Source organism: Mya arenaria, chromosome 5, assembly GCF_026914265.1.
Source record: "Mya arenaria isolate MELC-2E11 chromosome 5, ASM2691426v1".
Lineage (NCBI taxonomy): Eukaryota > Metazoa > Mollusca > Bivalvia > Myida > Myidae > Mya > Mya arenaria.
The window spans coordinates 28,553,714-28,697,892 of NC_069126.1; the positions used below are offsets into that span (position 1 = coordinate 28,553,714).

A 144,179-nucleotide genomic window follows, 5' to 3' on the forward strand; every position below is an offset into this window, starting at 1 on the left:
GTAAAGTTAGATAATTTAATGTACTAGTATTTGAAAGTTGACAGGTTTTACCAGTTTTTTGGGTCGCGCTATTTTAGCAAAGCGAAAGTAGTTCCGAGATTACAGACTGTACTCGCATGATACGGAATCTGAAAACGACAGTATCATGATATGGATTTTTGATACAGCGTGCTGTATTTTCACTGTTGGATATGGAAAAGGAATTTGATAGGCTTATACTTATCCCAAATATTGGAAATATAATACGATTATTAGTATTGTGTTTTGATCCGGAAGGTTGTATTCGACTCCAGTGGGTATTTGCAGATTCGGATTTCACGAAGCGCAAGCCGAGTGAAATCAAATTCTGCGAAAAATAACACGAGTCGAATACGACATTTCGGATCAAAACGCAGTCACTAATAACCCTTTTATCATATTACTGGTTAGATCACTTAAAAGTCACATGTTTTCATAATAAATGTAATTTTAACGACACACTGTTTTGTTTTATGACGTCATTTTAAAATCGCGCAACGATACTTGTTATTGTGACGTCAAAGGGGTGGAATACGGCCGTATTGCACTTGAGTGGGGTACGGACTACCGTATTTTGCGATATGTATTGGGTGTGGATTTATGAAAGGTATACAATAGAAGGAAATACTACTCAGTAGGAAGAGAGTTCGTTCAGTCGGTATATTGGAAAGAACAAAACCACCAACAACCTATAATAAAGTTTATTACATATGGAAAAGGTTTTTAATGTCTAAAGATCATGATATCATATTGATAATTGTTTGTAATTTTCAACCATATATGTAAAAACAGGTACCCATTGTACAGTTGTATTATTATTCTGAACAATCAAAACACTTTTGCACAATAGTTGCCTTACCAATAAAATATGTTTTATAAAACAATGCAAGTTAATAACACAATTAAACACAACATAACAATAACAATAATAATAATAATAATAATAATAATAATAATAATAATAATAATAATAATAATAATAATAATAATAATAATAATCATAGTAATAATAATAATAGTAGTAATAATAATAACAATAACAATAATAATAATAATAATAATAATAATAATAATAATAATAATAATAATAATAATAATAATAAACTGCAAATAAAGTACAAATCTGCTTTACAATAATACAACATTCCAAATATTTTCCAGGTGGTAAAACAGAAAGCAGTCTTGAATTAAAGATACAAGTTCACTCAAGTGGCCATTATTTTCATACGTGTATGGCAGAAAACACAATTGGTTCGGCAGTAAATGCACTTGCTGTCTTCTTGGTCAAAGGTATATATTTGTGTGTATTGAAAGTTGATTTGTGGTGCGTATATTAGTGTTTCACATACACATATTATATATTTCTTTTAAAAACAAATATGATTAAATAACTTTATTGAATCCAACAAAAATACAGTTACGATGTTTTCTTTAAGTGTCCATGTATTGAATCAGGCGTATAAAAAACCCAGATCTATGCTTTGTTTGTAGATCAGCAACTATCGACACCAAGCGTTCCTACTTGTAACGACCTCTCTACCTCCATGTTGATCGGAATTATTTGCGGTAGTTTGGCGGTTCTGATTGTCGTTGTTGTAGTTGTCGGATTCGTGGTAGTATCAAAAAGGCGACAGAATACACCGAAGAGCGAGGAGTATACCGATTTACAGTTTCCGGAACCAAATTTGTAAGAGTATTATCTGTTTTATACTATTGAAACTTCAAGCATTGTTGATCCATACATCAACATGATGTGACAAAGTTTAGATTTTTTTCATTTAGACATTGTTTCTGTTCGAAAAAAATGTTTGGCTTTGATCTTTAGAGTGCAATATCAAAATGATAAAATAATTGATGTATATCACGGAAATTTGCTTAAACATAAATACTTAAATGTATATATTTTCAGATATATGAAGCCGTTAGGTAAATGCATGTCTAGTATATAAGAAAGAATGCAAAACACCTGAATGTCGAGAATATTAGAAAGAATGCGAAACATCACGTGTATGGGTACCTTAGGATTGTTTGTGCATTACACTGTAAACGTTTAGAATTACCTTTCCGATATTTAAGAAAAGTTATAGATGGAGAATTTTGAAAACGACTTTATAAACTCAACAGCCACTTTCACACGAACGTGTTTCGTAACCTCTATTTTATTTCTTTATAACCACCTCATTGATTGTATTTATGGTTTTTACCACGCATATTACGAAGGATGATACAAAATTACGTAGACTTGTCATACCACTTTAAAACACAAAAGAAAATTCAAACTGGAACAGGTGAACACATGTTAATCCAATATGTTTCGCATTATGTATACAGAATAATAGTAGTTTAGAAAGAGCCAAGTCGTGATGTCCAGCACTTCGATTTGTCAGGTTTAAATGTTTTTGAGAGATAATATTCATGATCATTGAAATTTATATAAAATAACACCAGATTAACACGACAAGCATAGCTTTAAATAATTTGTTCAATTAAAAAGCTCCGGATGTATTTGTTTTACGATAATACACTTGTCATATGGCAACCATATCTTTTACGGAGCCGTGATTTAAACTGGAGTCAAACGAGTGCTAATATCATGTTGCATTTAATATTAATAAATTAGTTTAAATTAAGAATATTTCAACGCTGATTCGTATTTTGTAGACAAAAGACTTAATAAAAACATGTATTATACGCATTTAATAAAGCAATACATGCTCAAGGTAAAATAACAATCCACGCAACTTTTATCATCAGTCGTAATGTTTGCGCAGACGTAAGAATGTTTTTACGTCGTAATGTCTTTCTTTTAAGAATATTAGTTTACGTCGCCATCATGCCACATTCTTAATGGTTAATTTGTAATAATTGTAATATTTTTGACATGCTGTAATCTATAACTAGCGTTGTTAATTAAACGCCTTACTACGATAGTCTTTAAAACGCAATTCTGCGAATATTTGTTTCAATTACTATTTAAAAGAAAAAAAATACTCGTGGATTGTCAAGTTTGTACATATAGTTTATAGTCACTAAACAATAATGTGTATAATAAGTCTTAAAACAAAATAGCATAACATGTTGACAATTCAGTGTTTATTCTTTTTATAATTGATACAACCAGGTCCTGTACATGTCACCATTGATGTTTCAAAGTCTCCTGATGACCAACAAACACAAACTTATGATAGTGTAGAATGAGCCGATCACGACCAGTTTCATGATGCATGCAGGTAAATAAGCCAACAATATCACATATTGGGCAGAATAGAAACATAATTATAAACTACGAGCATTTACGACCACACAAGATGCTACTTTTGGCATACGCAATTGCATAACACTACTGTATATGAAGTTAGCATTTAGTCCTCAAGGTTTATCTCCCATGACATAAACCGTTTTTATACTGTCTTGTGCGCTGGGAAACTCCAAAACCCCTTCAAGTATTTATATAAAACTAGGGTTAAGTATTCATCATATCGAGGTAATCAATTGCGTCATGTATCCGTACACAGCAACTACTACACATTGTTATAATGCAGATGACATATTGAATAAACTTTATCTTTTTATCTGTATTGTATAGAAAACGGACAAACTTTGTTATGAAAGCTTATCAATTTGTCTCCTATCTATTGTAGTGAATGCTATTGCAATAGTTGCCTTTCTTCACATCGTCATTTATCATACTGCAAGAAACGTAATTATTTTCATTACAGGTCTATGTAGAAACTCAAGTCCACGCTAAATGCTTTATCTTCCTACAGACACTTCTTCTAAACACCAGCCACCACTGCAAATAACACTCCAAAATGACGCTGTTCCTTTCTGTCGACTGACAGCTGACTGATAGAGGCGTTACTGGACTTGAATTGAAGTGAAGGCCCAGTATGCTAAAGGGTCATGCAAACTCATGCTGAACATAAGCCCTATTTGCTGGTGCAGTTGGAAAATTATAGATAAATATTACAAAAAAACATGCTTAAATGATGTATTATCCAATCTTCACTCACGACCGTATGAACGGGTTTGTAAAAAATGTAAATACTCCATTGAAAATATGTCATTACATGTAATCATTTTTTGTTCAAACAACGACACGATTATAAAAAAACTGAGTTAGTTTGTATAAAATATTAGGGATAGATCATTTCAATTGGTTCCGTAAACATGAACCGTGTAATCATTGTCAAGATTCATTAGTCTCTACATAAATGAAAACATGCAACTCTTCCAAGATGTGCTCAGTAACATTAATTCATTATGTAACTGAATTAAAGCACAATTATTTCAAACAGATTGATCTATCCAAGGAGAACCCACGTGACTTAATTGGTAAAGCACACGGCGACAAATGTCAACAAGTCTCGATTTAGGTAAGGTTTTTAAAGATAACTTTCTTAATATTTGGAGAATTTTTGTGAAATAAAGACCATAAACCCCGCATTTAAGATCTCTATCTACGGTAATAAAGAACTTTCTCTAATATCCTAAAGTTTTCCTGAAAATCTTGACCAACTGATTTCTCAGAGTTGAAATCTAAGGCAAAGTACACGGCTTTTGACAAATCTATCGCTTTACTTTATGTTAGCCGTAAATAATTCATACACAAATCTTATTTTAAGCAAATTTTATGCATTTTATAGTTTTCATCGTGTATTGTTTAACTTCTAGTTATTTCAAAGGTAAAATTGAACTAAAACCAAATTGATAAAGTACACGGACATTTTAGGATGATAAAGTACACGGTCATTTTAGTTTATGTTTGAAAGTAGAGTGCGGTTTACAAACTAATAGTTATATAAGCATTTTCTATTCGTGAAGTCAGAATGTATAGTGTTTAGTTTTTATTTAAGTTATATCAGTAAATTTTGCATTATATAACGCACACCTAAATAACTAAATATTTAGCAATCATATTTAATGAGGAGTTGAAAGATAGTCTATGGGATAATTTAAGAGAAAGTCTGCCATTATAAGTTCGATTACTATTAAATATGCAGATCAATACAGAATCATACATACATTTCTTCAAAAATCAGATAGTTTTACTTATAAATTATATATAATCTGGACTGACGGCGAATAAAACATCTCTGTAGTTAGCGGCCCGTTTGTGCTGATTATATATGTTCCTATTTGATGCGATACCTTTCAGGTAACGCTGAATCTTTTAATTGGTTCAGTCTGAACACATATTATCTGATCTACATCAGTAAAACTGCGGTCGTTCGAACAATACAGACAGGAACTCATTGTAAAGATGGAGGCTCGTAGTTAGATGAGAAACAGCAAGGAGGAATGAGAGCACACTATATTACCAACTTACAGGCTAGGACTAAGACTTGAACATCTAGATAAGAGCTGAGCATGGAACATTAGAATGTTCTAGACTAAAGGCTGAAATGTGATTACAAAATAATTGTGTTTCAAAGCTTGCTGAATTATATAAGATACGTGCAGTTAAGAGTTTATATGACATCAATGCATCTCTAAACCTTGTGAAAATGTTTTATGTTCAATCCGTTGTCATACTAATTTTACACAGCAATTTCTTTAGTACTGTATGACAAACGAACATTTTGAAAGAGCACCATTTGGTAACAGTTCGTTTTGCTATTTATCTTAATAAAATGTTAAACTCATCAAAACGTTATTTTAACTCGGCAACATACTGGAATGCACTTCTAACTAGCCCATTGTGATCTTTCAATGTGTCCTGATTAGGTGTGTTTCGCCTTAACGTGCCTGCTGAGTCCAGATTTGAACTTGAATGCTGAGCGACACTGTAGACATTTGTGACGTGTCATTCCCCTGTGTCTTGTAGAAATCTGGTCACTGAGATTGGTCTTGTCACCCAATTTGAACCCACACACATCACAGGTTAGCTTCAATTGGCCGCTTTCGCGTCTTTCGTGTATTTTCAAGTCTTGCAAGAGCAGTTTTGCCACAATATTTGCAAACGTGCAACTTTGTCTCGCTGTGATTGCTGCACCTATAAAAAAGACATGTACTGTCACAAGATAAAAAAACACTATATTACTGCCACGCAATGAGTGTTTGATAGTGTAATCAGCATCATAAAACTAAACGACCCTGTCCACTGAAACACGGACCACATTATTATGTGAATAACGCAACTCCTAAAAAACGTTGAAAACACAGTCAGACGACGGCAAATCTTAGCCTCTACACGAGGGGAGTCATAATAAAAGTATAACTTTAGTATATTCTTATTTCTCTGCGAAAAATAATGCTAAAAACTAACCTGTGTCTGTGTAAACACTTTCCCACAAAAACGATGGCAATTGACCAGAATGCCTTCTATCGTGGTCTACTAGGTGTTGTTGTTGCTTTTTTTATTTTGAAATGCCATTCCGCATTCTTTGCATAAAGTCGGAGTCTTCATATTCTGAAATGAAACAAATGTCACAAAATCATAAGTCTATCAAATCAGCTAGCAATCGAAGACATTAAAAGTACAAGAACAATTTTCTTACTCAAAATTGACAAAATGAAAAGTTATTAAGCAGTAAATGTGTTACTGTTTACCATGTATAATGAATACAAACACGTTTTACATATACGATACGAAAAAGAAGTGGAACACCCTTTACAAAAACTTCAAGCCCTTTATATGTCAATTGCGAATATATTGTTAAAATACTGGACTAAATTTTAGTGTGATAACACATGTTTCCATGATTCATGAAAATGAGCCCATCATTTAGGCGACTCCATCGGTCTAACTGTTAAAACACGTTTATTCTTCCATTGTCACTACAATACAATGCGTCTTTTCAAACATGGAGCAATGTTCAATAATGAATTTGAAGAATAGAAATAATAAATAAATCTATAATAACTAGTTTTAGCACCAGTCGGTAAAATAATGAGTATATACACTGAAGGTTGTAAATGACCGTGTACTTTATCAAACCTAAAATGTCCGTGTACTTTATCAATTTGGTTTTCGTTCATTTTCGCCTTTGAAATAACTAACTATATGAAGTTCAACAATACACGCTGAAAACATTAAAATACATAAAATTGCTTTAAATAAGATTTGTGTATGAATTATTGACGGCTAACATGAAGTAAAGCGATAGATTTGTCAAAAGCCGTGTACTTTGCCTTTGATTTCAACTCTGAGAAATCAGTTGGTCAAGATTTTCAGGAAAACTTTAGGATATTAGAGAAAGCTCTTTATTACCGTGGATAGAGCTCTTAAATGCGGGGTTTATGGTCTTTATTTCTCCAAATATTAAGAAAGTTATCTTTAAAAACCTTACCTGAATCGAGACTTGTTGACATTTGTCGCCGTGCACTTTACCAAATAAGTCACGTGGGTTCTCCACCGTGATTTTACTTTAAATTAATTATAACTTTAAGTTAGGAGTAAATTTGTGATCTGATATGGAATAAACAGGGCAAAGAACCCAATGGCATATGTTTTCCTGCGCCCCGTATAATCCATATCGGGCCACCTACTAGTATCGTAGCGAATGTATCACATCAGAAACCTGTATACATTGATTTACAATTTATTGCAAAGTTTTCATTTTTTCATCGTCATTTGGGTACGATATAAATATTAGTGACTCAATATGAAACAATATGGAGTCTCCACGTGTCCACTCCTTAACAAATTGCGTTGCATCATTTATGTTGTATGCGTGATATACGTGTTTGAGTAATAAAATATGGCGTCGTTTCTATAAAAGGTATTAAAAATGTATATATTAATGCGACTTTTATCCCAAATGAATGTCTCAAATACAATATGTACAATGACGATTTCACAAAGATAAATGAGATTATTTATCATTCCGCTTAATTATTTCTGTTATATATGTGTAGTCTGTGTACATAGTAAATAAGTTTATGTTCAAATTGTTTAGTCATCTTGCTTGTATTTCAGGTTTGTACTTCGTATATGCTTCTTTATATTTATGTAAGATAAAACGAAAAAAGTTCAACGTAGACATTGTTGTCCATTTTGAAAGCATTTTTTAGGGTCAATAGCTCTTTGATAAGGTTGTATGACCCTTTGTTGACTATTAAACGATGTTTAGTACATTGACCACTGTTAAACATATTGAGAATCGCACAACAATTTACTATTGATGGTCGCAAAGAGAACAACATAGACAGGTATACAAATTCGTATGTGTGGTCTTTGTATTGATACTTGTAAATTAAGACTATGTCATGATATGGTCTCGTCCCTGTTTATTTTGAATTATTAGTGCCATTCAACAAGACCATCGTTAAATGCTAGTTTGTGTAACAGTTGAAACTATTATGTATATTTTGTTTTTCAATTGGTTTTGTTTTATGAACGAATAAACTATGCTGCCGTTGTTCTTTTTATGGCGTGTATGTTTGTATATTGATATGGAAAAAATCGCTTTACAATCGTCTTTTGTTTGTTTGTTCTAAATTGATAAGCCAATAGCCCATTCCACAGTGGTCCGGTTAAACATCGGATAATTTCGTTATTTCAAGTCACATGGCGAATAAAAACATGAATGTTTTCGCTAATCAAATGCTGGGAGAATTCCTGATAGTATTCAAACATGTTTCATATCAAAATAGCATTTCCATCAGTTTAAGTAAGGAAATTATGTAGATTTTATGATTTACGACTTTGTCTGGATCGCCCAAATTTCACAAACAAATTAAGCTTATTTACTTGTGGCCGGCTTGAATCACCGATACAACTTTCCTGGAATATAACATGTAGGAATAACCCTATAGTCCTTTCCCTATCAAAAAGTTCGGTACAAATTCGTCATCCTCGTCATAGCTTGAACTTCATATTTTGCTCTTCGTTTTCTGACAAACCTGCACTTTATGACACTGTTTTGCAAAGGTGTATATCATTACACAGAAGTCAATGAAAAAACAAAACTTATTTTCCTCGAACTTGTTTATTGACAACCCCTCCCCGAACACTATTTTGGCATAAGTTCTTCAAATCTCAATTTTACAACTTTGTTTACCGTTGTAAGTTAAATATGAGACGTTCTATTCATCAGTTTCTGTCAGAATTTGATTAGCCAGACAATATTGTTTAGTTTTGAATAATTCAAATGTGAACATATAAATTAGTCTTGAGGCCTTTATTACCTAGATTCGGAAACTGTTAAACAGCAAAAGTAATTAGACGTCCACTTCATGGAGATAGATTTAATTTTTAATTCACAAAAAAATACTTTTCGAAACGATGTCATATAACGGTAGAAAATGTGCCTTAAATCCGGGTACAAAATAAAATGGTTATTTATCGCCATAAAAATAACCTGAGGAAAAGCAAATTTCACTTCGTTTAGACTTAAACATTGCTGACAAACAAATCAACATATGAAGTCTAGGTGATGCCAATAACCTCTCAGTTATCAATGCGCCAGAAAATATTATTCGTAATACTGATGCTGAAAACGAAAACTTCACTCTAAATTTTCACGATCAGGTTTTGGCATGCAGTTACCAACTTAGAAAGCAATTTTGTTTTCTTAAATCTAACACCAGTCCATTGATCTGGTGTTGTATGGAAGCATCCCAGGCTTATATTTGGAGATAACATTCGGATATGGACATTTTGGGGACGGAAAGGTGCTTCTTTCTATCATTGTTTCTGTCACTCTGTTCATATAATTTGCTATTGTCAGCGTGTACGCACTGTATAGATGTGTTTAGCAGCAAAAGAGTTCGATTAAGTTATCAGAACCTGAAAAAGGACTTCGTTCAAGTGGACTTTCAAATGTGGACTTCCGAGAACAGTCGAAATCGGTTTTCAAACGAGGACACATTCATATTGAAGATGCAAATCATGATATTCTAGTCAACATTTGTTTTTATGCAAATGAAAGAATGCCATGACGAAAACGACGGTGAACAGAGTGACGGTGAGTGAGCTGTTATTTCGGGCTATTTGCACGATCGTATATTTTTTTTCATTTTTAAGTTTTATCATAATTGGACTTCATATTTTACCGGATAACATTTTTGTACAATTTTGTCAATGACTCCGCCGATAGGGGGGGGGGGGGGGGGGGTACACCTTGGGTATCGGAGAAGTTAAATGTAACAGTATATGTACCAATTTAATCCGCTAAATATTTTCTATCGTTTGATGTTAAAAACTTTGTCAAGTTTAATCATTTTGAAACATAAAAATCAACGTAGGACAATATTATACCCCAAATAAGTACATAATAAATTGATGGTTGAAACATAAAGACATATGGAAAAGCAGTTTATCATATTTAATCATTTGAATTTGTGGCCACGTAGCTTTTAATTTAATCATTTATTGTCTTAGATTTATTGATACTTTAATAACCTGAAACATCAGATTTTATCACGTTATTATTATTATTATTTATAATATTAAAATAAAAACCACGAAAGAACCCCGCTAATATAGAACTTTCAATTTTGATAATACCATGTCAGACATGCGTGTGTTTTATAATGTACCGATGCAACTATGAAGACAGCACGTGCCAATTTAAGTCATAAACATTTAAACTTGACATCAACTTAGCTGTACATCAGGTTTATCATAAACTGTAAGTTATTATAATTTATAATGGTAAAATAAAACCCGCGAGAGAACCCCGCCAATATGATCTTCCAACACATGATAAATTAAGAAAAGCACAGCAAAACGTTTAAAATAAATTGTACCTGTCTTTAGAAACGATTTAATATATATACTTGAATTTAGACGTTGTTTATATTACTCATATATTCTTTAATCAACTGTTAAGAACATTAACAAATCAAAGACACTTATTCATTGACACGTCTTTTTCACACCACAACACCAACAGTTTGCTTGGCAAAGATTGCCTTGTTCAAAGACAAATTTTCTTTGAAGTTTTATTGATCAATTAATATTTCAAAGTCACAAAGTACATTCTTACATTTTTTAACATTTTATATTAAAACAATAAGGGTTTAAATTTAGACTTTAATGATTTTTTTTTATCAATCTTATCAATGCATTTCATAAATATTTCTTTATTTGTGCATTTATAGATCTCATTTACAACTTCTTTTGAAATAAAATTTGACAAATTATAATTTTTTCTTTATTTTCAAAATAAAAAATAAAATAAAATTTAGGGGCCGAAATGTCTCTGTTGAAAATCAGTAAGGGGCAGAAATGTCTCGAGTCAATTTAATCAACGGGACGAAATGGCAGGGCCGAAACTTCTTAGGGGCCGAATTTGTAGTAGGCCGATTTGGTAAGTGGCCGATTTGTCTCGCTCCCAAAACAACGATCACAGTGTACGAAACGGTGTCATCAGATCGCATTTAAGCTCGGGCGGTTATAAAGTTTTGTAGTGAAATAGGGAAAACGCCGACACAAACGTATAAGATGATACAGACGGCAAGTGTTAAGAACAGTGTAAGTCGCACTCAGGTTTTCGAATGGCACCGGCGTTTCAGTGACGGCAGAGAGAGCCTTGCAGATGACGAGGGTAGACGAAGAAAAAAGAAATACGGTGCCACGTTAAGGACTTACAATTTAAGATCAGAACGCAGTCAGAGGTCTTCGGTGTCGGCTATGAGGCAATTTATAAACGTTCTCAGGTGCTACAAATGTCGAAGGTGTTTGCATTAATTAAACGATATAAGAATATAATTACTTATAATTTGTGCTCTTAAATGATTCAACATCATTATGTAAAAGAACCGTATTTTAATTAGAAAGAAATAATAAAAAAAAATAAAAAATAATCGGAAATAATTTAATAAATTTACTTGCCCAGTCTAAGGATTTATATAACTTAATGATTGAAATAATGTTCCCGACAATCAAAACCCAATTGAAAGGAGTAAATCGTTTTGATTCGCTGACAAATCTTCTCACGGCGACATAACAAATTTTCAAACAATATAACTCTGAGTGGTATAGGGATATATTCCGACACCAATGTATTCATCGGCGCCAAAGGTGCATCCACTGTGATGGATTATTTTGATAAAAACGAGGTTGGCGTCGTGTATGCTGTTAACGTCATTCCAATGCATCCGGCGTGCGCCGGGTTTGCGTTAGTGACCCTGTTCAGACCCTGTAACTTTTGCACCATACATTCTATTTGCATGCTATTGTCAGTGTTTGTAGCAGATACTATCTGCATCTTGTCAATGTATATTTTGATGTAGAAATATTAAACCATGTTTGTTATATGAGAACAGTCCTGTTTACTTTGGATCATCCTTCGTATCGGTGGTCCTTATGTTGTTCTAGCCTGTTATTTGCCTATTACTGAACTACTTGTTTTGATGCCTGCATAACCAATGAACCTTCTATCTGAAGCTCTATTGTTGAATCTATCATCAAGGACCGAATCTGAGTTATCTGTTTGGAAATATTTCCTCGACGCAACATTATTCATATCGTGTGTGGCTAGATGTACTTTTAATGGGTTAGTTGTCTATCCAAAAAGATCATTTGGGGATATTTGTAATCACCGTATAGAGTAGTGATAGAGTTAGAATAGCAAGTTCGCTGGAAAGGGGAAACACGTGTATGTAAAGGAGGAGGATTTGTAAGTATAAAAGTAGAAATGCAGTTTGGGAATCTTGGTTTAAACTTATCGTAGAAACCATATGCCAGAGGAGAAATACTTTATTTCATACAATCCTTTTGTGTGTTGGGATTCGCAATTCAATAACAATGTGTTTGTTTTGAATGTATTTTCTAAAATTTGTATAAAACTGAAACATTACGTCGTTAACTTATTTGATTCCTTGTCTTAGAGCACTAAAATGCTATTTAATATGTAAATAGCTGATAATTGCTTTTTGTTATTATTATACACTTTCATAATCTGACATAAAAACATAAATTATGATTTGATGCAAAGATAAATAAAAGCGATTGATAAATGAAATACCTATACAACAGAGAAATGGGTATTTCTGGTTTGGTATAAATATAAGCCGTCACGGTAACCAGTAGTACCTTACTGAAAAACAGCTATACACAGCGGAAATAGAATGGCTTAAAAAAGAACTTAACACTTACGCCTTATTCGGTTGAGCTCTTATTCTAGAGACACCTACGCATATAAAACCTTGGAATGAACATGTATCAATCGAATCATGTGAGCACACGGAATGGCGGAATTTATGACATGACGTTTACCTGAAGTATCCATAGAGACAGCGTCTTGTTTTAATTATCGGACATTCTTTAAGATTATATCCTAAGATTAACACGATGTGTAAGGCGAAATAACATAAACGCCTAGATTTTTAAGTTTATTATTAAATGTCATGAATTAATAATATTCAGTTTAATTCGTACTGTTTTGTATAATCAATCGTACAGGGACAAGCCCTATAATCAAACAACCGAAAGTAAACACGGATTAGAAGCACAGGGTAATTCTAAAATGAAAAAGAGCAAGAAAATATCAAACGTTTCAATACCATGAGTTAAAACAAGCTACTACTGAAACCAAGCACTTGTGTTATATCCCTTCACATATACTTTTTAATCCTCAATCCGCTTAAAAATGACAATATACGGTTTTTCGATAAAAAACAAGATAACATCGTTTATTAATGGGACAGTTACGCCTCTTCCTTTTATTTCTAATACTCTCTTATTTATCCGAGTAATCTGCGTAATAAATGTCACTATGGAAGTCTGCATGTCTGCCAACCGAGCTCACTGCGATAAGGGATATAGACAAGATTTTTAACGTCGATAATTCACCGGGAGACTCACCCAATGTCGAAGGATCGATATCCCTCGATATCGATATCGATATCGATATCCACTGCATTCATTACTTTCGAGAGAGCAAAAGTAATTATTCCTTGCTATATCGCCGTATGCTTTCTTGAAACCCAATTGCAAAAAACGTCGATTCGCTAATGAAGACTCGTAATTGTATGCAGCTCCATGTTATTAAACATGCTGTTACGGCTTAATTGGTAGGTACAGTCCGTACTTAACAATGCGTGTTTGTAACGACAAACTAAATTTAATACTTAGCCTTCAGATACGGTTTAAATAGACGTAATTTGTCTGTCGTGTTTAAAAATGAAATCGTAATTGGTGTACGTTGAAGGCGATGAAGGTGACACTTCTGAGAAAAAATTCTGAGTTATTAGATATCGCTTGACTGGAACGGTAATGTATTGTGAAGCATATGCACCTCTACGATTAACTATTATTTATATTTTTGTCGATCATCAACTTCCTCAAATGCAATGATCACACTTATACCTATTCATTTGCGATAAAAATACAGTGTGACAAATATTAAATTCCGTTTTAAGATTCTGCGCAGAAAATAATGCCAGCCCTCTGAATGTAAAAAGTACATGAAGTATACAATTTAATCTTTATACATATAGACATCGCTCAAATTTATCTGTTTAACTTTGCAATAAAAAAAGTAATATCAATTTATATTCATCTTTCCATTGTGAATTTCCGTTTTAATCCTTGAGTAGTAAAAGAACGATTCGAAAGGGAAATACATTGATAATGGTTTTACTTAGTCTGAATCAAACTCATCATATTTCATTCCATTGTTGTTGTTTCTTTCGTCAAGATTTCTCTCCTATGCCGATATTTTTAATAATTTTCTCGTATTTCCAGTTAAGTAGCTTTTCAAGAAATCTTGAAATATCAAACAATTTTATGATATCAAACATACCATCAGAATGATACCTTATTTAAGGTGGGCTACAATTTCAGACTTTTAAATCTGCACTTTATACTGTATTAATATTGTGTGTTTTTTTATGTCACACCTGCAGCTGTAATTATGATGCAGAATATGAAGGTGTGACAATAAGGACACATCAATTTTATGTTGTGTTTGTCAGAGTTTGACCGAGAATAATTGGAGTAAGAAGGAAAATAAACATCGTTTAAAACTGGAGTAAACAAAGGTGAAACTTATCGTATATACGTTAGAATAATTAATATGTAAATAATAATAATTATTCTGACAACTATAAATGTGTTTTTACCATTTTACACAGTTTCAGTCTTCCTGAATTGTCAGAGAACATGAATGACATTTGTCTGCGATGTTGGATACATCATGGCTTGACGATGGAGTGGTTCGGACATTTTTCATTTAAATTTTGTGGAATGTTTTAAAAATGTTTGGTAAATTAGAAAAACAAAACATTCATTTGCCTAATGATTGAAATGTTCAGGGACTGTCCTATCGGAAGGAAAATAAGAAACAATGTTTTATGTAATATTGTAATTGATTTTAAGTTGATTGTCCAGACGAGGTTAACATTAAACTCAAATGATCCGTGCACTATAAAGTTGTCGTTTTCTATCTTATGGCCATTCGGAATGTTGGTGACGCCTAAAATGAGGGTGTTGCAAAGGTTAGAGTTAAATTTCCCTTTCACCTCTTTACAACGAAATACTTCAACTTTCGCTAAAAAGCAAACAAGTTCATTTCGATCAAATTAGTACACGTTTTTATTCGCCCGGCGTCACTTGAAATCCCGGTAAAGATCACTTACATCACACAACAAATGGACGCCAATTCCAATTAGCATATACATCGCCTTATACGGAGTAAGAAGCGTTGACCTCATACTTGGTTTGTGATGAATAGAAGACGCAAACGTTGTTTAAGACTTTGTTAGTGATGCATTTTTAATGCATGAAAATGTACTTTCAAATTGGCCATTTAATGAAATTAGTTGTATTATCAACTGAATTAATCATAATGGTATAAGTTATATGATTACTTCAGTTGGATAAATTTGTGCCGACGTTTATCAACACATATGTTGAAACTATAATCCTCAAATGAAAACATGCTTCCTATGTTCTTGTCTACTAAACGCACATGTTTACACTTGAACATCTATTTGTAAATAACACAATAATTCAGTTGGAATTCCTTTAACATCTTCTTCTGTAGAAATAGCCTCTAAGAGGGGCGTGTCTCTAAATCGATTCTACTTTCTAACACTCTATATAAGTTTCTCCCAGGACTTCCGTAGAAACACTCCTGGGAGATTCATGGCACAAAGTTAAGTGCTTTATACAATATCTTATGCGTTGCATGTAATGCAAATAACTACGAGTAATATAGTATATCACAATGACGGGAGTTGCCAATAATACTACGTATTTTAAGGACACTACAGCAGTCAATTCTGGAAATATTGATACGGAGTTTGTGCCTCCAGATTTTCAAGTAACGGCTAAGAACATTATTCTTGCCGTGGTTTTGATTCTCATGGACCTTGTGACGATATTCGGCAATCTGCTTGTACTCCTATCGTTCGCTTTTGAGAGACGTTTATTACAACCATTTAACCTCTACATACTTAACCTAGCAGTAACGGACTTTTTGGTTGCCATAACGGCAATGACGTTTTATACATTAGATACGCTGCTTGGATACTGGCCGTTCGGACGCATCATGTGCGGAGTGTGGATCTACTTTGACTTTGCGATGACATTTGCGTCTGTGTTTACGTTAGTCGCCATCTCCGTAGACCGCTTCTGGTGCGTCACGTGGCCTATCCATTACAAGAAATATAACAACCGTTTCCGAACAGTCATGATACTAATTTTTGTATGGTAAGAAACTTTAAACTTTCCTAAACTTAAGAAAACATTTTTTATATTTATACATAATTCCTCCTGTCAACCATATAGCAAATATAAACAAGTGTTATTATATGCATAGTGTTTGAAATTCTGCGCGTTGATGGCAACGTTTCATGTATTAGGCGCAGCAAATTTTCAAATATATATATATATATATATATACAAACTATTATAGTATAAGAATACAATAACATTTATGGTTATCCATACGCAATTCATTATATTCGTTTACTATCATTTGATAAAAACTGACCAATGCTATTTTTTTATTATTTCAACGTCGTTTCATAAATTTCGCATCTAAATGACCAATTTTACATCCTCTGAATATTTGTATTTGGTTGTTTTGAAAAGAGTACTTGCAACTTTCTCGTTACCACGTGCTACCATAATCCTATGATCAATTTAAGCGCTTTCTGTTCCGAACAATCATTAAAATTTATTAAATGTTACCTGTGACCATCAGTCTTAAAAGAAATTTAATTTCCTGCCACGCAAATGACTGCTTTTGTAGTGTTTCTTGGACTAACTGTCGGTATAAAATTCTTCTTTGACAACCTGCAAACCAGTAAGCTCAATAAAGATTTAAACTCTGAATTGTCCAGGTATCAATTTAGGCAGTTGTTAGAAATCCAACAGAAGCGGATTATGGCAATTTAATGATATGTTATTACAAATACTATTTTTTCAATGATGATATACTATTATAAATGCATAAACGACCAATTATGGGAATGATTTGGGAGAACAATTATATGTTATAGTCATATGTATGTTATTAATTTTTAATTACATATGTTTAACTATTCTAGTCGACAATTTATTAAAGACAACCTGAATATGTATGATTAAAAAAAAATAACTTCAGTTTACACCAATTGAAGCATATATCGGCATACATAGCTACTAGTTTAAATCAGTGTTTTATTTGAAGATAGAAAACCTTATAAACCGATGCTGGGAGGGGGCGGTGACAGTTATTTTATTTGCTAGTTTTATCTATCTGCAGGAGTTTGGTGTTTACAAACACAAATATTGAAACGATAAATAAAACACTTTTCTGAACAACTAGTAATCAAAAGTTGTCACCAACACTATATTAATTAGTGATCTAGGCAACAATATACATGCGAGTGTTTTTATTTAGTTTATATAAGCTGCTACCATTTTAATTTCAGATTAATAGTAATCACTTCTTTTAATTGCAATTCTTTATTAAAAGCATATCGTAAATTCAAGACGTAAAACATTAAACATAAAGTTTAATTAACAACAAAGATTGGTGTTTTAATGCGCTGATGGAAAGTGTTAACTTGAGAGCAAATGACCTTATCATTCTTTTTTATGATTTAAGTGAACATGCGAGATGTAATGAGACAATTCTTTGGAATGCTTGCATGATAATGTTAAAAATATAAGCTTTCTGGTGATATTCACATAAGTCATTATAAAAGACTAATGCGGTTCTTCAAGGAAGCTTTCAGGGATCCGTTCACCAGGAACCTCAAGCACTTACGTTTTGATCAATAAAGCCAGTATAGCTTCTTCATTTCTTTTAATACGTTTCGAAATATATTGTTGTTGTTTTCTGAACGCTGAAATACTAACTACAGAGAACATGCAAAACAGATCAAATGTGAAACAGATATAATTCATACTAGAAGAGAGATCCTACGAAGGCGGATAATACATCTTACATATGAACACATTATTCTCGGTTGTTTTGCGAATGTTCCATGATATCAATTTCAGAGTAAATTGAAAACTGCACTAGATATAGTGTGTGTTTTTCAGTTATATTTATGTAAAACTTCTTTTTATGTATATTTTGACCCTTTTTACAGGTTGTTCGTAGTTGCAATATGGACACCACCCTTTATCGGCGACCGACTGCAACATAATGAGGACCATTTCTGTATTTGGGAGCCGTCGGACAACCGCGAGTTTGTCATATTTGTGGCGTTGATAGGACATTACATTCCTTGCCTCATGATGATGTTCTCTTATATGAAGGTTCTATACGTTATGCGAAGTCAAGCATTAAAAGTCGCGGTCAATACGGATACCAGCCTTCAAAATCCAAGTAGCTTGTCGACGGTAAGAATTTGTGTCAATGTCGCCACCACTGGTACGTTGAAAAACGCTGTATCAAACGATTGTCTTACGCTGAATGATAATACACCAACCCAATATTTAAGTGTCGGTAGAAACAATGGGGACGGTGCATCTACGAGCCAAACTGAAATTTGCCCAAACAGAAGAACTACAAATACATCAAAAACTTACAAATCCTGGAGGAATCCAATCACAAAGGAAAAAGGTGGGAACGTTCGAGAGAGAAGGATTTTCATAACCCTAACGTACGTGCTGAGTAGCTATCTGATATGTTGGTTCCCGTTTTACATCGTCTTTGATACGTACGCATGGGCACCAGAGTTGATTCCTGGAGAGTTGTACACGTTCTTCTTTTGGATGACATACTTAAACTCGACCCTGAATCCGTTTATATACGCCTATACGAATAAAGAACTTCGACAAGCCTTTATGAAGGTTTTGCGATGTGTGTATCGATGTAGGTCATAACGACATTTTTCAGAATTGTTTTTTTTTATACCGTCTTGCACAAATGATATTTGGCAATGAGATTTGCACAGGGAGTATTTTTTATTAATCTAACAACACTTTTTAAGAGCATAAAAATGTTTATTTCATCTTATCATGTACATTGTCAGTTCAAAAAGAAAGGCATTGCATATATCTATAACCCGAAAATCAATACTCGGCATTGTAGTGAAACCATGCAAATCGCATAATAACCAAAGTTAGATAAAAGATGCAATCTTGTTCTAATAGCCATTGCATGTCTTATTATCTTAAATCCTGGAACCTTCCCGGATTTATATGACATAAGCTTAGAAAATAAAAACATTACCCTATTTATTGTCAATCGCCTATAGCGAGCCGAGTTCATTAACTGGAGAATGTCATATATCCAATCATAAATCACGGCATCCAATATGGTACGAGGGATGATCAATATTTACGTAGACTGGTATAATAATTGTTTTCATACTTCTTGCAACATAGTTAACTTTTTTATTGACTACCATGATATGAATAGCATGACATAGCATAGTGCGAAACAAAATGATATTATGCAGCCACAGTAAGGCGCTAACGCTCCATGTGTCGTTTTGTCGTACGTATTATGAACTGAAAACTAAATGAAATAAATATAAGTTGCAGAAACTATTGAAAATAATCGCAATTCTGTATGACGTCAATCGGCTGTTGCATTTTGAAATAAACAACGTCTTCTCTATGACACCTATGAATATAAATATGTCGCCACAAGAACGTTGGGAAATTCGCACAAACATTGAATTTTGTAAAGAAAAAGGGGAACACACCATCCGAAACGTATAAGCTACTTAAGCTGACACGTGGAGAAAAGGGCGTTTGCCGTGCAATGGTTTTCAAGGGGCATCGACACCTTTTCTGATGGCCAACAGTCCATTGAAGATGATGCAGGTCGTGGACGGAAGTCAATAATTGGACCGTCAGCCATGACGTCAATTGAAGAGAAACTGAAAGCGGACTGCAGAATGACTGTAAGGGGACTGTCAGAGGTTGCCAATGTCAGCAGCTGTTGAACCACACACAGCATTCTGACCACCGAAATAAACATGCGGAAGGTATGGAAGAGAGCTGGGTCGCCGCCACTTGAGAAAGCCCAAGTTTCACGTTCCACTGGTAAACAAATGTAAATGGTGGTTTCGGGTTGTCGGGAAATGATCCTGTGTCAACTGGTACTTGTTGGGTGGATGGCAAATGCGAACTATCTTTCGATTCATTTAAATCAGATAACAATAACATGCACTCAGGAGAAGTTCAATTAATTATACTTTGCACATATTGTAAAATATATTCAATATAAACAATATGGGTAAATACATTCTGTGCAAATTGTTCAATTATAGTAGAGATAATCATATTTATCTTGTAGTTGAAAGTCATGAATATTAACGCCAAGTATTTAGAACACTTCTTACTATAATGTGACAGTATGACTCTTAAAACGTTTATTACATTGTGAACAGGAACTCGGCCGTGATCTCATTTGGGCAGATATTAAGAAGACGAGCGGCATCCCGGTTTATCATTTCATGAAAACACTATGAATCATGGTACATTAATTAATATACACGGTCAGTAGCTTAATATTCGTAATACTGTACCCTGTCGAGTATTCTACATGCATTTAAACCAAGGCTATTCAAATGTTGTCATTACTAGCTGAATTGTGGTGAACGTTATCAGGCTTCACAGAGATTGAGCACGGAGGTCTTTGTCAAATGACTGCATTGTACTGTATATCCGACAGGATTTATTCCTCTGCAGGTGAGGTCTGTTTCCGGTTGTTGAGTTCTTGAAACTACAGTATCAGTGTATAAATGTGTGTTTCAGGTCGCTGATTGCTTGAAATAACATAATCATGTATAAAAGTCTGTATCAGGTTGTCCACTGAGGATACATGATGACATATAGATCCATATCTTAGACACATTGAAATTTATATAACGACTTCCTGATACAAGATATGTAGCTAAATTAAATTGGCTGTTGATTTGAAATCAAACTCATTTAAACAACACTTTATATCCAACCAATAATTCAAATTTTCATTTTCTTTCATAAACGTTAAGTTCTTAAAATTATTTTTCATTGACGAGATAGTCATGATGAAGAAAATAATTCTTAAATGTTGATCCTGGCTTTGAATTGATAGCTAAATTCTATGAACTAGCATCAAGTTGAAACGCGAAAACACATTTTCTTTATTTTGCAATTGCATATAATGTGGAAACGATTTGTTATACCCTCTTTGTTTATTTATTTAGTATAGGAAAAATTAACAATAGCATTTTAATGTTTTTGAAAAATACACATTTTCAAAAAAAACCTACGCCATACAAAAACCGAATGATAGTTTTAATTTCGCGTGCTATCGAAACATTACTCGTTCAAAGGACAGCATTCACGCAAGCCTTTGGTCGTTCTTATCAAAGGTCCAGGCTCTTAGCTCTTAAATGATGTATTATTAGTTACTGGGTTAGTTGGTGACCGATATAGGATATACAGGGCAATAGAAGCCGTATACTTACGTATATATCACGTCTACACCTTGTTTACATTGATCAATTTATTTATAATGTTTCACTTACGTGTATTCTACGTAATCGGAAAAAGACGACATCTTGGTTCGATATAATTAAGTGCCTCAAAATAAAAAAAAAATAAGCGTTGACCTGGTGTCAATTCCTGGACAATGGCGATGTGTAATTGAGAGTTGGAGGCGTGATATAAACAAATACAAAATTATGTTTCTATTTCAGCATCGTTTGGTCCCTAGCCTTTCAACAGAGCTTTAGCTTAAATATTGTTCCGGTAGTTTTCATTGAGTTATTTTGGTATATAGCATCAATGATATATGAATGGACATTTGCCAGCTTGAGAACCAGTTTATCACAAAAGCAGCTTTCACCTTTGTCATTAAACAAGATCAAATAATTGAATGCGAGGCGTTCCGCAAGGAGTTTTGAAATTGGAACATAGTTACATGGTTGCTTTACAAATACTTCAAAGGAATAACTTGCATGAAAATAATGTTGAATTTATGGTTTCGGGTGACTTTGATGCCTGAAGACTCAGTATATTTATCATTATAGACCGTGCAATAAAGGACTGGATGAAAGAAGAAACATCCAATTATTAATTGGAATGGGGAATCCTTATTGAAAAGAAGAGGAATGTAATTTCCGCCTGCTTTAACTTTAAGCAACACGAAGAAACGAGTATTCCTGACATTTCGAACACGGTATAATCCAATCATTTATCGGGAAAACTTTTTGTTGCGTCTGTGGTCTGTTTGTGGTATTGTATTTGTTCATGTGTATGTCACGGTACAGATACCTACACATGTGGTGAGGAGGTGTGTACGCGGTCCAGTAACTCAGTCGGTAAAGCACTCGCCCTGATAGCGAGGGGTCCCGGGTTCGAGCCCCGGTCTGGCTGCACACTTTTCCCACCCTGTGACATTTGGCGCCCAACAAGGGACCTTGGCAGCATAACGCGCTCTCAGTGTTAATTATGTGTATTCTTCAGGTCTTGCTGCACTCTTTTCTCAACCTGTGACATTTGTGTCCATCCCAACTGTCTATCCCAAAACAGGTTTTCCGATATTCTGTGGTAATCGTAGGTTTATGTCTCTGGTTCACAGTCGCTTGTATTGTACCCGAGGTTTAAATAAGGAGCCTGAAGAAGTTTTTATTGCATTAGTCGTGTTGTAAAAACAGTGCACAGGTGTAATAGCCTTTCACTAAAGATTGATTTTCTCTCAACAATTTATCATAAACACTGAAAAATACTATCTGTATTTGCAGGCACAGACAGACTTAAGGTTATTGTCAATGAACATATCTAATCAATTCCAAAAAGCTGTTTTCAAAACATTTACTACTACTACTACTACTACTACTACTACTACTACTACTACTGCAACTGCTACTGCTACTGCTACTGCTACTACTGCTACTACTGCTACTGCTACTAATGCAGCTGCTGCTACTGCTACTGCTACTGCCACTGCTACTGCTACTGCTACTACTACTACTACTACTACTACTACTACTTATACTACTCCACTACTACTACTACTACTACTACTACTACTACTACTACTACTACTACTACTACTACTACTACTACTACTACTACTACTACTACTACTACTACTACTACTACTACTACTACTACTACTACTACTACTACTACTACTACTACTACTACTACTACTACTACTACTACTACTACTACTACTACTACTACTACTACTACTACTACTACTACTACTACGACTACTACTGCTGCTGCTGCTGCTGCTGTTGCTGCTGCTGCTGCTGTTTCTGGTACTGTGATTACTACAAGTTCCTCTATCACTTCCACTTCTTCTATGAAATTACAACCGTTATATTATAAAATGCTCTTATCCCGTACTTCTTTCGAAGGTTCGGATTTAAAATATAACCATTTTTCACTCGCACGACCAATCACCCGTCTTTGCATTTCATTTTATTAATGAACAAGATACGTATGAAATAAAATGCATATTTAGCCATGCGGATAAATTCAAACGACATCTACAAATTGATGATATTTTCTTTAATTTATAACAATTTAATTTTTCGAGCGTAAAAAGAAACTCGATTTCATAACTTGAACAGCGTTTCCAAGCGTCAATATTTACACCTCAACTTCCATTCCTTAAATGAACTGCCTTTCGGCAATTGCGTTCGTCAATCGATGAACGCAACGTCTTCGGATATGTTCGGATCGTAGTTCATTGCATAACAATATACATGAAAGCTATTGATCTTGTTATTGGTTGTATTGTGTCTGCAGGTCCCGTAAAATATAGATCAACATTTTTAAAAGTGTTAGTTTATCATATTTTAAATATATTGGTACCAGAAGTGTTTCAATTTTACGTTTTAAAGTGATTTCAAGTGGTTGATCTTTTCCCGCGTTATTGTGACGTCATTTGAAAAAAATGCTTCCGGTTATAGTCGGGTCGTTCTCTTTACCGAATGGGTAAGAACGGGTTACTGAAAGGTTTTCTTAAATGAAATGAAGCATTTTTTTAACAATTCTTGAATGAAATAATGAACTATTGGTGTACATATAAGGAATGCATTGCGGGGTTGATGTCATTATCGGGGATATGAACGCAATTGGGTTGGTCAAAGTACGCGTGGAGTTCTTCGGACTCCACACACATTGACCAACCCAATTGCGTTCATACCCCGATAATGACATCAACCCCGCAATTCATTCCTTAAATAATCACTAAGTTTAAAAGACATTTAACGATAAGACGCGGTTCTACGTTACTAGCAAACCTCACCAAAAAAATAACAGATATATTGTAGTTCTCAAAACAAATATAAATAATAACTGAAATAAAGCTATTCACAAGTCAGCCAACTAGCGACCATTTTACAGTGGATGCTAAAAGATGATAAAGTTTAACAATTTAAATATAGACTACTTCATATCATCATGGCAACCTATTCAAACATACTCCGATTGAATATCTCAGCAATCCCTCTTTTTAATCACTGTCATCAAGTATAAGGCTATTATCTCTTTCTTTTAATCTCTCGTATCTTGCTCATTTCGGATCATATATAAATAACGCTTAAAATATAATATACACAAACAAATGGCAAACATGAAATCTCTTGCATTTGGCTATACAAGCGAATAAAGGAAATGATATTATTATTGCTAGTTTATGCCATTAACAGTCTAATTTTCACTCTTAAAAGACAAAGCATACTAATATAAGTTATTTCATTGAATGCTGACCTTATGAGTTATCAAAATATTAAGGACTACAAATGACAAACATGAGTCTCCTTAAATCGTTACCATAGTTGTTTTCTTCAAAATGAATCTATATGACATATATTTTACTACTACGTATTTTTCCATGCATTTGTTCATTTTAATTTCATATATATATTATATGTTTTTCTTTCGTGCATTTCGATGAAGTATGGAGTTATATAAGTAAAATTGATCAGCAAAATAAGGAGTGAAAATATCAGCGTTTATAATTATTTTTAAATCCATTGTAGTGACTTCCCCTTGATAAAAACAGAGTACTTTACTTTGAACCAGAAAATGTTGCCATATTTTTTTTTTTTTTTTTTTTAAATTACATAAGTTTAAATAAAGATGTATTTGGAAATAAAACAAAACTAACCATTTATTAAAAAAAATCCTGTTTTTCAAACGTTTTCTTGAACTTTGAAGCTGAATGTTTGAACAGTAGCTTTCATAAAAAACAGAGTACAGACGAAAACAATTGCTGGAACATAAGCAGAATGTTACATCATCTGTCAAATATATTTTGAACTGTTTGTTGTTGTAATACATAATACGAACTTCCCGTAAAATTCACACACAACTATTCACAGATTAACTGATGTTTTTACCCCACTCATGCCTCAAAATTGTCAACAACATAGCGTGATCCTCTCTCTTTACCCAAAAATTGACCTGTCTTTAAGCGAAACAGACTAGTCTCTGACATAGTGAGGTACCTGAATAACTATGTATCATGCAACACACTCATAAACTAAGAAAAATGTTTAATATCCAATTATTATACGCAATTGTTTTGCTAACACGTTCGGCTTTTCAAATGTTCATTCAATATATTGTTGCGTAGTACTTTGGTTATGTATTCATGTCCTGTTTAATATAAAAGTGATTTCGTTTCTTTTTGGGACATAAATGCACTTATATAACTTCATTGATCAATGTTCATGAAATGTTTGGACTAAAAGACGAGCGAATAATAAACTTTAAAAAAGAATATCAGAGAACCTTTTCTTCAATGCCGTAAACAGAAATGTACAGCCATCAGCTATAATTTCGCGTGAGGGGCGTTCCAAGGCAGCGTGGATAACACTATTTTCAAAAAGGGGTCAAGTTAAAAAAGTACTTAAAAAACTTATAAAACTCCGAGTATAAAACAAACAGATAATTTGTTTCTTTCAGTGTAAGATACAAAAAGATCTCAGATTTTTGTCGCCACTCGTGAAAGTTTGTGAAATAAAATACAATCTTACACTGAAATAAACAAATATCCTCTATATATTTTTGTGTTTAAAAAATGACCGAATTTCCATCAGGTTATAAAAAAAACGAAACAAACCATCATAAGGAATCGTTAAAGGCATGTTAACGTTCTTAGTATGATGGGTTCGTCAATATGGCAAGGGTTTAAAAGATTTAATTAAATGATACAGTCATACAGATATACTGATACTGTTTATCTTATAAGTTTGCAAACTGAAACATAAAGAGTTCAATGACCAGGAATAATTTACTTTCGAGAGTAATATCGAAACAAATTATCTTATAATCATACATATATACAGGAGTTGAATAATTATGACTGTTTTAAACAATTTATGAACGGCAAACGGCATGTGCCAATTTACTATTCATATAACATATACCAGAATGGAAAACTAGTTAACTATTAAGGCATCAATATTCTTATTATCTCCATTGTTATAAAAAGCTGATAAATTTGAGATAAAAAAAAAATGTAGAAATGCAATGATCATTTTTTTAGTTGTTTCTAATATTATCTATACAACATTAATGTTTACTTCAGCAAACCGAAGCTGCACATTCAAAAGAAGAAGGCAACACTTTTCACCGAGCGTATTTGCTTCATATGCACATTTATTCAGCTCTTTGGCCAACCAAACACTGCATCGGATAGTTCTATAGTATATAATTACACGTTAAGAAACCATACTCGTACTACAATCACAGAACTGACAACCGATAACAATATTGCTTTAATTGGATGGATTGACTGTACGATCTTGCAAAGTTCATTCACATACAAGTGTTGTTTCCTGATGAAGAATGAAGGCGGTGAATGAAAAATTTCACAAGAGGCAGACCTTACTGTATTGTACAAAACTGAGGGCAGCAAGACTTAACTGCCGATTCACTTAAATCCATCGAATGTAAAAGTCATAACAGTAACACATTCCAGCTTGCCCTGTTCAGAAGAATCAGTATACGAACGTAGAAACACCAGCAAATGATGCCCAAAACGCACACGCAACTTGCCATATGCTCTTAAATTGCTTACAATGAACTAAATGCCAGCCACTTGTTTGAATGGATTGAAGGACACAAACTATAAGGAGCGGATCTTATTGTTGTTTTCACTTACAACCTTAACGAAAAGGCATTAGCCGTATTGAAATTTTACGAGAACAAAATACTCAACTTTGATATACCAGAAACAGGCAAGTACTTTTTAAAAGTTGCAAATAACATATAGGTCTGATATGCTAATAAAGAGCAATAAATATCTCCAATATAGTACTCTACCACTTCCACTACCAATACCACTACCACTAGTATTACCACTATAGTAATCTATCACTGCCATTACCACTACCACTACCACTATTATTACCACTATAGTAATCTACCACTACCACTACTACTATAACTACTACTACAACAACTAATGAATTAATAAAGCGCACCACTGGTGATTAAACCCAGCAGAGTTTTACAGATGAACAGGTGAGAAACATTTCTAAATAAAAAATAATTAATACATTTTAAAGATGTTGACTTTTTAACTATTTAAGGTGCATATAATAGGTTGATGCCAACAATGTTATTTTAATGCATTATCACGTTAAACACATTTGACTTTAATGATTAATAAACCGGTAAACGGAACATTAATTAGCAATATATACACGTGTATTGTTCAATATAATGCAATTAGAAATTCCCTCTTTCTTCCAATTTAGTCTTTTTTTCTTCAGTGCATTCAGCTAATTAAGGTGACCACAGGGAACTTAATGGTTGTTTCTAGAATGAATTAGCTTTATTAGTATTTGCATCCCTCTGAATGTATGAGATATACGCTTCAGACACATTCATCCCCGATGTTTTGCATATTCTGTTTTAAATGTAAAACATGAACATGGACCAGATGTCTTATCAAAAACGCAGTCAATTGAGTCCAGGTGATGGGACAGGCCTCTAGGTAATAGGTTGTGTACCGAATACTCTGATTTTTTTTTTCTGATGCTGCGTTTAAAAGAATGTATTTGTCAATGAATTGTAGACTTGGCTTTCCAAATACTGACAATTTAGGAGTTTGTGTAGAAGGCGAACAACACCCTACCATGGACAGTGCCTAAAATTTAAGTTTAAGGAAATATAATTTAATACATCTTTTTTTATTTTGAAAAGTCACTTGGAAGTGCTTATGTTATTTTGAGTTTTCTTTGCAACATAATGTGTGAATTCTTCACAAAATTGAATATCGCGTATTTCAGCCTAATGCAACGGAGGCAACGCATTCTTACAATTTTTAGAGTAGATTTATTTGACTATTCTTAGATCTCGAGATACTGAAATAAAACAAAACAAGTCAAAACCTCAAAAGCAATTTGCATTACATATTTTTATCATGTTTTACTATTTTGTTTTGAATATTCAATTCAAAACGAGTGAAGCGTATGGTATAGCGTAAAACTAAGGCGGTCATAAAGCTTAAATATATATAAGTTGTGATTGTTTTTCAGATATCTGTGTTTGATTGCCAAAACCGCCTCGCTGGATATAGATACTATGCTCTGCTCGATACTGACGAGTTCCTCATTCCATACACATCTGCTTTCAAAAACGCAATTAAAGTTTATATGGTGAGTAAAGTATTTCAAATAAGACCTATTTAAGCTATCAAGTCAAATATGTTCTTTAAATTATGTATTTGTAAAAACAATCAAAACAATTACCCACTGCGAAAAGAGTTAAAGGTCATTTGCTACGTCTTACTTCTCTTGCAATACCGCTCAATATCGGACTATCAGTAACAAGACAATGGCATTTAAATTATGCTATAAATTAATATCTGGTGTCAGTTGCACAGGAAAGTATATTTATATATGCAAGATGGTAACATTATTATTTCCTAAAATGCACCAACGCTAAGATGGCTCAAATCTAAGGGATATAAAAACAATTCAGCTCTCAATATGCATACCAAATATCGCTCTCTCTCTCTCTCTCTCTCTCTCTCTCTCTCTCTCTCTCTCTCTGAGCCATTTTCTGACCACAGTGCGCAAGAGTATTTACCAATTATTTCCAAAGTTTTCTGTGATCACAGTATAATTTAAACACAGTTTATAAATTGTGGTTTTCTGGCCCAGATATACTTGTAACTTCAGGGGAACTAATGTTTGAGACCATTCTTGCAACAGCGTGTTTTGTTTAAAAAAATGTTTTATCTTTTTCGCACACTGTTACAGAAATTAAGCAAGTTTTCATGGTAGATTATATATGATATGTTTTAATTAAAATGACAAACAAAACCAAAAAACAGCGTTCCTTGCATATATATATATATATTCGTAAGAGGTACTGGTACTATAGGTACTGAAATATGGTGTGTCCTTTCTTGGGAGTTAACGTAGATATTGATGAACAACTGGGATATATGTCCAAAATAGAATGCTTAGTATACAATTCATATTGTTACAAACAAATACCTTTTTTTTTCTTTTTGATACAGGTTAAACAGCTGAAGATACACCAAAATGGCTGGTTTCAAATTCCAACAAAAAACATGCCATAAACTGGAAGGAATCTAATTCTTCCAGCTCCTTTTTGATAAAGCGTTTCTCAATTTCAACACCGGCGTTTATGGACAGAGCGAAAAAGTTATATTTACCAAGTCGGGTTATCGTTGTTGATGATGATGACACATTCTTTACATACAAAGCCGGGCTTTGAACAGTAAGTTTGTATTATTTGTTCTCTGTATTATTTTGATTAATTGAAAAAAGTATATTAGAACGGCGGGTGAACTATCTGTGTTTTAATTGTGTTCGAAATACATTATTTGAAGCAGAGCTCTTTGACAGCATTTAAATGGCATAAAAGTTATTAATTACAATTAAATAATTCCAGTATAACATAGAATCCGATGAGGCTTCTGGGAAATGAAGAAATTTAAAAACTCCGTCTGGAAAGAATTAATTAAAATGATTAGTTCATAATGACTCGTTTTGATTTTTTCAAGGAAATTTGCTCTTTACATTTTATCAATTTGATATTTTCACTGCAAAATATGGAGTGAAAATATCAATTTTCAGAACTACTTTTAAAATCCTTTGTCCTTACTTCCCCTTGATCACAAATAACTTCACTTTGAACAAGAAAAATGTTGGCAAAAAATGTTTAAAATTTAAAGAAATGTTTAATAAATTTAAATAAAAATATATTTGGAAATTAACAACTTACCGTTAATTACCGGTTATCCCGTTTTTCAAACGTTTTCTTGATCTTGAAGCTGATCGAATGTTCGAACATTTGCTTTCATACCAAACAAATTACAGACGAAAACAACTGTTCAAACATAAATAGAATTTTATATCATCGATGTTACACTGAAATAAACAAATATCCTCTATCTATTCAGTTTGATACATTGAAAGTTAAATAATATTTATTAGTAATAATAGTATATCATACGTACGTATGATGTGGTTTGTAAAAACTATGACAGTGTGTGTATTTTGAATTAATGTCATGACCATCAGGTCCAAGTCTAACTTCTGAAGTATTCATATAATAATCACACATCAGTTTAGTGCATGCGATTCAAAACGTGAGAAAGTGTCCATATACAGTCAAAACTCGCAATTCCGAACTCTGTTACCGCGATGTTCTGTTTGTGTCGAACTTTTTTGACCATGGTTTGGTTAGACATGTTTCGTTTTCGGTTTATACCGCATGTTTGTTATCTTTAAGTATTTCGCGAAATCCTAACGACTCAAACAATGATATATCATGCGAATACTTTTCCATATGTATAAGATTGTTTTACCGAACGGATAAAATTTATCTTTGCCGACTAGATATGCGTGCGGACAATTTATTTCAAGGGCTTCCTTCAATGTGTTTTCAATGTCATTAATAAAGTGTTAAACATGACTCTCAAGTTTGAGCATTTGCAGACGTCCATGTTTGAGTCAAAGGTATTCACTTGATTTATAACATTCCACAGTGTTTATACATATTGAATGTGTTAGTCCGTGTTCAATTCAAATTATTCAACAATTTCCGTAAAATTAATGACACGCTTATATACCAATTATAGAAATGTTAAATTGTTTTATCTTACATTCATGACATGGAACTCGAAAAAGTACCATTTTAAAACAAATTTGCCCAAACAGGAACTTTCAACCGAGATGTTCAAGAAGGTTCATATAAATAAAAAAAAAATACATTCTTGTCTTAAATTATCAAAAGGAACTCTCAAAACATTAACTTTTTTGCATAACTGTAATTCAATTATTAAGCCGCTACTTTTACATTCCATTTCGGAAATCCTGTATCTCAGCACTTAAACATGTCCACAAGTTGATACTCAATATGATAACAATCATGTCGCTTTGAAACAAGGAAGATTAATTACTATTATAGTCAGATCTGGTTGACTCTTGTCCGCCAATGTTTTTGGAGATTCATACTTATATTCGAAAACTCAGTTGCAAAATGTAACCATCGCTTATCTATAAGTTTAACGATACCCTTTGTACAAAAAAAGCTTTTAATATCATTAAGCCATTTAACCTTTTCTTGGCAAAACTGCTAGTAGGATGATTTTATTCGCAACTACTCTAATTTTGGATGTCTAGTGGACAATTGTGGTACATTCGAAGAAGTCATGCGTGCCGACTACTATTATAATAAAATACTCTAATATAATTGACAAACAATATATAATAGATAATGTTATTGCATTTTTTGTCTTTATTTTAGCTTAAATATGGCCAAAGTGTTGGTGTTATTTTATGTGTTAGAAGTTAAACGTTTTCACTTTTTACACATCAACCCTTTCAAATGCTACCAAAATACTGTTCGTCAACAGGTTCCACAAATGCATATAATTGTACATAAATTATCAGTATTTATATTTTGTGACGTGAATTGGGTATTTTCCCCAGCGTTAACAAAGACATACAATAACGACTGCGAAGTGTTCTTGAAAACGAGAAGTCTTTGATTTCAATTGAAAACTCTTTGGTCCAAATGCAAACAAGCGAATATATCCCAGTAATGCTCCTCTGTAATTATTTATCTATTACAAACTGGAACATTACATTGTTATTTTCGATTCCGTTTTTTCCGATTTTTTCTAGCCCCATAGGATTACGTCTCTTGATTTCCGCACATCTTAAAACTTTGTTGCGGTCGCACTACTTCATTTGAACATATTTTATCTATGAAAGTTTATCGTGTGCTCTGCTTGCTAGTTCACCGCTCCATGTTCAGAGGAACAAAAACATTTATTTAATACATATATTGTCCCGTTGACTCAAGGTGGTCTAAATGTTTGTTTAAGATTTCATCACCATTGTCTTTATATACCCGATTAAGGCAACACAACAGTTTAAATATGTTGAATGCAGAAAACAGTAGCAGCAAATCACACTTGAAAGTTTCCCCCTGTTTTCTTCATTTCTAAAAATAATTGATTTTGTTCCTGACTCATGTCCGCATCCCGTTTAAATATGTTTTGATCCATCGCTTACGTTTTGCTGCTTTTTCTTGAACATCTTACTCTCCCTCACATCCAGCATGTTCAATACTTGACAGTATAATATCATAAATCTCTAATCAGCAATTGTCTTTTAATCATGATTAATATACAGTAACTGTTCTAACTCTAGTGGATTTGACAAAAACATATGATTGCGTTGCCTTTAAACTTGTTCGCAAAATTCAGAAGCATCTAAAGCATACGATTCCTTCACCAACCTCTTTGAAGCTTATACTTTTGATTTATTTGTGAATCAACTCTAATTTTTTGAATTGCAACGCAATCTTCTTCCAAAACTCTCTGCATTTTTTCAGAGTCTTGACGCGATCAATAAAGTGCAGTTTTGATAATTGCAGTGTGGAACGCAACCGTATCATGCAATACTGACATTTCGGGGGATGTTTCCAATAATCAATTCCATCAAATATTATGAAACATTTATTTTTCTTAAGTATTTGTTAAACAAATAAAAAAGAATTTGCATGTGTCTCCTTTTTTTGAGTTTTGAATGAGACGCGTAAATATCATTGTGTCTGCATTTACAATGTCGACCCCAGACAAACGTAGCGGAACGTTAATCAAGACTTTGAAATTTTGTCGAATTTATGAATTATTAACATATTCCTGATCGTCGACAAACATTGTCTCATTTTCGTTTGCAATCGATGCATTGCATGTATTTTAACACCAAACCTTTATCAAAAACTTGCAAATTCATGTTTTCCCAAATCTAAACAATTGATGTTTTTAACCTTTCGCGATTTCTCAATGTTATTCAATTTGTCATATTATATTCTTCCATTTTCAATAAATAACAAATATTTTGTTTCAATGCAAGAAAGCAAAGAAATTCACCTATGGACACCAGGAACAAAAATCCAAACATAATGCCACTTGTGGTAGAAAAAAAGAAAAATGAGTTCGAATAGGGTGTTTGAGAAAGGGTTCGGAAAAAGAGAAAACGGAAAAGAGAAAGGAGTGACAAAGCAGCGATAGGGAGATAATAGAGAAATTGATGTATGATGAGAGAGGTCGGTGATTTGATGAAGGAATATAGAAAGGAGTGACAATGGGTGAAGAAAAATTAAGGCAGAAACAAACATGAATGAAAAGAGAAGAGAGTGAAAAGAGGGAATTGTGAGATAACTCAGTGGTGAGATGAACGATGACAGAGTCCAGAGAATCAGCGATGATGAGTAAAAGGGGTCAGAAAAAGAGTGAAAGGAAAACAGAGAGGAGTGAAAATGGGGCGGTTGGGAGAAACGTCAGTGCTGAGATGAAAGAAGTGAAAGAAGAGTGGAAAAGAGGTGATACGGAAAGAGGGTCAAAGAAAAGATGGAGGATCAAGAAGGGGGGAGTCTCAAAAGGGAATAAAAAATGTTCCGAATGTATGATTTATCAAAATCGTGTAAGTTGTCATATTTGAAGAAATAATTGGAAAGTAGAATTATGCCTTCCGTCAGTGTCCTGACATAATTGATATTCTATAAACATATGTATAACAAACATTATAACGCTTTGCCCAAACTGTACATGAGCAAAACAGTGTTTGAAACTTAATTAGCAAACCGACGCATAGGTGGAAGGTTCTGTTTAGGAGATGAACATTAGAACGTTATTATATACACAATAAAAACGGCTTCAAAATCTGTTTCATCACATCTTAATGAGAACTCAGTATCAGATACTAAAACACAATAAGCGATAACCTACACTGGCAATGAAAGATAGCATGCACATATAATTTCCACGGAAGCAGTGTTTATCATTTTATATATTCTACGATCAATCCAAATTATTAGACCCGTTAACCAAGTTTGCACGTATTTTCGTGATATTGTTTGTGTATCGAAGACATTCTTGACAAGGGTAATTATACTACCATAGAAAGCTAAAACATGAAACGTTTCGCAGACACTTCGTATTGTGGATACGCGTACCTCGGCATTGCTTTTGCATACTAAATATAGATCGGTACTTGTCATGAGCATCGCGAAGTTACAGATTGTTACAAATACGTTAAATATACAGTACATTTGAGATTGCTTCTTATGATTTATAAATATGGTTATCATATGTTTGAGGAATAAATGGCATGATCCTAGAATTTTACTATATTACCGTTGAATCGTTTATGTATTACATTTCATTTGTACCGTTGACCTTGTACCTAATCATCATGATTTAATCTTTTAGTTTCCTATCAGCTATTGCTTCGCTTGCATTTAAAACATACGTATACCGGTTCTTTCAACGGTGCCTTTGCTTCGGCGATGCCGCACTGATGACAAGTGATTTCGTGCTATTCACAATATTTGTGCTCTTTATGTTGGTTTGGCGATTAAACTACTAATATAAGACCTTTGTGAGGTGTTAAGAGGATTTTTTAAACATCGTACTAGGGTGTCATCGGGATAGCTATAATAGTTAATTGAATATTTGACAAAATGTTGAAATACGATATTAAGAAATTGTTAACATCAGGAAATAAATTTAAGACTTACTGTATACTATTTACTTTGAATTGTTATTGTAATTAAAAAAGTTAAAACTGAATAAATAAAGAAAGAAACGGTGAAGAATTAATGTTTGTGATTATCGTATGTGGCTTAAATTATGTGACCGCCGCAGTACTTCTTTTTAGCCAATATTTTTATTTGACAATTTTTTTTGAAGTTATAAGCAAATATTGTAATTGTCCTGTAATTAATGATAAATTAATTTCAGTAACAATCATTTCAGATATTTTAACATGGTTTATATATTATGAATATGATATAGTAATAATTGACTTTATCAATGGAAAGAAAAACATGAGAAAGACAATTGTTGCTCCTTCCCCGTTTTTATGTTACGGAACGTAATATAAATCGTGAAACACATGAGCCGCGACACACGATTTGGGGCCTTTAAACATATATATATATATATTATCGTGTGTTTATCTTAATTGATTTACATTTTAACAATATAAATTACAAACTTATGAGAATGTTTTCTATATTGAAAATTTCAATGTTAACAGACATAACCATGCGATGTGCATTTAGAAGAAGGGCGTCATATAAGACATTTACATTCTCACCTGATTTTCTTAACGATAAAATTAACGTTCATTTTGCAACATGCGGTCGACTTTTCGTCACCTCTGTATGCGGAGTTTCGCAAGGAAGAGCTGGGTCATGCATATCTAAAAGAAGAATTTTCGTGATAAACAACAACAGAAATCATAATTAAAACAAAAACAGTAATTATATTGTAATGTTAATATTAGAATTGATTCTTATTCCCCTGTGCGTTCATGCACAATTAATGCTCGGCTGTGATTAGAAGCGTTTGCGCGATTCATGAATTTGAAAATTTCGGCCGAGCGTTCATGAAAAAATAAAGAAAAAAAAAACAATTCTTAAATAACATAATTTAATTAACGTGAATTGTTCCATATCAACGTTCCTTATGAATTCAAATTAAGTTTAAGTTTAACAATCGAAAAAGATTGATAGTTAATTTTTAATGATTTTTTTGCAATAAGGCTATATGAAAGGGTCAACATGTGTTTCTACTCAACAAATCATTTCGAAAGGATGGGTTGCTTTTGATGCCTCTGATAGTTATAAATCTTCTAGAAAATGATCCTTGAATAATGTTCTGTTCAACGTTGCAACGCATTAAATGTCACATATTTTTTACTGTCAGTTTTACAAATAATATTTTCATTTTACTTTCGCGGCTCATATAACACCGTTTTTTTGTATCTAACGGTATTCAATGACTCAAACTTTGAAGATCATACGACGGTTTCACTTTTCGTGTCAAGTGTTTGAAGTAGCAGGACAAAGAAGGCCCTCTAGTTAATTATAAGTCGCACCATTGGCTGTGAAAGGATGATAACGTTTATATATCCTAAGTGATATCACAGTCAATTTCGAAACATAAAAGATGGATTGGATGTGTTTCATTTTTAAAATTGTTTATATTTTATTTGTTCTACCGAGTCATCAGTGCGCTGGTAAGACACTTTATTTAAACATCTGTTAACATAAAAATAGCATTAAATTTGAAATAAGACCTGATATTTTGATCTTTATATCCTTATTTATGGCGTGTTTGACATGGGCATCTTGTTATTATATCACACTAAAGAAATCATAATCATGAACACCGCAACAAAGAGGGATTCCTATTAGTGTTAGCTATTAAAATTTCCTTAGAGGTGAATATGTCGTCATACATAGAAAGGTTTGAGCTGTTGTTCTGGTATCAATATAGAACTGAAAATCTTGTTGAACATATCAATGTGATTATATAAAAAATATGCAAAACAAAATCAAATAAGTTACAACTTCTATTTTTCGTACGGTATGACACGCTCGTGGCTTCTTGGTCTAAGGTTAGGCACCATATCAAATACGCAATGGTTGACCGATGCTCTGCGTGAGTTTATCATACTTGTCACATATAAAGGAAAATTGCTTTTATTTAGGAAAAAGTCAACATTGAAAGAAATTTGTCAATATTATAATGTTTATTATGATTTATTTTTGTTGAAATCAACATACTTTAGAATAATTCTACTTCTTGTTGACCTTTTTTACGGAGAGAGGGAAAGTGAGAAGCTTTTATGACTATTAACTCAACATGTTCTTCATTTTCTTTCCTAAAAATAAACAAATAAAATGTATGAAGCCGACAATTTCCTTTTTATATATCGGTGATTCAAACTCATACTACGAACCCACTCCTTATGCTCTTCATGTGAAGTGTCGTAAGAAGCTTCATGATCTCTTAATTGCTGTGAAAATTGTATGATAACGTGTGTATATCCTGCTCAGTATCACAGTCAATTGCGAAGCAGAAAATAACTATGGATACTATATTTTTCATTTTTAAAATTGTTCATAAAAGTAAGACAGGACATGTATTTCAATGACATGTACACATTAAAATAATATTCAAATAGAAAATTTATCTGTACATTATAATTCGTATTTTATCAATATTCACCCGTTAAAGGCGTGTTTGGTGCATATTGTATTTATACCAGACCGTAGAAAACAGCGACAAGCCGTAACGGGTATTATCGTGAATTTGACGTTAGAGGGAAAGGTCGACTACAAATATAATAGCAGGGTTCATCTTGTGACATGTTAATAAGGTCATAGATACTTTAAATGCGTGTAACAGTTATTTAGGTGTAAATGACCCTTGAAACTGAATTAAAAGTTTCATGAATAACTGTATCTTATAGTTTATCACGATTCATGCAGGGTTCAGATACTAAATATCATTATTTATTGGTAATCGCATTTGGTTTTAAAAACATACAAGTTTGCGGCGTACCTAAGCATACTCCAGTACAGCAGGTCGTGCACATTAAATTGTGTTTCATAAACTCTCGACATACAAATACACATAGATGGCTTTTCTAGGTGTAATAACTGTTTAGAATTGCCACTATTCGACTGAATCTGGCGTTAAAAATGCTTATAAATTATCTGCATTCTGCAAAGTTCCGCTTCCAACCCCGGTACGTTATTCAGGCCCGGCCATTAGCTTCCTTACCGGCTCACGTGCGTGCCCTCGGGTCGGATTTTTCAATCCGAAAACGGAAACACATGATTGATATTTTTTCCTTATACTTTGCCTTATATACCTAAAATAATAAACTTGTGAAGTAATTGATATAACAAACTGCATTTTTTGTACCTTTCACTCATACTTTCCGTTAATTAAACAGAATAGTAAATAAGAAATAGCGCGCTGTTGCGCGTGTCTTTTCTGGCATTGGGGTGATGGATAAAAAATTCCAGCACGCATGTTTTCACCGGAAATATATCGATAGCTCTCTCTCTTGTGTAAGTGCGTACGATTAAAAATGATAAAGGTATATAAGTCACAGCAATTGTTTAACATGTTGCATACGTTATCCTGACGAAGTGTGTGTTGGACAGTAGAAGAAAATTCATTGTTAAACATAAAATTATAATCCATATGAATTGTTAGATTAGCAACAATTCCGAGTTCGACATATCGTTTGTTTTGACTGATTATTTTTAAGTATCCCTTAAAGTAGATACCGTCGTGTGTTTAAATACAATACGAAGATCGATGTCAAAAAAATGAGTCAATTGCTTTAAGTGTGACCATGCTTAAATGCTGATGCAATCTGTAAACCCTCAACAAAGCTTTGTGTTATGTCATTATAAATCAGTAAAGATGATCCGGAAATAAAGTCATGTTGTAACATTACTTGTTAGAAATGTCAATTATCTTGACTATAGCAACATACATTCGTTATCACCATTCAAAGTGCTTTTGTAGAATGTGGCTCATTACGGGGCTTAAATACCGACCACATCAATGAAGGTGACGATGTGACGCTAGAGTTTTCTAATATCAGAAGTCAAGACCCAAGTTTGGTCCAATGGTGGAAAAATAGAAATAAAAAGATAGACACCAACTTACAGCGTTTCTCTATAGACGTTCAGCAAGATCGTGTCACGTTGACAATACGTAACGTCACAGCTGAGGATAGCGGCAAATACACTGCTGATTTAGGAAGCACATCTTGTTCACCACCGAGTGATGTTTTAGTTACGGTGAAAGGTAATGAAAACAAACGTGTAATGTGCATGATTTGAATTAAATGGTCAAAAATGACGCTAAAATGTCGTTTCAAAGAGGAGATTAAACCATGTCATATCGTATTAATATACCTTGCTTACATATATGTTTATACATATAAATCTTATACGTATTATGTTGTTATTGCTATGATCAGTAACGATACGCACCTATAAGGCGATAGACAGAAGCAGAGTAGAACGGTATCATTAATATTTAAATTTGTCGTGGTGAACTGATTATATACAGAATTACTCAATTTTCGACAACCCATCAATACAATTTACCGTTGAAAACTATTTGTTTTTTAGCTACTGTTCGGTATTGTCAGCGGTCAACATTATATTTCAATAAGAAGGCAGTTTGTCTCCAAGTTCAATAAATTCTTTTCAGTAAATCAGCAGCCATCCTTTATTGACTTTAATTATGTGAGGCGTTAGACATAGACAGTAACTGGCCCCGTTAGTGAGTTTGCACAATATAATGCAGGACACTAAAGCTTAAAAATTGTTAATTTGTACTGACACAAAATAAATGGTTACGCGACTGCGTTTCATCAGACTATAATTTTTTGAACGTTCATATTTATAGTCCTAAACCATTACTTACACTATACTGGCAAGATTGCGATGACATCCATTATATACGTTATCCTAGAGGTATAAACGATTAAACTCAATTGAGTGTTTGTCCTACATTGTTATCTAGGGCCGCTTGATTTTTAAAATGTTCAGTTTCTTATTTGTGTAGAATCGTTAGTTATTGCTGAAGACAGCCCTTCAGAAACTGCTATAACTGCGAATGCGCATATAGACACGCCTACCTTTTGCATATGCAAACGCGCGATTTTAGTGTTAACGCTGACTTAAATGACGTCACACCATCATGCAGTGATTGACAGGTCTTCTTGATAGGCGCAGGGATTAATTTAAAAGCTGATACAATTCCTTAGGTTATTTTTCATGAAGAAATTACGTAATTAACTCTAACCTATACTTAGTGTTTGCCCTACATTGTCAGCCAATCAGGGGCGCTAGATTTTTAAAATGTTTCGTTTCTTATCCGTGAAGTATCGTTATTTATTTCTGAGACGACTCATCAGGATTAAGTTAATTGATATAACTGCCCATGCCCATATAGCCACGCATTCTGTTTGCATATACAACGGCGCACAGCGCTGATTTAATTGACGTCACAGAATATTGATTTGATTGACAAGTCTATTTGACAGGCGCACAGCTTAATTTTATAGATTATGCATTTTTAGAGGGGCTAACACTAAGTCGGCTAGGCTTTATTAAGTAATTTCTTCGTGAATAAGAAGTCACGGTCGCTTCGCAACGCTCCGCTCTTTTAGGTTACTTATTGACGAAGAAACTACTTAATAAACTCTAACATATACAAATAACTCGAAATAAACAATAGCATATACGTATAACGGGTTTCTAAGTCGTTAAAAAATAAAGCTATAACTGTAAAAGTACGTTTAGGAGGAGAAGAATACCATGGATAATCAAGTTTATATGCTTTAGTATGTGTCATAACATACAATTTCATTTTCATTGTTAACAGATCTTATAAAAATAATAAAATGTCAGCTTTAGATTTGCTCAATGGAGGTAATTGTGCGAAATTTACACTTGTCTGGTTCTGTAGTATTTCCTGAATAAAATTCAGAAGGATGTGCTTGAAATTTTCATTTTTAACTATGATATGACAAATTTGCCGACATAGGAGTTTGACGAAACATGCATATATGTGTTTGAAATCGAAGTCGGTGGTAAATACATTGTACATTTCAGAGCCAAAGGTCCTTTCCGTTATTCCCCAATTCCCTGACAACATTACCGTCCCAGAGTTGGATTGTGAACGATGTCTTGTGGGAACGGTTGGCGTCTACATAAACGTAGAATGTGTTGTGATTGGAATCAGCAAAAAATACCTGGTAAACAACTTTCTTTTCACTCCTTATTCAAAATCATCTTCAAGTTACGTCACTAGCGACGAAAGAAAATGCAAAAGTCCTTCAATATCGCACCTGGAAAGGTAAAAAGATATATACACAAAATGATTTGATCTGTATAATTTGAAAATCATAAACCAGACTGAATCCGCTCCTATTGATAAACAAAGTGCTGACTCGCATAGAGTAGGACGGGTATTAACATTGTATTTCTTTTCCGATGAAGTTATCTGTTGGTTTTTCATTGCAACCACAGTAGACGTACATATTTTCACCGATTACACTACAAACGTTCTATGTCTTGAATGTTTAGGCCATGTTAGGGTCAATGCAATGCTAATTAGATCTACTGCCATATGAGTGAACATAACATTTGGCTAAAGTATCTTTCATGTAACATTTATAGTTGTCATACATTACTTGATGAACATTATTTAACCTAGATTGTCTACATTTCTGTTAACAAATTCAAGATCGGCCCATTAGGTTATTAGCAATTACTCATTTCAGTCAGTTAGTAAGTTAGAACTTCATCTGACCTTCTTATTGCGGTAATGAAGAATCATAGACTATACTGTGCAAGACGCACCAGGAATGCCGTTCGAGACTAGTACGGTCTTGGAATTACGATGACACTTATTTTTAATACTTCCTCTATAATTGTTGAAAATAAATGGAGATAATTGAGTTCTGACACAGATAAAGTGCTGTTTCGCGAAAAAATGTATTAAAGGAAAGGCACTGAAGAAAGTATAACTCTGAAATTTTGTAACTTTTTCCTATTGACATCTGTTTAAAACACTTCATGCTTGTAAATAAGACGATTATTCTACGAAACATTAGAATCTAAACAATGTTACACATATTCTGGGATTCCTGGGTTGTATTGTTAACTGCATTAGAGTCATGTGTATTTGTTAAAGAACCTTGCGTTGAAGCTAAAAAGAAATGGACAAGATGTCCCCAATGTGACTATGGAAGGTTTTCCATTGTATCGAGCATTCTATTCATACATGCCGAGTGAAGATGATACAGATCATACCGTTACTTGCGAGGCTGCTAAAGATGGCCAACTGCCCAAAATAGTATCAATCACTCTGCTCGTTTTGCGTAAGTGTTTGTTTTTAAATTCAATCATATTTAATCACTTGTAAATACATTTACACTATGCGATAAAGAAAGCAACAGAGAATCAGATACAGTGCAATGTAGCGTGTTTAAATTGCTAGCAAGAAGGGCAAGCATAGGGATAGGGCCACGACCTTTTCCAACATCAGTAACGGACCCGTCTCCAAACGTCACATGATGCTTTAGTTTTGAATGACTGTGTCGCATCATGAAACTTTTGCTGAATATTAAAAGTACTTGGCGACAATAAATATTTTATTATAGTTCAATTGATTGTCAGTAAATCTTGGCATACTTTTAGTTCAGCAAACTACCTTGATACGACATTATTATTATTATTCGTATTATTATTATTATTATTATTATTATTATTATTATTATTATTATTATTATTATAAAGAGAGGCAAAATGATTTCCTTGTACCTATTAAGTGCGATGTTGTTTATTCTGATATCAACTGCATTGTATTACATCTGATAAGACTTACCAATAAGTAACAATGGTAGTTTATTATTGTGAGATGAGAATACCGATTCAATGTGAATTTACTACGAATACAATTTATTTCCTTAAAGTTTAAGTTGGACCATATGAAGCGAGAGAATGTGTAATAAATTAAAGTTCATATTTTTAACAGGAAAACCATCGATCCCTACAACAACGCTGCCGGAATCGATCAAAGAAGGAAAACATGCACCTATTATTTGCCAAACCTTCAATGTCCGACCGGAGCCAAGACTCTACTTCATGTACAATTCAACAACTTACAATACAAGCAACAACTTTTCCCAAATGAAAGGCGATAAAACAGTTGATGTTAAAACAATATTAGACATCACTTTCAGTCGATATGACAATTCAGGGAGTTTAATTTGTTGTGTTGAGTTTAAAGAGTATGACAAAAACACACCGAAAATAAAAACAAATTGCTTGACTTCTGCCATTGATGTTTTATGTAAGTATATCTTAGTTAAAGGAGATAGTTATGTTAAACAAATAAACATGGAAAACCTGATAAAACACATCAATACCGACTATATTGTTAATCTAATCAAAATATAGAGCAATGCTTGTTTATCCAATACTAATAAGCAACGATAACAATGAATCGTATGTATGTTTTCATGCAAACGACACCCCAGACAATAATTCATTTTTGGCATTTAATATTTTTAAACCAGTCCCACCGAAGTTTATACAGCTTGAAGAAGTAAACAGAGCAAACGATGAAGAAGGTAATACGAGTCTCCGGTTGCAGTGTACAAGCGACGTATCTAATCCAGTTAGTAAAATAAGATGGAACATTGAGTCCAATTTTCAATATGAATCCTCCCAGGAAAAGGAAAAGGCTGAACAATTGTCTGGATTTGTAAGGACTAAGGTAACACATTTATTTTCCAAAATGAATTTTACACGTACATGTAACGTTTAAAGATTAAAGCGTTATTCAAAAGTGTGGTTATGCAAACATGGCCCCTTGAATCTAGTGTTAGAGTGTTTTTTTGTTTATCACAGAAAGTTTTATGCTTTAATAAAGCTCATTTTTTCTTTCACTTAACACTATGTGTGTTAAATCAACTAATCTTCGTCAAGCAGGAACAAGCAGTTAAACATAATTTATTTAAGCGGGAAGACGTTTGAGAATCGCTTAACTGCTACCGAAATAGCACCGTCAATGATGTGAAGCTTAAGATGTGATTGGCTTTTCAAGTTGTGTTTTGTGTTAAAAATATTTAGCATGACACCAACAATCTAACAATGTTAATAATAGCTTTAAGATATATTTCTGCTTGCCATATTCAGTTTACTGCTTGATATTTATTCAGATGGTGGCATACATTAAATGGCCCGTGTATGATTCTTTTCGTTGTAATAACATTCAGTATTGTATTACAGAATCAAATGATAAAATGATAATGTTCCTTCTCCATTTGCAGATGTTATCTGCCAACCTCACTCGACATAACAATGGAGAACAACTATCATGTTACATAGAAAATCCTAAGTTCCCAGAGATCAAAGTAATCAAAACCTATAAAATCAACATTACTTGTAAGTTAAAACTACATTTGTTTACAATTTGTATTTAATATTAACTATAAAATGCTAATTTTAAAACAAAATACAGTACGCCAAGCATTTTAAGCTATAACAATGATTCCATTTGAAGGCATATGGATATAGGCATAAATGAAACGAAGCATTCAAAGCTGTAACAATGCTTCTATTTGAATGCACATGGATTTAGGCATAACAGAAACTCAGCAACAAAAAAGTTTTGAAACTTTTGAATTGCTGTTGTTGTTTAATGAATGTACATGTGATGTGAAGTTTTTTATATAAAATGTGAGACAACTGTTTCACCTGTACACATTTTATTAAACTATATTATCACGTCATCATATTTTTTTCATTTGAAAGATAACAATGATGTTTATCACGTTTTAATTTTTATAAAAGTTCTGATCAATCGGCCAGATGTTCTTTTTCACGCTTTCAGACAAGCCGTTCATCAGTTTTTCTCCCAGTTCTCCAGTAACTACCTACGTGGATGACAGTATAAGCGTTGTATGTCAATGTGACGCAAACCCAGCAGCTGAGATGGTCTGGTCAAACACTTCTTCGAATAAAATAGGTACTTGTATGGGTCTGATTAGTTAAAGATTGTAGAACGTATTTCATTTTGCTTTTAATGAATACGATGTACACGTACAAAGCAATTTCTATATTTAAGCTTAAAAAAAAACTGAAAATTACTCCTAGTAAGGGAAAGAAGTCATTAGATTTTATATGTATAACTAACATTTGCTTATTCAGGTAAAAGGAATGAAGATAGCCTAGAACTGATCTTGCAATATCACTCAACTGGTCGCCATAATTTCACGTGTAATGCGAAAAACACAATTGGTTCGGCGGTAAATGAAGTTTTCATCTTGGTCAAAGGTATGTACACTTGGGTGAACATCTGCTTTGATTCTAAAGAGAAGGTGGTTGTTTATCTCGCTTAGTAACCGTAAATGGTTTATATCAACATGGAATAAGAGCCTTCCTTACCAATGAATAGAGAGCATGTTGATTGGAATCATTTTCGATTGTCTGGTGGATCTGATCATCGTTGTTTAAACCATTGGGGGTGTGTTTTTATCAAAAGACGAAAATAAACTTAAATGTTATAACGTTACAAAATACTTATTTTTTCAATAGCGTTAAAGTTAAACACTAAGTGTTACACGTATTTGTATCAACTTTTAGCTTAGTCTTCATTCATTTTACAATGATTGTGAAGAAAATGGTTTTAACATGTAGGCTAAGTCATCCTCCTCACGATGTTGCGTGAGAACGTGGTCTTGTGTTGGGGAAACCCGGAGAAAACCCACTGTTCAGACTTACTGAGAAATTAATAAACTGGCATACGCATTTTATCTATATCTGCGTCAGGAAAACATTGATTTTGTATACACATTTGGCCATATCGTTTTAAAGATTCATTGGAAATTATAATGTAAAACAATGATACATTTAGAGGTTTGGGAAAATAACAATGGCTATAAAACGGCTGAAAACAAGCCTTACAACTTCAAATGAATCACCCATACCAGCCCCTGACTGCATTTAGTGTATATTGTCGATTCAAATTTTCTATGTATTTTATGCACCCAAATAATTTTCTATGTATTTTATGCACCCAAATGACACCTCGCCGGGATAATTGTCGAATGTTCATCGATTCAGATATCAAAATTATTCGTTATAGAAAAGCCATTTAAAACAACAATACCGATGCCAAGGCCAACGTCATCATCAACCGGTAAAAACAACTCTTCCTCAATGTTGATCGGTATCATTTGCGGCTGTCTTGCGGTGCTAATTATCGTTATGGTAGCTGTCGGGTGCGTGGTGTTATCTAGAAGAAGACAGAAAACCCTGACGAGAGAAGGTTCTTACAGTGTGCATATTCAGGAGCGACAACCGTAAGTTTTTTTCTAATTTAATTCTAAGTCAGTCGTTTACATTTATAGGGTCAGATATCAATGAAACTAATGTTGTTTCCAATGTGAAAAACTGCTTGTTACAACATCATCGACCGTTCAAATAGGAGTTGCAATTAAACATAATTAAAACGTGACTGATAAACGTGACAAACAATTATAAGTAACGCTATAAAATGATTTAATGTAGGCTTGGATTTTAAAAAGTGTTCGAATGAGTAGCTGTTTTGTTGTTTTAAACCAACTAGGATCGTAGCCAAGATAAAACATGTACGTCCCTAAAAATGATCAATGACTGAAATTGCCTTATATTAAATTAAAAAAAAATGTATATTTACTGATGTCGAAACCTTAACATATTGTGTAAGGGACGAACACTGTAGTTGAAGGATTGGTGTTTGTGTAATCTTAAATTGTAATCATCCACGTCTTTTGCAGGAGTTTTCAACCGCTAGGTAATTGCATGCAAACTGTTGCATTTCAAATATGACCTTTCATTCTTTGTTCTTTCGGAATGCTCTCTTTAAATTTTAAATACTTGTGTACCACAAAACATAAGCATTGCTTCTAGCAGTGTTGTCACTGATTGTTTATTGATATAATACCATTTAATATATAAAATTCAACAAACAAATCGATTATTACTGAAGGCACTAGGTTAATGGAATGGTAATATTACTGACAATAACTACGATGAAAGCAGAAATTTACAAGTTTGAATTTACAAATGCCATTAAGGAAATAAATTAGGTTTTCATAGTTAAATAGAAAATATGTTCAATTCTTCATTTTTGTGAAAGGTCCTGTGTACGACAATTTGGCTGGTTCCAATCACGGTGATGCTCCATCTGAAGCTATTGCTGAACCGGTTGAGTACGCCTGTGTTGTTAAAAGGGAAGAGAGACGGACTACAAAACCTCAGGTACGGCAGAAAATATGTCTTTAATTTTCAATAGTGTGGCGTCCAGTGGTTAATACATCTGAAACTCCCCGTATTAAATATATCTTTAACTTAAACTCTGTGTAGTTAAAACGACTTCCTTTAAGGGAAATTGTCATCCTGCTGTATATATTTCTTATTTAACACGTCTTTAACTCTTTATACTAATAATTACATCTTAAATTCACTGTAGGTAGTATGTCTGCGAGTCTCTGTAGTAATTACATTCTACCATTAGTGAATTGAATATGTCTTGAACTTCCTGCTGGGAATACGTCTTAAACTCCTTCTACTTGACTCCCTGTAGTTTATATGTCTTCAAGCCATGAAGTGTATATGTTTTATACTCCCTGAAGTGTATATGTCTTATATTTCCTGTAGTGTAAATGTCTTATACTCCATGTAGTGTACATGTCTTATACACCCTGTAGTGTATATGTCTTATCATCCCTGTTTTGAATATGCCTTATACTCCCTGTAGTGTACATGTTTTATACTCCCTGTAGTGTACATGCCTTATACTCCCTGTAGTGTATATGCCTTATACTCCCTGTAGTGTATATGCCTTATACTCCATGTAGTGTATATGTCTTATCATTCCTGTAGTGTATATGTTTATACTCCATGTAGTGTACATGTCTTATACACCCTGTAGTGTACATGCCTGATACTCCCTGTAGTGTATATGCCTTATACTCCCTGTAGTGTATATGCCTTATACTCCCTGTAGTGTATATGTCCTTACCTCCCTGTAGTGTTTATGCCTTATACTCCCTGTAGTGTACATGTCTTATACACCCTGTATTAAATATGTTTTAAACTTCCTGTATCAAATAATTTTGAACCTCCCTGTAGTTATATGTCTTAATCTCCCTGTAGTGTATATGCCTTATACTCCCTGTAGTGTATATGCTATACTCCCTGTAGTGACTATGTCTTATACTCCCTGAATTGTATATGTCCTGACCTCCCTGAAGTGTATATGCCTTATACTCCCTGTAGTGTATATGCCTTATACTCCCTGTAGTGTATATGCCTTATACTCCCTGTAGTGCATATGCCTTATACTCCCTGTAGTGTATATGCCTTACCTCCCTGTTGTGTATATGTTTTATACTCCCTGTAGTGTATATGCCATACCTCCCTGTTGTGTATATGTTTCATACTACCTGTAGTGTATATGTCCTTACCTCCCTGTAGTGTACATGCCTTATACTCCCTGTAGTGTATATGCCTTATACTCGCTGTAGTGTACATGCCTTATACTCCCTGTAGTGTACAAGCCTTATACTTCCTGTAGTGTATATGCCTTATACTTCCTGTAGTGTATATGCCTTATACTCCCTGTAGTGTATATGCCTTATACTCCCTGTAGTGTATATGCCTTATACTCCCTGTAGTGTATATGCCTTATACTTCCTGAAGTGTATATGCCTTATACTTCCTGTAGTGTATATGCCTTAAACTCCCTGTAGTGTATATGCCTTATACTCCCTGTAGTGTATATGCCTTATACTCCCTGTAGTGTATATGCCTTACCTCCCTGTTGTGTATATGTTTCATATTACCTGTAGTGTATATGTCCTAACCTCCCTGTAGTGTATATGCCTTTAACTCCCTGTAGTGTATATGCCTTATACTTCCTGTAGTGTATATGTCCTAACCTCCCTGTAGTGTATATGCCTTATACTCCCTGTAGTGTATATGTCCTAACCTCCATGTAGTGTATATGTCCTTACCTCCCTGTAGTGTATATGCCTTATACTTCCTGTAGTGTATATGTCCTAACCTCCCTGTAGTGTATATGCCTTATACTCCCTGTAGTGTATATGCCTTATACTCCCTGTAGTGTATATGTCTTATACTCCCTGTAGTGTATATGTCCTAACCTCCCTGTAGTGTATATGCCTTATACTCCCTGTAGTGTACATGTCCTAACCTCACTGTAGTGTACATGCCTTATACTCCCTGTAGTAAATATGCCTTATACTCCCTGTATTGAATGTGATTAAAACTTCCTGTAGTAATATGTCTAAATAACCATGTTATCAATATCTTAAACTATTCACGTTGTTACTATGTTTTTACTCCCTGTATATGTCTTATGACTCCCTGTAGTTAATGTGTTTTAATATCCTTATAGTGAATGTGTTTTAATCTACTTTTAGTGAATATGTTTTAAACTCCATGTAGTTAAAATGTATTCAACTACACTTATTTTTTATTTAAGTATTGAATTAACTATCACATAGTCGTAACGAATTGATGCACGTTTTTGTTTTGTTTTATTCAATGTAGTCCGAGGATGGAGCACTCATTTACGCTGATCTTGACCTACCAGCAGAGGATTGCACACCAGGGAAGCCAGCAGTGAATTTAGACGTCGGAACCACATACGTGGCAATCGATTTTGCTCAGACAGCTAAAATGAAAGGATCTGTGTTAGACGATTAGTTACATGAGTGGAAAATGACCCGATTAGTATTTGTTAATAGATGTAGCGTTGCTAGATTAGTATTTCACATGTAGATCACTTATCATGATTGGTAAGCCCAATGAATTTCTGTCAACGTAGTTCTGCTCCCTTTTAATTGGTTGATATCGAGGTCACATATACTTAATATATAATAAATTTAATCCTATACAGAACCCAAGTGCGAACATTAATCATGCATAAGAACTGAAGCTGTAACAATATCATTGATTATATTCATTTTGCTTATCCTTTGATGTATTAGTAATGGGTCGTAAATGATGCTGTTAAAACTAAACGCCTTATCATTGTTCATGTCCATACCGATGAACATTTACTATGCTACATTACATTGCTTCTTTTAAATGTGTCTTCTTTATCACATTGTGTAAATATACTCTCATGCAATAAAGTATGATTCTGACCTATATTTCAAAAAAATTGTAGGCATTTCATTTTCTAAATTTAATCTGATCGAAATGTCACAATGTACAATTAAGATTTGCTATGAAGGCAGCAGTGGAACAAAGTAGGATAGCAGTAATGCCATATTTCTGCTGTTTTTATATATTTTCAAAGATTATAAGTATCTTTCATGGCCTAGAGTGTAAGATAGGTTCATTCCGACCCGAGAGTAGGGTGTTTCGGTAAACCTCGTTTCCGCAAAACACCCTACGCTCGGGTCGGAATGAACCTATCTTACACGATTTTCTATGGTAGATGCTTTTTCAGTTGAACAAAATTAAGTAAAAATGTATTTTTTGCTTGGAACATTTTTGTGCTTAGTAAAAAGAATTGCGTATGGATATGCGATCATTCGTGGTTGTCATGGATATGCGCGCATTGATTCAGATTATGCTAATAGTCAAATCGGTCTTTAAATAGTTTTAAGGAAAGTGAAGCATTATTTCTTGATAGGTGCGTGAAAACTGTTTTATGGTGACATTTGAAGCGATAAATATTTAATAAGCGTTCTAAATATTGCCACAAGACAAGGTTTCCATGATGCTACAGCGACAGTCCTCAACAAGGGAGGTAATAAAAATGTGGTGACCATTTAAAAGGAGTTTCATACGGGCATTTCATCTTCACCCGTGGGCAAGATAAGAATTTCTAGCATAGTCATTGGATCTACTTATCTGAGATGGGAGAAAATGTTTTCTCATGCAATAACGTATGATGCTGACTATATTTGTAGACACTAGTTTATCTTAACCAAATTAAATCTGATCAAAATGTCACAACGTACAATTAAGATTTGCCCTGAAGGCAGCAGTGAAACAAAGTCGGATTGCAGTAACGCCATATTTCTACTGTTTTTATATACTTTCAAAGATATTATACTCTCGTGCAATAACGTATGATGCTGACTATATTTGTAGACACTAATTTCTCTTAACCAAATAAAATCCGTACAATTAAGATTTGCCCTGAAGGCAGCAGTGAAACAAAGTAGGATAGCAGTAACGAATTATTTGTACTGTGTTTTTATGCTTTAACGAATTATCAATACCGTTTTATATACTTTCAAATATACTGTATCGTACTGATCTCAGATTTCTGTCACACTATATCAATCCTATGACAAATGTGTACAATGTGCCATGTCCCCGCGTGCTTTATCGCATCAATTTGTTGATGACCAGTTTCATTCATTAATGTGTCGTGACGTTCGGAAGTTGTTTCGATGCGCAAAAAAAACACGCAAGAAATATGACAATGCGCCACAACGAAAACGTCAGCCATGCATGGCTGATAAATATCGGATATTCGTTTACAGGTTTTTTGTTGATTTTATATTATAGATTGTCTCATAGTTATATAAGACCGACCTTGGTGACGGAGTGCTTTATATTAAATCGACTTACACTATCTATTGCAACACGAGTAGCTTATTCCGAATAAACAAAATAGGTCAATTTATAATAGCTTTCCTTGAATACAAATCATTAAATTTGAGTTGTTGCGAAGGTGCATGCTTCGCTCTTTGTACTCGAGTACTTTTTGTGGGATATTTATTAAAAATGATTATGTACATAAAACATATCTCATGATCTTTCTAGAAACAGTAAAACATTTATAACGTTTAATCATGCAAAGTTTATATGCGGAAAAAGTAGTCATGGTTGAGATTAAGAAATTACTAGAATTGATAACTATACAAGGTTTAGGCTTCTATTCAATAGAACATTAAACGAAAATGCATATTGTAAGAGTTATTTATTTGCTTGCTTTGCGTTTTTCGACAAACTCACAAAATAATGCCCTGACTCCGATTGTCATATTTTTGGTGTTTTTCGTTTTTTGTTACGGACTTCTACTTCTGTGGGTAAAAAAACCGCTATATTTAATTCGTGGTGAGTAAAAGATTTATGAAGACTTATATGAACTGGATTGAAAATATGAGTCTCTTTTTCCTAAAAAATGCAAGTATTTTTGAGCTGAAAATGTAGATAAAGTCAATTTTTCCCTTGAATACATGAGTTGTCGTTCTAACCATAATGATTGCTTCGTCATTTAAAAAACGGTGTTACTTTTGACATTAATAATGTAGACACAGTCTATATTTTTTACAGAGTTGTCTTTCGTACGTTTGACAAAAGCCCGCGAGATTCTGATTTTCGCAACGTTTCTGGCGGGTGGTGCTAAAAGCCGGTACCCGGTATCCGGTATCGCCCGGTATCCGGTACCACTTTTCGATATCGGATTATGTGCTACCGTGATGTTATCAGATGACTAATCTCATTATGACATGGCCGCTTTTTATTGCCTTTTAAAGGTATCATTATCGGATAAAGATCTCTATTGTTGGCGGCATGCTTTAGGTTAAGAAAATAGTTTGAGTTATAAAGCAATAACTGTTTTGCGGAGTGCAAAATAATACCAAAACACTAATCATTTTGTTTAAAAATGCATATATCTTTGAATTCAAAGACAGAAATTACAATGAATAACGCATATTTATATATATCAATGTGAGCAAAATGCGTTTTCATTCAATGTTATAATTTAATATGCAATTACAAAGCTATTCAGACAACCATTTTAAATTGTTTTCTATCTTATATTTTTGAATTACAACAAAGGCAAACTGGCAAACTAGCGCACGCCTCACACAAAATGCATTACGCATTTTCAAATATTGTTATAATTTAAACACGCATGATATATAAATTCATAAACATACAATGAAAATATAACCGTAAGCATGAAAGAACACGTTTTCTTTATGTTGAAAACATGTCGTGGGAATGTCATTTAAATTAAATTGAGAAGTGTTGTGAACCTAGACACGGTGGCACATTCAAACTTTTTTTTTATATTGTTTTTTTTGGATTATAGAAAAGGAAAATTAGCAAAAATCACAAACGATAACGTACACCCTAAATACAAAGCATAGGTAATTGCACCGCTCATGATGTGCAATACGCATTTTCAATTATTGTTATAATTTAAACACGCATGCTACATATAAGTTTATAAACAAATAATGCAATATAACCTTACACAAAAAGCAAATTAATTGCACAGACCATGTCGTGTAAAACACATGTTCTCAATGTTACAAATAAACAAGCCTCTTGAGACATTTGTGAGCATTGATACCGGGCCTATCGATACCGGGATTTCTGAAGAGAGTATTATATTACCCGGTACCGACTGTGACGTAAAACCCGGTATCAACATAGTCTGGTATCATAAACTGTGCCATTTTCAAGTTACTATAACCTAAATTACTGGTGTTATGACACGTGTCACACGTGTTGTCAAATAATGGATGTGTGAGTGTCAATGTTGGAATGTTCATTCCATTCTTTAATTTCATCAAACAATACAATGTTTATAGCAATATTTATTTTACATATATACCACTTTATAAACTTATTTTCAGTGCTGAATAAGGTGAATTTTGTAAGATTTATCATGTGTTGTTTGACCTATCATGTAAATAGTTTAAGGTATTTTACCTATTATGAAAGTTTTCAGTTATTGTTCCAACATGTGATTATTGCATGTTTATCATTTTCATGATTTCTAAACTTTTTTGTTCAGATTTTTCAAGACTTGTTTACAAGAAAACGTGTCTCGGTTATAAACACCAATTTATGCCATTCCAATGTTAAATTACAAAACAAAAAAGTATTCTTAAAATGTTATAAACAAAATTTTGAGCAGTCATTTATGTTTAATTTTATTGTGGCTGAATATTTACAAATCATTGTAGTCGTGATAAGATCTTTATGACCATTTTTGCCCAAAAAGTGATTTGTTTGCATTGTGAAAACTGGTTTATCATACTCAAACAAAAGTTGCAAAGTTGCAATATTAAAAACCAGTGACATCAATATCCGAGTTGATGTTCTTTTAATGGTTTATACAAATGAACTAGTTCATGTATATGGAAAGGAATTACTTTAAACCCATTGACAGCTGTGCTTGTGCAAGAACTGTAACTTTGGTTTGCCTTATTCATGTCTTTTCCCGAGTAAGCAAGAGACATATTGATTTAGTGCTGTCTGTCTGTCACAAAACTTTGTCCCCTGTAAACTTATAGTTGTACTGAAACCTGGAAGAAGTGTTTTATATAAACTGTAGTTGTGCATAGACTAATGTTTTACCAAAATAGGTCTCTTTGAATTCCTTCATAGCCTTTTCTCGACATCAGCCATCACCAACTTCAAAATATTAACATGGTAGATCTGTTTGTGGGCCCGCTGTGATACTTTGTATCACAGTTTTTCTTGTTATCGTTTGTGGCCTACTAAAGCTCAACTTCGACATATCTTGAAGTGTTTGGGCACCGAAGTCCCTAGACCACATCTCGATCAACTAACAATGCCAGTCAAAGAGGACGTACTGCAGAAATCTCCTCCGTATAAATAACGCACGCACGGCTGTAATCTATCTTGCATAAAAACACTTACGTTGCTGTTATAGTTCATATATTTACATTTAACACAAGCACTGCATGTAACTTTTTCGCATGAAAAGAACACGCACTGCTGTAAACTATCTTGTATAAAAACCACACACATTGCTGTTAAAGATCATGTATAGAAAACACACGCGAGGAAGTTTTCATTCATGTATTAACACTTTAAGCACTGCTATAATATTTCTTGTATAAATAGCACACGCACTACTGTAATATTTTTGTATAAATCGCAGAAGCGCTGTTGTAGTCATTATTGTAAAAAAGCCACACGCATTATTGTTATATTTCCCGTAAAACACACACGCACTGTTTCAATCTTTCTTGTATAAAGTACACACGCACTGCTTGAATATTTATTGTATAAAATGCACACGCACTGGTGTAATTTCTCTTGTATAAATGGCACACGCGCCGTATTATCTTTTTGCATTTAAAAGCACGCCCACTGCTGTAGTATTTCTTCACTTAAACAGTACGCGCACTATAGTTGTCTGTTTTGAACAAAAAAAAACCATCACAGTAACCATTCTTGTATAAAAAGAACTAGCATTGCAGTTAAAGTTCTTGAATATAAAAATACAAGCAATGCAGTTATCACTCTTGTATAAAATACCAAAAACTGCAGTTGTATTACAAACACATGAACTACAGTTATCATTATTGTATAAAAACACAAGCACTGCAGTTATCATTTTTGCATAAAAGACTGCAGTTATAGATCTTGATTAAAAAGCATAAGGACTGCAATAATATTTATATTATTAAATATAATAATTATATAGCACTAGCAATGCAGTTATCATTCTTGTTTATAAATGTCAAGCACTGCAGTTATCATTTTTGCATAAATAACACATGAACTGCAGTTATCGTTATTGTATAAAAACAAATGCACTGTAATTATAATATTTGTAAAGCACATACACTTTGTTGTGAATTTAACTTCAGCCAATAGCGACACCACTTGCTGATAAGCCACGCATCTGTACTACTACATGTTGCCTGCTATCACAGTAGTTTAATTCTCAATGACTGTTCTCTAGTACTAGTAATAAACCGTTAAACTGTTGTTATTTCTTGTTGTAAACACAACATATTGACGACGATGATGTTTAACTAAAACTTATTATTATTTCGGAAATTTTATGCATTTGTGCGTTTAATTCAGGATTTTAATCAAAATGGCGAACTCAGGTTTAATTGGAACCTTAAGCCATTCAACAGTGACAGTGAATCATGGATTTCGTATGAGGAGCGTTTGCAGATGTACTTTGTAATAAATAGTATTGGGGACGAGAAAAAGGTTGCCGCTTTATTAATTCTGTTGGGGTAGAAAACGTATGCATTGTAGAGGAACTTAACATCTTCCCAAAAGCCAGCAGAGAAGAATTACCAGGAACTTTGTCAATTATTGAAGACACAGTTATGTCCCAAACCTCTGGTGATTGCGGAATGGTTCCGTTTTTTTAATAAACGTAATCAGACGACAGGTGAATCTATTTGTGATTTCACAGCCGCTATAAGGAGATTAGCAGAACATTGTGAATTCAATGATAATCTCGAAAATACATTACGTGATAGGGTTGTTTGTGGGTTGAACGATGAAGCGACATAACTGAAGCTTATAATTGTCAACGGCTGACTTAAGCTTGCAAAATGCAATTGAAATCGGCACTGCGATGGAAAAAGCTTGCAAAGACGCGGCTGAATTACATTATACGACATCAAGAAGTTCAAATCTAAACAAAATAGGAAGGAAGCCACCGAGTAAACGGCAATACCGATAAGACGTGACCTTGAAGCCACAACAAAAAGGGAACTATTCTACTACACGGTGCATACATTGTGGTAAATCTAACCACCAGTCGGACAAGTGTAGACTTAAGAATGCAAGATTTGCCATAATTGCAGTTAAAAGGGACACAATAGGACTATATCTCCAAACCCCAGAAAAGTGAATGTAATTGACGAAACGGAAAATGACAGTGTGTATGTCATAATCAAAGGGACTAGCGATAGAACATCGATAATTCTTCTATATCCAGTCATCAAAGAAAAACAGGTTGAAATGGAACTGGACACTGCGTCTGCAGTTACAATTATTTCAGAACAAAACTTAAAACAACTGTTCGGAAATTCCAGACTGAACAAACCCTACTGTAAGCTACAATCATAGTTTGGGGAAACAATACAGCAAGTTGGATCTGCAAACGTGCGTGTTGACTACAACAACCAAACAAAGGATTTAAGACTTGTATAGTGAAAGGCAACAAATCATCCTTTTTAGGGAGAGACTGGTTGAGTGAGATAAATGTACAGATATCATTCTTGAAAAAGATACACATTCGCTGCAGTTATTATAATTGTATATAAAGCACAAACACTGCAGTTATCATTATTTTGTACATCACATACACTGTAGTCATCATTCGGCTATTAAAATACATCTCTGAAGTTATCATAATTGCATATGAAGCATATGAACTGCAGTGTTAACTGTGGTATAAATAACACATTATAATATAAAAAAAATACAATGTAGTTATCTTTATTGAATATAAAACACATGCACTGCAGTTATTATTCTTGTCAATAAAACACACGCACTGCAGTTATCATTATTGTATTCCAAACACAAGCACTGCAGTTATCATTCTAGTATACCAAACACAAGCAATGCAGTTATCATTATTGTATACCAAACACAAGCACTGCAATTATCTTTCTTGTATAAAAAGCACAAGGACTGCATTTAAAATCATTTCATATAAACACAAGCAACACAGTTACCATTCTTGTATATACAACACAAGCACTGCAGTCATCACTTTTGTATAAATTACACATACACCACAGTTATCATTATTGTTTAAAAACACATGCACTGTAGTTTCCATTCTTGCATAAAGCACATGCGTTGCAGTTATCATTCCTGTATATAAACTACATGCACTGAAGTTATCATTCTTGTATATAAAGCACGAGCATTGCAGTTCTTGTATAAAACACAAATGCACTATAGTTATCACTCTTGTATTAAAATCACTGCAGTTATCATGTTTGTTAAAATGACAAATTCACTGCAGTTAGCATTATTGTAGAATAACACATGCACTGCAGTTATTTTTTTAAATAAATCTCACGCACTGTAATTATCAATCTTTTATACAGAACACATTGTAAATCATTTTTGTATAAACGACACATGTGCTGCGGTTATCATTCTTCAATTAAAGCACGTGCACTGTAGTTTATCATTCTTATGAAAACATATGCACTGCAGTTATCATTCGTGCATATCATGGTATAGCTACAAGAAGCTAAAATTCGGTAGTACTGTATAACAACATGCACTGCTACTGACAGGAAATATACAGGTTTAAATTGTATATTGTATCATTTAATCTGATGATTCTTAGTCAATGTATTAGAGATGACTGTACGACGTTTCATTTTGTATTCACTTTTAATTCATCTCGGGGTCATTTGTTGTGATTTTAAATGCCCTAACTCCAACTGGCAATTCTCATGATGTCAAGAGATCGAATCAAATCTGATATATCGGCTGGACATTATTTAAGTTATTAACACTAGCGTAAACATGAAAACATCTATATGTAAATGAATTACCTACGAATGCCAGGTGTTCAGTCCTATATAGATTTTCTAGATTTCTAATGCAATTCTTACATGAAATCAGCGCCAATATTGGTGTTTGGTTAAAAGCATTTTTTTACATTTCTATGTTGATAGTTTGATAATAATAATAATAATCCATAAATACGCCGGTTAGGCGGCGAGGGACGTTTATCAAGAAATGAACAACGCTTTTTTAAGAGAAAAGTAGCGCAAAATATGATAACTAAAGGCACGTTCTTATCTGATGTTTTGGTGTTATTTTCTGAAATGTAATTAAAACTATCAAGGTGATTTGTAAAGACATATAGTTTTATTTTTTAAAGACATACACAGTTTTATTTTTATAAGAATAATAATAAAAAATACAATTACAAAATAAAAGTAAAACATACTTATTTCGCGGACAGCATAGAGCGCTCGTGTCATCTGGGTGTGAGATTGGGCACCTTATCAATTAAGACATAGTATGCAGCTATTGTTGTGTGTGTTTTGAAAGATATAAAAGACTGAAGTAACAATAAGGAAATAATTTATCGACATTGAAAAAAGAATTGTCAACAGTTGGATGTTGTTTGGGGTTGTTTTGCCTGTAATCAACATACTTTAAAAAAAAAACTATTATTTATGTTGAAATATTTTTACCTTAAAAGAGTAGGGAAATGAAAAGCTTTCAAGATGCTTTAAACTGTTGTTTATTTGTCCATTTCTTAATGTATTAAGTCGACTATTAAAAGACGGTAACTTCCATTTATTTTTTCAATGATTCAAACTCATACAACGAAAACGATCTTAATGCTCTTCAAGTGAAGTGTCGTAAGTAGCCGGAAAAAGATATCTTCCTTATTTATTTTAAGACAGTGAAAACTAAAGGATAACGTTTGTATATCGTGGTTGATATCACAGTCAATTTCGATGCAAAATGATGGGATATAATGTTTGCATTTTCAAAATTCTTTATATTTTATGTTTTCTACCGAGTCTTTATTGCGAAGGTAAGACAAAACATATTATTTATTTACCTAGTGACGGTCCATACAGGATTTGCATTTAAAATAAAAACAATTTTAAATAAATATGTATTTGGGGAGACAACATCGGTTTCAAAACATAATATCCAGATGATTATACATTCATTTATATAAACTGTTATCTCTATCAAGTATATTGTGGAGAGTGGAACCCCATTTTTGCTGAATATAATATCTTTACTAAATATTTTCATGATCAATAAATGATTACGTCTCATTATGTTTGTATTGACCAGGGCGTATTATATTTCTCTTTGAAAAAAAACACCGTCGTATAAATAAAAACAATACAAAGATCTATCGTAAGAAAGATCAGATAATTGTTTTTTATGTAACCATGGTAACATGTTGATACAATTTTCAAAAACCATAATAGATTGAGTGTTGTTGTAGTTTGTCCAATTATAATATTATTTATTTCCAAAGTGTAAATTATCCGTCCCAAGTTTCTCGAAACTTCCTAAGCTTAACAGGCAAAAGTAGCTTACTGTACTTAGCCAAAATGAATACTTAAATTTGATTTCAATAAATTAAATATTTTCTATTGTGATTATCATAAACATAATTCCAATTTAAAGTCTAAAATCTCTGAAAATAGAAAATATAACATGAATTATAGTGAAACAAAAATAGTGAGATTAGCTTAATCCTGTTATAGGGGACTTAAGACGTTTCAAGAAATTGTGGCCTGTACTGTAGAATCATTTTTTTATTATCATTTAATTTACTTTGCAGTATGTGGCACATTACAGAACTTAAACAACGGTACAATCAATCGAGGAGACGACGTGAGGCTAGAATTCTCAAATTTCGATCGTAAACACACAGATCTTGTTCGATGGTGGAAAAATGACAAAAATATAGACACCACCTTACCGCGTTTCTCTGTTGATGTTCAACATGGTCGTGTCACGTTGATAATTTGTAGTTTCACAGTCGAAGATAACGGTGGATACAGTGTCAGTTTCGGCGGCATTCAGTGTTCACCACCAAAGACAATTTTGATAACGGTAAAAGGTAATCTCAACACAAAAATGTGCTGTTAAATGCATATTTTAAAGAATGTACAAACTATGTTAAATCGTCTTATTTAAAAGTAGATTGTACAATTTAAATTCTTATTCATATATCTTGAGATATTTAAGATTTGAACTGTAATCTTTAGTTGCACAAATTGCTTATCTAATCTCATAGCCAGCACGTTGTTATGGCTATCATACGATCAGTAAATATAGGATATATAAGGAACGGTATTTTGCCAGATAACAGAAGCAGAGTAGAACAGTATCATTAATATTAATTGTAATCAGGTGTAAATGAATATTTACATGCAAACACCATCTTTTGACAACTTATATTTATAATCTTCCGTTGAAAAGTACATGCTTCTTTATTGCCAATGTTTAGTATTGATAACCGTTAAAGTTAGTCGCTTAAATAACGTGGGTAAACAAGCTAGTTTCTAATAATCTATTGATGTCCTCGTTTGAGCGACCTAATATTTATAAGATACTGAAAAAAGACAGTAGTCGTTTGTTCGCATTGTTATGTCGTATATAAGTCGTAATAAGTCAGCCAGTCGATTAAACGACTTTATTGTTGTTCAAACGAAATGATAAGTTGATAATGGTTGAACTTATTCTTAAACTATTGGAATGGCATCATTTTTCAAATTATTCAACTTTTAAATTTCCTATTGATGGGCGTTATATGTGCCTACTTATAAGTTAAATCAAGACAAGCAATCCAAGAAAATAGAACAATTAGAAAAGCATATCAAAGATAGAGATCAAGAAATACACGCACTGAAGAGAGATGTGATTGAAAACGAAACCAAAAGAGAGTACTCACAGAATGATTGTGAGCAATACACACGCCTTAATAATATACGGATACGAGGATTGCCGGAAAATGACGAAAATCCGAGAGCTGAAAAAGCAGAAGAGACCACCGAAAAAGTGGTAAAACTACTCAGTGAAAGAAAAATCAATGTTGTATATGACGACATTGATATTTCTCACAGGTTATGGACAACTGTACGTGGAAAACGAGATGTGATCGTTAGATTCAAATCACGAATGAAGCGTGACAGTGTCATGAGAAATAAGAGAAGTCTTCGCGGTTCAGGAATATGGTTGTTTGACGATCTGACAAAACTCAAACATGAGGTATTCATGAGTGTCCGCCATAAGATGAAAGACGAAGTCGATCAAGCGTGGATTTCGAACGGCAAAATCCTATATAGAGACAAAACGGGCAAGGTTATTCGGGTGGACTACGACGATTATGACAGTTGGCTAGATCTCCCTTGGCCGAACACGTAACTTTCTGGTGCACAGTGTAGTAGCAGTGGTCATCGGATTAAACTGTCCATACATTATTTGATATCATGCGCTATTATTGATCCTATTTAGAACGTATCGTGATTATTCATCAAGGTCATCCGCTTGTCAAACATAAGTTAGGTAGTCAATAGCATGCAGTAAACGCATATTGTACATTGTTTAATTATATTATAAGATATATAGCTTTACACATCCCATTCCTGTTTAAATATTATACGAATACACTTCAATTGTACGTATTTCAAAATCCATTAATGTGTGTATAATGAACAAAATATATTTATATCACTAAAATATTCAAGTATATGAACTGTTTACAATACTGGTTAAATACACATGCATATCTTTTATTTTTCTTAGAATACGCATACTTCTGTATAAGCACATGGGTGTTTTTCATATAAGAATAAAAGCATATTGAATCAAAGGCGCAACAGGAAAGACATTTTATTATGATATAACAAAAAAATTAAAAAAAATGTAAACATTTAAAAATGATAATCACTATCAGCAATGCCTTTTTGTTTTGTTTTCGTTAAAAGGCATGGATAGACATTGCTATGCATCTTAAAAACACTTTGCGTCAACATATATCCCTTGTTTTATTTTTTGACAAGGGTTGATATCATTTGATATATCGTCTTATCAAAATTCATGTATTTTACAAGTGTTTTATAGAAACACATAATATATTTTGGCTACACATATTATGACTTTTCTATACACTTTAATATTATATGTGCTTTGTATACGAATTCGACCTTAGATAGTTACTTCAAACTATATATTTTAATATTTAACTCGTGAAATAGCTTATACCTCTCAATTTGTGTATTTTGTTGTTTAGCTATACTTATAACGTTGCTTGAATAATTTATTATTGATACATATAAATAGAAAATAATCCTGCACGTGCACATAATGAGTAATATATATATATTATTCATGCTCATGAATGTGTGTTTGTGTGCGTGCGTCCCTGAGTGAGCTCGTGTGCGCGCGTGCGTGCGTGTGTGTGTGTGTGTGTGTGTGTGTGTGTGCGTGTGCGTGCGCATGCGTGGGTGTTTTGATTGTGCATGCGTGTGCGTGCGTGCGTGCGTGCCAGATGACACGAACATGTTGGTGAAATATAACACGCAGTAGTTAAAATATTGCTAAACATGACAACGTGCAAGCACACGTTCAGAATATGATACTCTTTGTTATACGCGCACATTACGTGCATGTGGGAATATATATTAAATTTATTGTTATGTTCATTATAAACATTAGTTAAAATATTTCTATAAAATATAAATATCATACAAGTTTTTTTTCCATACATATTGTTTTTTTTTAATTTGTATAGGCTATGAATGACATGATATTTAGATACATTATGTTGTAAACCTTTTTATATTGATTGCAATTTTTTCACATGCATATTGGCAAGCTTCTGAAATGTGTTTACAATCACGACCATACGCATCAACGATTTTATATCTTTTGTACATGCAAATAAAATCTGCCAATCATTATACACATACACAATGTTTTACACATTATACAATAGAGGAGCATTCAAATATTTAGCCCAAACTTCTTTATTTAAGTCCGCATGGATTGCACATTATGTACTATAAATGTAAGAGGATTAGGAAACAAAACTAAAAGAATGCAAATATTCCAGTGGTTAAAAGAAAAGAATTATATGTTTTATTTGTAAAAGAAACACATTTTCATAATAAAAACAAAGAACAATGGGAAAAAGAATGGGGCGGGTTATGTTACTTTAGTGGTTCTTCCACAAACAGTGAAGGCGTTGGAATCCTTGTTAATCCAAATTTTCCAGCTAGCGACATAATAAAATACGAAGTTTTATTAGGCAGAATTCTAGCAATTGAACTATCTACCAATTCCAAAACATTTATCATTATAAATATATATGGCCCTAACACGGACGACGTAAACATATTTAAAATTTTAGAAAATTTTCTGCATATACACTCAGACACACGATATATCTGTCGACGTTTAATTTAATTGATATATGGCGTTTGAAACATCCAGATAAAAAGCAATTTACATGGCATTCGAGCACAAAACCAAGCATTCATTGCAGATTAGACTATTTTCTAATTTCAGACATGTTGCAAAATTATATTATTGACTGTAACATCAATGCAAGTTTTAAAACAGACCATTCCTTAGTACTTTTGAAGTTTAACACACAAGAAAACAAAAGAGGACCAGGATACTTTAAAATAAATAATAGCTTATTATTTAATCAAGAATATAAACAATTGATTAAAGATACTATTGAAAACACTGTAAACATAAATAATGAAGCTAATCCAGTCACCCTGTGGGCTATAATTAAAGGCAACATAAGAAACACAACTATAGCATTTGCATCTAATCTAAAAAAGAAAACAAACATAAAAGAAAAAGAAATAATAACCAACATTGATAATCTAGAGAAAAAAATACCCTTAGAACATGATCATAGCAATATTTCAGAACAGATAATGGCTTTAAAATCAGAACTTAATGAAATTATTTTAAAAAGAGTTAACGGTTCAATCTTGAGATCAAAAGCCATACACATTGAAAATAATGAAAAAAACACGGCATATTTTTCTAATCTTGAAAAAAGGAACGCAGAAATGAAAACTATGAATAAACTAAGAGTCAATAATAAATTAGTTACTGGTCAAAAAGATATACTCAATGAACAACACAAATATTATAATAAATTATATAAGAAAAACGAAAATATTGAAACTGATATGTCAATGTTGAATTATACCAACACTAAATTGAATAATGAACAAATTGGATCTTGCGAAGGTATTTTAACCGAACACGAATGCCATAAAGCAATACACGAAATGAAAAATAACAAAAGCCCTGGTTCTGATGGTCTGTCAGTAGAGTTCTATAAAACCTTTTGGGATAATATAAAACATTATTACTCAAAATCTATTAATGAGTCATTTAGAACAGGGCACTTGTCGGATTTACAAAAGCAAGGAATAATCTCTCTCATCCCAAAACCCGGAAAAGATTCAGAACTAATTTCTAATTGGAGACCAATAAGTTTGCTAAATGTCGACTATAAAATCGCAACAAAAGCCATAGCGAATAGAATAAAAAACATTTTACCGAGCATTATTAGCCCGTACCAAACAGGTTTTATCAAAAACAGATATATTGGAGAAAATGTCAGACTCGTAGCAGAATGTATATCTCATTTCAAAAAGACAAATACACCTGGTCTCATATTTTTCGCTGACTTTGAAAAAGCATTTGATAGCTTAGACCATATCTTCATGAAATCGTGTTTAAGGCATTTCAATTTTGGTCAAGATCTTATAAATTGGGTTAAACTCTTCTACAATGATATAAAAAGTATTATAACAAGTAACGAATACTTTTCAGAGGAAATAAATATTGAACGAGGAGTCCGTCAAGGGTGTCCCCTTTCATCATATTTATTTATTATATGCATTGATATACTGTCAAACGCAATACAAAATCAAAATGATATAATCGGCCTCACCATCAATAATATAGAAATTAAACAATCACTTTTTGCTGACGATGCCACCTATGTAAATAATGGTACAGAAAAATCCTTCTCTACACTTATAAACACAATAGAGAATTTCGGTAGAATATCTGGCATAAAGCTTAATTCGAACAAATCAATTATACTTAGAGTTGGAACTCTTGCCAAATCAAGTTTAACATACTTCCCAGATAAGAAATTTATTTGGACCTCCACGAATGCTAAAACACTTGGAATAACCTTCACTAATAATGAAAAAGAATTATTAGAACTCAATTTCCTCCCCAAATTACAACACTTTAGAAACTGTTTGAAAAGCTGGAACCATAGAAAACTTACACTTCTTGGGAAAGTTACTGTAATAAAAACATTTGCTTTACCAAAAATCATATATCCCTTAACGGTTTTGCAAACCCCACCAAAAAATATACTTGATGAAATTAACAAAGATATATATAAATTCATATGGAATAATAAGCCTGAAAAAATAAAAAGAACTTGTATTACAGAAAAATACGAAACCGGTGGTTTGAATTTACCTGATATATACAAACTCACTTTATCGATAAAATCATCATGGGTTAAAAGAATACTGGATCATACCTATAAAGGTCAATATAAGCAATTCTATAATATTCTATTATATAAATTCGGGGGTGACCTCGTATTCGAATGCAATTTAAATGAAAAACTCACCAAAAAGATATGCTGCAATAATCCCTTTCTTCTAGATATACTTAGTTCCTGGACAGAAATAAATCAATACACTCCTAAACCACCAACAAGTAAAATAATCATATGGAACAATAAATCAATTAAAAATAATTGCAATACATTTTACATCAATGAGTGGTACGAAAAGGGAATTAAATATCTTCAACATATTTTTGACTATCGTACCAAACAATTTTATTCATTTGAATATATTAAATATTTATACGATATCAATACTAATGATTATCTCACATATTTTCAACTCTTATCTTGTATTCCACATGAAATAAAAAATAAAATGAACTTAGAAACACCAGAAAATACCACAGCAAACACACTTAAACATAAAATTATGTCCAGTAAAACAAAACCAAACAAGCTTTTATACTCTATCCAACAAAAAGGTGAAATGAACCAACACTTACAGGAAAAATGGATAAAACACTTACACTTGAATAGTATTAATGATATACCCTGGAAGTCAGTGTATACAAAATATATAGCTTCGACGAATGACATTTCTTTAAGAAGCTTCCAATATAAGTACATAAACAGAATCATACCGACAAATACTTTCTTATATAAATGCAAATTAACCCAATCAAATTTATGTGATTTTTGTCAGGAAAATATTGAAACACAAGAACATCTGTTTTGGGAATGTAAAATTTCACAAGACTTATGGTCACAATTGATGAACTTAATAAATCAAAACATTACTCCACTTGTTTTAGATTTAAAAATAATAAGTCTCGGATACAATGATAAGTCACAACATTCAAACATCGTAAACTTTTTGATATTGGTAATAAAAATTTTCATTAGTAACATGAAAAATAGAGGTATAATTCCAACCTTTGCATTCTTTTTGAATTATATCAGACTAAGAGAAACCATAGAACGAGAGACTGCCCTCGTTTACAGTCGAATACATATCCATCAGAAAAAATGGAACCTTTTGAACAATTATTTAAATTTTTGAATGCTCCATACAACAACAACAACAACAACAACAACAACAACAACAACAATATTTAATGCTCCGTACTCCTTACTGTCCATTAATCATCATTCACAATAATAATACTCAAATTTCAAACAGTAACACCAATTATCACTATTTTAAAAACCTACATAAATAACATCACTCTACCAAAACGCAACCAAAAACTCATATAGATCCAGATGCATAGTATTAAAGTATATTTGTTAAAATAGCAAATACATCATTATCATTGCTTGTATACTGCTTTATATGTGTTTTTCTTGTGAATATTTCATAATAAAAAAAAAAAAAAAAGTTAAATCGCCAATATATTGGCAGATGACATTGAACATTGAACATTGAAACGAAATAGTGTGTTATGATTATTGTGTTACGTACGCACCATAGATCTATAACAGTACTGTATGTAATACTCGGGTATTTATCATACTGCCTTTCTTCTTACATTTTATACTAATTAAAAATGCAAAACACGTTTTGGTATGAAACTGGTGATGCATTAATCACCAAAAACAACAAACAAGAGCTTTTCATGCAGATGACAATGGTCTTGTGTTACTCAAAATTATTTATTTAGGCCTGACAACTTATAAGATTCGTATTTTATTATGGAATTAGTCTGTAACAATGTTCAACCTTTTTTATGACGACTAAAACGTCACCGTAGCTGTCATGTATGAGAGACTCTTGGAAGATTAACTTTAAAAAACCAAAAACAAGCGAATGAAAAAACCTGCTCTATTAATTGCGGTTAAGTTAATATAAAGCATAAAAGATCAGCAACAGTTTACTTTAGCTAAACAAACAGAGAAGGAGACAATATGTCAAAATCTTACAAATTATTACAACACGTAGACAAATGTGTCAAGTTCTTACTCGTACATATTTCAACGGTTAGGGCGATAGCACAAATACAAACAATCACAAACCAGAAACATGGAACAACAACGCAAAACTCCACAAGCAATACTACTTGGGGTGTTTATCAACGATTATTTGGTACCGCCTTGGATCGGTCAGTAAAACGTTAAATACAGGGAGTTTAAACTAGTTTGTATGAACAACCTCACTCTTATCCCAACAATCCCGAATAAAGTAAGACCTACAAATCTACACTTAGCAAATAAATAAGTCGTTTAAGCGAATGTAACTGCCATTATAAAAGAATGTTGAGGAGTACAAAAATATCTTTTCTGTTAATTCAACATTTGAAAAATAGCTCCAATTGATATACTTTATTATTTGTTCTATCTTGCAATTTCAGTGTCATTGTTATTACTTATTTATTGACAGAATAAGTCCTACAGACAAGTCCTATTTTAAATGAAAATGGAGTTTAACGGGATTCGCCCAAAGGAGGTATATGTGCAAAAATAAGATACATGTAAACACATACCTGCCTCTGAATATCAGCAGTAGGATGTGTTAAAAATCTTCATTTTTGACCAAGATATGATATATCTTTCGACAATTATGTGCAATTGTATTTTAGAGCCAAAGGTCCTTTCCGCCATTCCCCAATTCCCTGACAACGTTACCATCCCAGAGTTGGATTGTGAACAATGCCTGGTGGGAACGGTTGGCGTCTACATAAACGTGGAATGTGTTGTGTTCGGAATCAGCAAGAAAGACCTGGTAAACAACTTTTGCTTCCTTAATATTTATTCGATCACTTGTTTTAAGGTTACGCAACTAGAAAATATATACAAAAGTCCTCAAAATATTTGGTAAAGTATGTGTAAGTGTTAGAATCACGAACATATAATGTGGTTGGCATCATCTAGTAGTATCTGTACAGTGTAACAAATAATCAGTATATTTTCGTTGTTTCTAGTATTATTGCTTTGTTTATAAATCGGATCAAATCTAATGTAAACGTAAAGTAACTAATCAAAATAGTGTTTACTTAATTAAATGACAGTAACCATGAGTTAAGCAATTTCCTGTAAGCAACAACACTGTTCAGTTGGTAATTAAGTGAATATTTCACTGAACTAAAGTCGTTTGGTCGGCTAGTAAGTTATTACTTCAATGACTTTCATATTATGGTTTGTTGTCAACTAAAGCCAAAGTCTGAACTTTGCAACATGCGCTAGGTGTCCCTAATGAGAATTATGTCGATGAAACTTGTTTTAAATGCTTCCTCTATATTTTATAACGTGAATAGAGATAATTGACTTTTGACACAGATGAGTCCTAAAAAGTATATTATATGAATGTCATTAAAAAAAGTACAACGCTTTATTTTGTAACGTATTGTAATTGGCTTCTGTTAAATGCACTTTTCAAACGCAAGTTAAATGGAAGTAAGACGATTATACAAAGATGAATTTTAATATAAAAATCTATCTTAAATTTGTTATTTCTCGATGATACCAGTTTATTGTTGAATTGAGTTGAGTATGTACTTGTTGAAGAACATAGAGTTGAAGCTCAAGAAAAATGGACAACAGATACCCAATGTGACTGTGGAAGGTTCTCCATTTTATCGAGCATATTATGCATACACGCCGAGTGAAGAAGATACAGACCACACCGTTACTTGCGAGGCCTCTAGAGATGGCCAACAAGCAGTTACAGTATCAATCACTCTTCTCGTTCTGCGTAAGTTGTTTGAATTTAATAATGTTTTTAACATACGCAGTATGTGAGAAAAAAAACCCGGAGAAACAGAAACAGTGCAATGTATAACTGTTTGAATTCCTATCAAGAACGGCAAGCAAGTAGATTCGGCCACGATTTCTTTCCAACATCAGTTACGAACCTTTGTCAAAATGTCAAATAATGCGTTAGCTATTAACGACTGTGTTGCATCATTGGACATTATGCTTGAAGAGTAATCTTCAATTGATTGTCAGAGTGAATCTTGACTTACTTTGCACGACATGATCTGACATAACTACAATTATAGACTATTAACAATTGATTGCTTTTACCAATTAAGTAGAAAACAAAATGCATTTCATAACATTATTAGAAGACTTACCAATCAATCTAAAAATGTAATGCAATAATATTACATATGTGTTGCGAATAAAATATAATTTATTATCATAGTATTAGAAACAAGAACACGTGTTTGACAACAAAGATATTGTATTCTTTATCTTGGTCAAAGGTTTGTCTGGCGGGGTATAATCTGCTTTGATGTTAACGAGTGAAAGGTTTTGCGTTGGTCTATGAAGGCTAAAATTCAATAGAACACAAACCATGCAACTTCAAATAAATCACCCATACTTCTCAATGGGTGAAGTTAATGTTTAATGTCGACTGCTTCTATCATTTTTGCTATGTATTTATAGATCCGAAGGACGGCTTTTCCGGAATAGTGGTCGTAATGATAAAAGTTCCCTTGTATCAAAATGCATTTATTGAATAAAAATAATCTAAATCAACAATACCGTTTTAATGCCTATTTCATCATCCACAGGTAAAGACAACTCTTCTTCCATGTTGATCGAAATCGTTTGCGGTTGTGTAGTGGTGCTTATAATCGTTATGATAGTCGTCGGGTGTGTGGTTTTATCGAAAAGGCGAAATAAAAGACCGATGAGAGAAGGTCCTTGTAGTGTGCATATTCAGGAGCGACAACCGTAAGGTCTTCTAAATTTAGAATTGCTTTCTCACAATAATAGGGTCATATTTAAAAAGGTTATATGGTTTGAAATGTTAAAAGCCTATAACAGCATCATAATTAGTCTTTAAAATATTAGGTTTATATTTAACAGTATTCGAAACTGTGACTGAAAACTCTCAAATCGTTAATTTTATTTAGTTTCGGCATTGATTTAAAAGTGTTTTGTGTTTCTTCATGAAAATAAACTAACGCAATTTCATAAAAAAAAGCATCAGCTAATTAGGCATGTGAGTCCCTTGAGACTTTTAAAGACTGAAATTCTCGTAGATAAACTGAAAATACATTTTCTATTCAATGATGATTTAACGTACACGGTTTATGTTAGTGGACGAGCAAATTAATTGATGTTGAAGTTCTAGTGATTGTATGATCATCAATCTAATATCTGCCTATATGTGTTTTGCAGGAGTGTGCAACTTCAAGGTAATAACATGCAAACTGTTTCATTATCATTGTGACCTTTTATTCTTCGTTCTTTTGGAAAGCTCTTTTTACATTTCAAATTATTGTGTACGACAACAACACAAACTTTGCTTCAAGCTATATTGTCGATGATATTTGTTTTAAGCAATTAGTTTTCATTGATACTAAACTAGTATTGTATAAATACAGACAATAATTACGATGTTTATAAAACTGACCAAATATATATTTACGAATTCGAACGGTACGAACAAATGCGAGTGAGAAAATAAATGAATGCTAATAATTTTAACAATCAGTTATTTAATCGCAAAATCTTCACATTTGTAAAAAGGTCTTGTGTTCGACAATCGCGCTGAATCCAACCACGGCGTTGCTCCTTCTGAAGTCTCAGCTGAACCGGTTGAATACGCCTGTGTTGTTAAAAAGGCAGAGAGACAGGCTGCAAAACCTAAGGTACGGTAAAAAAATGTCTGCAAAACGTGTCTGTCGGGAATATGACTTAAACTCCCTGTAGCTATTATGTCTTAATCTTCCTGTAGTTAATATGCATTTACCTACGTTAAGCTAAAAAATGGTTGCAATAGTTAATATGTATTAAGGTGCCTTGAGTGAATTTGTCATGAAACCCATGTAGTGCATATATATGTCTAGACTGTATGTAGTGAATATATTTGAAACTCACTATACTTGGTAATATGTTTACAACTTTCTGTAGTTATTATGTCTTACGGCGGGTGAATTTAATATTTATTTAACTTCCTGTAATTTATATGTCTTAGAATTCTACTAATCATTGTCTTAAACTCATTGTAGTGTATATGCCTTTTATGCTGTGAGTTAACACATCTTCAACTCCCTGTTGTGAATATGCTTGGAATCCCCTGAACTTATATATTTCAATTTCATTTAGTCAATATGTCTTAAACACCTGTTTTTAATATGTCGTAAACTCCCTGTAGTGAATAATATATATTATGTCTTAAATCCCTATTGTAAATATGACAAATATGCTCTGAAGTCAATATGGCTTTATCATTTTACTGACCGTTCCAAGGCGGTACCTAAAAATTCTTGATAAATATACCTTATATATATATATATATATATATATATATATATATATATATATATAGTATGTATGAACTGTGTTGTTTGTGGAGTTTTGTGCTTTTCTTCTATGTTTCTTGTTTGTGATTTTGTGTTCTATGTCTTTGGCGTTTGCCTAGTGCCACTAAACCGGGTTTATGTTCAAACTTTTTGCTATGTAGCTTATATGTCTTTAAAAACCAGGCTAGTAATTTATTTGTTTTGTTGTATTATGTATCACATAACCGTTACCACTAAATGACAAACTTTAAAATAGGTATTTAGCATAAATAAATATTCTGATTGTTTAAGACTGTCTTGCAATTTGTTCCTAAATGATACTGATCACTGAATAATGGTAAACATTTACTTGTTCACAGTATTCGAAGCAGATCCTTCAATCGATATAATACCTTTGAACATTGTTTGTTTAACTCAATCTAGACCGAGGAAGGAGCACTCATCTACGCTGATCTTGATCTACCCACAGAGAGTTCCACACGAGGGAAGTCGACAGTGAGTTTAGACGCCGGAACTACATATGTGTCAATCGACTTGACTCAGACAGAAAAAAAGAAGAGATCTGAGTTGAACGATTAGTTATACGATTATTCTATTGGAAAAAATAACTCAGTTACTATTTGTTAATTGAAGTTATATTGCTACATTAGTATACTTCTTAGTTATGATATAGCTCTATATCAAGTTCTGGCCCTTTTCAATTAGTTTAGATAGACGCCACGTATTATTATATCTTTGATGCAACACGCCTATTTATCTATAACCTATACAAGACCCTAGTGTGAATAGCATTCATATAAGTACTGAAACCTTAACGTAATTATTGCAGATATTCATTTTGCTTAAATGTATTGGAGCCATGACTGATGATAGAAGAACTCGTCGCGAGACAATGTGACATTGCAATGTTCATTTTGTCTATGTCTTCTTTATTGAATTGCGTAAATCCTCATGAAATACCTTTATTGACATTTTTCAAACTGTATCCACTTAAATATCTTAACCAAACAACGACGCCCTTAACGGTAGAATTTTTATTAAATCTCATCAAAACGTAACAACTTACAGTGTATTGTTCAGTTAAAGTTAGGTTGCTGAAAGCAGCACTGAATTACAATAAGGACATATTTGTTAAAAAAAATATTCTTGCTTTTTAAAAATATTGTTGTACTGATATTTGAACTTTTCTGTCTATAGTAATGCTTTGAGAAAATAAAACATTTTCATATTGCCGCGTAATTATATCGTAGCAGTTCGTAGATGAACTATACCATTCATCAGTGTGACGAGGACATGGAAAGTCTTATATCAGATTACTTTTAGGAGGCCTTTGTCATGCTTATATTGTAACCGTTTTGAGGAAAAGTCAAAGAATTCAAATAAGTCTAAGTTTTTTGCACAGAGTACGAAGATCGGCAACGTTAAGACAAAGAGAGTACAGTGACGCTCGCTGTGTGTGTGACTTTGTTGACAACGTGATCGATCATTCTGGACGTAATCATGGTTTACAGAACTATGTGACAACGGTGTTTGGCGAATGAAATGAGCGTTAGGTTTGCGTTTATCATCCATGTCCAAAACCATGACTCGCCACCATGACAGTATCAAATCCTCTTTCTTCTTCCTATTGCTTCCATCAGGACTAGATACCAACAAGTTACTACGTTTCGGCATCAACTTACTAAGTTGTGGCCTCAAGTTACTTAGTTGTGGCCACACTATAGGTAAAGTGTTGAGAATGTCACCTCTATGCCAAAGTAGAAACATATGCTTAAATCAAAACTGCACTTAATAAAACATAAATAAATACATATGACTTTTTAAAGAAAATTTCTTTTAATATGAATTTAAATATCGGGCCCTTGATGTTATGGTTGCTCACATTACCTTAATGCGGAAGCTAATATTGAGAGTGCCTCCAATTAGTAAAGGCTGACCGTCAAATATTAAGTACCTCAAGGACCACGGTGCATTGTTTCAATACGTACACACTTGTTTAAGCACTTGTTAAAGCAAGTGACTGTGCTTAAATACTTACAATAATATAGACTGAAAACAAATCATCATACATATCATTTCCTGAAGTTATAGTTAACTTGCTCAAACAAAAATAATGTACGTATGACACATGATGTTTTTCAAGAAACTGTTTTGTACATGTTTGCGAAAATAAACTCGACCGTCCGTCCGTCTATTTGTCTGTCTGTCTATCTGACAGACAGTCTGACAAACTGTCTGTCTGTCTGTCTGTCTGTCTGTCTGTCCGTCTGTCCGTTAAATGATGATAATTATATAAATTACCGCGCAAAGCAAACAATTATTTAATACTACTTCTACTACTACTACTACTACTACTACTACTACTACTACTACTACTACTACTACTACTACTACTACTACTACTACTACTACTACTACTAATACTACTACTACTACTACTACTACTACTACTACTTCTACTACTACTACTACTACTACTACTACTACTACTACTACTACTACTACTACTACTACTACTACTACTACTACTACTACTACTACTACTTCTACTACTACTACTACTACTACTACTACTACTACTACTACTACTACTACTACTACTACTTCAACTACTACGACTATTACTTTTACTACTTACACTAATACTACTGCTGCTACTGCTGCTGCTGCTGCTACTGCCGCTATTGCCGCTTTTCCGCTAAAACCGCTACTACTGCTACTATTGCTACTGCCGCCTGCTGCTGGTGCTGCTACTGTTGTAGCTGGTGCTGCTGATGCTTCTGATGTTTCAGCTTATGCTGCTACTGCTGCAACTGCTGCTACTGCTTCTAGTGCTTCTGCTGCTCCTACTGCTGCTGGTGCTGCTACTGCTGCTGCTGCTACCTTTCGGCTGCGACTGCTGCTACAGCTTCTTCTACTACTGCTGCTACTACTACTGCTACTGCTGCTACTGCTGCTGCTGTTGGTGGTGCTGGTGCTCTGCTGCTTGTGCTTCAGGTGCTGCCGCTGCTCGTTCTGCTGCTAGTGCTGGTGCTGCTGTTGCTGGTTCTGCTGCTGGTGCTGCTGCTGCTGCTGCTAGTGCTACTTCTACTGCTGGGGTTGCTACTGATACTTGTGCTGCTGCTGATTCTGCAGTTACTGCTGCTGGTGCTGGTGGTGTTGCTGGTGCTGCTGCTCCTGTTTGTCCAGCTGGTGCTGTTGGTGCTGCTGCTGGTACTGGTGCTGGTGCTGGTGGTGGTGCTGCTGCTTGTATTGGTGCTGCTGCTGCTGCTTCTACTACTTCTCTACTACTACTCTACAAAAGTATGAAACTTGGTTTTTCATTGGCAACACAGTCAGCGCCTGCCTCAAATTATTTTACTACTACTACTCTATATTTTGCTTAAACGTGTTTCACACTAGCATTTTCGGATTAATTGGGACTGATCATTGACAATTTCCCAAATTCTATAACCATCAGCGCCTGCCTTAGATAGTATTTATTCAATGCTTGTGCTCATTTGTTTATACGAGAAACCAAAGCTTTATAGAAAGTGCATTAAAACCGTTGGGTGAACGCTTGATGTATTATTTCTGTAATTAATCGAAATGTTCTTGTCACATGAATAATAAGATAAAAATCAAGGGACAAGCCCAGTAGTCAAAACTCCTTATTTAAACTGCAGGACTAATACAAACGACAGTGAACCAGAGACATATGCGTACGATTACCACATACACATGGACAAATACCACAACCAGACCACAAACGCAACATAATAGCTTTTCCGACAAATGATGAAATTAAACCGTGTTTAATAAGTCAGCAATATCCGATTCTTCGTGTTGTTTAAAAGTAAAGCAGGGTGAAGTTACAAAACCCTTCTGATCAATAAGGTTTTCCCATTTCTGTTTTTCATTAGATGGTTTTCTTTCATCCGGTCTTAACAGCAAGCTCTATAATGATGAATTCCCAACGTTTCCAGACATCAAAGTAACCGAAAACTATAAATTCAACATTATTTAAGACATATGACATATTATGTAAGTTATTCATTTGCAATATTTGTTAGTCTAATTTTCAAAGCAGCAATATAACTTAGTTTAAATTCAAGAACTACTTGCGGAACACCTCAGTTTTTATATTGTTTAAATACGTACCGGTGAATGCTGTTTTTGTGATAAACTAGTACTCAAGCTGACAAGTGTCCCGACATATAATTCATTTAATATCATTGCATGCAATATACTGTAATAATACAATGCAAAATATTGGAACAAGCCCAGTAGGAAAATATTAAAAAAAAAGTTTAGAGGCAATGGAGCAAACGAGACTGAAAGAAAGACCCAACATGATCGAAGAACACAAACAGATCATTTATGCGTTGAAATAACTGAACAATTAATGGGGTAACTGCTTTGTAGCAGTCAGTGAAACACGATTTCACATGGTGCCCTTACAACCACGCAGTTGCCTCTATATTTATCAAAATGCTAAATAACGATGTTATCAATGTAGCATACAGCGGTCTATAATAATAGTATTTGACTATGAGCTTATCTGGTCGTTATTCACGTTTCGCTTTTTCAGACAAATCATTAATTAGTTTCTCACCATGTGTCATCATTACCACCTACTTAAATGACTGCTTAATCAATTTACGCCTTATGGACTTGAACCCATCAACTACGTCTGAATTGTTGTAGTAGGTCATATACGAGTTTTGTTTAGTTTTGAAAGAACAACAAAATATCTACTTTACAATAAAACGTTTGAACAGCTTATTAAAAATATGGAAACACTATTGAGGGAAAATAAATAATAATTGTGTGTGGTAGTGAGATAAAGGGAGTTAAATAAACAAGATTTTTTTCCTTAACTGGTCACAATAACTGTCCTTGCACTGAGAAAAAACACAATTTGTTTTGACGTGAATGCTTTTTTCATCTTGTTCAAAGGTCCAAGTTGGTGAAAATCTGTTTTGATATTGATGGTTATTTATCCTTCATTACAACTTGCATTACGTGTTTTAACACAGTCGAAAGCAGACCCTTTGCTTGTTATTTTGGACGATTATTCACATGGTCTTATTAAAGCCTTTGCTCTCTGATGTTAAAAATAGAAAAAAAAATACTTTTTCAATAAATTTTAAGGACGACAGAAAAAGAAGAAGAAGTTATACTTGTATGTATATACAAAACGTCATTGTGTAAGCAAAGAGTACGTAAATTTCACCATAAGTACGTCGTTATTTGTGTTTATCATATCTAAGAATACCGTTCATCATAGTATTTTGGTTGCTTTTCACATGAAACTTCGTAGAAATGTTGGTCACCATATATTTTTTCTTTATCTTGATATATATTCACAAAAAGAATACTGCTTAGGTAAAGGCTAGGTGTGCTTTACTCAGTTTAGCATTTTCCATACAATGGCCCTTAAAATGGTAGTAAAAAGGCGACCTCGTGTCCATTTAAAGTCCACGGCAATGGCAGGCAATAAACAACAGTCTCAGTCAATCCTCGTGTCCATTCAATACATTGGATATGACAGTCAATAAATAGTTCGTTACTGAAACCAACATAACATATTCAAATGCCTACGTCACAATCCATCGGTAAAGAAACGTTTCCTCCATGAATATCGCAGTCGTTTTGCGGTCGAATGCGATTTAAATTATCGTTGTGAAAGCCGTCGGGTGTGTGGTGTTATCGGAAAGACGAAAGAAAACGCCGGCGACAGAAGATTCTTTAAAAGCGAAAAATCAGGAGCCACAACTATAAGTTATCTGTTTTATTAAAGAATATAAATAATAATAGTTTCCTCGAGGGTGCTTGGCTAGTGAAATTGTATTAACACCGACAATTATTTAGATTAAACAAAATTATACAAACATAAATTTCCGACCATGTACGATTAACACAAATGCCTGTAAAGAATGTTAGGGATAACCATGGTATTATTTTTCAATAACTAATTGACGAACTTTTTGTGAAAAATTCCTGTATACGACAATTTCGCTGATGTTCCTTCGTCACATTTGCTAAAACAATAGGAGCGCTTGTGTTGTTAAAAAGGCAGAGGGACAGGCTACAACACCTCACGTACAGCTGTTTAAGACACATTTATTACAGGTAGTTTCACACATATGAACTACAGGGTGATTAACACGTATAAACTACAGAAATGTAAGACCTGTAGTTTATATGTCGTTACAAAAGTAGTATATTCCTTCAACTCCCTGTAATAAGTATGTCTTAAACAGCGTGTAGTTTATATGTCTTCAACTCCATGTAATTATTATGTCCAATAAGCTCATATCTCTTAAAGCAATGTACTAAATGTTTCTGAAACTCCCTGTAATTATAACATGTATGTCTCAAACTCCATTAAGCTCATATCTCTTAAATAAAATGTGTCTGAAACTCCCTGTTGTTAGTATTTCATAAACTCCCTATAATTATCTTTTTATATATAACAACGATGTTATAAACAATGTACGTTGGACAAGTCTTAATAAATTTGTCATGCTCTTTTCCACCTCATAAACATCACGCGACCACAAATTTGCCTGCAATTAAGCTTTAGCGTGACCATAATTCATATACAAGTATTGTTTCGAAGTAAAGTCTTCTCTTACGTATCCGTATATAAGCTATGTATCGACGTCATAGATCGGCAGCTATTTTTACTATTTCCGAAGAAAACAAACTTACGCTTGTAGATTACAAACGATAAAGGAGGCACTGAAGCAATTATGTTATCAGTAACAACATATTGATAAAGCAGTTTTTAAGATTAATGTATTCCATGGTTTTGAGAATATGGAGAACAAAAGATTAGATAAAACAAATATATTCTGGTTAAGAAGGTCGTGGCGATTACACCCGGCGCCCTTTGGCTAACCAATTGGATTGGACTAGTCTAGGCACGACATCGATAAGTTCCGGAAGTGCGGCACCTAATTATCATAAAATCTTTAAAGTGAAACAAAAATCCTATGACAATATTACTTATTACTTTAAACAGGGTTGCTTTAAATATTTGGACGCCGAATGAATTAATAAACGATACATTATTTTTGTACAGCATGTTGTATTAATGCGAATACACATAAAGTTGCTATATGGTAACTCGGATTTTTATGAAATATGTGTACTGCATAGGGTTTATATTTATTTATAATTGTGTGATTGGTACACTTCATGTAACCAATGAAATGTTGTTTCGCATGTATGTCAAAAATAGTTTGTACATGGTTATACTATAACTAAAACACGATACTTTGTTATAATTGTCTTTGAGGCAAACTTGTTGACAGTTAAAATGAATAGTCTGAAAACGTTGCCATACTTTTGTCATAAAATGAATTTGTATGAAGATAGATTCAAACTCAAAACATATGGCATTTCCTTTTAAGTTGGTTATACATATCTTGAAAGCACCTATCAAAGAATGGCTCCGGACGTAGTTTACCTGAAACATAACTCAATAAATGAAACACACTTAAATAACAATTTTGAACATGTCGGCGCAAGTTTACGTTTGAACTTTATGAGTGGACGCTCCTCTCGGACAGAATGTATGTATGTGTAACAATTTAAAACAATGCATTAAATAATGCATTGACTTATACCTCCTGTTTTTATTTTCTCTTTGTATAACGTTTTAACAATGTTTGTACAGAGCTGAAACATATTATGCTCCCTCCTCAAGACAGTTATACATTGAGGCCATTTTTCCTGAATATTTGCTTAATGATTCCCGATCGACGTTCACATTTATCATTATATAAACTAGATTTATTTCATTTTCAACGATTTTAAAACAATTTATTGGTACTTTTGTTGGCACGGAGTAGGGCGAGATTGTGATCTTGTGTGTTTTGTGTGGTCCGTTGTGTTGTTTTGTGCGTTGAATGCATGTAGCTTGGCCTAAACCTTTTGCCATACAACATAATCACTGTTACATGTTTAGCTCATGGTCTTTCCCCTAAAATTTCCATAGTATTAATAAAAGAAACAAATTCGGCCACAGTCGTACCCATAAATTAACTTTCTGATAGAATAAAGAAACACTGTTGGCTTTCTATAACACAGTATTTCTTAACTTAAGTGTCGCGACGTTTCGTGACATGTTTCATGTCGAGAAAAACACGAAATGACATAAAGATATTAAGGTATTCGTCTATGAGCGCATTTCGACTTAAATGTGTGATTCAACTTTTAGACGAGGATCAATAATTGTTCCTTTAAGTACACTAGGGATGTAGACACGTTGTGACTGCAGACGTCAGATTTCAAAACTGTTTTGACATGTTAAAATCGCTGTGAACACGGAGCAATATAAATGCCCTCGGGGATAAAACATACATTTTTTTCAAAATTCTGATAATTTTTTATCTATTTATCCATCTTAAGAGTGGCGTATTTTAATCATCAGTTCAATATTTAAACGATTTTTTGCGTGACTGCTCGGTCTTTTGAACGAGTGCTGTGGTGATAGCACGCTAACTTACAATTACAAGTAGCTGTGTGTATGGCGCAGGTTTTTATATTTATAAAAGGAATAGTGTACTCTTAAAATCATTAAAATTCTTACCGTAAGAAAAACAATTGACAGAATAATGTACTCCATCTATTTTAAGCCAGATTATGTCCAACACAAATAACATTTGAACAACTTAGGTTCTATAGCATTTAGAATACTCGACAGGGTACAGTACTACGAGTATAATGACCGTCTATATTATTTTATGGACCATGTTGTATAGTGTTTTCTTTGTGGCGTCTTTAAATCAAATACTATACTATCAGAGCGGTAACACGTATATGCAGATTAACCGTGCAATAAACATCATACGTATAAATTACAACGCTATCCACTCATACAAACGCTAGTCATGGAACAACACGATACAAAACAGATCTTCTCCAACTGCCCTTCTGAGTTGAAGCGCTCATATATCATTTTAATACCTCGGGTTCTGGGTGAAGTATCTTTTACATAAACAATTAATAGATTACAATGTACCACGAGTAGTTATAACAAGACAACATGATACAACACATTTAGCATTGATTCTACCGGTGTATGTGATTGGATAATTTTAAGATACGATATCAATTAGACAACTTAATACCCACTGAAAGTATGCAGTTGTTTTATGGTAAAATCTTCGAGATGTGAGCTTGTATCCGTACATAATTCTCAATCCTTCTGTGAATCTTCATCAATTGTAAATGAAAAAAAAAACTGTATGAACTAAAATATATAAAATGTAAAATATACGAGCAACAGGGCATTATAGAGTGCAAGAACGTATTTGTTGTATTAGTTCTCAGACCTACAAATCGACATAGGAACCAAATCAATCGAATCGGATAGCTCAACTGGTCAACACTGCAGTCCAAATAACTCTTGTCTGGACAGTAAAGTGCATATTATATTGTTACAAACCTGAGCCCCCCTTGGAATGAAACAAATTTCAATGTTATTGGAATTTTTACAGAATTATTAAGGGAAAATACGTTTCATACACTAAAATCAATACTAAGTGTGATCTTTACCTGTGTACTATACTAACTCAGTTTAGATTGCTTTATAGCAGTCTCAAACAATATAACAGTGATATGGAATAAGAGAGCCAAACTTGTTAGACTGATATCCATCCTTTCAGAAGCATGAATCCGCTTTGACACAGAAAGCCTATCGAAGAGCAAGCACATAACAAATCTCCAACTCATCGTGATTTACAAACATGCTCAACACTTCATAGCGAATTACAGCTTTATTTGGTTTATTCGGCTTTGAATAACTATCCGTAAATTAACATATTAAAGCACTTCTGAATAAGTTCCAATATTAAATAAAACTTATCTGACAAATTTCAATGTCAGACGCTATCTTCAGACATGATTGATTGATTCGGCGAACCTCGGACTCTTGTTGTGTATCGCTAATGTATAGGATTGTGGATAATTTTGTGAGTATATAAGAGCGGCAAAACGCTCATTTGAACGGTGCAACCCGAAGTGTAAACATTAAGATCAAAACATCATTGAACCAGTTACAGCTCAGGTAAACACTTCTGAAAGAATACCAATTTGGTATTAGGTCAGCACCCCTCCATCTCCAGTGCCAGTTTTGTACCGAACAACATTTTGGTTTCATTAACCACTTACCTTGTACTAATCCCGTGCGAATACCATATTGGTATAAATCTCTAAAGACGAAACCAACTGACTGACATTTATTTAAGTGTTAAAACCAAACCTGGCAACTACCACATACTTCTTGCAGACAAAGTTCCCAAACCAAATCTGGTAAATACCATTCTAACAGTATTTAATTGTAATGACTAAATTTTGTAAATATAAAACCTACTATGTTTAAGTCTTATAACCAAATCTGGTAACTTACACTTACATCGTCCAGACAAAGTAACGTTACCAGATCTAGCAAATATCATACTTACAGTGTTCACTTGTTATTACCAAATCTGGTCAATGTCAAACCAACAGTGTTTAAGTGTTATAACCAAATCTGGTCAATGTCAAACCAACAGTGTTTAAGTGTTATAACCAAATCTGGTCAATGTTAAACCAACAGTGTTTAAGTGTTATTACCAAATCTGGTCAATGTCAAACCAACAGTGTTTAAGTGTTATAACCAAATCTGGGTGAATATCACACCTACAGTGTTTAAGTGTTATAACAACATCTGGTAACTTCCGCATACTTCGTGTGTACAAGGAACCCATACAAAAACTAATAAGTACCATACTAACATTGTTTAAGTGTAATGATCAAATCTGGTAACTTCCACATACATAGTGTAGACTAAGTAGCCATACCAAATCTGGTTAATACAATCCTTACAGTGTAAAAATGTAATAACCAAATCTTGTAACTTCCAAACACATCGTGTTGGACTAGTGTTAATACCAAAACTGGTATAATTATACTACATTATAAAATAAGTGGAGTACTTAATCAATGACAGTGTTTTTCAACGTTATAAGTGCCTGTACCAAACCAGGTAAATGACAACTAAATCTTATTACCTACAACATAATCTTTTAAATTAGTTGCCAAACACCTGTTTTTCCAGCACTCCAGTCTACCACCCTCACTATATCTGGTGTATTTCAATCATCGTATTTTATCTGCTCTAATATACCACTCACCAACCGGCCCAATCTACCTTTACTTACCATAAGAAAATAAAGGAACAAGGTACGACATCAGCCGCTTAGGCCAGGACGGGTTCTATTGCTTCCTTTTCAGTCAACTATACGTTTGACCTACCAACGCAACAGGCGACACTGTGACGATAAACGCTAAGAACTGTTTTTACCATTTAGGAGGAACGTTTTGGACTACTGATGTTACATACCGACTGCTCGGAATAAATCGATAACAAAGACATTAAATACCTATAAAATATATATGTTCGTTACAGTTGAATAAAGATGTTTTATATGTTCAATTAGATACAGTAATATTATGAAGTATTGGGTTAAGTTATTACGTACAAGTGATAATAAGTTTAATAAGAAAATATATCTTACTTTATTGAATGACTGTGAAAGGTACCCTAATAAGAAAAGTTGGTGCTCGTTATTACGAGATCCGTCGAGTTCACTCGGTTTTTATGATGTATGGCTCTTCCAAACAGAGACTAAATAATAATTTTATCCAAAACTGGAATGACAGATTAGAAGCCTCTAGTAGAGCTTTTTTTATAACAATATAGCATGTTTTAAACTCCAACCTTACTTAATCTCATGCAGTATTAATAAGTTTCGATTTAGTTTATCAAGATTACGTGTATCTGCACATAGACTTATGATCGAGAGTGGAAGATGACATGTATGCGTCCTAATTATTGCACGTGTATTGCGATCTATCCGTTTATCATGTAACGTTTTGTATTGTGTAGTTAGTTATAATTTTTTACTAGTTTACATAGAAGTACCGTTACATAAGTGAGTGTTCAGCTTTTATTATTTAGTAAAACAAATTCGAAAGTGATAGTTGCATAAATGATGTATGCAAATACTTCTGGTGAAGTATCTCTACCTGAAACAAAATAAGTACGCATGATTGCTTAAATCCGTATAAGTATTAAATAAATATAACTTTTCACTTCGACACACACTCTCTGTCTGTAATGTTACTAGACTGAATATTTGCGAACAGTGTTCATGTACAATGATTCTCTAAATTTTGTTACATTTACAGTCATTATCTAATCTTACCTGATTCAGATATGACTATTACAAAAGTGAATTTTAAAGTTTAAGTGATCTCCCTTAGGCTTCCTATAGTTTCGTTTTGTATAGGTTGTCCGATATAGGGAGTTGCAGATATTTTGCAAACACAACTCTCATTATAGAACAACTATTGTATATATGTACATGTATTTATTTCAACTTATCTGTGAATAAACATATAACGTTATTGACACGTTAATTTAATTAATATATTGCATTATAACATATTTTTGATTGACTGAACTAATGACGTCAGTGTATTTGATATTTATGTTGTTGTTTTTTGTGTGTTTTTTTGGTTGTCTAGTTTTGTTATTTGTATGCATGGAATCACCTGGAAAACACTATATTGTATATATATATATATTTGTCCACATGGGCTATGGCCTCCTGGATATTCTGTAAATAAATCTTGAATCTATGTTCGCATGCTTATCTGAGTCACCGATGATTTATCGAAAGCAAGGTCACAACGGACCCTGTTACACTAGCAAACCCCCAAAACGTCATAACCTGGGTCGTAACAATATAAACATAGACAGTAAAAAGTGTATATTTATGAAAACAACAACAATATCTTTTCGATATTGTTTTCACATTGTATCATCGTTATTTTTATTTTTTATTTATTTTTATTTTCATTTTTATTTCAATAACACCAGTTTTAAAACCTAGTGCCAGTGAGCAGATACATGTACGTGTTTAGAACAAGCCGTCATGGCCTACATCGATAAATACATCTCACAACCTTCATAAAGGCTTGTCTAAATTATGTTCTCGTATAGGCGTATATAAACGGATTTAGGGTCGAGTTTAGGTATGTCATCCAAAAAAGGAACGTGTACAAATCTCCCGGGACCAACTCTAATGCCCATGCATACGTATCAAAGACGATGTAAAACGGGAACCAACATATTAGATAGCTACTCAGCACGTAAGTCAGAGTTATGAAAATCCTTCTGTCTCGAACATTCCCACCATTCTCCTTCGTGAATGGATTCCTCCGGGAGTCGTAAGTTTTAGATGTTTTTGTCAATCTTCCTTTCGAGCCAAATCCACTTTGTCTCGTAGAGGCTCCGCCCGGAGAACTTCTACTGACACTTAAATACTTGTTTGGGGTTTTATCAGTCATCGTACGATCACCTCTTGATTCACTATTTTGCAACACGTTAGCCCTAGCAAGATTGACATCAGTTCTTACCGTAGACACGCTACTTCGGGTTTGAAGGCTAATCTCCCGGTTTGCCGCGACTTTTAATGCTTGGCATCGCATAACGTAGAGCACTTTCAAATAGGAGAACACCATCACCAGGCAGGGAATGTAATGTCCCATTATAGCCACAATTATGACAAACTCGCGGTTGTCCGAAGGCTCCCAGATACAGATATGGTCCTCATTATGTTGCAGTCGGTCGGCGATAAAGGGTGGTGTCCATACTGCAACTACACAAAACCTGCAAAAAATGATCGAACAAAATCGTATAAGACAAGTAATGACTTTCTTTATATATATATATTTGAAACACACCAACTAATTCTGATGCTATGAGGCGTTGACAGTTTTATTTTTACCCTTATATTGCTGTCAATGAACGGTCTCATTAAAACCAAAACGAATGTCTTCATATGTTAGATGTATTTTCCGCTTTCGAGGGATCCCTCTTCTAGAACTTATTACATTTTTATCATTTTCATCTGTATTGCACGTTCGCTTTAGTCAATATCTCTGCGCCATGAAAACCCCCCGATATTATATGAAATGTAATAAAATGAAATAATATTAATAAAAGCTTCATATTGGCTGGCTTAATTGATCATACAAGTAAATGCATGAGGTGACTACAACGAATCCCTGAAAGCTTCCTAGAAGAAGAGTCTTAAATACCTTATGCAAATATCACCATTAGACTTATAACTTTAATATCATCACGCAAACATTCCAAAGGCGTGTCTTATTACACTTGGCATATTAAATACGTTCTATAAGCATACGTTTGAATAAAATGACAAGGTAATTTGCTGCCAAGGCAACTGTTTCCACCTGCGTATTAAAACAACTCTCTTAGTTTAAAATGAAACTTGATGTTAACTGATTATTTACACCTTTAATGTACGATATGTTTTTTTCAAATAATTGCAATTAAAAGAAATGAATACTTTTAATCTGAAACCAAGATGGTTGCAGCTTATAGAAATCAGGATGTTTTATGAATTATTTGCATGTATATTGTTGCCTTACAAATGATTGAAGCGTCGTTCTTCTTTAACGTTGTATTCAAATTATTCGACCTAAAGATATTAACAGTATGATATCACAATTATTTCCATGAAATAAGTATAATTATCTTGTTTATTTTGCTAAACAGAAACCAATCATTAAACTGGTCGTATTATTTTGATACTTGTACCACCGTTTTTCTTAGCTTAACTTTTACTTAGATCCGGATTAATAGGATATAATTAAAAAAAAATCCAATGCGTTTCGCTTAATGAAACATTTCTCATCGAAGAATATCCATAGCTAAAACGTAAGGCATTCGATTTAGTTATTTAAAGACCTTTTCTATTGTATTGTTTTTCGTGTCAAAAGATAATCGTTCACTTCCGAGCAGATAAAACGCTCACCTGTAAATGAGGATGTCAAGTGTTATCGCTTGACAGATGGGAAATTATAGCATTTATTAACACCGGCTTGGATGATATCTTCAAGAATTAAAGGAGTACGAGAATTAAAATAAAATATTCGGAAAATATTCATGGACGTTAAAGTTTGTAAAAAACATACGCCAGAAACTAAAATTGCAGTCGGCGTTCATGGCTTTATCATTTGAATATATTCCCAAAGTGACACAAATAATTCATCTGGTAGGAGAATACCATACATTACCGAAGTTGCGTTTACCATTAAACCAATTTCAAACAATCTTAAGCTTGACATTTTTATATGAAAACCTTTCGGAAGCAGAATCTTTATCCAACATATGGACTGTGTGAAACATTCCATTTACAGTAATGATATATTTCAACGCTGTTTACTCCCCTATCATCGGCTTAAGCGCTTCCTGTTCCTAGGAATCATCAAAAATATGAAATGATATCTGTGACAAACAATCTAAAAAGAATAGTTATTCCACCGACTCATGTCAGTTGCTTTTGAAGTGTTTCTTGGAATAATTTGCCGCTTTAACTTTCTCATTTGGCTTCCTGCAACTTGTAATATCAATATTGATTTTTATTCTGAATTATCCAAGTATCAATGAAATCTTCTGTAATCACTCACAGAGAAGCGGATTATGGCATTTAAATGATATATAATTACAAGGATTTTTTTAAAGCATGACATTATGTGATTAATGCATAAACGACCAGTAATGGCAATGATGGGGTTACTTCAGACTCGAAGTATCATTCATGTGTATGCTATTAATTTGAGCAAACATGTTTAACCAGTCGAAAGAATATCAAAGACTACCAGAACATATATGAATCAATAACACTAATTTCGAAATACACCAATTCATTTATATATGTGCCAATATGTTTAAGGTAGACATTACAATTATGGTTAAGTTTACCTATCCAGCTTAAGGAAAGCTACAATGTGTTTCTGGTTAGGTTGTAACCGAATGTCTCTTCAGCGTGAGTCGGATACATCTTCCATTCACATTATACATCTTGGACGGGAGTGGTCATTTATGTCATTAGTCTATATATGTATTTGGCAAAAGGCGGACACATGTTCCGTTAGTCAATAAACCTCAGTGTAGCAGTTTTTAAGGAGTGTTTATTTAAAATAGAGTACATTTCAAACCGATGCTGAGAAATTACAGTGACAGTTACTATTTTTTTTAAAATATTTTTATCTCAATGCAGGAGTTTGATGTATACATGAACATATTGTAACGATTACTATGATGTGTTATTCTGAACAAATCAAAACCAATATTGTTACAAACACGATAGGAATACGTGAATACGAACCAGATTTACGAATGTATCATATCATTTTACAGTTGAAGAATAAGTGTTTGGATATAAAAAGCTAATATAAAGTACGAAATAAAAATATAAACTATGGTAGCAGGTGGTAAAAAGATTCAATACACTTTCAAAAGCAATCAAATACAAGTGTATTAAGGATATTACATTGGTCACTCAGAAACGGGATTTATTAAACGACGTAAACATGATAAAAAATAGCCTTTGTCGTTTTTTAATTACATTCTAGTAAACGAATATACAGAGTAGCGTATTGAAAACAAAAATTGTTACAGAATTGTTATATCTGATGTATATATTTTAATATGTGCTGCACTCAATGCATAAAATGTTGTTATTAACGCGAAAAAAATAAATTGCTACTCATATCATATTACCTATTAATATATACTATATGGTTGACATGTAGAATTATGTATACATTTTTGTTTTTTAATTTTAGGAAAGTTGGAGATAATTTCCTTACCATATAAAAATGAGTATCATTACTGTTCGGCAACGGTTGTTATATTTTTTGTAATTGATAGCCCATGTGACGCACCAGAAGCGGTCTACGGAGATAGTGACTAACGTAAACACAGACGCAAATGTCATCGCAAAGTCAAAGTAGATCCACACACCACACATGATGCGTCCGAACGGCCAGTATCCAAGCAGCGTATCTTATGTATAAACTTAACTTGATTAGGCCACTAATGAATTTATTTTATTGAGCCTTTCATGGCTGTACCTAAAAATTTACACATCTCTTGCAATAATGTAAATAGGTCGGTCTCATATTTGTGAAGTCGTCTTCCACAGATCTGTATCAGATTGCGTACTCAACTAACTCTCCTAGTGAGATGTCATTGACGATAACCGAACACTAAAGATAACAAAATGTTGATGTGGTGTATGTATGAGCTGTGTTGTTTTTTCGTTGTCCATCATTCGTAAAGTGTCGGTTAAGCCTAAACATTGTGCATCTTAGCAAGGTCTTCGTTGAATCTTCTGGACTTTGACAGGATAACTTCCTTCTGCAGCAGGTATTGAGCAACAGTGTTTAGCTAGTCGTTTACAATTCAAAGAAAAAATAACAAATTAGTGTCATAGCCATGGTGATGATGAAGTTGTCGTGATCGTCAACCGCTTCGTTGCAAACCAAGCTTCAATCATAACTAAAAAATGACCAGACATAACCAGACAGATATTTTAAAATCCATGTGCGAAAATAAACTCATATTAATAAAAGGCCTTTAAGTTTTGAAATATTCAGGAAAAGTTTTCAGGAGAGAAATCTCGCTGAGAAAAATACACAATGAAATAAAATATGCCAGTTTCGAAGAACTTGATACAGACTAAGTAAAAATATAACCAATGTCTTTCTCTTTCAAAATTCTTACAAAATACTCCATGTTTAGAAAATTCGCAATTGGAAACTCGAGTAGATGAATAGAAAAGTTTAATATTTAATTTTTTAAAGCCACGATTAACATTTAAATATGAGCAATGCTTTAATGTGTTATATGAAAACAGCTGTATTATAAAACATATAAACATTTACTGTATGTATTTGTTTACATTCAGGGGGCTGGCATCATTTGGTACGCAGAATCTCAACACGGTTTTATAGGATTTACCACACTGGAGTTTGATCACAATGAATACGTATTCGGTAAGAAATGAGGTGTGGATTACACTCTTATCGGTGAGATCATTGCATTTGAGGAAGTAAAATTTTGACAATAAAAGTTTGTCAAGAAGAAAATAAGGAAGATAAACACCGCACTTGAGCAAAACAAACACTGTTATTTATTCTGTCCGATTTGTCACATAGATACAAATTTAAAATTGCATTAATTTTGAGAATGAAGACTAATAAAAGACATTTTTGAAAAATATCCAAAGATATCCAAACAGCTTGATAATTGTACATGGAAAAATACATAAAGTATATCGAGGGACAGTACTCTAATTCATAAGTTGTATCAATATTTTAAGCATTTTACATACTGCAATCGGTAATTCAATGAAATGCTCATTTAATCACACCATTACAATTTTAGAAGTACAATTATATGTTGTATTGCAAGACAAGAGCTCTTTTGATTAATAACTTATAATTCAATTGTATACTCTATTCACGTACAAATGGCTTAAAAGTGTGAATTCAACATCTTTTGCATTTTCAAACACTAGTTACTGTTTCTTTTTAATTTGAAACTCAAGGTAGAAATGCGTAAATGAAAAAAAGTTTCATATAGTAATTGGTAAAATTAAGTTGAATCATATTTTAAGATGATTCTGTTTAAAGAATTACATATTTGGTTTAACGTCGTGATGTTTCAGTTTAATGCAAATTCAAGTCACACATTCTAAAACAAGCACATTTTTCTTATTCAATTATAACAATTAAATATATAACATCACAATCACATTTTGAATCTCTATACACACGAGGCAATATCATTAATAATAAATTACAACAGATGCTTGGCACCAAATGGGGTGATAATGTATTTAACAAAGAGTATGGGTACATCTGTTTTCAGCATGTTTTATGGATCTAATTATGGAGTCAAACCCCGCAGAAAAAGCTAGTTCACTGACGGCTACAATGTTTTATGTTCAAAATTTATGTCTGGTAACCGAAATCAATTTTGGTATTATTCTGAATATATCATTTTCCTGTTTACTAATATGTAAACTAGATAACCAAAAGTACATCATACAGTTATTACAGTTTATATATTTGCTCTTATTTTCAACTTCTTGAATTGGACGCATTTTCCTTTTGTGGATACAAATCATTTTCTAATGATATCTAAACACAACGATGTCACAAGGTATCCAAATTTCACATATGTGTGTAAAAAACCTAAACATATTGTTTCAGAATACGTGCATTTTTATGCTGCTTGTTCTTTATAATTAATTCTTGTTTGACACGTCTTGCTCTTCAATTGAGTTCCAGAGGATTTTGTTCCGAATCACACAGTATAAAAAGGATGTGCGTCATCCTCAGAGCTATCACTGTCCGCCTATTCAAAATATCCCAAATACGTTTTTACAGTATGCGTAAGCTCCTTTCCATAGTGTCCAGCAATGCTATGTCTCTGCTTATTATTGCAAATTCGTTTGAATATTTGTGGAATTGCGCAAATTAATAAAGCCGTTCCAACATGCATAATTATATGAAGTTCATTGAAACTGTCCGTCTTAATAAGCAGATTGATACACACCAAAAGAATCCCAAGAACAATGACAGTTTTAAGGAATGTAAGAAATACAAGCTTTCGCCTCGGGCATATGGTTTCTACGACAAGTTCAAACAATGATTCCCGAACTGCTTTTCTACCTTTATACTTACAAATCATCCTCCTTTGCAAACAAGTGTTCCCCCTTTCCAGTGAACTTGCTATTTTAACGATATCACTAAGTAGTTGACGATATTTCATGGAATACTCACTTATACTCTCCGAAATGTAATAAAATACGGTGATTACAAAAATCATGTACCCATATGATGATTTAGGATAGACAACTAACCCAGTAAAAGTAAATATAGCAACACGCGATATAAATAATGTTGCGTCGAGGAAAATATTTCCAAACATGAACAGAAAATATAAAACTGCGAGCACGAGAACTGCTGTCCAAATATATTTTCCAATTAAACCGTTTAAGTACAGGAAAGCGTGTCTTCGAAGAGGTCTACAGTATGCTTTGACGATAATTATTCCGAATGAAATAATCGGAAGGCCATATATAAGCAGCGATAATAGCAGCTCTAATATGCACAGTGCCAAATAAAATGGTAAAACGAAACATATCCAACTTTCCTTTTAATTTTCCTCCAGCGTAGTAATTGAATTGCGATGGCATGCTTCCAAAACTTAATATTCAAGAGCATGAAAAACTGTGCAATAAAAAGACTGTATAATTTGTAATACCCGTTTGCCACAGACACATTTTTAGAACCCAATATGCCGATCCTTTTTACTGTGAGTAAAATTGGAGATGATTCAAACTCGGACCTTGATGTTCGATTCACCAATACAGCTTCAGCTAGAAGGTTCATCGGTGATGCAGGCATCACAACAAGTAGTTCAGTAATAAGCAAATAGCAGGCTAGAGCAACATAAGGACCACCGATATACGGCAAGAAGTTCTCTTTGCTCTTTGAATAACCTGTTACCATGGAGCGAAACCCAAGGAGTACCCCACTATCGGCGGAGTCGATGACAAAGTCATATAAAAATATATAATCCAGTAAAAGTTGAAGTCCAATTATGATGAAACTTAGGAATGGAAAAAATAATCGTGCACATCGCCCAAAATAACAACTCACACAATTGCTTTGATCACCGTCATTTCCGTCATGACATTCTTTCATTGGTATAAACAAAGTGTTGACCAAGGTAACATGATTGGTATCTTCAAATATGAATGTGTCCTCGTTTTGAAATCGATGACTGTACTCTACGTCCACATTTGAAAGTCGACGTGGAAGACGTCTTCTTTCAATTTCAGATAACTTAATGGTACTCTTTTGCTGCGAAAAACATCTGTACAGTGTGTACATGATGAAAATAGGAGAATATATGAACAGAGTGACAGACACAATGCTAGGAAGAGCCCACCAGATGGTGTCATATTTCAAAGTTTGCTCTCTACACGTCGTCTCCCTTTTTGGAACAAAAGTATTATTGTAGAAGTAATTGCAACATTTGTGTTTCACAGCTTCTATTGGGCATACCATGTGTTTGCAAAGAACGTAAGGTTCTATGTACATTCGCTTCTTGTAACAGACGAAGCTGGGTCCGTACATATCCGCATCGATTGTCATCATTTCATCTACCAAACTCTTTAACGCCTTCGCAATTTTCTTATCATCGTCTTTGTTGCCAACAGTTATGTTAAGGCAGTTACCTGATTTTCGTTGTAGAGGTATATTCAAAGGCTTTCTTATCACCTTTGCATACAGCAATGTCATTGACCAAATGCCGAACTCAGCAGGCCATTTGAGGAATTCAAAAGCACCTTTCTGTCCCCAAAATGTCCATATCCAAATGTTATCTCCAATGATAAGTACGGGATGCCTAAAACAATACCTGAGTCATAGGCTGGTGTTAGATTTAAGAAAACAAAGTTGCTTTCTGAGCTTGTAACTGCATGCCGAAACCTATTGATTGATCGTGAGTCAATTTTTAAAGTGCATATTTCATTTTCAGCATCAGTTTTACGAATTTTACTTTCTGACGTATTGATCACTAATCGATTGTCGACACTACCTAGACTTTGCTGGTCAGCAATGTTTAAGTGTAAACGAAGTGATAATTGCTTCTCCTCATTTTGTTTTTCTGGTATCAAATAGCCATTTCTTTTTGTAACCGGCGAAAAGTGACCCTTTTGTACAGGTGTATTTAAACATCCATTCACAAAATATGTAATTGTTATTGTAAATAGAACTACTGGTCGTGTGGTTAAGTACATCGTTCTGAAATTAAAACAAAAAAAGGTTGAGTAATATCATATGTTTTTGTGCAAATCATAGGCGCTTTTAGTAAATTGAGTAAATTAAAATATACAGTTTGAATTTGAAAACGATAAAGTATATCTCTATGAAGTGAAGTACATAAGCTGTAGTGAAGTTTCCAAATTTGGTTGTGAAACAATTTATTGAACTGATTTTCTTCCTTAATTTTACACTGCTTGCTTTCTATTTAGCGATTTACAATATGTTTCTTTTAAAGCCAATTATTTAAAAGGCAAGGTTTGGTAAATCAATCTTCGTGGTTAAACATAAAAGTATTCTGTGGTGTTTGTTCATGTGGCGCTTTCGGTCAACATCGTGTGAGCCTATAGATTCTACCTTTAAACAGCGTTTTATTTCAATTCATCGCTAAAATATAACTTAAAATGAATACATATTTGTGTTACACATGGAAGCTGGCGGACATTTGTGTTTTGCGTCGTTATTTTGTTCATTTGATTGCCGTAAATGGCTCATGTTTAATTGTGATGAATTAAAGTTTGATTTGCGCACGCGTACCCAAATCTGTGTGATGTAGATAACACATTGTCCATTTGATCTGAATGTCGGCTGGATTATTTAAACTGGTACAATATACACATATACTTTGACATAGTTCTGTATTATTGTAAAATTATTTTAAAGTTGATTTGTTTGAATTCGTATCGTTTAATTGATTGCGAACATGATATTAAACACTAGTAATTGCAGATCAAGACAAGGGGTTTACATGTTTGAAATAAGGTTGTCAATGCCAAAGCGAATAGCATGTGTAAAATATTGCATAGAACAAAATTGGAGTTACACAACAATACTGGTATAAGTTCTACTAAGACTCCTAATGTGAAGAAATCTTGAGACTTGGCCTATCAGAATATCATTAACTTAAAGGCGGTTTATGGTAACACATTGGTTTAGAAATAAATATATGAAAAAGTTTAAATCATTTATAACGTATTGAAAAATACGTATCGCTTTTAAAATATTGAAAAATAATCAAAGAGCCCGCTTTCTTTGTAACATATATTCAATTTCATTATTACATTGAATATCATCTGTGTAGAGATATCAATAATAAGTATGCATCACGTTACTTTGTAAATCGCTAAAGCTCTTACAAATCAGAACAACAAATGTGTTGCAAACCAAACCTGTTGAATCTCTTCCTTTTGTGTAAAACAGTTTTAATTTACTCATAATCCATGTAGCATTTAAAATTGTATACACTGTCTAACACCGTTCTTTCATCTGTTCATACTAATTTTGAATACTCGTGTTTGTGTATTGCTGCACGCGTTGTTCTGTTCAAGTCACATGCTCTTATAGAGCCTTGATATTAAAATAAATTTTGAAGAACTTCAAACTTAAACAATATTCCACACGAACTCGAACACGAGCAGGAAGAAGGCGTTTCGCAACTTCGCAAGTATTGCGATTACTTGAAACTTGAAACAAAAGGTTACATGAACTCGAACGAAGAAGGAAGTATTTTGAAACTTCTCAAATATTGCATAAGCTACGTACATCATAGGGAAACTATGAATGAACTTCAAGTCATAAATAAGGAAAATAATAGCAGTTATGTCATACCTGTTATTTCCGTGTATAAAACTGAATGATTTAAACATAAAATCAAATGGGTACGGGATATCACTTAAGACTAAAAGCAAACTAATGACATTTTTATTGATTTTACATGTTATAACAAAAGTAAAAGAAACGTTGTTTCGGTCAGACATATTTAAATACTATCCGTGTATAGCACACGACTTTATGTGTACCAGGTGCATATTGACACTCCGGTTTAACAGGCCAAGTAAAAGAAAATTGATCAGTTTGAGACATCATTTTAAGGCGTTACGAGCATATATGCAGACTATAACTATACATATATTCTTGAAGTCCTACCCCGAAAATACATTTCAGCCAATAAAAAAACTACTCTAAATGATAAATCAAGCAAAAGTAGATACCCAAGGTATCAAAGTTTCAGGAATTATGACATGTTTTTCTATTTGAAGTGAATTGAGCATGTGTAAAGCACACGTGTTGTTAAAAAGGGAAATCAATCAATACACAGTATTAAACCATATTCTTTTAGTTATTTCCCTTATATCGTTCAATAGACTAATGCTCAAAATGCTTTTAAGTAATGTTATTTCTCTTTCAATATAAGATCAGAAGCCAAATCATAGTTAATATAGAAAAATATGTACTAGTAATACATAGAAACTTATTATTTCATATTTAAACTTATTCGTTCCACTTTTTGACAAATCTTTGACTAATTATTTAAATAAAAATGAAATCCTGTAGCACTAGTAAGAGGATTTGTACAAATGGGACTAAAAAGTACCAATTATAAACGGTTAGAAAGCATTTGAAGCGAGAATGAAAGACGCTTGATACCTTGCTACGAATCGCCAGATGAAAAACACCCTAATAAATGGCTTGTACGCAAACGGAAAAGGAAAGTAAGTTTTGCATAAAATCTTGAGCATATGCTTAATTGATATATCAGGAACATGCTCTATAACAGAACATAATATCAGTTTAATTCCAAAATATTGTAAGTAGAAACTTCGGTGAAACTGTTTAAGATAAGGTACGATATTTATAAAGGACGCAACTTGACGTGATACAGATCTGCATGCAGAAATGCTTCCTTTCATAATTTTCCATTAAATCATTTCAATCTGTTGTACATAACGAACTCCTTTAACTAAGGTTTACTTACTTTAAACATCATTGTCAGACGTTATACAATTCATTACAATTCTCGGTATGTTTTTGTCATACTTTCTATATCGGCAGAAAGTTTTTACGATCGTTTCAGCATTAACTGTTTGATCGCTTTTTTATTTTGGAAAAGCTGTTGCTTGCATTGCAAGTTGTTGAATTGTACGTTAAGTTGAGTTTAGACTCCAATCTGGAATTGAAGGCCTTGCAAGACATATGTGCATATTTCCCTTCTTTAATTGAGTCCGGCATGTTATTGTAGAATTCAACCGCTTCCCTGAATATAAACAAACATTGAAGACACATCGTCCATAACCTTTAAACAGACATTCGCGTTGGTGAAATCTTTGTTTCAGTAAATAATCGGTACGATGTGGTTACGAATGATTCAATAAGTATATCTTACTGATTAGATAAAGATTCTTAAAAGTTGATACTTGAGACAAGCTCTAAAACAAAATATAATATCAGTGGTGATGACGATGACGATGACATTGACGACGACGACGACGACGTCGATGATGATGATGATGAAGATGATGACGATGATGTTGCATGGTATAAGACAAAAATTCAAAAAGTAACGTAATGAAGAACTAGTGTGAACAAATCTTAACGTTAGAATACTTATGAGAAAGTATAAGAGAAGGTCAAATGTATTGAATTCAAATTGCCCATAAATGTTGTATGTTGTTGTCGTGTTTTATTAAAACAGTTATGATTTTGTCATTGTTCACGTTCTTTTCTTCTTCACACTCATTTTGTTTAAATACTGTTTTCTTAGCTGATATTTTAATCTAAATGCATTTTCTTTCGAACGAGAACAAATTTTGACTAAATACTGATGCGAAAAACTACAGAAACAAGCTCAGTAGCAACCAGTTTAAACATAAACCCAGGTCAATGTCACTGGGTAAACGCCAAATACATAGAACATAAACACAAAATACCAATCAAGAAACATGGAAGAACAACACAATACTCCACAAACAGCACATTGCATACATACTATATATACAAACTAGGTATGTTTATTAACGATTGTTAGGTACCGCCTTGGAACGGTCAGTAAAATGTAAATTTACTGGGAGTTTAAACCAGTTTAAGTGCACAAACCTCACTCTTATCCCAACAATCTTAAATAAAGAATAAACGCAAAAGGTAAATCTTATCAAAGTATGCTTTATCTTGAAGAAACCTAACAAAAATAAAACAAATAATAATAAACTTATAGGTAAACCCCAAGTACTTTTATGATAAGAGGTCCTAACTCTATCTGCAGACGGAGGAAAACAATTCAGAGCACCTAATGATAAAACTTTTCAAAGATACGATGCAGTCATATTTTGAAACTATGAGCATTACACACAGTCTGCCTTATAAATTAAAAGGTTAATAACTGTGTGATCATAGTGTTTTATAATAAAAAGCATCATTGTAATAAAACTGGGAACAAATAAAGAAAACATTATTAAAAATAAAAGCGACATGTAATAGCAAATATTTCCTTCCAAATGATTTGAAGATGTAAAATATTTGAAGAAAATGAAGTCACAGGCCCAAACACTCCGAGTCAGCCAAAAAAGGTTTTAAAGACAACCTCAATTAGCAAAATCTTCATAAAATCAAAGGACTGAAAGCTTAGTTATGTAAGGATGCTATATTCAACCCTATATTTTGTTTCTGGAATTCATCTCCAAATACTAGAAGGCAGGTTCTCTTCAGAATATTGCCTTTGTATCAACGGTTTAAATAAAATCCAAGTAATTCATTGAGTCTATCGGCCCAACTACCTGCTGGAAACATTTTAATTTACGAATTTTCTTTAAAACATCACCATAAACATCGGGATGAGCAATACAAATAGGTAATTGGTCATCTTTCCACTAATTTTCTATCCTCGGTCTAAATGGTGAAAAATATGTTGAAAGGTATCAATCACATGTTAAAGAGCAACTGCTACGAATGTTTGTATAACTCATTATTCAAAGATGGACAAAGAAATTGACAAAAGCATGAAACAAACTGATCGAGAGGCTAAAAACCAGCATAATAATAATAATAATTATCGGTTTGTGATATATAATTTAATGTTTTATTAATATTTCAGGGAATTTAAGAGATATTAACTGGGGAGACTAAAGCATTTCCACAATAAGGAGTAGACGATATATTATATACAGGGTGTTTTAGCCATATTTTCAAAGCGTTAAAAACACACTAACGACACTGATGGAGTTTAAGCCATATTCATGACAAGGTGATTAAAACAAATTAACAGTTAACAGAAGCAATTTATGACATATTGAGAACAGGGAGTTTTAGCAAACATATTCATAAAATGAAGTTTAAGACGTATTCACCACAGGTAGGTTAGGACATATTCATTACAGGGAGGTTAGGACATTTTCACTACAGGGAGGCTAGGAAATATTCACTACGGGGAGGTTAGGACATATTTACTACAGGTAGGTTAGTACATATTCACTACAGGGAGATTAGGACATATTCACTACAGGTAGGATAGGACATGTTCATTACAAGGAGGTTAGGACATATTCACTTCAGAGATTTTAGGATATATTCACTAAAATGAGGTTAGGACATATTCACTACATTGAGGTTAGAAAATATTCACTACAGGTAGGTTAGAACATATTCACTACAGGTAGGTTAGGACATATTAACTACAGGAAGGAAAAGACATATTCACTACAGGGAGGTAAGGACATATTCACTACAGGGAGGTCAGGACATATTCACTACAGGGAGGTTAGAACATATTCATTACAAGGAGGTTAGAACATAATCCCTTCAAGGATGTTAGGACATATTCACTACATTGAGGTTAGGACATATTCATTACATAGATGTTAGGAAATATTCACTTCAGAGATGTTAGGACATATTAACTACAGGGAGGTAAGGATATATTCACTACAGGGAGGTTAGAACAAATTCAGTACAGAGAAGTTAGGACATATTAATTACAGGAGGTGTAAGACATATTCACTACAGGGAGGTTAGGACATATTCACTACAGGGAGGTTAGGACATATTCACTACAGGGAGGTTAGAACATATTCATTACAAGGAGGTTAGAACATAATCCCTTCAAGGATGTTAGGACATATTCACTACATTGAGGTTAGGACATATTCATTACATAGATGTTAGGAAATATTCACTTCAGAGATGTTAGGACATATTAACTACAGGGAGATTAGGATATATGAACTACAGAGGGGTTAGGAGATGTTTAATACAGGAAAATTAAGACATAGCCACTGCAGGAAAACATTTTCACTCCATGAATATTAGACATATTCACTGATGAGAGTGTAAAACAAATTATCTGCAGTGAGTGTAAATTATATTATCTACAGGGAGTTTTAGCCATTGTCACTATAGTGCTTTTCAAGACTTATCAACATTCGTACCTGAGGTTTTGGAGCATGTCTCACTGACCTTTAAACAACACAGGTGTGCTCAACCGGTTCAGCAAGTAGGAGCATCACCGTGATTGGAACCAGCGGGATCGTTGTGATTAGTATCTTTTCAAAAATATTAATATTTACTTCAGTACTTTCTGAATCCATTACTTTATTCATTGGTATTTTAGTTAACTGGTTTGCTTCATAAATTGATTTAAAACACTGAGTGTTTTTTTTATCAAACCCATACTGTTGTCAGAAATAATACAATTCATTCCAGTAACTTAGAACCTGTAACAGTTATCCCTTTTTGGTAACATGTTACCGAAAAGAAAAAGGTATTAATCAACAAAGCATCATGGACAATACCAATAGAAGCAATGCTTATGTTCTTTTCGTACAAAAGTTGTTAAAATGTAACGAAAGCATTCCGAACGAACGAAGAATGAAAGGTCACATTGAAGATGCAACAGTTTGCATGCTATTACCTAGCGGATGAAAACTCCTGCAAAAACATAAAGGTATAACTGATTAGGTTTGTGATTAAACAATCATTGTGTCATCATCAAATACAGTGTAAGTCCCTGACATTAACTGTGTACATTTCTTTATCAGTGAATAACTCGTTTGATCCGCGGAAATTTCAGTCATTGATAGTCTTAAGGGTCTTACATACAGCATTGGTTGATGTTTAAACTATGTTGGAATTAAGTTTATTTTTATGACACTAAACAGCAACTGGCAGATACCACATAATTTAACAGAATTTTGTAAATCGAAGCCGAAAATCATCTAATGTTTTCAATAACAGTGAAGAAAATGTTCAAATTTAAATCTATTCTAAACGGACAATAATTATGCTGTAATATGCTATCTTTAAACATTTCAAAGAATATCAATTTCTTTGATAAATGACACTATAAATGTGATCGAGTAATTTTAAATTGAGAAGAACGTACGGTTGGCGCTCCTGTATATGCACATTATCAGAACGGTCTCTCGTCGAAGTTTTCTTTCGTGTTTTCCATACAATCACGCAAATGAATGCTATTATAACGATAAGTCGAATCGCCAGACACCCGCAAATGATTCTAATCAGCATGGAGGAAGAGATGACTTTACCAGTGGATCGTGACGTAGGCATTGGAATCGGTTTTGCTGGTTCGGAAGTTTTTTCTACAATAAACTAAATTTAATACATGTGTCCTTTATATTGCAACCATAATCTCCAAAAAGCTATCAAGATGATGGAAACATACATAGCAAAAATGATAAAAAGCGTGGACATTATTCATTTTGCAGCTCAATACGGGCGTTTTCATTGAAGTTGCAGAGTTCGTTTTCAGTCTTTATAGCCGCTGTTATTTTTCCAAACGCCAATCCTAGTAGTATTTTGCATTATAATTTCCGAAGAATCTTGGAAATTAAGTGGCAATAAATGGTTTTATTTTTAACGCGAATCGTGAAAAAAAAATCATATCACTCACGGTATAATTTGAGGTTTTGTAAACAGTCAGTATTTGTTTAAGGTTTTAAACTCTTTCTTTTTTCGTTTCTTAAGCGAAGCACTTAACGAGATTTATTATCACCTCCAAGTTAACGTTCCAGCAGGGTTTCATTAACTACCTTTAAATACCTTCGACCAAGATGAACACCACATTTTCAACCGAACCAGTTGTGTTTCTCGCAGTGCAAGTGAATTTATGGCGACCAGTGGATTGAAATTGCATGTCTAGCTCTAGACTGACATCAGTTCTTTTACCTGAGTAAGCAAGTGTTAGTTATACATAAATAATATGATGGCATATTTTCATTCAGACTAAATTTCTGTTTTTTGACAAGCGAATGGCCATATTGCTTTGTACCTGTATATTATGTTATGCTTTAAAGCAATCAAATCAGACTTAAACAAGTACCTATGTTATTCGGAGTAGTATTTGACCATTCGATCTTAGCTGCTAGGTTTGCGTCACATTGACATAAAACGCTTATACTGTCACCCACGTAGGTCGTTATTGAGGAATTGGGAGAAAAACTAATGAACGGCTTGTCTGAAAGATAACATATGAAACATATGTCTCAAATCTTAATAAACACACTTCATATGTATATCAATTAAACGCCATGCTTAATCAAATGGGTATATTTTTTATAAAAATCAGTGCTAAGTGTATGGCACTAGGTGAATGTGGTCGTGTTCCACTTTGCGTGATATATTATTTCAAATGTATTAACTATTTGTGTAAACCTCTGCATATACAAACCTATAGCAACCCCAAACATTGTTACGTTATGTTAAAACGTCAAACAATATTGATAGAAATAATTGGGTAACAAAAGTTAAAGAAGTATTAGTCAGTATGGCTTTGGTTACAGTAAGATAGTGGTTTTGTTTTTAGACAAGTGGCAATACTTATTTTTTATTGTTACAAATTGCTGATTGATTTTAAAATTTGTCTAAAAGTTGTATTAAGCAATGACACCACTGTATTGTAACTTATGACGTATATAAAATTGTATGTCTTTTGTACTGAATATTTACATTCGTCCTTTTCTGAACGATAAAACTTGTGTTCATTTTGCATGAACCGGTCGACATTTCCTGACCGTTGTAGGCGTGGGTTTGCAAGAAAGCAACGCTTTGATTGGGCGCTGGTGAATCACCGTACGTAGAGATCTTACTACGATCTACTTTTTGCTAAATATAGCACGGATCATGTACACAAACAACCGATAAAATGGCACTGTAAATGTGTCGGGTTGTATTGTTTTTTAAAGTTTTGACACGTAAAATGTCGAATAGCATTTCTTCATCATGATAATGATATAATGGTATTCCTCATATTAAAGAAGAAAATTACAAAAAAATTCATAATAACTTTTCAAACATTATTTAAATACGTGAAATGATTGGAACCTGTCAAATTGTCATGTATTTTTTAAGAAAGAACAATCGTCTTAAAGTGTCCACTCAAGACGTTAAACAAATCATTAAACTACAATTTGATGTAAACATTCTCTTTATGGTTTTCACTGCTCATTATTAGTATTTTATTGATACATGATAAACACGCATTGCTCTCTGTTTTGAACGTGGGTGAATCAATATTAAAAGGATTGATGTAGTTTTGACCAAACTTGGCATTTAAATATGTTTAAAATGAACTTCTCTAACTGAAATATACTTACATAAAACATTAATGGTAGAAGTCGAGCATTTCGTTTTCATTTTCCTTGTGCTTTTGTAATACTCTTTAAACTCAACGCAACAATATATACTCAAAGTGCTGTCATATCGGCTGAAAGGTTTTTCTAGGATTGTTTCAGCATTAACTGTTTTTATCGCCTTCAGATTTTGAAAAGCTGTTGCTTGTATTATATGTTGTTGAATTGTACATCAAGTAGAGTCTTGGTTCCGGTCTGGCATTAGAGGTTTGACATGAAAGAGTTGCATTTTTCCCTTCTTTAATTGAGTCCGGCAATGTTATTGTAGGAATCGATGGTTTTTCTATAAGTAAATATATGCATTTAAATTTATGTTCGTGTTAGTTTGACAATTGCGCTTTTTATCAGTTTTCTCATCTCATAATATTGCATTACAATTTTTGATTAACTGGTATGTCTTTTCAAGTTGTAATAAATACTGTTGATATCGAAATAGGCCTCGGTCGTGATTGGTGAAAGGAATCATTTAAACAATTATGACTCTCTACATAATTATAATAACGTCGTATCAAGAAATTTGCCTAAAAGCAGTCTGCCAAGATTCACCGTCACGATTAATTGAAAAATAATATTACAAATGACAATGTCGCCAAATAGTTTTGTCTTTTGAGTAGAAACACTTACTTATAACTAACGCATTTTGTAAAACTCGTGGCCTTATACCTTTGCTTTCCCTTTTTGATATGAGTTAAAACATCGCTACATTACACTGTTTCTGTTTCTCTGTATTCCTTATCATATACGGTAAATTTATTTTCTTGTTTTACAATATGATAGATTTAAAACCAATTAATTTGATTAATTTAAAACCACTTACGCAGAACGATAAGACTGATTGATACTGTTTCAGGGTGTTGGCCATCTCTAGTAGCCTCTCAAGTAACTGTATGATCTGTATCCTCTTCACTCGGCATGTAGTCATAAACTGCTCGATACCATGAAGAGCCGTCCACGTTAACATGGGGTACTTTTCGACTTTTTTGCTTGAGAATCAATTCCATGTCCTTCAACACATTGATATTTAACTGTAATACAGTTTATGGAATCACCAAAAATTCGCAAAGTATTAGTATGGTTCCTTAGGTTTAAATAAATTTTGGTAGAATCGTCTTACGTATAAACATCAAAATTGTGTTTGCGAATTGCATTCAACTGAAAAAATACACTTTGTTTATTTATTCAGTGCCATGCAATAGTAACTCTCTGTTTATCATGAAGATCGGTTTCAGTCTTCTTCATTATATGCAAATTATGCAGATGAAATATATAAATATATATTTATATTTTCCTAATTTTGCGTTTATTGTTATGGATTTTTGTTTGCAATTCCTTTCAACGATAGTGGCATATCTTTAAAATGCTTTTGAATTAATATAAAAAAAACGAAAATTGTGTACCGTGTCTTTCTTGCTGATTCCAAACACAAAACATTCCACTTTCATTTAGAAGCCAACCGTTCCGACCAGGCATTGTTCACAACCCAACTCTGGGATTGAAACGTTGTCAGGAAATTGGGGAATTGCTGAAAGGACATTTGGCTCTTAAATGTAAAAAAGCGATTACACAATGAATAAATCACAACTTACATTTCAAATAAGTGCATAATTGTTATGTCGCTACACATTTATCATATCTTGGTCAGAAAGGAAAATTAAAAAAAAAACACATCAAAGTTCTGTTCAGTCAGAAGCAAACATTTTCATTTTCGCACAGTTTCCTCCTTTGGGAAAAATACCTGAGTGTGAAACTTCATTTTCAAAATGGTTTAAGATTTGCTCTTCAAAGAAATAAGCAATAACAATGAGAATGAAAATGTATGATGTAACACATAATAAATAATATCAATTGTAGCTATTTCATTTCAGTGTCAAACTATCAGATACGGTATTCTTTTCATTTTCATTATAGTTTTACAATGAAAGTTAAGTTTGCGTTATTAACTTGGTAACCCGCAATGTGTATAGGTTATTTCTTATCTTGAGATATTTATGGAAGTTAAACGTTCAAGCCTAGCGTTAATGACACTGCATATAATGGTTGAAAGCATATGGCTTTACTGACAAGGCAAAACCCCATTCAACGGATTTTTTTTTACCCTTCCGCTGTTTGACGTACACGTAGGAACACAATTGACTACGTTTAGTTATATTTTGTCTTTTTTGGACATATTGTTTCCGTCTCTGTTTATATTAGGTAAATAAATTGTCGCTGATGTTATGGATAAGTATAAACTCAACCGCAATTAAGAATATGTTGTTATTCGCTTGTTTTACAAACAAGTCTTTCAAGGGTGTAGTCTCTAATAACTTACAACCACGGTGGTGTTGTAGAATCCATATAAAAGATGTTGAACATCAATTAAAAACAGTTTCAGACAAGGCTCATAACTGAAAAATAATCTTAAGGCTAACAATATAAAATCAATTGTTTTGTGATAAGTTGTCAGGCAAAATTAATGTTGAATTGTTCTTCTTGACTTAGAACGAGTGTTTTGTTGTGATTGATGCATCATCAGTTTAACTACAAACGACATTTAAACAAATTAGTTGTGATCTAAGGCCACCCGAAATACATTTGGTTTGGGTTACCCAAACCCTACATACGAAAAAGGCGCCGACCCTACCGTGTGTATATTAAATTATAGTTTTTAAACAATACTGAAAAGAAAGTGTAGTTTCAAACCTCTACGGTTTCACGCCGATAAAGATGGAATTTAAAAATCAAATATCTGCTTATATGTTTGTTAAAAACATTTATTAAGTCGAAATATCGACAGGGTAACCTAAACAATGTGTACACACGACTAACTTTCTTGTTTCAGTAGTTAATAAACTAGGATAAGGTCGCTTAAACGAGTTCATTGATAGTTTGTGTCAGTTAGTAAGTAGCATAAAAGAGATACCAAGTCATATATCCTAGTTCGTTTCCATGCATTATTTTGAAAGCAAAGTAAAAGAGATTCGTTAAAATCCCGCACATTGTATGTCGTATATTTACTGATTTTATGGGAGCCATAACAAAACAATACTTATACGCTTAGGTAAAGACTTATAGTATATATGTTTAAGCAAATTTGTGCAGCAAAAGGATTTCTTAGTTTAAATAACAAAACAAACATGAATACATTTTGAACGAGTATTATTTTCCTTTCTGAATTTAACTCTTAAAATATTTTACAGATTTTTCTGAGAACCTGCACTTTGCAAACGTAAAGTGGGTTAACCAAATATAATTGCAGTTTCGTTTTAAGGATGATTAAAGTTCGGATTCGAATTACCTTTCACTGAAACTAAAATCATCGGTGGTGAACACTGTATGCTTACTAAAACCGCAGTGTATTCACCGCTATCATCAGTTGTGACGTTATGTATTGTCAATGTGACACTGGCTTGTTGAACATCAATTTGAAAACGCTGCAAGCTGGTATTGATGTGAATCGGCGTGGTTTGGAGAAATTTCCACCAACTGACGAAACTTGTATCATTCCTTATATATTTACTTGAGAACTGCAGTCCCACATCGTTACCTCGATTAATTTGTTTAGTATTTAGGAGCAGCAATGTCCCACATACTACAAAGCAAATAGTCTGAATTTACAAATGCAATAAATATCTTTGAATATGTAATATCATTTACACTTTTAACACGAGCAATGATTATACAGTTAATGTCTAATCAATTGCTTGACTTTCTTAAACATTAAACACTAAGCGATGTATCTAAGTTTTTAACAGCGACCTTTCTCTCTGTCTTTAAATAAGCGACGGTATTTTCCCAGGACAAATATTCCCCCGTCTACAATACTTGATAAAGACAACGTATATAACAATTCATACACTTGAATGCATGTGTACCCTGTGTGAAATATTTGAAACCAATTGGGGCTTCTCAAAAACATATTTATTTATACCAGTATTTAAAGCAATATGCAGAAATGGATCGTTTTTTACCTCGTTTTATACCCCTTTTTTACATTTTTAGTTTAAAGCATCATGCCAAGTGTTTTACATGTAAAGTTAAGATAATATTTGACCTTGAGCATTTTACACTGAGATGAGGGCCGCCATTCTGTTTGAAGTTGAGGCAAAGTATAAATTTACTAACATTAAAAATATCTATGCTCTTCTTTACATTTCACGAAAGGCCATTATATTTGTAGTCGATGCAAAGTATTAAGTCATATTTCCCTCAATCGTCAAATAAACGATAATATCCATTCCTGCTTGTAACGTTTCGCATTGTTATGATTTCTACAGTTTGATGTTAATACAATATGCCCTTGTCAAATGTGTCATTTCAAGAACCAAATGATAAATGACGATATAAAATAAACAATCTGTTTTCACATTTTATGTTACTTATACTTATCATAAAATAAAGTGTTTGTCTTACCTTCACAATTAAGACTAGGTAGCAATAATAAAATGTAAACAGTTTCATAAATGGACAACATATATCCCATACTTTTAGCTTCGGAATTGACTGTAATAACAATGAAGATACACGAACGATGGAATGAAGTTGTACAGCCAGTAAGAGATTAACCAGGAAGGCCTGATATTTCCTGCTACTTACGACACTTGATATGAAGAGCATGAACGTGGATTCGTAATATGAGTTTAACTAATCGAAATATTAGTATAGAAATACCGGCTTTGAAATGTTCCCTGTTTTTTTTCTAAGCATGAACCAATGAGCAACAGTTTAATGCACCCCCTTGAAAGCTTCTCATTGCCGTATTCCCTTACAAAATTATTTCAACAAAACTGATAGTTTTGTTCTCAAGTATGTTGATTTCAACCAACACAACCCAAACAAACATTCAAATATTGACAACTTTTTTTTCGATGTTGACAAATTCTTTAAAAATTGAAACTTTTGATTTTGATGTTATAAATACTCACCCAGAGCATCTGTCTATAATGTATTCTATATGATGCCCGATCTCATACCTGTCTGCGAAATAAATGTTTTTACTTTCATTTATTTATTGTTTTTATTATTTTATGTTATAAAAAATAGTTGTTTGTCTTACCAAATCAACTTCATATGTAAAACAACATTTTCAGAAAATTATATCAAAACAACAGCTAACGACGTGCCTTTAATAGTTATATTGTGTACGTTTCTGTTAATTTCTCTAACAACTTCCATCGCCGCTTAACCGGTATTTATGGTTGTTATGGAGCATGATACAGAACAACTGTTCAAACTTTTAGCATGGAAAATGTAAATATACTTAACCTTGGTGCTGATTCTTGTAAAACAATTTATACTTTGATAAATGTTGCCCGCCAGAAGAAGCGTTTCATATAGTACAGCACAACTGAATTCAAGTTATCTAAATTTGACTTCATGTAGCTATACCACGATTGACATGAATGATAACTGCGTTGCGGTGTTTTTGTTATACAGGAATGATAACTACAGAGTTTAACTGCAGAGCTTCTGCTATTTACACAAATATGACAACTGAGGCGCTTGTTATTTGTATAAAATAATAATAATTGAGGCAAATAAATAAAACAAGAATGATAACTGCAGTGCTTGTGTATTTTAAACAAAAATGATTACTGCGTTGCAGGTGTTTTAATACGAAATTGATAACTGCAGTGCTTGTGATTTTATACAAGAATAATAACGATGCGCTTGTGCTTTTTATACAAGAAAGCTAACTGAGGCGCTTGTACCTTTTATACCAGACAGATAACTGCGTGTTTGTATTTTAATACAATAATTAAAACTGCAGTGCTTGACTTGACAATTGAAACAAAAGTCAACACGAACTCGAACCAATAAGGAAGCATATGCAATTTCTTCAAATATTGCATGAGCTACGTACTTTCAAATTAAGGGTAAGAAAAAATGAACTTCAATTTATAAATAGGGAAGATAATAGCATTTATGTCTTACCTGTTTTATTCCGTGTATAACATTGCATGATTGAAACATATAATAAAATAAGTACGGGATATCACTTAATGTTTTCTACAATCTAATGACATTTTAATTGAGTTTACATTTTATAAAAAGTAAAGATAACGTTGTTTCGGTCATATATCGATAACATTTTAACACTTGAGCCATGAAGCATCGCAGCGCATGAAAATAAGGCTTTCACTGCTCACTTGATTAAACCGAATAATCTTTATTTCACTGAATCTAACACGTAACCCCTTTGGTCATAATACTACAATATTACAATTCAAATCATTATTAACATTTTCAATTTTAGCCAACTGATATCTTTAGCGAAACAACATACTAGTTTATGTTTATCTTTAAAACTTTTTTCACAAGATACTTTCGTTAGAGGATTATTTTCTCCTTACTATTCATGACTTGCTAAAGACACAATAAAACAACAGACCGAGTAAAACACTCAATCAATTTGCATTTCAAAACACCATGCCGAAAATTTGTACACTACAATATTAGTATAATTAGGTTTATCTTTTTTAAATATCATTTTTATGTTTAAAAACTTTCCGTGTACAGCACACGACATCATTTGTTACCAGGTACACATTTACACTTCGGTTAAACAGACCGAGTAAAGAAAAAAAGGTATTTATCTTTCGATACACCAGACCATATAAACAACAAAATAGTTAATCACTTTCGCTTTCCCTGTTTTCCATCAAAGCTACATAGAAGTCAAGAAGAAAAAGTTTAGCTGTACTTTTCAGCTGTAACTCAGCTATAGCGATATTTGAAATAATCAGTTTTTCAGACAACATTTTAATGCGATACGAGCATATGCAGACTATGATAATCATATATCTATTCTTAAAATTCAATCCCGAAATTACATTTCAGCCAATAGAAAAAAGGGTAAAGTTAAAAATCACCACTCATAAACAACAGAATTGCACAGTCGGCCATCACAGTTCTTCCAAAATGAACTTTCAACTTTAAGGTAGTGGTTAATTCTTAAATATCAACTCTTAATGATAAATCAAGCAAAAGTAGATATCCAAGGTATTAGGAATTTTGTTTTTTATTTAAAATGAATTGAGCATGTAAAAACATTTCTATCACTCATAAAAACGGATAATTTTACACCTCGTACATAAGACGTAATGGTGACGTCATATTTTAGTGCTTCAAATGGGAAGCAACCAATAAAGTGATGTACCGTAATGTCAAAATTATCTTTCTTCTATGTTCCCCTTCTTTGAAATAATAATTTTTTATCTCAATACTATACAATCGTCTATATTACACTACTTGCTACAATAAACACTCCAGTACAACAGACCCATTTTAAACGCAAGAATATGTTTGTTTTTGTCGCAAAATAGTGATTTATTCTACTTCATAAAGCTTATTTGTTGCTTAAAAAGGGCAATCAACCAACATACAGAGTATTAAACTATGTTCTCGTAGTTATCTTCCATATATTTTTCAATAGACTCTTGATCAAAATGCTCTCAAGTAAAGTTATTTATCCTCAAAATACAAAATCGTTTTATTTATCAGACCAAATTATAATTTATGTAAAAAACTTTTGCATGTAAACTTATTATTCTATATTTTAATTTGTAAATTTGTTTTAATCCAAGACAAATGTTTACTTAATTATTCAACTAAAAATGCAACCATATAGTACTGAAGCGTACAGATAGGCCTAAAATAATAACAATTATACACGGTTAGCCAGCATTTGGCTAGGAAAAAGTCGAGAATGAAAAACGCTATCACTCCTATCGAAATTAATTGTTCCTTATCAAACTCCTAAACCGCCAAAACAAAATAACTCGTCTTGAAACAATGTTGGCCAAAGTACAGCATAGCTCTAATAACTAGATAGATCGATTGAACCAACTAAATGTACTAATAAGCCTAGTTCTGTGTGAATGAATCACTTGATTTACTTTCGAAATCGTACGTTATTGAATTGAACCTGCGTGATTTCCTGATAACTATAGTTAGCAAATCTGTCAATTGTAAACGGTCCTTATATCATATTCATATAGCTGAAAACGTGAGAAATTAATCAGCATCCATGTACTTACTATTACCATCGGCTACTTGGTTTAAATACATGGTTAAAATCATGTAATTTAAATATCTACTACAATCCAGAATCGTCTCTTAGAAATACCATTATAGTCTATTTGTATTGTGAATGCACGGTTTAAACAGTTCCATGAACACTTTTCTATTTACAGAAATCTCGCCATTGAACACGTTTTTTTCTTCTAATAACCGCCTATATAAATCACTTTACCAGGCCACTTCGCTAGATTTCTATCAATAACAATATGACAAGAACTAGAAAGGTGTTAAATTGATATGTTTAAATAATTGTTGCTGCTGGTGCTAGTACTAATAGGAACCGTAGGGCCGAAAAGATCCCGCAAGCCCGTCTCCATGATCTTCGATGAGAAGACGGGTCTGGGTGCACTAGAAGGATGTTTCGGTTTAACGATGGTTTTATCAGGTGCCGCTCTTCACTTTTTATAATCACTGTAGATTCCTTCAGTTTGTTAACAGCGATTCATAACAGAGTCGCTGCCACGGGGTGTGTCCGGCTACTTGACGCGTGGTACTTCCGGCGTCCTACGAAAATACTCCGACTGGAAAGATAGGTCTAATGAACTTGCTGAAAGCTCCCGATTGCTAAATTCCAGCTGCTCGTTTGCATGAATTGCCACAAAATCAAGCGACATTTTCACATGTATAAGAGTTAAGCTATAAAAAAGATATCAATTCTACAAATACTGAACTTAAGATTTGACAATTTTGAATACGATGTTTATTTCAACCCGTTCCGAATGACCCCTTGAATAGAAATGATCCGCAAGGAAATCTTACTTACGCACGAATAACCAATGAAGTTATAAGCCTTTACCGCAGAGATTATGAATACATACATTTTTCAAAATTTTATTTTGACATTTAAAACTTTCTAATATTAATGAACATTATTGTAAGTATATTAAGTGGCTGTTGCTGATTTTGTCCTTTCCACTATCCTGACTGGCTGAACTCTCTTCCTACTGTTTATATTTTCTGATCGCTCGGGACTTTTATGTTTTCGTCAAGTATTGCTTTGAGAGTCTTGAATCCGTAATACCTCTATAACCGATGCTAGGGACACAAGAAACAAAGTATCACTGCAGATAACTAGATAAATCGATTGAACCAACCAAATATACTAATTAACCTAGTTCTGTCTGAGGGAATCAACTAATTTAGGTTCAAAATCTTAAGTTATTAAATTGAGCCTGCGTAATTTCCTGATTACTATATTTAGCAAATATGTCAATCGTAAACGGTCCTTATATTCCATTCATATAGCTGGAATCGTGAGGAATTAATCAGCACCCATGTACTTACTATAACCATCGGGTATATGGTTTAAAAAGCATGGTTAAAATCATGTAATTTAATCATCTACTTCAATTCAGAATCGTCTCTTAGAAATGCAATAGCATTCTATTTGGATTGTGCATGCAGAGCATGCGGTCCCAACTGTTCGTTGGACACTTTTCTATTTACAGAAATCTCTCCATTAATCGCGTTTCTTTCTTCCAATAACCGACTATATAAATCACTTTACCAGGCCACTTCGCTAGATTTCTAGCAGTAACAATATGACGAAATTGGAAAGATGTAAAATTGACGTGTAAAAATAACTGCTGCTGCTGGTGCTAGTACTGCTGGGAACGGTAGGGCCGAGAAGATTCCACATGCCCGTCGCCATGAATGGAAGACGGGTATAAGAAGCACCGGAAGGTTGTCTCGGTGGACGGAGATTTCCGCAGGGGCCGCTCATCACTATTTATACTTAACTGCGAGATATAAGAATCCCTGCCGCGTGATGTGTCCGGCTACTTGCCACATGGTTCTTCCGGTGATTCGGGACTATTACGTTTTTCGTCAAATATGGTTTTGAGAGTCTTTAATTCGTAATACCTCTTTAACCCATGCTAGGGACACAAGCAATCAAATCTTTATTTGATATGGTTAATCAGATCAAACTCTTATATAACTATCAAAGACGTGTATAGTCATTCGATTATGGCATATGGATTTGCGTCACTTTAGTCTTAAACGCTAATACTGTCATCAAATGACCTAGCTACAGAGTAGACATAAAAAAGATAAACTGCTGGTCTGCAAACGGATTAGGAATGTTAGTCTCGCATACAATCTTGATCATATTCCCATTGTTTTGCTTCACCATCAAATATTGCTATATGGCTGAAATCCTGTTTTTTTGGTACTCAACAGTTAGTGGATTTCATAACTTCATAGTTATAAGAACTCAAACGTGTGGTACAAGGTATTCAGAAGGTCAAAATAAGCACTTTTCGGCTTCAAGACACGAACAATAGTTAAAGATAATGTATTACGCAGGATTAGGAGGGAAAAAAGCCATTCGGTACGCATGGATTAATCAGGGCAACACACATAATGTGGATACGGATACCGCAATATATATTAAGGTAAATATTTTTTTAAAGTTGATACCTCAGGGACAAGCTTTGTAACATTATGTAAATATCAGTTTGATTTCATTATGTTATAAAAAGAAACTGAGGTGGAAATGTTTAAGATAAGGTTCAATATTTATGAGGGCGGAAGTCAATTCATTTCATAGACCGCCTGCGGTATCGACGGATACCTGCTTACTTACCGAACTCGACGTGATAAAGACCACCAGAAACTATCTTTCATAAGTTCCATATTTATCATTTCAATCTGTTGTACATAAAGGTCTCCTTTAACTAAGGTATACTTACATTAAACATAAATGTCAGAAGTTATACAATTCATTACCATTCTTGGTATGTTTTGTCATACTTTCTTTATCGGCAGAAAGATTTTTCTATGATCGTTTCAGCATCAACTGTTTTATCACTTTTGGAAAAGCTGTTGCTTGCATTGTAAGTTGTTGAATTGTACACGTAGTTAACTAAGGCTCCAATTCGGAATTGAAGACTTTGCAAGACATTTGTGCATGTTTTCGTTTTTTAATTGAGTCCGTCAACGTTATTGTAGAAATCATCGGCTTCCCTGAATACACACACACTTTGAAGACGCATCGTTCATAACCCTTTAAACAGACATTCACGTTGTTGACGTCTTTGTCTCATTAAGTGTTTGGTATGCATGTGTGGAAGGAGATTCCACACACAATATGGGTACTGATGATACACTAGGTATATATTACTGATAAGATAAATATTCTTAAAAGTTGATACTTACTGAGTCAAGCTCTGAAACTTAATATATATATAGTGGTGATGACGGTGACGATGATAATGATTATGACGATGGTAATTCTTTACTACATCAACCTATTTTTTATCACGCGTAACAAGAATACAGTTGATTTTCAAGCAGTTTATTAGCTCTAAAAATGTATGGTAACATTATGTACATTTGCTTTAAATGCTTTGGGTGGTAAACTAACGTAAATTGTCTTTCATAATGTTCAGTAAACACCACAGTATTTGAAATGATTTAACCAGCTGTTTGTGTTTTCAGGAATTTAAAAAAAAATCCTGCTATGTCTTCAGTATCATCGGAAAATTTATGTTCCGAAAAGTCACAAGATCGATAAAAATAGTTTTGATCATTTTTGTTGAATAACAGTATCATTTTAACAGTATTCTATAAGCTGATATTACATTTTGGAGATATAGCGTTTATATCTAAAATATATCCTAATTGTATTTGTTCTGTTGAACGTGATATTGTTTGATGTGAAAATACTGTAGTTCAGTAAAATACAAAAACGAGTTTATATAAACGAGCTATCTTTTTTTGATGGGGAATTTTGAATTGTACAAAACAACAATAGAGTCGAAAATCTCCCCGAAGATTTCTTAAAAATGAATCGACAACATATGTCAAATCTCTAAATAGATATCTTATTAAAAGAAGTCACGCTATATCAAAACAACTTTCATTGAAAGGTAATGATTTATATATATCTTGATTTCTGATTGTACATTGTGTTAAACGGTCACTAATACACCAAATATCAGAGTCAACATTTTAACATTTTTCATTAAAACATAATTCGTGTTAAAGGTCTCGGAAACCTAGCAGACACACTAGGTTTAACATAATATCAAACAAACAGGAGTTTAGCTAGGTACAAGGCCAATGAGGGTGCAACCTTTATAATATGCTATATATCTTAGGCTCAAAACTTCAATGTACATCACGACTTAGTGATCAAAGATATTTCGGCACAACGATATGGCTGTTAATGTTAATTTTACAAGGTGTTTAGATTTTCATTCGTTCTCAAATAACTTCAGTCATTTAAATTCACTTGTATTGACAAGATAACCAAGATGAAAGAAATTGTTCTAAAACGTGCATACTGGCTAATAAACCGAGAAAGACTTCCATGAAATAACATTATAAGTTTAACGGTTAAAGCTGTGCGAACATATGTATTTGCCTTTAATACATAAAGTACATGAATGACAATAATTTCTACAATATTGTACGTGGATAAATTAAAATGATTTATTTTTACCACAACAGAAGCAATTTCGACAGAATAGTTTACACATCAGTACGGCAGTATATTTGAAGGAATGAAACGTTTAACGAATATGGCGTTACTTATATTTGGTGCTGCTTTTAGCAACATAACTTTAACTGAACAATAGATTGTACGGTGTGACATTTTGATAGTATTCTATCGAAAATACTACGGTTTTAAAGGGTGTCGTTGTTTGCTTCAGATAATTAAGAGTCTGGATACAATTTGGAATTAAGTCCAATATAGGTATTACATGAGGATTTACGCAACCTAATAAATAAGACATATGTAATGTCACATCGTTTAGGTTCATCAGTATGGACATGCAGAGGAATCGGGCGACGAGTTTTTCCAACATCAGTTACGGCTCTTTGTCAATACCTTAATTAAGAAGCAACCTGAATATAATTCATTATAACGTTACTGTGTCAGTACATACGTATGATTCATGTTCGGACTAGAGGTCGGTTTTAAGTCATTGACGATTGGTCGCGTTAACTAAAAATGTAAGTATATGGCGTCGGTCTCAAACTTTTGAAACACGACAGAAATACGTTAATAACATATAAAGCTATTCAGATATCAACACAGCTCCATGTACACCATACTAATCAAGCAATATAACATTAATACACAAATAGTAAATTGGCCATCTTTCAACGAGAATACTTGTGTGACTATGTGACTAATCGTCTAACATTGATCTCTTCATTTTTTGGTCCGGGCAAAATCAATTGAAACGTATGTCGTTTCGGCATCTGAATTCACTGTTGGCTTTCTTCGTGTGGAACCCTCTGCTGGTAGATCAAGATCAGCGTAGATGAGTGCTCTTTCCTCGGCCTAGATGGAGTAAAATATGTTGAAAGGTATCATTCGATAAAAAAGAGCAAATGCTATGAATGATGTTTTACTGTCCGTGTATCATTATTCAAAAATGGACAAAGAAATGGACATGGACATGGGACAATCTGAACGATAGGCTGAAACCCCGGAATAATTATCTGTACTGACCAACCAAATTTTGCAGTTGGTAATCAATTCGATACAGTTTGTGATATATCATTCAATATTTGATTACAGTTTTAGGGAATTTAAGAGCTATTAAGTGAGGTAATTAAATCTTTTTTGCTATATGGAGAAGAAGACATATTACCTACAGGGTGTGTAAGCCCTATTCACAAAGTGTTAAAGAAAAATTAACAACAATGAGATTATGACATATAGAGTATATGTAGTTTAAGCCATATTCACTACAAGGCGAAACATACAAATTAACAATGAGGAGTACATATCATATTGAGTCCGGGATTATAAGACATATTCACTTCAGTTAGTTTCAGACCTATTAACTTAAAGAAGTTTCAAGCATATAACTACAGGAAGATTAAGACATATTTGCTACAGGGAGGTTAAGACATCTTCACTGCAGAGAGTTAAATACCTATTCACTACAGGAAGGTTAAGACATATTCACTACAGGGAGGTTAGGACATATTCACTTCAGGGAGGTTAGGACATATTCACTACAGGGTGTTAGGATAAATTCACTACAGTGAGGATAAGACATATCCACTACAGGGAGGTTAGGATATATTCACTACAGGGAGGTTAGGACTTATTCACTACAGGGAGGTTAGAACATATTCACTACAGGGAAGTTAAGACATATTCACTACAAAGAGGTTAGAACATATTCACTACTGGGAGGTTAGGACATATTCACTACAGGTAGGTTAGGACATATTCACTACAGGTATATTAAGAGATATTCACTACATGAAGATTAGGACATAATCACTACAGGGAGGTTAGGAAATATTCACTACAGAGAGTTAAATACCGATTCACTACAGGGAAGTTAGGACATATTCACTACAGGGAGGTTAAGACATATTCACTACAGGGAGGTTAGGACATATTCACTACAGGGAGGTTAGGACATATTCACTACAGGGAGGTTAGGACATATTCACTACAGGGAGTTAAATACATATTTACTACAGGGAGGTTAGGACATATTTACTACTGGGAGGTTAAGACATATTCACTACAGGGAGGCTAGAACATATTCACTACAGGGAGTTAAATACCTATTCACTACAGGGAGGTTAAGACATATATACTACATGAAGGTTAGGACATATTCACTACAAGGGGCTAGGACTTATTCACTACAGGGAGATTAAGATATATTAACTTAAAGGAGTTTCAAGCATAAAACTGCATGGAGTTTAAGGCGTTTCAGGCATATTCACTCAATGGAGGTTAAGACATATTCACTACAGAGAATGAAATACCTATTCATTACTGGGAGATAAGGACATATTCACTACAGGAAGGTTAGGGCATATTTACTACAGGGAGCTTAAGACATATACGCGACAGAGATATTAAGATATATTAAATACAGGAAATTTAAGACATATTCACTGCAGGTAGTCTTAGACATATTCACTTTCGTACCTGGGGTTTTGTAGTCTGTCTCACTGCCCTTTTAACAACACAAGTGTACTCAACCGGTTCAGCAATATCTCTAGAAGGACCATCACCGTGATTGGAACCAGCGGGATCGTTGTAATCAGGATCTTTAAAAAACAAAACATGAATAGTTCACCATTTAGTTACTTTAGTACTTTCTGTATTTATTACTTTATTGATTGGCATTTGTGTTAACTGGTTTGCTCCATATATTTGATTAAGTACATTGAGTTGTTTTTTACCGAAAAAAAAACAAACTACCACATTAACTAAGCATCATTTACAAAACCACCGGAAGCTATGTTTATGTTCTTTATGTACTAAAATTGGTAAAATGTCAAAAAAGCATTCCGAAAGAACGAAGAATGAAATGTCACATCGGAAATGCAACAGATTGCTTGTAATTACCTAGCGGTTGAAAACTCCTGCAAAAGATATAATAAAAGGTAGATTAAATTTGTGATTATACAATCAACATTCCGTCATCATCAAATAAAGTGATCGTCCTTGACGTAAACTGTAAACTTTACTACATCAGTGAATACAAACCTTATTTTCATTTGATCTTCGGAACTTTCAGTCATTGTTAAAACTAAGCGACTCATATACAAACCGTTTGAAGTTTTTAAACCTTGTTGACATATATTAAGTTGGGTTTTATGAAGAGTACACAAAACAGCAACTTGCAGATATCTAATTTAATATTTTTTTTTTAAATCCAAGCAAAAACTATTCAACTAACGATATTTGTCAAAGTTATCAGTCACAGCTGCTTTATATAATGTTTAAATATAAAGCTCTTATTCGGACGTAAAATGATGTTGTTATATGTTTGTTTTCTCACATTTCAATACTTATGTGAAAAACTACAGAAACAAGCTCAGTAACCAAAAGGTAAAACATAAACTCCGTTTAATGGTACAGGGTAAACTCCACAAACAACATAGTGCATATATACTATATAAACAAACTAGGTATGTTTATCAAGGATTGTTAAAAAAACTTACTCCCTTTGATCCTATAAATGTAATTTTAAATTTCAAAGTACTTACGGTTGTCGCTCCTGAATAGGCACATTATACGACTCTTCTCTTGTCGTTGTTTTCTTCCGTGTTTTCAATACAGTTACACACCCGAAGACTACCATAGCGATAATTACAACCGCTAGACAACCGCATGTGATTCCGATCAACATGGAGGAAGAGAGGCCTTTTCCAGTGGATGGTGACGCAGGCGGTTTTTCTACAATAAATGAAATTTGATACATGTGACATTTAACCTTGCGACAACAATGCCGAAACAGCGTTCATGCAGATGCATAAAATACATAGCAAATATGATAAACGTCGTCGTCAATATGCATTAACGTAACTCAAGGAGAAGTATTGGCGTTTTTAGTTGAAGTTGCAGTGTTTGTTTCGGTATTTTTTTAGATGTTGTTGCTTTTTCCAAATCGCCAAACCTATATTCTTTCAACATAAGAATTTCCGAGGAATCTTTTAAAATATTTGGTAAACTTATTTATTTTTTTTACACAGATCGTGGAAAATTGATAAAATCATACTACTCAAGGTGTACTTTAAAACTATTTTAATGAGAAGATTTTTCTTCATGTTTTTTCAATACTACTCACACCCTACGACCGTAACAACGGACAACCGCGAACGATTCCGGGCAACATGGTCTCCTTTCACCAGTAAGTACAACTTTTCGTCAATGTTGATATGAACCATTAGAGGTTATTAGCGAAACCACCAACGTGATAAATAACCGCCTCCTCATTTAAATCAAAGCAGATTTTCACTTACATGTACATACCTTTTACCACGATGAGGACTGTATTTTCTGCTGAACCAATTGTGTTTTTCGCTTTGCAAGTAAAGTTATGGCGGCCAATGAATTGAAATTGCATGTTCAATTCTAGGCTAACTTCAGTCCTTTTACCTGAATTCACAAGTGTTAGTTATATATATATAATCTGATAGCCTTTTTCCCTTTAAACTAATTTCCAGTATTTTGACAAGCAATTGGTCATATAGTTTTGTACTTTTACATAATGTTCTGCTTTTAAGCCAAATGAAACACGTTAATGATCTAATAACACATCAGGAACATAAAAGTACCTATTTCATTCGAAGAAGTGTTTGACCATTCGATCTTAGCTGGTGGGTTTGCGTCACATTGACATAAAACAGTAATACTGTCATCCACGTAGGTAGCAACTGGGGAACTGGGAGAAAAACTAATGAACGGCTTGTCTGGAAGATAAAATTGGACCGACTGTTCAGATATTGATTGAGTTAAAAACGTGATACATGACATCATTGTTAACTTTGAAAGGAGAACCATTTTATGACGTTATACTATATTTTTATAAAACATCTACAGATGAAACAGTTGTCTCAAATCTTAATAGAAATAGTGCAGATCATCAATTAATATATCAATTAAACGTTAGGGGCAGTACACATTTTTTAAGGAATGAATTGCGAGGTTGAAGTCACTATCGGGGTATGAACGCAGTTGGACTGGTTAAAGTACTGAGTCCGAATGATTCAAAGCGTCCTTAAACCAGCCCAACTGCATTCATATCCCCGATAATGACATTAATCTTGCAATTCAATACTTTTATTTACAATAAGAGTTCATTTTTTTCTTCAATAATTGTTAAAAAATACTTCATTTCATTAAAGTAAATTATTTCTCACACATTCCGTAAATAGAACGATCCGACCGTAACCGGAAACAGTTTATCAAATAACGTCACAATAACGCGGGTTAAGATAAACCACTTGAAATCACTTATAAACCTTAAAATGAAATACTAAAGACAATAATATAATAATCATAAATTAACACTTTCTTAAATGTTGATTTAATTTTTTCGGGTTGCTGACACAATACAAACAATTACGAGATAAACACTTTTCATGTAATTGTTATGCGATGATTCGAAATCCGAACAATCATACCCAAAGATGTTGCGTTCAAATATTCGCAATTGCGGAAAGGCAGTTAATTTAAGGAATTAAAGTTACGGTGTAAATATATAGGTAACAACGATTAAGTTAACAAAGATATTATATAAAAATGTTTTGAATAATCGGGAGATTGTTTGCATTAGGTCATGATGAGGTACAGATGGATATTGTTTGAAGAATGTTTACGACCTAACGTCAATCTATGAAAATGAGCGTTAATTTTTTTAAATATTTTTCCTTTAGATAATTGTTGATAAAAAAAAATGCTCCTTAACTGGTTTTAATCGATATCAGCGACAGTTGCACAATAACCTAAACATCTATTCTTACCCTGTGGACTTGTTTACTACTTGCTGAATGTCAGTCCCTATGTCTTTTGCACTCAACTAGGTACATTTTTAGAGTTTTGGGTGCTGAGTTTCTGTTAGGCGCCAATCCATATGTTATTCATCGGAGTAATTGTTAGAGCTTTTGAAATTACTGTCTGCGTAGACTTAAACCAAGTGCATTAAAATAAGGTCATTTTTAGAGCTTTTGATGCTGGGCGTTCTGCATTTTGGTTTAACATTTTATATTTACCATTAAATACAGATAATCAATTATTGCAGTGTTAACTTACAAGTAATGTTGAGTTCATAGGAATTGATTACTTTGATCTCTGGAAACTCAGGATTTTCTATGTAACATAATAGTAGGTCTCCATTGTTACTTCGTGTGAGGTTGGTAAATATTATCTGCAAATGGACATGCAACATCAATAATTTAACCATGGTATTATAATACAATACTCAAAATCATTTCATCAATGCAAATATCATTTAAATATCCTTCCATTTGAAGCAAAAATCAAAGCAGCACATTAAATATGGCAAGCAGAACATATCCTCTTTTTTAAATAGTTAGATAAATGTTGTGATGTCAAAAATGCTTTACACAAATCACAACATGAAATACCCATCGCATATAAAACTAAACGTCATTGACGGTTATAATTGAGTAATAGGTAAGAGAATCTTTAACGTCCCGCTTAATTCAAATAAGTATAACTGCTCGTTTCTGCTTGTCGCAGATTATCTCATAAACATACACAATGTTGAATATCAGTAACCATGAGTGTTATTAAAGCATAAAAAAATTGTTATAAACTATTATAATTTTAACAATAGATTCAAGGTGCCGTGTTTGCATAACCACAAGTTTGAATAACATTTAATCATAAAACGCTACATGTAAGTGTACAAAAAATATGGAAACGATTCTGGTATTACCTTAGTCCTTGCATGTCCAGACAATTCTTCAACATTTTTCTTTTCCTGAGAGGATTCGTATTGAATATTTGACGTAATGTTCCATCTTATTTTACTAACTGGATTAGATACGTCGCTTGTACACTGCAACTGGAGACTGGTATTACCATCTGCATCGTTGGTTCTCTCTAATTCTTTAAGCTGTAGAAACTTTGGTGGGACTGGTAGAAACATATATAAGTGGCCATAAGTGAATTAATTCCTCTGGTGACATATGCATAAAATTCAGTTATTAATTTTACACATACTTTGGTGCTAGGGATCAGTGAGTAGTGCAAACATCTAAATAAGGTCGCATTTTCAGTACATATGTATGTTACACACAGTTTTTTGAACCAACGAAAAATGAACATGCTGTTCATTGTTTCCTCTGCTTATAATTATGATTATTGATATAGACATACATTGATTTCTGTTTTGAATATGGGTGAATCAATATTGCCGTATTGATGTACTTGTTATATAGCTTGTCATTTATATCTGTATGACATAAAGAACTGCTTTAACTGAGATATACGTACTTACATAAAACTTTGATGGCAGAAGTCGAGCAGTTCGTTTTCTTTTTCAGTGTGTTTTTGTGATACTCTTTAAACTCAACGTAGCAATTTATACTCCTAGTATTGTCATATCGGCTAAAAGGTTTTCCTAGGATTGTCTCAGCATCAACTGTTATATCGCCTTTAGCTTTTGAAAATCTGTTGCTTGCATTATAAGTTGTTGAATTGTACGTAAAGTAGAGTCTTGGCTCCGGTCTGGCATTGAAGGTTTTGCAAAGAATGAGTGCATGTTTTCCTTCTTTAATTGAGTCCGGCAATGTTATTGTAGGAACCGATGGTTTTCCTGTAAAAAAGGTATGAACTTAAACTTATTATCTATTTTATCTTGCTTCTTGTTATTCAAATAAAAATATAATAACAGTGTTCGTGTAAATGTTACAATTTCGCATTTTATCAGTTTTCTCATCTCATATTGCATTACAATTTTTGATTTACTGGTAGGTATTTTCAAGTTGTTATTAAATACTGTATCAGAATATGTAACGTCGAACCTAATTGGTAATCATTAAAATTATTGTGCCTATCCTTATATTATTAAACATATTGTTGTATCAAGAAGTTTGCCTAAAAGCAGTATACCAAGATTCACTGTCATAATCAATTGAATAATAATAAAATATATAATAATGAAATATATATATATTGTCGCCAAGTAATCTTTTTTATAGCCAATGATAAGACACACTTATAACTAACGCTTTTTAAGACGTTCGAGAAAGTTTCGTAACTGATGTTTGAATAAGCCGTTGCAAAATCCGTTTGCTTTCCCTTTTTGATATGCATTTCAGCAATGTTACATTGCACTGTTCCTGTTTCTCTGTTGTTGTTTTATCATATAATGTAAATGTATGTTTATGTTATACAGACGTATGATTAAGTTAAAATAACTTACGCAGAATGACAAGAGTGATTGATGCTGTTTCCGGCTGTTGGCCATCTCTAGTAGCCTCGCAAATAATGGAGTGATCTTTATCTTCTTCACTCGGAATGTATGCATAAATGTTATACATTGCACTGTTTCTGTTTCTCCGGGTTTTTTTCTCACATACTGCGTATGTTAAAAACATTATTAAATTCATACAACTTACGCAGAACGAGAAGAGTGATTGATACTGTAACTGCTTGTTGGCCATCTCTAGAGGCCTCGCAAGTAACGGTGTGGTCTGTATCTTCTTCACTCGGCGTGTATGCATAAAATGCCCGATAAAAAGGAGAACCTTCCACAGTCACATTGGGTACATCTTGACCATTTTTCTTCAGATTCAACTCCATGTTCTTGAACAAGCACATATTCAACTCTGATACAGTAATTTGAATCACAAAATATGAATTAGTTTCTTTAGATTCTAATGTATTTCTGTAGCATCTTCTACTTACAACCTATACATTTGTGTATGAAAAATTCAAAGAAGAAAAGAGGATAAAAAACAGAGTTATGTTTTTCTTCAGTGTCATATTTTTACACGAGTGCGAAACAGTGGCTCCAGCTCTTTTAGGAGCTGTATATAAAAAAAGCCAATGACACTTCCGAGCTAGAGCAAAAGAACGGACATCATCATAAAACGTAAGTATGACTCTTTATTTTAGCTAATATCACAATTATGAGGGCTTATTTGAGAAATCGGGGAATGCAGTGGCATATAAATATGTTTAATCTTCACACGTAATTCGGATTTTTTGTAAACATATTGCTTATGGAGTTATAAGACCGATTTTCCCATCAAACACATGCATGTTTATAAACAAAAGTTAACCATTTTCACCAATTTTCAGCTGAATTTCACTCAAGAAGCTTACATTTAAGATAAAACCAGAATTGCTTTTATATGTCGGTAATACAAATGACCCTCTGTTTACCGGAATAAGCATGTTTATACTCCTTTTCTTGGTTGAGCTAGAGCCAAAAGCCAGGGAGCTCTTTTTTAAATACAGCTCCTAAAAGAGCTGGAGCCACTGTTTCGCACCCATGTTTTAATCCACTTTTGTAATAACTGTTATTCCATTCATTTTTAACAATAACATACACATTAAAGAAAGGTGTCATCGAGATTAATACTATTATCGAACGTTCTTGGTGCATGTTGAACTGTTAAGACTTTGACTGCAACTGACTGCAAAACGTAATAATGAGTTCAGGTGGTATTCACTTACTTAGCGACTGAGCGGTGTTAATGCTTACAGTTATTTGTTTGACGCATTGTTACTGTCGTTTATTAAACACAATACACTCTAACTAGTTCATTTACGTTCCCATTAGTTTGGATCCGATTTTTTAATACAGCAATACACGTGAAACAACGAAAACATAGTTGTTATAAGAGACACAGTACACATACAGTACGGTTTTAATTATGCTGATAAACTAATGTAATCTGTTATTTTATACCTATTAATGGCCTATCCTATTACGGGTTTTGAGGACTTATGTTTGTATTTTTTTTTCTAGGTTGGTGGCTTAACATAAACAAGTGATGAGATTAATATGACGAGAGACAAGTAGTTACCATGTTTTTCTCGCTGATTTTAGTCACTATACATTCCACGTTGTCGTAGACGCCAACCGTACCCACCAGGCATTGTTCACAATCCAACTCTGGGATAGTAACGATGTGAGTGAATTTGGGAATTATGGAATGGACCTTTGGCTCTAAAATGTAAATCACGATTTCACAACGTACTTACCATCAACTTATGTTTCATCTACGTGTACGCTTGTTTTATCATTAACCGGTGTTGGAAATAGATCATAAAATTATCTTGGTCAAAATTGAAAATTTGAAAAACATCCTAGTGCTCTTTTTTAGATGCAGACATGTGTACATCTCATTTTCGCACATATTTCTGCTTTGGGAAAAACATGTAAATGTTCATTTTCATTGAAAATATGACTCTTCATAATGATTTTAGATTTGGCCTGCCTAGAAATAAGCTATTAAAATGACAATGAAATTGTGTAATATAACACATAATAAAGTATATCAGTTGTAGCTATTTCATTTAATGTCATACTAACAGACATGGTATTCTTGTCCCTTTTTAACATTCTTTAACAATGAAAGTTATATTAGCGTTCTTGACTTAGTTACTCATAATGTGTAAATTAGGTTATTTCTTATTTGGAGGTATTTATGGAAATTAAACGTTCAATACTAGCGACAATGACAATGTCTACAATCTCTGAAAGCATTTGTGTTCACTGACAAGGCAAACCCCTTTTATTCGCAAATGTTTCGCCCCTACCGCTGATTTATGTACAAGTAAGAATTTGACACAATTTGTCTACATATAGTTATATTTTGTCAATTTTTGACCAATTGTTTCCGTCTCTGTTTTTTCAAGTTAAATAAATGCGCTGATATATGTGTTTGATTAGTATAAACTTAAGCGCAATTAAGATTATGTTGTAATTCGTTTGATTTTCAAGCAACTCATACACGGGGTAGTCTCTCATATCTGACAAGCACGGTGGTGTTGTAGAATCCCCCCCAAAAATGTTGAATATCAACAAAAAAATTATTTCAGATTATTCACATAGCTGAATACTGATCCGAACCTACCTACGAAATAGCGCCGACCCTACCTTTTTATATTCAGTTAGTATTGTTTGTTTTTTTAAATATAAAAGTGTCTTTTAATATGCAGTTTAAAACCTTTACGGCTTCTACAGAAGATTATTTTAGCACCATTCTCCAATGATGAAAATAAACAACGTTTTTACATTAAGCTTATGATAATATATATATATATATATATATATATATATATATATATATATATATATATATATATATATATATATATATATATATATATATATATATACACGCTAATCATACACGCCACTTCGTTTCAACTTCAATGTGAACTGCCAATATATTGGCGATTCTTAAAATACGCAGGCACGTCAAACGCCGATTAATATGGAATTTAAAACTCGAATATCTTGAAAAATACTGCCGTCCCATTAGTTCAAAAATAATTTAAACAATTATCAATTTATGACTCCATTTAAACAACTTATAGTTTAAAGAGCATTTATTAAGTCGTAAAATCGACCGGCTAAACTAAACAATGCGTACAAACGACTAACTTTCTTGTTAGTAATTGATTAAGATTAAGTCGCTTAAACGAGGACATTGATAGATTAAATGAATTATTAAGATGCATAAAAGAGATACCAAGTCTTATGAATTAGCTCGTGTCCATGCATTTTTTTCATAGCAGAGTAAAACATAATCATTAAAATACCGTACCTTGTATGTCATATATTTACTGATATTATGAAAGCCAAAACAAAACAATACTTATATGCTTAGGAAAAACATATATTTAAGCTATTTGGGGCAGCAAAAAGTTACATTTAGTTTGAGTAACAAAACAAATATGAATAAGATATGAAATAAAAAAAAATCATTTGTGAATTAGACTCTAAAATTTGTTTATACATTTTACTGAGAACATGCACTTTGCATACGTATAATAGGTAAATCAAATTCGAAATACCTTTCACTGTAACTAAAATACTCGACGGAGGTGAACACTCGTTGTGTCCTAAATCCACTGTGTAACGACCGCTATCCTCAGCTGTGACGTTATGTATTGTCAATGTGACACTGGCTTGTTGAACATCAATTTGAAAACGCTGCAAGGTGGTATTAATGCTAATAGTCCCTACATGGATATATTTCCACCATCTGAATGAACTTGTGTCATGACTTAAGTAATTATTTGTGAACTCCAGTCGCACATCGTCACCTTGATTGATTTGTCCAGGATTTAAGAGCTGCAATTTCCCACATACTACAAAGCAGATAGGACGTTATTAACAAAACAATGCAAAAAATAATTTGCAACAGACAACATAATTTACTTTTTTAACACGAGCAATGATTACACTGTTAATTCCTAATCAATTAATAAACGTTATTAAACATTAAGCGCTAAGTGATGTATCAAAATAAATAACATCGATCTTTCTCGTTGTCTTCAAATAAAATATTTTTGTAAGACATATATAATCCCCACTATCTTGTCTAAATCACTTGATAAAAATAACGTATGCAACAATTTATACATTCGGATGCATGAGTATTCAGTATGTAATGTTTTGAAACCAATTGGGGCTTAATAATCATATTAATTTAAACCAGTATTTAAAGCAATATGCAGAAATGGATCGTTTATATACTTCTTATTGAAATTTTCAGTTTAAAGCATTATGTATAGTGTTTTAGATATAAAGTTAAGAGAATATATTACCTTATAAGCGTTTGACACTGAGATTAGCGTTTTTCTGTTTGAAGTTGAGGCAAATTATAAATGTCATACAAAAACCTGTTGATAACGTTGAAAATATTTAAGCTCTTCTTTCCATGTCACGAGATGCCATTTGATTGTAGTCGATGCAAAGTATTAAGTCATATTTCCCTTTAAGGTCATATTAACGATAACACCCATTCCTGCTTGTTCCGTTTCTCATGATTATGATCCCTACAGTCTGATATAAATATAACATGCCCTCGTCAAATGTGTCATTTACAGGAACCAAATGATAATAGACGACTTAAACTAAACAATTTTTTTTTCACATTTCATGTTACTTATACTTATCATATAATAAAATGTTTCTCTTACCTTTACAATTAAGACAAGGTAGCAATAATAAAATGTAAACAGCTTTAAAAATGAAAAATTTATATCCCATTTTTTTTGCTTCGGAATTGACTGCGATAACAATGAAGATAAACGAACGCTGGTATCAAGTTTTAAAGCCAATAAGATCTTAATCAGAAAAGTCTGATATTTCCTGCTACTTACGACACTTGATATGAAGAGCATGAAAGTGAATTCGTAATATGAGTTTGAATACTCGAAATTTTAATATAGCATTGCCGGCTTTGAAATGTTCATTTCCTTATATTTAAGCATGAAAAATGAGGAACAGCTTAATATACCCACTTGAAAGATTCTTATTGCCGTTTTCCCTTCCAATATATATATATATATATATATATATATATATATATATATATATATATATATATATATATATATATATATATATATATATATATAAACAAAACTGTTTATTTCAACCAATGCTTAAAATTCTTCAAAAAAGGTTATAATATGTTACAAATACTCACCCAGAGCGTTTATCTATAATATAATGTATGCCCAATCGCATACCTAGATGGCACGAGCATACAGTGTTGTCCGCGTAAAAAGAACAGGTTTCATTTTTGTTTTCTGATAATTGTATTTAAACCTTAATAAAAATATAGCTGTATGTCTCAATAAAGACCTTAATATGTTAAACAACATTTTCAGAAAATAACACCAAAGCCATAGTTACTGGCGTGCCTTTAATAGTTATATTGTGCGCTTCTTTCCTGTTAAAAAAGAGATGTTAATTTCTTGAAAAACTTACCTCGCCGCTTAATCGGTATTTATGGAGCATGACACAGAACAACTTTTCAAACCTTATGAGCTGATTCTTGTAATACAACTTACAATTAAACAATGATATATGTTTCAAGCCAGAAGAAGCGTTTGTAATAAAACAGCACAACTGACTTCAATTTATCTTAATTTAATTTCATGTACTATACCACGATTTACATGAATGATAACTGCGTTGCAGGTGTTTTTATACAATATTGATAACTGCAGTGCATCTGCCTTTTATAGAAAAATAATAACTGAGGCGCTTGTGCTTTTTATAGAAAAATGATAACTGAGGGCTTGTGCTTTTCATACAAGAATGATAACTGCTTGTCTGTGTTTTTATACACAAGATTGATAACTGCAGTGCTTGTGCTTTTCTAACAAGAATAATAACTGCGTTGCATGTGTTTAATACAATAATTTGTATTATGATAACTGCAGTGTTTGTGTTTTTTATGCGATAATAATTACTGCGCTGCATGTGTTTTTATTCAAGAACGGTAACTGCGGTGCTTGTGCCTTTATACAAAAGTAATAACTGCAGTGCTTGTGCAGACAGTGTGTGTTATGTTTATATAAGAAAGGCCAAAGGAAACAATTTATTAATTCATGCCCTAGATATATTCTTTGCATGTCATATAAAGATTTAAAGAAGGCATGTACGTGCAGTTGTTTGCCCAGCGGCGTGAAGTAAGAGGCCAGTCCGCCTAGCGACGTGAAGTTAGTGGCCTAGCGGTTATCCATTTCAAAGCAATTGTGCATGCGTGTTCTTGAAAAAATACAATGATATTTTTTTTCATAAATCAACAATCTGAAGCAATCAACAATTTTCTAAAATGTCGATCAAGCAGTTCAGGTGTTAAGCGGCCTAGCAGCGTGAAGTTTTCGGCCTAAGGGCCTTAAATTGTTTTCTTTTTCAAATCGTTCTATTTTATGCGTTTTCTTCAAAAACGATTATAATTAGTGGTTATTATGCAAAAAAATAATCGTCCTTAAGCGATTATCAACAATTTTCAAAAAAGTCGATAAATCAGACCAGGGGCCTGCCGGCCAAACGGCGTGAAGTAAGCGGCCTGACGGCCTGACGGTCTAGCGGTCTAAGATTTTTTACTATCTTAAATCTTTATTATATGCATTTTCTTCGAAATCAATGCTAAATAGATAGTGTGTATTAAAAAATCAACACCCTTTAGCGAATACAGTAAAACTGCGGTCGTTCGAACAAGCGGTCGTTCGAGAACGATATATGTAATTTTTACCCAAAACTTTTTTCCAGCAGGATTTTAGAGGAAGTATTTGACGTCAACCTTCATCTTAAATAACTTCGCGTCATGACGACATAAACAAGGTCACACGCTCTTTTGAGTGAAAGTACAACAAACATTTTCTACATCAATTATCTGACGAATTGATTATTTAAGGTATGCGCAAAATAATAATAATCACTATTTTCCTTCTTCGGATTGAAAAATCCCACCCGCCGGCAAGCGTTTAAGCCGGTAACAAGGCAATTGTCCGGACCAGAACCACGTATAATTAGTCATACGGGGATTTGGTAGCAGAACTTTGCAAAATTCAGTCCATTTATAAGCATTCTTAGCGCTAAAATTCAGTCGAATTATGACAATACTAATAAGTAAATACATCTCGTTGAATAACCTATCTTGTGCTTTCCTGATTTTTTGATCTTAGCATTTGCTATTTCGCCTGAATCAAATGTATGATAGGCCGTATAGGAATATGTTCCGTGTACATACAGTGTCTTGAACTGTTAAACTTGGTTATTGAAGCTAGCGTAAAAAAACGTTGTTTTTTTGTTATATAGTCAGTGTTTATGTTTACATATCTGTTATCAGGTTTCTTAATCAAATGCGGACCAGTAGAACTATCCGATTGTCTTCTTGAAGTTTCAAATTAGGGACAAGTTATTACACTTTATGTTAAGGTAAGGCGAAGTTTGCACAAAAAACGATATATTTCACACTGTATGTAGGCTGCAGGTTGCATGAAGGAAAATATATAGCACTTATGCTAAGATGATTGTTGCTTAAAGAAACTATATCACTCATTTTTAAGGTAACTTGCAGGTTGCATTAAGAAAAATAGATCACACTTAATGTTAGCGTAAGGTTAAGGTTGCATTAATGACAACATATCACAGAGTATGATCCACATGTGAAAATAGAATATCATTCCTGTCTGTAAACAAATCAAAAACGACACTAAGAAAGATCTTTACTAGTATGCTGAAGAGAAAAGTTAACTAGTAGACAACGAACCTTTGATTAATCCTAATGGTGCGTTTGATCAAGAACAAGGTATAACGGGTTCCTCTAGCTTTGAAGAAAATGCTTCCGAACGATTACTTCGTCCGAGGCGTTTATTGTTTTACGCAGGTTAAATTTATAGAAAGCTACAACAGATATGTACAACAGTTAAATTTCAAATCAATTGTCTGATATGTATCTTCTCCAAGCCGTTGCTAGCGCATGTTTTGAGTAACTTATCGACAAAGTATTCTTAGTTAAAGCAGGGAAATGAACGTTCTTCAAAACAGTGAGGAAATAATGAGCTTTTTTATTTGAAATAAATTGTGTGATCTTCCTCTTAATAGATACCTTTTAATGGAATTTATTTTCAAGATAATCATGAGAAGCTATAAGGTTTATAATGTCAAGTGGTTTGGACAAAAAAAAACATGTTACTTGAACCTTTTAAGCTTAAGATAGTCCGAAAAATCATTGTACGAAAAGGCTCAAGGGCATACAGCTAACGACGCCTAAACATCAAATACTAACTAAAGTGTATAATTACGAGTTGTTTATTTGTAGCTACCATTTTTGTATAGATGCAGATATGTTTGGAAATTGTTATAAATTCATTACACATGCAAAATTAGATATGGCTGCAGATACAATTATAGCTGTAGCTGTGTTTGGTGCAAATTTTTATTTTCTTTATTGCTTCCAAATACCGGATCTGCAAAATGCATGTGTATAACGGCAATAAGCGAAATGTTCCATTATTTTAGAAGGATCGAACCTGTTTGTTTCTTTGATATTATAATGTATGACTTATACTTGATACAAAAACAAACACAAATACAATTTTAAATATATTTAAAAGTTCTCTTTTTAAGCATTTAGAGTCATATAAGTATCTCAATACTAGTTTAAATAATTTTGTGAAGCATAGCAGAGGAAAATTATGAAAAGTTTAAACTACATTTTTTACACCTTGCACAGGCATTTCCCGTAACTTTAGCAGTAAAGGAAAGTTCCGTCTGGCACCCTCAGTGACATCGCGCCTTTTGATTGATGTTAATCAAAGCGTAAATATAAATGTAATGAAACACAACTATTCATTTAAAATGAAAAAAAAATCGTTTTAAACGAGATTTGAAAGGATGTCAACATTGATCTAAAATTGCTACGCTTCATGACATCGCACACACTTTATCCTGAAATTTGACGTTTTTTACATCATTGTTTTCACAATTGGATAATTAAATGTATGCAAGAAAACACAATTAATCATATGTTAACCCTTGTGCATGCTGCATGGCTTGTAACACGGGAAGCTTCGTTACCGCCTTACACACGTGCCTTCGGGTCAGATTTTGGTATCCATGCCGGAAACGAATGTTAGATATGATTAATACGGCTTTATAATAAGCACATGCATAGTATGTTATGTATTTGATACAGATAGACACAACATCTTTTACACAAAGTATTTAGTTAGCCTTAATTAAAAGACCACTAAAGGAGGATTGTGTGTCGCACTCCAACTTCCATGGACTTTGAAAATAAGATCATCATCAGCATCATCATCATCATCATCATCATCATCCTCATTCCTCTAATCTGATCTTTGCTAGTGTACAAAAGGATTGGATTGCAAATGAAATTCATATTCAGACTGTACATGGTTTTCAGTATTGTATGTACAAAAGCTGACCGTCACAAGTTCGTTATATTAAATTACCTAATAACGATATTTTCACGTTCATGTATTGTTTTTTTGTTTGTTAAATAACGTTGTATGAGTTTCTGTATGGCATTGATGTATGTGCCTTTTAAACCTATTTTGATGCATTTAAGGCTACTGAGTATATCCAGGTATTTTTTATTGCTTAAAAGAGTATTTATCTAAATCGTTTCCTCCTTAATAACGTTCCAGTCAAAATGCCATCCCCAGTTTGAGTGTTGTGGTTGTTTTTCAGTTTCGAAACGATAATAAATATTCAACGGGAGAGAGCATTCTTGTCTGTCAACTTATCAAAACAAACCTAAGAAAGATCGCGAAGACTGTATAATATATATAGGCAAGGCAGTCATGAACGATTGTGTATATAATTCCAAATGTGAACCAGACTCAGAAGAGGATTCATGTGATTCCAATAACGCAACTTTAAAGATAAAAGTATATTAGTGCATATCCAAGTTATAGATAGTTCCAACGAACTCTTAAGACAGTAAAACGCACTTTTTCACGTTTAAGAGGATTTGGCATTGAAAAGATTAGGTTGATGTGAAATGTTAACAGAATACTTGTAACAATGAAAAGATATCAACAAAAGTTAAGAAAAGTTTTCTATCGTTTATACAGAATATACAGTAGTAACGATATTGAAATTGACTGACATCAGACTTGTATTTACAGTAATAACGCTATTGAAATTGATTGACATCAGGCTTGTATTTACAGTAATAACGCTATTGAAATTGATTGACATCAGGCTTGTATTTACAGTAGTAACGCTATTGAAATTAACTGACATCAGACTTGTATTTACAGTAATAACGCTATTGAAATTGACTGACATCAGGCTTGTATTTACAGTAATAACGCTATTGAAATTGGCTGACATCAGGCTTGTATTTACAGTAATAACGCTATTGAAATTGACTGACTCAGGCTTGCATTTACAGTAGTAACGCTATTGAAATTGACTGACTCAGGCTTGTATTTACAGTAATAACGCTATTGAAATTGACTGACTTCAGGCTTGTATTTACAGTAGTAACGCTATTGAAATTGACTGACTTCAGGCTTGTATTTACAGTAATAACGATATTGAAATTGACTGGCATCAGGCTTGTATTTACAGTAGTAACGATATTGAAATTGACTGACTTCAGGCTTGTATTTACAGTAGTAACGCTATTGAAATTGATTGACTTCCGACTTGTATTTACAGTAATAACGCTATTGAAATTAACTGACATCAGGCTTGTATTTACAGTAGTAACGCTATTGAAATTAACTGACATCAGGCTTGTATTTACAGTAATAACGATATTGAAATTAACTGACATCAGGCTTGTATTTACAGTAGTAACGCTATTGAAATTAACTGACATCAGGCTTGTATTTACAGTAGTAACGATATTGAAATTGACTGACATCAGACTTGTATTTACAGTAGTAACGATATTGAAATTGACTGACATCAGGCTTGTATTTACAGTAATAACGCTATTGAAATTAACTGACATCAGGCTTGTATTTACAGTAGTAACAATATTGAAATTGACTGACTTCAGGCTTGTATTTACAGTAGTAACGATATTGAAATTGACTGACTCAGGCTTGTATTTACAGTAGTAACGATATTGAAATTGACTGACTCAGGCTTGTATTTACAGTAATAACGCTATTGAAATTAACTGACATCAGGCTTGTATTTACAGTAGTAACGATATTGAAATTGACTGACATCAGGCTTGTATTTACATTTATGTGAACTTACTTAATTTGATCACAATTTTAAAATAAAATAATCGTTGACAACATACACTGTGAACGAGTCCCTTTAAAGGTAAAAATCTGTACTTTCTTTGTTATAAAAATAGCTTTGGCATCTTTAGTATACGACAGTTCGTTACGCAGAATCCGTGCACTATTTAAATATTATTTGCATATGATACTTGATTCAGGTTTGGAGACAATGCACACACTTGTGAATATGGTAACCAGTCGCAGTGTACATGTAGCTCGAGCCAGTAAGTAAAGGAACATTTTAAACTTAAAATAAAGTTTAACATTGACTTATTTAAGACATTATGAAAATATGAGTTCTGTGGAAGCATCCATTGCTATGAAGTTAAAACAGATCTTACGACCTTATGTCCCGTTTCTTGAAAAGAGGAAACTGTACATTAAAGGTTAAAATCACACTTAAAGTTCAATTGGCAAAATACCTAGTGCTTTGTGTTCGCGCTGTGGCATACATACGAGAATAAAGATCTTAAAATAACTTTGCACAAATGTTTTCAATTATAAGTATGATGATATGTCGTTTACAAAACCCTGGTCTAAACATCAACGTTCAGTGTCATACATAAATTTCGTTTATCACAATGCCTTGTATTTCGTCTGCTGGGCTGTAATGTCATCCATTGGTGTATTTAAAAGTAATTTGTTCGTTATGACTAGACACTGTGTCGCCTGAATAATCCATTGTGTGTAGGCTAAAAGTCTAGATCATACTTAAGGACTATTCGTCCAAATTCCGTATTTTGGCGTGTCCGAGCTTTCACTTGGTCATGCATTGTATTAATATTTCTTAGCAAATATGTTCGCGATGACTACACTCATTTCCGCAGGTTATAGGCCGTCGCCTTACAAGGGACTTGGCTCAATTTAATCAAGGTTGTTACTTGGCAATACATTAATATAATTTAAAATAACTTGGAGCATAAGTGCAAACACATTTTATATTGATCACGAGTGAAATAAAACTCGGTCTACCAACAAGATTTCGGACCATATCAAGTTCACTGTAGCGGCAAGAATGGCAGCCAAAATTAAAGAAAATGCTTTTACTTATTGAATAGTTTACTAATTTTTATTTCATATTTGATACAGAAGAAGCAACCAGGGATTTAGGACAGATATCACTTCGAACATGTTTAAAAAAGAGTCTGTAATACAAATATTGCGTCAAAGGTGTCCGTTATAAATAAGTATATTATTGTACGGCATCTATCCCATTCATGGTTATACTATTATATGTTTACAGAATAACAATAAAACAGCATCAACTGCTTAAAGAGTACTTCCGGTCCTATTAGCATTGTTGCCAATTCATTTTCCTTATATATCAAAATTCACTAATAAATGTGTTTTATCTTTGTCTTAAGTTATCTTAAATTATATTGTTGGTTTAGATGTTTATCTAAAATAAATGAAAATTTGACCACCGTCCCGAAAAAATCGATCTATCGGATAATTAAAATACATAGTAAATATTTAAAAGGTGTACATTGTTCATTTACGTAATTCAGGGCGAGGTACGGGCGATTTCTATTGAAGTTGCAGGGTTTGCTTTCGGTCTTTTATTAGCTTCTGTTATTTTCCAAAACGCCGAACGTATAACCTTTCTACAATAAAATTCCCGTGGAATCTTTAAAAATATTCTATAAAATATTTCATTTGATTTCTGACACAGATCTTGAAAAAGTGACAAAATCGTATTACTCACTTTTGTAGCTTGAGAGTATTTTAATCGATAAGTATTTTTTAAGATTTTAAAATCTAAGTTTTCTTCCGTTCTTTTCAATACAACACACACACAAAGGCTGTAACAACAATAATAAGAACCGCCAGAAAGACGCATCTGATTGTGGGCAATATGGTCTTCGTTCACTGGTAAAGACAGCTCTTCTTCCATGTCGAAAGGAATCATATCCGGTTTTTGAAAACAGCCAAAGAGATAAATTACCGCTCCACTGTTAACATCAAAGCAGATTTACTCTCAGTTTTACATACCTTTGACCATTATGAGGACTGTATTTTCTGCTGACCCAATTGAGTTTCGCGCATAACACGTAAAGTAATGGCGACCAGTGGAGTGAAACTGCATGTTAAATTCTAGGCTCACTTCAGTCATTTTACCTGAATAAGATAGTCTTAGTTATACATATTGAATATAATGGCCTCTTTCATGTCAGACTAATAATCTGTATTTATAAGAAAAGTGTTTGTTCCTAATGCTTTTAAAGTATATGTTTTGTGCATTTATAACCAAATGAAACACATTAATCAGACATTTGCAAGTACCTATTTTATTCGACGGCGTGTTTGACCATTCGATCTTAGCTGCTGGGTTTGCAACACATTGACATAAAACGCTTAAACTTTCATCTACGTAGGTAGTAACTGAAGAACTGGTAGACAAACTGATGAATGGCTTGACTGAAAGATAACATTTGGTCGACCGTTCAGAAAATAATTAATGAGAAAAATATGACAAACTACATCTTTCTTATCTTTTAAGTGAGAATTATTTTATGACTTTACAATACATTTTAATAAAACATGTACAGCTGAAACAGTTGTCTCTAATTTTAAAAGCAATACTGCAGATCACACGAACTTATTAAATGTCAAGGGCAGTACATACTTTATAGCTAATAAAGATGAAGTTAACAACTTTCTCATCTTTAACAAAGTTTTGAACTTCTTCAGCTTCGTCTCCATTTTCTTCAACAAGTACATACTTAATTCTATTACATCCAATTTATTTTTAACAATAGACGATACAAAAAAGTGTCATCGCGATTCATACTATTATCGAATCGCGTTCCTGGTGCATGATGAAAAAAAATAGATTTTGACTGTAACTGATTGCAAAACGTTATGAGAAGGTCAAGTGACCTATTCACTTACTTAACGACTAAAAGGTGTGTTTGCTTAAAGCTATTTGTTTTGCGCTTTTGTTACTATTGTTTATCAAACAAAATGCACTATACTTAGTTACTTTTCGTTCCTTTTAGTTTGGATTTTTAAACAGAGCATTATTACGTTAATCAATGAAAACATACGTGTTGTAAGACTCAGGGTACTCATACAGTACGATTTTAATGTGCAAATTAAACTGATGGAATATATTATTATTTTATACCTATTTTTGTTCTATACTTCTTCGTGTTTGGAGGACTTTTGAATGCAAAGAGAAGTTGTTTACCAGGTTTTAAGAGTTGATTCCAAACACAATACATTCCACTTTCATGTAGACGCCAACCGTTCCCACTAGGCATTGTTAACAAACCAACTCTGGGATGGAAAATTTGTCAGGGAATTGGGGAATAACGGAAAGGACCTAAGGCTCTGAAATGTTTATCATGATTGCACAACGTACTTACCACCAACTTATATTATAAATACATGTATGCTTGTTTCGTCAGTACACCTATGTGGGAAATATGCCGTATCTTGGTCAAAAATGATATATCTGCTTTTCATTCAGGAAATACTACAGAAGCAGGCTTTTGTTGTAATTTTCTCACAGAAACATCCATTGGGCTAAACTCACGTATAGCTTAGTATGCATTTTATGATGTTTAAACACAGGCTCTGTCAGGAGAGAAACGTTAACATTGACAACGAAAATGTATGATAAACACATAATAACGTATATTTATCCATGGTATTCATGTTTTCATAAACATACTTATACAGTGACAGTTTAGTACGGAATGAAAACTGTTTATTTGTCTTTATAAAATTAAAACGTTCGAGATTTCTAAATAAAGGATAACGTTTAAAATGGTTGAAGTAAGTTTTGTTTCATGACAAAACCACGCAAGCCGAGAGAGGCTAGGCTGAGCCGTTGTATTAAACGTATATTCAAACTCTATAAATACTATAGTGTCCTATGATATGCCCGTGCTGGAATAGACTGTTTGGCAAAATAGGACAACCCAGCAACTACGGTCTACGTGCAAATGCTCCTTACCAATAGCAACTGCAAAAGCCGCAATATACCCGCAATCTCCTAGCAACGCAACGCAACGCAACAATGCAACCCACAATTGCCAACAGCCAATGCAACATCCGCAATATATCTCCGCAATCTCATGGCAACGCAACGCAATGCAACGCAACAACGCCAACCACCGGGACGCCAAGTACTAGGACGTTCCCGGCCTTGAGCAACATACATGCAACAGACTCCTTAAGAACTTGTCATTCCAGCAACGGGATAATAAACGTTATTTATATCTATATTCATCCTAATTAATTGATTTTAGTTTATAATTCCCAATTTCACATGTATAGCCCTCTTGTTTATTCCCATACCGTGAACAAACATGGTTAAATTTACACATGGCCCATGAGCAATACCCTTTATTAAAATCAATGCACGCAAAACTTGTAGACGATCGTGTTTGGCTATGGTTTACAGGGACCGTTCGAGTTCCCTGGGGCGTGTCACGAACAATCATACAACACCACCACAGATCATTATTAATTTTGGACCATGGTGACGGAGTTATGGCCTGGCGTAGCCTGAACTGCTCATCATATGAGCTCCATGCAAAGCCGCCTTGGCGTGAAGCACCCTCTTTATTAATGTACATATATTGTAACATTTCGTTTGTTTTATAGGGTTGCAAAGCCAGATAGATGGACATGTAAATCAAAAATGCATCAGTCCACTTTCTGACGGATTGTACCTTTTCCTTGCACTGTCTTGGTTTGGCCTCAAGGGAGCCTTCTAGTGATATTGACAGTGTGGAACGTTTACACATATCGTTCAATTCAATTGCCCCTTTTAACAAGATAGCCAAATTTATGTATTCTCCCCTCAATATTTGTTGCTTCAATTGCGTTAGTACATGTGATGAAAGATCATCGTTCGCTAACCTATACATGTCCATGCTAAAATCAAAATGTGCACCAATTTGAAACTCTCCACCTTGGCCAGACCCCGCCAAGCCACACCCAGTATTTGAAGGACTTTGCCTATTACCCGTAGGAACCACAGTTTCTGTGGTTAAAGGGGGCAAAATATGAGACCTAGTAATGATATCATGGAAGTCAATTACATTACCCTCATTGTTGTTTCCCGGCCCCGCGTCTGGCAAGGGTATCTGTGGCGCCTGTGGGAGTTGTGCTTTTAAATTGACACGAGTCGGTTGCCTTAGCCGCCGTGCACGTGGCTGTTCCTCTTCCCTTACTTCTTCTGCTTCTGCCACCTTCCTTTTCCTCCCTTTAGGGCGTCCTCTACCCGGCATTGTTGTAACAGGCGTATTAAGCCGCGAGTGTCAGCTATTAAAGTACTAAACTTCTTTATTTTCCTATTTATTCAAGAGCTTTTTAATTTCGATCCACTCCGCACGAGATTTCGCTAGCAAAGAAAGATTCCCCGTTAATTGACCGGTTTAATTTCATTCAAAAGTGCACTTTAAACTAGTGCCAAATATCGAGAACCAGTCCGCATTGACTTGACCGACAGAGGCCGAGAGTGTTCCGATTGCTTAGCAACGGAACAACAGACCTTAAATTCAATTTCGCGAAAATAATAAAATTTATTTTTAAGCAAAATAAATTAACATATTATTCATTTAAAGCAAACCCTGCCTGAAACGTGGATAGAAGAAATATTCTCATAGTTGTCAGTTTTAAGCGTCAATTAATTATGTTGAAAGTATCTTTGAGCTTATTAACATATCAAGAGATGAACGCCGCCAGACTATATGTAGTCGTGGCAAGAAAAGACGCGATCTTTGCCTCTTACGTCATATTTACTATAATAACCATTCCTGCTTATTGCTGTTCTCATGATTACTACATTCTGATTTAAGTACAATATGCCCTCGTCAAACACGTCATTTAGAGTTGTTGTTTTTTTTCTTTTATGAACGACGACCTTTCCCCGTCTATTTTAATATGTGATGTTTTTTTTTTATTATGTGTAAACTTCATAACTAATAAAAAGAGTCTTACCTTCGCAATGATGACTTGGTAGACAAAATATAATATAAACAAATTTAAAAATGAAAAATATATAATCCAATTTTTTTTTGCTTTGAAAGTGGCTGTACTATCAAACCATTGAAAGATAAGGAAGGTCTCTTTTTCCTGCTACTTACGACACTTCAAATAAGAGTATGTAGAGTGGATTTAAAGTATGAGTTTGATTCATCGACAAATTAAAAGGAAGTTGTCAGCTTCTTTAAAGCTTCTCAATCCTCTTCTCTTTGATATCATAAGTATTTCAACAAAAATATAGATTTGTTCTTAAGTATGTTGATTTCAACCCATGCAACCCTAACAAACATCCAACTGTTGAAAAAATGTATTTTCAATATTGACAAATTCTTCTGAAATTGCAGTTTTAGTTTATATGTTACAGAATACCAATACCTGCCTACTATCACATACTGGACCTGGTGCCCGACCTCAGACCTATATTGCAACAGCACGCCATGCTGTCCACGAAATAATAAGTTCTAGTTTTAATTTCTAATGATATGAGTTTGTTCTAAAATACTTTAATTTTAACCGATGCAGCCCTAATAAACATCCAACTGTTGACAAATTGCTTTTCCAATGTTGAATAATTCTGCTTAAATTGTTTTTTGCGTATAAATGTTACAAACAATTCCAATATCTGTCTCCTACTGCATAATGGACATGGTGCCCGACCTGATACCTAGATGACACGAGCTAGCTATGCTGTTCGCGATTTAATTGTTTTATGTTTATTTTCTAGTTATTGCTATAATTATTATTAATATAATTATTATAATTATTATTATTACTTTTATTATTATTATTATTATTATTATTATTATTACTATTATTATTATTATTATTATTATTATTATTATTATTACAAAATATTTTGTATTTTAACAAATTGCCTTGATATACTTTAAATCTTTTTCAAAACTACAACAAAACTTATTTCCTGCTTTTAATAGGTTTTTGGTGAGCTACTTTTCTCTTAAAAAAACGTTGATCTTTTCCTGATAAATTTCCCTCGCAAATAACCGGCGTAGTTATAGAACAGACTTACTTTTCAAACTTTAAACATGGACATTTTGAAATACTATTAACCAATTACCACTGTTAATGCTGATTCTTGTAATAATTATATCAGTAGCTTAGATATTCTAAACATAATTGTGCTTTCAATGCAAACAAGATAACTGCAGTTCGTGTGTTTTTAATACAAGGAAGATTACAGGCGTACGTATTTTATACAGAAAAGATGTTTGCAGTGCGTGTGTTTTTGTACAAGAAAGATAATGACAACACGTATGCTTTAGATACAAGGAAGTTTATTGCAGTCCGTACCCTTTGTCTTGTTCATGAATATGTGGTCTAGTGATTTTGGTACCTGACCTCCACCTAAGATGTGTCAAAGTTGAGCTCAAGTACGCCACAAATGATGAGTTTCTCTGACGTTTCCTTCCCCACATGTTTTAAGTATTGGAAGGTAGTTATGTTGTATGGTTTAAACTATTTGTTCATGAGATTCTCGAAAAAAACAAACAACTTATTAACTCTAACCTAAGTGGACTTTATATTTAGAACTTTGTCAACAAAGCCAGACTTAAAGTGATACTCTTATTCAAAAACAATAAAAACACATGTATAAGAAATATAAATTTTATGTGATGAACCTTTCACTACTTACGAAATAATGCATTTATGGAAAATATTAATTACTGATAACAAGATTAATAATATTAATGGTAGCTGAAACGCAAAAATATTAAATGATTGGTGATTGCAATTTTTTTTACTGTGATCTTTTTTCGTCTCTTAAGGTAGTAATACAGTGTTCTCTGCACCTTTTTATAAATGAAACTGGTAATCCTTTTTTAAGAACCATTGTTTTCGACATATAATAATCCTTTTTGGTAAATTTAAACAATGGATTTAATTGTGGTGAATCTTATTTAGGAGTGAGAGTCCATCTTTAAAAAATGTTTAAATTTTCAATAAAAAATGTGAAAAATCTCATCTTTTAAGGATATGCATAAGCTATGGATGGCTTACGAGTTTTGGAAGCTGATGTCAATAAAAAAGCATTATAAGTTAAACAGGTAAAGCTGAGCAAAATAATATGTATCCTTCTTAAAAAAATGAATTACAGATATTCGTTATACGTACATTTGTTGTATAATAATTTTTTAACAAAACAATACAAATGTAACTATAATATATTAAATGATAATACCATTCAAAATAAAAAAAAAACATTAATATTGAACACAATACACGTTGATGATAATGAAGACATACAGTGATCTACATTAAATTGTGTTAACTCACTATTGGGGCTAGCCACTGTTTATATATAACGCCTAACATGATAATAGTCAATAACGGCTGACTGTTGATTTACTGAAAGAAATATATTGAACAACTTAGAGACAAACTGCCTTATTGGACAAAATATAATATTGACCGCTTACAGTACTGAACAAAAGCTAAAAAGAAACTAATAGTTTTCAACTGTAGATTTTATTAATGTGTTGTTAAAAATTCTTTATATAATCAGTTTAACACGATCAAA

General features: G+C 33.2%; 7 protein-coding genes and 1 pseudogene across 9 annotated transcripts in view; 4 read left to right on the top strand and 4 right to left on the bottom strand.

The window, feature by feature from the left end:
• LOC128234338 (uncharacterized) overlaps positions 1 to 6,954 on the top strand; it is a 13,127-nt gene extending 6,173 nt beyond the window's left edge. Inside the window, exons 7-12 of the mRNA XM_052948519.1 lie at positions 1,180 to 1,308; positions 1,510 to 1,705; positions 1,928 to 1,944; positions 3,140 to 3,248; positions 3,738 to 4,394; positions 5,177 to 6,954. Of these exons, the coding sequence (XP_052804479.1) occupies positions 1,180 to 1,308; positions 1,510 to 1,705; positions 1,928 to 1,944; positions 3,140 to 3,216 (419 nt within the window). The 3' untranslated portion in view covers positions 3,217 to 3,248; positions 3,738 to 4,394; positions 5,177 to 6,954. The remainder of the gene's footprint in view (positions 1 to 1,179; positions 1,309 to 1,509; positions 1,706 to 1,927; positions 1,945 to 3,139; positions 3,249 to 3,737; positions 4,395 to 5,176) is intronic.
• Positions 6,955 to 16,139: 9,185 nt separating this feature from the next.
• LOC128235595 (alpha-1A adrenergic receptor-like) lies at positions 16,140 to 20,307 on the top strand. The gene is made up of 3 exons (XM_052950404.1): positions 16,140 to 16,624; positions 18,499 to 18,751; positions 20,167 to 20,307. The coding sequence occupies exons 1-3, from the start codon at positions 16,140 to 16,142 to the stop codon at positions 20,305 to 20,307; spliced, it is 879 nt and encodes a 292-aa protein (XP_052806364.1).
• Positions 20,308 to 36,769: 16,462 nt separating this feature from the next.
• On the top strand, positions 36,770 to 50,439 carry LOC128234339 (nephrin-like). Of its 2 annotated transcripts, XM_052948521.1 has the most exons (13): positions 36,770 to 36,900; positions 39,213 to 39,497; positions 41,318 to 41,460; positions 42,402 to 42,588; positions 43,245 to 43,562; positions 43,789 to 43,988; positions 44,545 to 44,659; positions 45,108 to 45,242; positions 45,425 to 45,550; positions 46,362 to 46,578; positions 47,035 to 47,051; positions 47,397 to 47,518; positions 49,835 to 50,439. In XM_052948521.1, the coding sequence occupies exons 1-13, from the start codon at positions 36,831 to 36,833 to the stop codon at positions 49,988 to 49,990; spliced, it is 2,091 nt and encodes a 696-aa protein (XP_052804481.1). In that variant the 5' UTR covers positions 36,770 to 36,830; the 3' UTR covers positions 49,991 to 50,439. The 2 variants fall into 2 exon arrangements, with proteins under 2 accessions (XP_052804481.1, XP_052804482.1); XM_052948522.1 differs by lacking the exon at positions 39,213 to 39,497 and having other exon boundaries at positions 36,777 to 36,900.
• Positions 50,440 to 59,443: 9,004 nt separating this feature from the next.
• On the top strand, positions 59,444 to 73,587 carry LOC128234340 (uncharacterized). Its single transcript, XM_052948523.1, has 8 exons — positions 59,444 to 59,576; positions 60,348 to 60,629; positions 68,720 to 68,862; positions 69,645 to 69,831; positions 70,658 to 70,820; positions 71,271 to 71,287; positions 71,622 to 71,743; positions 72,821 to 73,587. Exons 1-8 carry the CDS (start codon positions 59,504 to 59,506, stop codon positions 72,974 to 72,976), a joined length of 1,143 nt encoding a protein of 380 aa, XP_052804483.1. The 5' UTR covers positions 59,444 to 59,503; the 3' UTR covers positions 72,977 to 73,587.
• A 1,757-nt stretch (positions 73,588 to 75,344) lies between these two features.
• Positions 75,345 to 90,047, bottom strand: LOC128235596 (alpha-2C adrenergic receptor-like; annotated as a pseudogene).
• A 374-nt stretch (positions 90,048 to 90,421) lies between these two features.
• On the bottom strand, positions 90,422 to 95,672 carry LOC128234341 (uncharacterized). Its single transcript, XM_052948524.1, has 2 exons — positions 95,320 to 95,672; positions 90,422 to 94,132 (listed from the first exon to the last, which is right to left on the bottom strand). Exon 2 carries the CDS (start codon positions 93,626 to 93,628, stop codon positions 92,423 to 92,425), a length of 1,206 nt encoding a protein of 401 aa, XP_052804484.1. The 5' UTR covers positions 93,629 to 94,132; positions 95,320 to 95,672; the 3' UTR covers positions 90,422 to 92,422.
• A 19,325-nt stretch (positions 95,673 to 114,997) lies between these two features.
• On the bottom strand, positions 114,998 to 122,270 carry LOC128234342 (uncharacterized). The gene is made up of 7 exons (XM_052948525.1): positions 122,162 to 122,270; positions 120,685 to 120,819; positions 120,380 to 120,505; positions 119,614 to 119,803; positions 118,970 to 118,986; positions 118,547 to 118,668; positions 114,998 to 116,923 (listed from the first exon to the last, which is right to left on the bottom strand). The coding sequence occupies exons 3-7, from the start codon at positions 120,471 to 120,473 to the stop codon at positions 116,792 to 116,794; spliced, it is 555 nt and encodes a 184-aa protein (XP_052804485.1). The 5' UTR covers positions 120,474 to 120,505; positions 120,685 to 120,819; positions 122,162 to 122,270; the 3' UTR covers positions 114,998 to 116,791.
• A 2,102-nt stretch (positions 122,271 to 124,372) lies between these two features.
• On the bottom strand, positions 124,373 to 129,166 carry LOC128234343 (uncharacterized). 2 transcript variants are annotated; one of them, XR_008260932.1, is made up of 5 exons: positions 129,044 to 129,161; positions 128,669 to 128,906; positions 127,913 to 128,209; positions 125,914 to 126,056; positions 124,373 to 124,684 (listed from the first exon to the last, which is right to left on the bottom strand). XR_008260932.1 is itself a non-coding variant. In XM_052948526.1 (4 exons), the coding sequence occupies exons 1-4, from the start codon at positions 129,111 to 129,113 to the stop codon at positions 124,451 to 124,453; spliced, it is 744 nt and encodes a 247-aa protein (XP_052804486.1). In that variant the 5' UTR covers positions 129,114 to 129,166; the 3' UTR covers positions 124,373 to 124,450. The 2 variants fall into 2 exon arrangements, 1 of the variants encoding a protein (XP_052804486.1); XM_052948526.1 differs by lacking the exon at positions 128,669 to 128,906 and having other exon boundaries at positions 129,044 to 129,166.
• Between the last annotated feature and the right edge of the window lie 15,013 nt (positions 129,167 to 144,179).

What these genes read in the sequence shown, in the direction of transcription:
- LOC128235595 (XM_052950404.1), top strand. Translation starts at nt 16,140, where the DNA reads ATGACGGGAGTTGCCAATAATACTACGTATTTTAAGGACACTACAGCA. An exon ending in ATGATACTAATTTTTGTATG is followed by an intron (nt 16,625 to 18,498) that starts GTAAGAAACTTT and finishes CCCTTTTTACAG; the next exon opens with GTTGTTCGTAGTTGCAATAT. An exon ending in ATCCAAGTAGCTTGTCGACG is followed by an intron (nt 18,752 to 20,166) that starts GTAAGAATTTGT and finishes GATGGCCAACAG; the next exon opens with TCCATTGAAGATGATGCAGG.
- LOC128234339 (XM_052948521.1), top strand. Translation starts at nt 36,831, where the DNA reads ATGGATTGGATGTGTTTCATTTTTAAAATTGTTTATATTTTATTTGTT. An exon ending in TGTTTTAGTTACGGTGAAAG is followed by an intron (nt 39,498 to 41,317) that starts GTAATGAAAACA and finishes TGTACATTTCAG; the next exon opens with AGCCAAAGGTCCTTTCCGTT. An exon ending in TTCTGCCATTGATGTTTTAT is followed by an intron (nt 43,563 to 43,788) that starts GTAAGTATATCT and finishes TTTTTAAACCAG; the next exon opens with TCCCACCGAAGTTTATACAG.
- LOC128234340 (XM_052948523.1), top strand. Translation starts at nt 59,504, where the DNA reads ATGATGGGATATAATGTTTGCATTTTCAAAATTCTTTATATTTTATGT. An exon ending in AATTTTGATAACGGTAAAAG is followed by an intron (nt 60,630 to 68,719) that starts GTAATCTCAACA and finishes ATTGTATTTTAG; the next exon opens with AGCCAAAGGTCCTTTCCGCC. An exon ending in AATCACTCTTCTCGTTCTGC is followed by an intron (nt 69,832 to 70,657) that starts GTAAGTTGTTTG and finishes CATCATCCACAG; the next exon opens with GTAAAGACAACTCTTCTTCC.
- LOC128234341 (XM_052948524.1), bottom strand. Translation starts at nt 93,628, where the DNA reads ATGACATTGCTGTATGCAAAGGTGATAAGAAAGCCTTTGAATATACCT.
- LOC128234342 (XM_052948525.1), bottom strand. Translation starts at nt 120,473, where the DNA reads ATGCAATTTCAATTCATTGGCCGCCATAACTTTACTTGCAAAGCGAAA. An exon ending in AGTCCTCATCGTGGTAAAAG is followed by an intron (nt 119,804 to 120,379) that starts GTATGTACATGT and finishes CATTTATTGTAG; the next exon opens with AAAAACCGCCTGCGTCACCA. An exon ending in GACAGACTACAAAACCCCAG is followed by an intron (nt 116,924 to 118,546) that starts GTACGAAAGTGA and finishes TACTCCATCTAG; the next exon opens with GCCGAGGAAAGAGCACTCAT.
- LOC128234343 (XM_052948526.1), bottom strand. Translation starts at nt 129,113, where the DNA reads ATGGGATATAAATTTTTCATTTTTAAAGCTGTTTACATTTTATTATTG. An exon ending in ACCTTGTCTTAATTGTAAAG is followed by an intron (nt 128,210 to 129,043) that starts GTAAGAGAAACA and finishes TCTGCTTTGTAG; the next exon opens with TATGTGGGAAATTGCAGCTC. An exon ending in TATTTTAGTTACAGTGAAAG is followed by an intron (nt 126,057 to 127,912) that starts GTATTTCGAATT and finishes TTTACATTTTAG; the next exon opens with AGCCAAAGGTCCATTCCATA.